The sequence below is a fragment of the Phyllobates terribilis genome, unplaced genomic scaffold (assembly GCF_046119375.1).
Source record: "Phyllobates terribilis strain yellow unplaced genomic scaffold, ASM4611937v1 Scaffold_2__4_contigs__length_985480577, whole genome shotgun sequence".
Classification (NCBI taxonomy): Eukaryota; Metazoa; Chordata; class Amphibia; order Anura; family Dendrobatidae; genus Phyllobates; species Phyllobates terribilis.
The window spans coordinates 273,049,252-273,193,430 of record NW_027362762.1 but is presented as its reverse complement, the minus strand read 5'-3'; the positions used below and the strand labels follow the sequence as shown (position 1 = coordinate 273,193,430).

The 144,179-nt window shown below is 44.9% G+C and overlaps 1 protein-coding gene across 1 annotated transcript; it reads left to right on the top strand.

Moving 5' to 3' along the window:
* Positions 1-53,233: 53,233 nt before the first annotated feature.
* LOC141245576 (uncharacterized) lies at positions 53,234-107,755 on the top strand. The gene is made up of 11 exons (XM_073669079.1): positions 53,234-53,378; positions 53,464-53,652; positions 53,755-53,829; positions 53,877-53,905; positions 92,707-92,948; positions 93,915-94,185; positions 95,548-95,683; positions 96,329-96,701; positions 96,969-97,025; positions 99,207-99,332; positions 107,492-107,755. Exons 1-9 carry the CDS (start codon positions 53,234-53,236, stop codon positions 96,973-96,975), a joined length of 1,467 nt encoding a protein of 488 aa, XP_073525180.1. The 3' UTR covers positions 96,976-97,025; positions 99,207-99,332; positions 107,492-107,755.
* Positions 107,756-144,179: the final 36,424 nt, after the last annotated feature.

The window sequence follows — 144,179 nt, the reverse complement described above, 5'->3', positions numbered from 1 at the left end:
TGAGAAAATGGTGGCGACGGGGAAAATGGCTGGGTCTTATAGGGCAAGGACATGTGACATACACAGCCAATGACACATGCCCTTGCTCGTGTGAAAAAAAGCAGTTCACTCCGTGTGTGTGCTGCTGATAGGCTGACAGATTGCACCTCCCCACTGTAAATGTGGGAAAGAGAAAAAAAATGGAGATCTTCATTATTTTTGCAGAGATCCATCCCCTGCCCCTCCCCCCGCCCTGCTGTACACTCAAACTGCGCATTAGCATTGATTATCAGCATTACTGTGAAAAAATCCAGTTATGATTTTTGTGCATGAACAGTTATCGAACATAACCTCGAACAGGCGGATTTTTTTCAAATCGTTAGTGTTCGCCGAATGGCTCGAACACCGCTCAAAACAGCTCGAATTTGAGATTAGCGAACAGTTCGAGTCGAACAACGCTCATCTTTAGTTATAAATGTTAGTCTATGGAAGACCTGAGCATTTTTGCGGCGGCACCCTCGGCAGTCAGTAGAAAGCCTAAAAAGTGCCCAAAACGATAGTGACAGTGCTCAAAAGACATGGGGACAGCATGGGCATCGCCCCAGGAAGCATTTCTGACCCCCTGGTCACTGCTGTCAGCAATGTGGTCAGAGGCATTAAGCCACTTTTACGGGCTCACAATAAAACGTTCAAAAACTAAACTGAAACGGTTTTCCTGTGAAATATGTTAACGAATTTCCTTTCCAGGGTAAAGACTTGTGTATAAGGTAAAATAAATAACAAAAGACAAAAATACTCCTCCACACCTTGGGCTATTTTCACAAGTAGAATTTTTTATGAATTTTTGCACTTTTGTATTGCTTTCAACCGTGACAAATGCATTCACCAGGAAATGGTATTTTAACATTTTACAATCTTATCTGGCCATGTGCTGTGTGACACTTGCATACAGTGCTGAAAAGACATGGGAACAGCATGGGGCAGACCCCTGGAAGCATCTATGACACCCAGGTCGCTGCCTAAAAGTGTGCCCATCAGAAGTGATCATTGCCGCATCAGAAGATGCAGACTTGCAACTATCCCCGTGTAAGTCCTTGTCACCAACCCCCCGCCCGCAGGCTGCAATACCATACTGCTAGCTTGAACTTGAAATGGGGCCTTTTAGTTTGGAGGAGGCCGAAGCTGGCCACTACCTCATGGGTGCTTTGGCAGCGAGGTATCCATACTCAGTCCCCAGCTGCACGGCAGACGGGTGTCCACGCTCGGTCCCCAGCCGCCAGGGGGTGGCCGGGTGTCCATACTCGGTCCCCAGCCGCCCCGCTGCCGGGTGTTCATAAACGGTCCCCAGCCGCCAATATTTCTCCTTGGAAGTTCCCCACACACTTTTCTTAGCCCGGCCTGCTTTAAGGCAGCATTGGACAAGCCCATCAGAGAACCAGACTCCTCCGGTGGGCCCTGGCTTCTCCATCAAGGGAGTTGAGAGTGCCAAGGTGAGGAGCATGATGATGATGAAAGAAGTTAGCATCTGCTTTGTTTTCTTGGAATGCAAGCTTAAGTGTGCAACTAGCCACCCAACCACCCCCAGGCTGCAATACCATATTGCTAGCTTGCACTTGAAATGGGGCCTTTTAGTTTGGAGGCGCCTGAAGCAAACCACTATATCATGGCTGCTTTGGCAGCGAGGTATCCATACTCAGTCCCCAGCCGCCCGGCGGCCGGGTGTCCACGCTCGGTTCCCAGCCGCCAGGGGGCGGCCGGGTGTCCATACTCGGTCCCCAGCCACCCCACGGCCGGGTGTCCACACACAGTCCCCAGCCACCTGGGGGCGGCAGGGGGGCCTTAAACTGTCCCCTGCTGCCCCTATTTCTCCTTGGAAGTTGGCCCCACACTTTTCTTTAGGGCAGCATTGGACGAGCCCACCAGATTACCAGACTCCTCTGGTGGGCCCTGGCTTCTCCATAAGGGGAGTTGAGAGTGCCAAGGTGAGGAGCAAGATGATGATAGAAGTTAGCATCTGCTTTGTTTTCTTGGAATGCAAGCGTAAGTGTGCAACCTGCCTCCCACCCACCCCCAGGCTGCAATACCATACTGCTAGCTTGCACTTGAAATGGGGCCTTTTAGTTTGGAGGAGGCCAAAGCTGGCCACTACCTCATGGCTGCTTTGGCAGTGAGGTATCCATACTCAGTCCCCAGCTGCCCGGCGGCCAGGTGTCCACGCTCGGTCCCCAGCGGCCAGGGGGCGGCCGGGTGCCCACACACGGTCCCCAGCCGCTTAGGGGAGGCCGGGTATCCATAAATGGTCCCCAGCTGCCCCTATTTCTCCTTGGAAGTTCCCGCCACTCTTTTCTTAGCCTGGCCTGCTTTAGGGCAGCATTGGACGAGCCCACCAGAGAACGAGACTCCTCCAGTGGGCCCTGGCTTCTCCATCAGGGGAGATGAGAGTGCCAAGGTGAGTAGCATGATGATGATGATAGAAGTTAGCGTCTGCTTTGTTTTCTTGGAATGCAAGTGCATGTATGCAGTAGCGGCTTGGCCTGAGGTGGTCAGCGTTTTGGCGCATATCCTACCTCATCCGAGGATTACTGGATGTTTTCCTGCTACTATCCCAGTTCTATGACTCCCGTTAAAACAAAGCTTCAGATGATTAATGATGGATGAGGTGGTGGTAAAGGATAAAGAGCAGGAGGAACAGGGACCATTCACATCAATATCAGGCCAGTCAACCACACATGTCTTGTAGGATATGTTTCTGTACCAAAAAGAGCCATTCGGCTACACAGTTATAGGGCATGCAGTGAGTGCAATGCCTACCAAAAATTTTGAGGCACTCCAATGCCCCTTGAAAGTGACATGGAGGTCAGAGGGTCTTAACTAAACCGTTTTTTCCATTTATAGCAACTGGGTCTCCTGCACACTGTTGGCCTAAGCAGTGAATGGAAGGCATTCCAAAAATTATGAGGAACTGCAATGCCCCTTGAAACAGACGTGGATGACAGCATACTAAAAACCTTCTACCCATTATTGGGAAGTGGGTCTCCCTTAGTGTTCGCCTATGCATTGAAAAGCAAAAGCTGACTAAAATTAGGAGGAAATGCAATGCCCGTTGGAAGAATGGTGGAGATTGTAGTGGAATAAAAAGACAATATCAATGCCCCTTGAAAAAGTGGTGGAGGTCGCAGTAGCTTAACAAGACGGTTTAAATGCCCCTTGGAAGAGACGTGGAAGTCGCAGTAGCTTAACAAGACAGTTTTAATGCCCCTTGGAAGAGACGTGGAGGTCGCAGTTGAATAACAAGACAGTATCAATGCCCCTTGGAAATGTGGTGGAGTTCGCAGTAGCTTAACAAGATGGTGTTAATGCCCCTTGGAAGAGACGTGGAGGTCGCAGTAGCTTAACAAGACGGTTTTAATGCCCCTGGGAAAAGTGGTGGAGGTCGCAGTAGCTTAACAAGATGGTTTTAATGCACCTTGGAAGAATGGTGGAGGTCGCAGTGGAATAAAAAGACAATATCAATGCCCCTTGAAAAAGTGGTGGAGTTCGCAGTAGCTTAACAAGATGGTTTTAATTCCACTTGGAAGAGACATGAAGGTCGCAGTAGCTTAGCAAGACAGTTTTAATGCCCCTTGGAAGATTGGTGGCGGTCTCAGTAGCTTAACAAGATGGTTTTAATGCCCCTTGGATGATTGGTGGAGGTCGCAGTAGCTTAACAAGACGGTTTTAATGCCCCTGGGAAAAGTGGCGGAGGTCGCAGTAGCTTAACAAGACGGTTTTAATGCCCCTTGGAAGAGGCATGGAGGTTGCAGTGGAATAAAAAGAAAATATCAATGCCCATGGGAATAGTGGTGGAGGTAGCAGTAGCTTAACAAGACGGTTTTAATGCCCCTTGGAAGAGACGTGGAGGTCGCAGTAGCTTAACAAGAGGGTTTAAATGCCCCTTGGAACAATGGTGGTGGTCGCAGTAGCTTAACAAGATGGTTTTAATGCCTCTTGGAAGAGAAGTGGAGGTCGCAGTGGAATAAAAAGACAATATCAATGACCCTGGGAAAAGTGGTTGAGGTCGCAGTTGCTTAACAAGGCGGTTTTAATGCCACTGGGAAAAGTGGTGGAGGACTCAGTAGCTTAACAAGACGGTTTGAATGCCCCTTGGAAGAGTGGTCGGCATTACAGTGGAATAAAAAGACAATATCAATGCCCCGTGGAAGAGACGTGGAGGTCACAGTAGATTAAAAAGACGATTTTAATGCCCCTGGGGAAATTGGTGGAGGTCGCAGTAGCTTAACAAGATGGTTTAAATGCCCCTTGGAAGAGACATGGAGGTCGCAGTGGAATAAAAAGACGGTTTTAATGCCCCTTGGAAGAGACGTGGAGGTTGCAGTGGAATAAAAAGACAGTATCAATGCCCTCGGAAAAGTGGTGGAGGTTGCAGTAGCTAAACAAGATGGTTTTCATGCCCCTTACAAGAGCCATGCAGTACAGCATATTAAAAACATTATTCCCATTATTGGGGAGTGGGTCTCCCATAGTGTTTGCCTATGCCTTCCAAGCTAAAGCTGCCAAAAATTAGGATGGAGGAACTTGCAATGCTGGCAACACGGACCACGGTCACCCTGGTGGTATAGTGGTGGTGGAGGCTGAGGATAAGGAGAAGAGCAAAATGCAGCCGAAATGAGGAAGCGTATAGCCATGTGTGGGTGTGAAGCATTGCATGGGAATACGCCTCCCGAAATAACACAGTGGATTTGACTTTATGTTACTCTGCTGTCATTTGGTGGTGATAAGAAGTCTGGCCCAATCCAGCCCTTGTTCATTTTGATAAGGGTCAGCTTGTCAGCAATGTCAGTTGACAGGCAAGTGCGCATTTCAGTTATAATTCCCCCAGAGGCACTAAAAACACGCTCCGATAACATGCTTGCAGCAGGGCAGGCCAGGCCTCCAAGGAGTACATAGCGAGTTCATTCCTAGTGTCCAGCTCGGATACCCGAAAATTTAAAGGCACAGAGGAATCACGGAGGATGCTGGTACGGTGGGCAAGGTACTCCCTTACCATCTTTTGAAACTTTCCACTCCTTGTGAGATTACCCCACGCCTCCGGGCCTGTAATCTGGGCATGTCTCAGAAAACTGTCCCAGAATGTTGACAGTGTTTCCTTACCTCTGCTGGACTTGAGTTGCCTCTCTCTCGACTGTACGCCTTGGTTGGTCAACGAACTGTGACCTCTGCCGCTAGCGTGTTCAGATGGGAATTTTTTTAACAGTTCTGCAGCAAGGGCCTTCTGGTACTGCCCCATTTTAGTAGACCTCTCCACCTCAGGAATAGGAGAGTGAAAGGACTCCTTGTAGCCGGGGTCTAAAAGTGTCACCAACCAGTAATGACTGTCACCCAACATTTTGACAACGCGAGGGTCACGGTTAAGGCAGCGTAACATAAAGTCAGCCATGCGTGCCAGACTGGGCAAGACTTCCGTGTCCTCATCAAGATGACGACTAACCATGCTCTCCTCCTCCTCCTCCCCCCTGTCCTCAGGCCACCCATGCTGAACCGACTGTATGACAGTTGTACAGGTACTACCGTCTACAGCGCATGATACCAGCTCCTGTTCTTCCTCCTCCTCCTCCTCTCCCTCATTGTCCCCCAATGCACGTTGGGATGAGATGAGGCTGGGCTGTGTGTAATCGCCCATTATGGGTTCTTGATCCATCTCATCATACTCTGGCTGCAATGCCTCCTCTTTAATTCTCTGCAGAGAGCGTTGAAAAAGACAGACAAGTGGGATGATGACGCTAACAATGGCGTCATCGCCACTCACCATCTTGGTGGACTCCTCAAAATTTGTCAGGATGGTATATATGTCAGATATCCAGGTCCACTCCTGAGGTCTTATGTGTGGAGTCTGACCTGAATATCGATGGCCTTGTTGCAGCTGGTACTCCACAACTGCTCTCTTCTGCTCACAAATCCTTTGCAACATGTGGATGGTAGAGTTCCAATGTGTGGGGACATCACACACCAGTCGGTGTGCCGGAAGCTGCAAACGCTGCTGCAACACAGCAAGGGCGGCGGAAGCTGTACCCGTCTCGCGAAAATGAGCAGACAGGCGGCGTACTTTGACGAGCAGATCTGGCAACTCGGGGTAAGATTTAAGAAACCGCTGAACCACGAGGTTAAGCACATGAGCCAGGCATGGTACGTGTGTGATCTCGCCTCACCTCAGAGCCGCCACCAGGCTATGGCCATTGTCACACACGACCATGCCTGGATGTAGGTTCAGCGGTCTCAGCCACAGATCTGCCTGTTCTTTTCACAGCTGTCCATAGCTCACAAGCAGTGTGAGGTTTATCACCTAAGCTTATGAGTTTCAGCACAGCTTGTTGCCGCATGACTGAGGCAGTACTGCAGTGATTCCAGCTTGTAACTGATGTGGTGATATCTGAGATGGAGGCTGAACATGAGGAGGTGGAGGACATAGGGCCTGCAAACCTCAGTGTTGGGAGATTGTGTTCCGTCCCAAGGTCAGACAGGGTCCCGGCTTCCACTATGTTTACCCAGTGTACTGTCCCTGGCCACAAGCACTTGTTCACGTGTCCGTTGTCAGGTGGACTCTCCCAGTAACTGCGTTGTTGAGGGCACGGCAGATGTTTTGGGACCCGTGCTTGTACAGTGCGAGGATGGCACACCAGTCAAAATAGTGTCGGCTGGGGACCGAGTACCAAGGGACGGCCACCGCCATAAGGTTGCGGAAGGATTCCGTCTCCACCAGCCTAAAAGGCAGCATTTCCAACGCAAGCAGTCGTGAAATGTGCAATTTAGGACTGTGGCCTGTGGGGCGTTGGTGGCGAATTTGTGTTTTCGTTCCAAGGTCTGGGATATGGACAATTGAACGCTGCGATGGGACGTGGATGTTGATGCAGTTAATTTAGAAACTGCCATAACAAGTGAAGACTGAGAGGAGTGGGCATCTTTGCATGCAGTATGGACAGTGGATTGCCTTGCACGCACAACAGGGGGTTCTATTAAACGCACAACAGCAGAAGAAGCAGTGGTGTCACCCTCTGACACTGGTCGTGGATCCTGGGGTTCACCCCACAAAGTCGGGTGCTTTGCTGACATGTGCCTGCTCATGCTGGTGGTGGTCAGGCTGGTAGTTTTGTCACCCCTGCTGATTCTGGCCTGGCAGGTGGTGCAAATGGTCTTTTTGGGGTTATCAGCAGAGTCTTTAAAAAAATTCCAGACTCTGGAAGACCTACCGGTTGTACTGGCAACGTCCCTCATGTTGGTGTTACGGGGAACTGTTGCCCGCCTTCTGTGTGCGGCCACCACACTGCTTCTTCCTGCCTGTTTGGGTACTCTGCCTCCCTCACCCTGTGTGCTGCTGGCCTCGCTCTGCGTGTCCTCCTGCCACGTTGGGTCAGTTACTAGATCATCCACCACCTCCTCCTCTTCCACTTGCGCACCACGATCCTCCTCCTCACTACGTAGCAATTGTGTCTCGTCATCGTCCACCTCTTGTGACAAATTGCCAGCGTCGACTTCCTGTGGCCGTGGCTGTTCAAATATTTGGGTATCGCTACATGGGATCTCCTCTTCCATCACTTCAAGCGGAGCAGGCGAGGGGCACAAATATGAAAATGGACCAGTAAACAGCTTTTCAGTGTCCAACTGTGGGATCAGTTGCTGCCTGACGACACTCGGCATGGTGGGAAGAAGGAGCATCAGGGTGAGGAGGAGTATGCGGTTGAGACTCACGGCTACTAAAACTTGACCGTGTGAAAGACAGACCGGAGGTGGTGGTGCCCAGGTAACTGGAAGTATTATCTGCTATCCAATTAATAACCTGATCACACTGATCAGTTCGCAATACTGGTGCTGTTGTGTGCTTCCCTAGTAATTCGGTCAAGAAGTGGGAGCGAGAATATGTGGCTGTTGGTTGTGGCACATTTTCACTATCAATGGAAAAAGGGTAATAAAAAGGAGATTTGAACCGTGAAAGAGGAAAACCACAGTTCTATTCGTCTGGCCTACACCAGAATCTTTTAAACAGATATATTTGTGACTGAACAGACAGGGGGACACTATTACTGTTTTTTTTTTAAGTAAAACAGGCCAAAATCAGGATAATACAGAGATTTGACCCATGGAATTGCAAAACCACAGTTCTATTTCACTGGCCTACACCAAACTTGTTTAAACAGATATATTAGTGTCTGACCAGTCAGGGAGACACTTGCAGTTTTTTTTTATGGCAAAAAATGCCAAAAGCAGGATAATACAGAGATTTCACCCATGGAACTGCAAAACCACAGTTAGTTATGTGGCTTACACCAGAATCTTTTAAACAGATATCTTGGAGTCTGACCAGTCAGGGAGACACTATTATAGTTTTTTTTTACGGCAAAAAATGCCAAAAGCAGGATAATACTGAGATTTGACCTGTGGAACTGTAAAACCACAGTTCTATTTCTCTCGCCTACACCAGACTCTTTTAAACAGATATATTGGTGTCTGACCAGTCAGGGAGACACTATTACAGTTTTTTTTTACGGCAAAAAATGCCAATAGCAGAAAAATACGGAGATTTGACCCGTGGAACGTCAAAACCACAGTTCTATTTCTCTGGCCTACACCAGACTCTTTTAAGCAGATATATTGGTGTCTGACCTGTCAGGGAGACACTATTACAGTTTTTTTTTTACGGCCCATGAGACCGGGGGATAAGTTTACCAATTTGACCAACAGGAGCACACAAGACTGTAATGCAGCGTTTGCTGGTATAACCACTGAGTCTCCTATACAGCCTGCCTGATATCTGTTAAAAATATTATTCCTGAGAAGGACTGTTTGTTTGATTTGGCAGGCTTTAGAGACCCTACACTAACTATTTCAGAGTATAAATCTCTCCTAGCTCAGCAGCACTGACCCTACACTGGCTGATCCAGAGCGACTGTGTCCAAGATGGTGGCGCCCGGTTTTAAATTCTCGAGGTGACGCTGTGCGGCCAGCCAATCACTGTAATGCCCACAAACAACATGGCTGCGGCATTACAGTGACTGGCTGGCAATCCTTGCATATTCATTGGCTCTGTAAAGAGCACCAAACGTGCAGGGCGGAGACCCGAGCTCCCGCCCGAGTAACCCGGAAAAGCTCGGTGCTCGCTGAACATCCCGAATAGTGAGATGCTTGGGCGAGTAACAAGCCGTGTCTAGCATGCTCGCTCAACACTAGATAGCAGAGATCATTTAAGAAGACAGAGAAGCGGGATGGTGACACTAATTATGGCGTCATCGCCGCTCACCATCTTGGTGGAGTCCTCAAAGTATTGGAGGATGGTACTGATTTCTGATATCTATGTCCACTCCTGAGGTCTTATGTGTGGAGTCTGACATGAATACCGATGGCCTTCTTGATGCTGATAGTCAACAACTGCCCTTTTCTGCTCACAAATCCTTCCCAACATCAGCAATGTAGAGTTGAAACGTGTGAGGACATCACACACCAGTCGGTGAGCTAGAAGCTGCAAATGCTGCTGAAGCACGTCAAGGGTGGTGGAAGCTGTAGCTGATTTTATAAATGGGTGCACAGGCGGTGCACTTTGACAAGCAGATCCGGCAGATCCAAGCAGATTTTGAGGAACCGCTGAACCACAAGGTTAAGCACATGGGCCATGCATGGTTCATGTGTGAGCTCACCTCTCATGTTCACACCTGACCATGCGTGGCTGGAGGGTTAGCAGTGTCAGACACAAATCTGCCTGATCTTTCAGAGCTGTGGACAGCTTTTTAACTTTGTGCAGTTTGTCACCTAAGCATATTAGCTTTAGCACGTCCTGTTTCCGCTTGGCCAAGGCTGTACTGCAGTGCTTCCAGCTTCTGACTGATGTGGTCATTGCGGAGATGGAGGCTGAAGAGGAGTAATTGCAGGAGCTGTAAAATGTGGGGGAAACCCTGATTGACCCAGGGCCTGCAATCCTCAGAGTCTGGAGGACGTGTACCGTCCCAAGGACCGACTGTGCCTCAGCTTCCACTATATTAGCCCAGTGTGCCATCAGCGAGATGTACCGTCCCTGCCCACAAGCACTTGACCATGTGTCCATCGTTAGGTGGACTTTCCCAGTTACTGTGTTGTTGAGGGCACGGCTAATGTTGTGGGACAATTGCTCATGTAATGGGGGGAAGGCACACCGGGAGAAATAGTGGTGGCCTGGGGACAAGTACCGAGGGATGGCCACTGCCATTAAGTTGTGGCAAGCTTCCGTCTCCACGTGCCTAAAAGGCAATATCTCAAGCGCAAGCATTCACAAAATATGTGAATTTAGTAATGAGGCCTGTGGGGCGTTGGCTGCGTATTTGCGCTTGCTTCCAAGTACTGGGGTACGGACAACTGAACGCTGTGCTGGGACAAGGACATGGACGTGCTTGCAGATGGTGCTAGTTGAGAATGTGCAATGACAGGTGCAGGGCGAAAGGCATCTTTGCTTGGGCCATGGACAGGAGATTGATGTGCATGCACAACAGTGGAAGAAGCAGTGGTTTCACCCGCGGACACTGTTTCTGGACCCTGGGGTTCGGCCCACTTAGTCGAGTGCTTTGCTGCCATGTGCCTGATCATGCTGATGTTGGTCAGGCTGCTAGTTTTGCTACCCCTTCTGATGTTGGCCTGGCAGGTGGAGCAAATGGCCTTTTTCGGGTTATCTACAGAGTCTTTAAAAAACAACCAGACTCGGGAAGACCTAACAGTTGTACTGGCAACTTCCGCCATGTTGGCATTACGGGGAACGCTTTCCCACCTTGTGTCTGCGGCCATCACACTGCTTCTTCCTGCCTGTTGTGGTGCTACGCCTCCCTCCCTCTGTGTGCTGCTGTCCTCACTCTGCATGTCCCCCTGCCAGGTTGGGTCAGTTACTATATCATCCACCACCTCATCTTCCAGTTCTGCACCCAGGTCCTCCTCCTGACTTTCTGGCAATTGTCAAATAAAAATGAAATCCGGCACTTTTTGCATGATTTTATTCAGATTCTATTAGTGTGTACAGCTAAAAATAATGTTTCGGTCAAGTCGACCTTCCTCAGATTGTACACTAGTAATCTATATACATGTATGTGGAATTGCGATTCCGGCTCTTTCAAAGTTCAAAAAGCAGTCCACTGGTTCCAGGATACAGGGGCATAGCTTCAGGTGCTGCTGCGCAGCTATTATGAGGAATACTATGAAAAAATGTAAAGCGCAATCGGGTCTTATCCAATTAATAATTGCTACAGAAGTATTAAAAACTGCTCACCTAGTAAGGTTGTGAGGGACATAACACCTATAAAGCCTGGACTCCAGATGCTGCGGCTTCCTATGGATATGTCAGAGATAGATGCTTACGTCGGTTATTTATGGTTGTCCTGAGGAAGTAGTCGGTTGACTCTGAAATGCGGTGACAATAAACCTACATTTTTATCCATACTAATGGTTTGTCGTGACTCCAGTGAGAGCAGAAACAACTTCCTTTCCCAGTATCTATTATGAGGAATACGTTACGTACTTGTCCCCTGTGTGGAACCAGGCATCTGTGCTGTGGGACGATCTCAGTTGCTATGAATGTCCACGTGGATGCTTCATAGCAACTGAGGTCGCCCCACAGCACCGACGTCTGGCTCCACACAGGGGACAAATATGTACCGTATTCCTCATAATAGCTGCACAGCAGCACCTGAATCTATGCCCCTGTATCCTGGAACCAGTAAATTTATTTTTGAATTCTGAAGCAGCCAGAATCGCTATTCCACATAAGTGTATATAGATTACTAGTGTACAATCTGAAGAAGGTCGACTTGACCGAAATATTATTTTTAGCTGTGCACACTACTAGAATCTGAATAAAATCATGCAATGAGTGACGGATTCCATTTTTATTTGAAGCTTGAGGAGTGGGAACCTATCCGTGCACCTATTATATCGGAGTGCCGTTCTTTCCTTTTATACATTTCTGGCAATTGTGTCTCATCATCATCATCCACCTCTTGCGACAGTAATTGCTTTTTCCCTACCGCCACCTTCGTGTGACCGTGACTGCTCAAATATTTGGGCATTGAGACACGCGTTCTCCTCTTGACTCGCTTGAAGCTGGCTGAGCAAGAGGTCTGACTCTACCAATGGAAAAGTGAACAGCTCTTCTGAGTGTCCAAATATTGGATCAGTTGCCCTGGCCCCTGATATATGGGCGTATGTCTGCAAATACCTGTAAGAACAGCAGCAGCAGGAATGTGCTATGGACCCTCTTGCACTATATGCACTACCGTCTGCCACATACACAGCCTGCCTAACTCCTGCTACCACCACTGAATATATGCAGCTGGATTAGTCCTCAGAAGGACAGTTGGTTTAGATGGATATATAGATATGCTGTGGAATACTTTTACTAACTATAAAAAAGTAAATCTCTCCATGACTCAGCAGCAGCTCTCCCTACTCTGCCTGGTTCCGGGATAGAGTGTGACGAGCATAGCGGCGCCAGGTCTTATACAGACCTGATGATGGTGTACGGCCCGCCAATCACAGTATTGCCCACAACGAACATGGCTACAGCACTACAGTGCAGAAATACCTGCATGCTCTAAACAGCGCCAAACATGCATGGCGGGGACCCGAGATACCGCCCAAGCAACCCGAAAATACTTGCCAAGCGCCGAGCTTGTCGAGCACCGTGATGCTTGGGCGAGTACCGAGCAGTGGCGAGCTCATTCGCTCATCACTAATAGTAATGTTAATGTATGTAAACTTTTGACTTTGCAGTAAGCATTAAAAATGTCTTCAAACATTCTCTCTCTCATTATTCTGGCATTTGGCAAATATTAAAAATAATGGTAATCCTAATTCACATAAAACGGGAAAGGTTTATTCTGATTTCATGTCAGATATTGAGAAAAACATGCAGATGTGTCTTTTTATATAGTGTTTTTAAACTTTTGGTTTCAACTGTAAATACTGGTCCTGGCTGAAAACACTTATGCAGCATATACATTAAATTTGAATATAACTAATTTTTTTTAATAGTAATCCACTTTACAGTTAAAATAAATTTTGCATTATTTATCCTTCAGATCCATTTTACGATTTCAACATATTAATTATTATAAAAAATTTATATTTCTAAGTAATTTTTATATTTGATCTGAGCATATTTTATTGATATGTACAGTATTTATATATCATCTGTTTTGTTTTCTTTTTTTATAAACTTTAATGGGTGCATCATAAAGTCTTAATGTTTTGAATAAATTAAATTCTGAGCACAAATTTTCTTTTTCCATACAGCAGCCAATACAATTAACATTACTTCTGAAAGAATGAATGGCCTGTTAATAGTGTGCCTATTACATTTTCTTCCAAGAAGGCAGATTAATCTCAAGTGTAGCTTCATTATTTCGCTGGTTTTATTCATGCCTATATGCGTAGTGAATGTTAATGAGAAAAATCTTGAATCAAATCAAAGACAGAAGCTGATGAAAAAGTACTTTAAAATTAGATGCAATTACTATGAGGTGTTTTCATCAGGATCATGTTTGATTACCTAACCAAACAAAAGGCCAGCAGTAGTAAAGTCTCTTTAGCAAGCTAAAGATGGATATAATTTTGGAAATTAATAAATGCATAAAATGATTCCTAGTCATTATAAATGATTGCGCAACTACAACAGAAAATAACAAATAAAAATAAATTATATGCACCCGTATCTATTTATCAATCAATCCGTCCGTCCGTCCTTCCATTCATCCATGCATCCATCTTTTGTCTCTATTAAAGGGAACCTGTCACGTCCTAGTGGCTATGTACACTGCCCCCATAGCTTTGTTAGTGATGCAATGTGCATCACTAACAAGCTGTTTTTGTGAAAATCGGCGCGTGCGCAGTCAATGTATCGTGCAGTCACCGCTACAGTGTTACTGCGCATCCGGTGACTGCAAGATACATTGACTGCGCATGCATCGGGAGCCACAGGTCACAGCACGTGGGCACTGAAGCTGGTAATCACACAGCCTCAGTGCGCACGCGCAGGACCAGCGGCCCGATGTGTGCAAATGCGCATGCACCCCTCAAACCTAGCGCTTGCCAGGAGCAGTATTCAAATGTCATGGGCGGCGCCAGCACTGACTGAACGCGGCGTCCGTCCATGACTGAATCTGCGAATCACACACCTGTGACTGAATGCAAGCAGGTAAGACAAAGAATATAAAACTTTATAACATCATTATACTACCATTGATTTTCATGAAAACAGCTTGCTAGTGATACACAATATATCACTAACAACGCTATGTGGGCAATGTACATAGCAACTAGGACGTGACAAGTTCCCTTTAAATATCTCTGCATTTATTTACCTATCTAGAAAAAATATTTAAATCTTTAAATTCACAAAACATTGTCTGAGTCAGCCTGAATATGATTAATTAATTTTGTGAATGAAGGTTTCAATTTATCTCATAGAATAGCTAAGGCTAGAGGACCCTATGAACATTAAAGGGAATCTGCCACTCCCCGGTGCCAGCGCAGGCGCTGGGGAGTCACTGTCACTTCCCGGCGCCTGCGCAATAAATTCCTGCGGCACAGTGCATGGAGAGACGGGCCGGGATGAAGAAAAAGCACGCTCTATAAGTCAGGGAGCACAATGCAAGGGATGGGGGGAATATGGTAACTAAGCATATAGGCAGGGATTTCGGGGAATAATAAACAGTTGGGCGGGGATTTCTTGGCATCTGGGGGGATGCCAAGCCTGTGCAAAACAGAGTTTATAAAAACACTTTTCTCTGCAATCAAACCTCTACTATGGGCCATACAGGTATGTATAGATTTAATTTTCTATAACCTGTATGCCCATAGTAGAGGTCTGATATCTCCTAGGGGGTGACAGATTCCCTTTAAACTAAAGCCTATTGTGTGGGATCAGACAAAAGCCTTATGTGTATAGGGTTCTACTGATTCTTCCCCGACAGATGGTCACAGAGAAAGGGGACTCCAGCCTGTTGAATTCTCATGGCCGATCCTCTTGTTCCGGTCAGAGATAAGCCACTGTAACACATCTGTCCGCGTCTCGATCATAAAGAATGCACGGATATTCAGCTGAATCAAGCATTGCTATGTAGAGAAGACTTGGGAGAGATAGCTGTCAGCTGAAAAATTTTTTGCCTAACCATTATCTAATATGTATAAGATCCATAAGTTCTCACTATTTTACTTTTTTTTCTAGGTTTAATATGTCTGTCTAATATACCCATATGTTTTCAATAATATGTATGCCAAAATGTATGCCAAAATTATGTCCTTTTAATATACTGTTTGTTATTATATTTTTAATATATCTATTGTTTTCCCTTTTTAATTGTAGCTAATACCAAAAATATACAACTACGAGGGTCAGTCAGTAAGTAATGCCTCCTATTTTTTTTCTCTTTAAATAAGGTAGTTATGTTAAATATTCGAATTTGGCACAATTCCTCAAACCTTTTCTCCAATCCACAGCAATTGCAACTTCCTGCACCAACAGGTGGCAGGACTGTATCCGTTTGCAAAATGGCTGACATCGATGTTCATATTAGACAACATTCTGTGATTGAATTCTTTCATGCAGAAGGTGAAACGCCCATTCGAATTCATGAGAGACTGAAAAATGTGTACGGTGATGCAACAGTGGATGTCAGTACTGTTAGACGATGGGTTCGTCGCTGTAACACAGCTGAAGGGCCATCACCGTTGGCTAACAAAATGCGGAGTGGCAGGCCAGTAACCGCAGTGACTCCAAGCAACATTCAGCGAGTCGATGACATCATTCGTGGTGACCGCCGGGTGACTGCAGATGAATTGTGTGGCATTATCTGCCTCAGTAAAGGCAGTGTGATGAAAATTATTGGACAACTGGGATACAGAAAAGTTTGTGCACGGTGGGTCCCAAGAATGCTTTTTACCATGCTGGAATACATGCCCTTGTTTAACGGTGGACCAAGACTATGGAAATGGATGGAGATTATATTGAAAAGTGACAAATTAATCGTTAATTTTGTGGTTTTCAACCTATGTAATTGTATTTGAATTTCTTGCCAATTAAAAGGAGAAAAAAAATAGAAGGCATTACTTATCGACTGACCCTCATATATACTGAATACATGGTCATACGTTTCATCTTGGGGCACAGTTTTGCAGCACATTTCACAAGTTCTTGCCAAAAATAATGCCAGAAGTTTGTTTAGCTTGACTAGACAATTAGGATGTATGCATTCCGTACCATTGCTTCTCCAATGTCCATAAGGCAATTATCTTTATGGAAAATCTATGTAATCATTGAATGAATTTTTCTTACCCTCTTTTCCACCATTTTACCTCCAAAGTTCATGATGAACCAAGCCTAAAAAACAAAAAAATGTAACTTTTTTAAGTTCATTACTGCAGGCCTGAATACAACTGTTAACAGGCAACCTCAAAACCACAGTGGATTAGTTCTTTAGCATATGTAATATAAAATGTTGTGTTAGTTAGATTTTGACATTTGTTTTACATAACCACTTCTTTCAGTTAACTGTGATTAGTTATTTTGATCCTTTCTATCTGTTTACTGAAAGGTAAGGACTAGTGTTGAGCGAGAATGCTCGACACTGCTCGGTACTCAACCGAGCATCTCACTACTCGGGATGTTCGGTGAGCAATGAGCATTTTCGGGTTACTCGTGCGGGAGCTCGGGTCTCTGCCCTGCATGTTTGGCGCTCTTTACAGAGCCAATTAACATGCAGGGATTGCCAGCCAGTCACTGTAATGGCACAGCCATGTTGGTTGTGAGCATTACAGTGATTGGCTGGCCGCACAGCGTCACCTCGAGTATTTAAAACCGGGCGCCGCCATCTTGGACACAGTCGCTCCGGATCAGACAGTGTAGGGAGAGTGCTGCTGAGCTAGGGAGAGATTTATACTGCGAAATAGGTAGTGTAGGGTCTCTAAAACCTGCAAAATCAAACAAACAGTCCTTCTGAGGACTATTATCCATCCCAGATATCAGGCAGGCAGGCTGTATAGGAGACGCAGTGGTTATACCAACAAACACTGCATTACAGTCCTGTGTGTTACCGCTGCTCAAATTGCTAGACTTAGCCCCAGGTCTCAGGGGCTAGGAAAAATTCTTTTTTTTTATCTGAGTCCTCTTTTTTTTTTCCCTCAGTCAGATTGAACAAATACCCGTCTTATTAACCTTTTGGTATTTTTTCCACCCCCCAAAGAAATTTAGTGTGTCTGTGAGTGTTCAGACACAAATATATATGTTGAAAAGAGTCTGGTTTTGGCCAGATAGCTAGAACTGTGGTTTTGCAGTTCCACTGTTGAAATCTCTGTATTATCCACTTTTTTGCCTTTTCTCCATAAAAAAAACTGTTTGAGCGTCTCGCTGACTGTTCAGACACAAATATATCTATTTAAAAAAGTCTGGTATACACCATGAAATTAGTACTGTGGTTTTCCTCTTCCACGGTACAAATCTGGGTGTTATCCACCTTTTTGCCTTTTTTACATAAAAAAAACAGTTTGAGTGTCTCGATAACTGTTCAGACAGAAATATATCTGTTTAAAAGATTCTGGTGTCGGCCAGAGTACTAGAACTGTGGTTTTCCTCTTCCACGGTTCAAATCTGGGTGTAATCCACCATTTTGACTTTTTTCCATAAAAAAAACAGTTTGAGTGTCTCGCTGACTGTTCAGACACAAATATCTGTTTAAAAGATTCTGGTGTAGGCCAGAGAAATAGAACTGTGGTTTCCCTCTTCCACGGTTCAAATCTGTGTGTAATCCACCTTTTTGCATAAAAAAAACAGATTGAGCGTCTCGCTTACTGTTGAGACACAAATATATCTGTTTAAAAGATTCTGGTGTAGGCCAGAGAAATAGAACTGTGGTTTCCCTCTTCCACGGTTCAAATCTGTGTGTAATCCACCTTTTTGCATAAAAAAAACAGATTGAGTGTCTCGCTTACTGTTCAGACACAAATATATCTGTTTAAAAGATTCTGGTGTAGGCCAGAGAAATAGAACTGTGGTTTTCCTCTTCCATGGTTCAAATCTGGGTGCAATCCACCTTTTTGCATAAACAAAAACAGTTTGAGTGTCTTGCTGACTGTTCAGACACAAATATATCTGTTTAAAAGATTCTGGTGTAGGCCAGAGAACTAGAACTGTGGTTTTCCTCTTCCACGGTTCAAATCTGGGTGCAATCCACCTTTTTGCATAAACAAAAACAGTTTGAGTGTCTTGCTGACTGTTCAGACACAAATATATCTGTTTAAAAGATTCTGGTGTAGGCCAGAGAACTAGAACTGTGGTTTTCCTCTTCCACAGTTCAAATCTGGGTGTAATCCACCTTTTTGCCTTTTTACATAAAAAAAACATTTTGAGTGTCTCGCTGACTGTTCAGACACAAATATATCTGTTTAAAAGATTCTGGTGTAGACCCGAGAATTAGAACTGTGGTTTTCCTCTTCCACGGTTCAAATCTGGGTGTAATCCACCTTTTTGACTTTTTTACATAAAAAAAAACAGTTTGAGTGTCTTGCTGACTGTTCAGACACAAATATATCTGTTTAAAAGATTCTGGTGTAGGCCAGAGAACTAGAACTGTGGTTTTCCTCTTCCACGGTTCTAATCTCCTTTTTATTACCCTTTTGCCATTGATAGTGCGAGTGCAAGCTATTTTACTTATTTTAAAATGGGCAAGGCGCGTGGTGTTAAAATAACGGTTCACTTTCGACATCACCTTTAAGAAATCTTGTTTTTCAGTTATTTAACCTTGATACAGCACATCTTGTTTTTCTTACTCCTAATTACAAGGTTAACCTTTGTACACAGTTAGGATTTGGCTGACAGGGTCCATAATTATCATACTTATCCTGTATCTGTCCACATGGACAATGTCCCATTATATCAACTCCAGGAAACTCCCTAAGTATCCCTTAACCTGGACTGTACCCTAGGCAGATGATCAGCAGAACACTATATGTGTGAAAGGATGTTAGCTGTATCATACATCATGCATATCCTGCAGATTTATTGACAAGCAATTGTTCTTTAATTTCTGTGTGCCAAAGATATCATGATACTTACATAATCTTTCATATTTTACAAAGTCCAACCCACCTTGATTAAGGGTATATAATCGGATGACATCTAATAATAAACAGGATTATTCTCTTGAGACAGTCTGTAGGGAGTGTCTTATTTGAAAGCGTCATTTATATAAGAGATCTCTATAACTAACCTATTTATCTACCAGAGAAGAAGTAAGATCCCCTCTAGGCTTCAACAGTTGGAGGCCCCAGCGAGATCTATTTTCTTTTTAACTTCGTCTGAGACTGAACAACAGGTTTACCTCTATCCCGAACAGAAACAAACCCCGGCCGGGTAAGTGAGTGGCTTTAACACTCCAAGTATAATTCTCTCCTAGGTCAGTCTCCGGGGACCTTGAACAGAAAATCCTCAGGTAGCAATTTTGTTTATTAATTAATTTTTCTATATGTATATAATTTCTAACAATTTCTAATCATCTTATAATTTCCAATAGAAATATAATGTTACTAATTTAAATATTATATTGTATTCCTGCATTTTTGCATTCATTAACCAGTTCACCCATTTCATATATACTGCTTCTACCTCATTTACTTTAATACCCAATTATTGCTGCTTCCAACTTAACTAACGGTCATACTAAGTATAACTGTGTTAAGTATATTCTATATAGCGAGAAGGTACGAGATATGAATGATTAGATGACATGTGCCGAATGCATATGTAGCACACTTATTAGCAAATACTACAAAGGAGCTATCACATGCATCTTAGGTAGCTGTGAGATTAGTGTAGAATCTGAAGGGTGGGGGCTACGGGAGGTAGATAATACATTCCCTACGTTAGTACATGCGAATATTAACAGTCATTGTTTTGTAGAACCTTATACCCTTTATGAATATTGTGATATTGTGATATTGATTTAGCTGAAGTAATAAATAGAATCCAGGATTCACAGGATATAAAATTATTTTGCCCAGTTTCCCTAGAAAATTTCAATAGGAATTGGAGTACGAGAAATGTTGTGTTGGAGAACGAGGAAGTGTTAATGATTGAAGAGGTGACTAAGAGAAATTAATAATTGATAGGCTGGAAAGGCATACATGACTTGGTTACAGTAGTGAGAAAGCGAATGCCTCATCGTAGGGATACTGCTTGGTTTCTGGAAAGGATACATTTGCAACCTGTGAATGCATACTGGTATAGAAGAAATAACATTACATGTCGTGTTTTTCCGTGCCATATTGTACGACACCCCCACACTATAGGTAAGGAGTGGCAGTACATTGTAGAAAACAGATGGTTTATGCCCGTGTGGCAGCATATTGTTACTCATGATAATTATCTTGCCAACCTTGGCACAAACTCAAGGACAGTTGTAGGATACTTCTCTAGCAGAGACTCTAAACCATATGTATGAAGAATATATAGCGATTGTCTTTGGAACAGTTTTGTTTGTGATTAGAGATGAGCGGTGTTCGACTCGAACTGTTCGCCAATCTCAAATTTGAGCTGTTTTGGGCGGTGTTCGAGCCGTTCGGCGAACACGAACAATTTGAAAAAAATTCGGCTGTTCGAGGTTATGTTCGATAACTGTTCATGCTGCAAAATCATAACTGGATTTTTTCTCAGTAATGCTGAAAATTAATGTTAATACGCAGTTTGAGTGTACAGCGGGGCGGGGGGAGGGGCAGGGGATGGATCTCTGCATAAATAATGAAGATCTCCATTTTTTTTTTCTCTTTCCCGCATTTACAGTGGGGAGGTGCAATCTGTCGGCCTATCAGCAGTGCACACATGGAGCGAACTGCTTTTTTTCACACAAGCAAGGGCATGTGTCATTGGCAATGTATGTCACATGTCCTTGCCCTATAAGACCCAGCCATTTTCCACGTTGCCACCATTTCCTCACTGCTGCAGCTGCGTGTTAGACGGCACCGCTGTTGCTGTGTGCGCTTTACTTTGGGTGTTAATTTCAAGCTAATTTTCGCACAAATCTACAGATAGCTTGGGAGTAGGGAATAGTTGTGATTGCAGTCCTTTTGAGGACTAGGTTACAGCATTTCCTATGACTTTTATCAGGCAGGTCTGCTCTCTTAAATAGATAGGTTTTAGAGTAAAGACTAATTGTAATTGCAGTCCTTTTGAGGGCTCGGTTACACCAGTTCCTATCACTTTTATCAGGCAGGTCTGTGCTCTTACATAGAGAGGTTGGGAGTAAAGACTAATTGTAATTTCAGTCCTTTGGAGGGCAAGGTTACATCAGTTCGTATCACTTTTTGCCAGGCAGGTCTGTGCCAGTGCTGTGCAAGTTTTTTTCACAGCATATGGCTAAATATAGCTAAGCAAATCCTTTTTGGCCTCTTGCAGTGTGTGTTAGTCAGTGGTGTGGCAAGCTACACCACCTGTGTATAGAATACAAATTTTTTTACTGCACCTAGCCAAGTAAAACCTTTTGGGCACAGCATCATTCTATTAGTCCATCTATACTAACCTTTACCAGGTTGCAAATTCAAAATAATTTTTATCTGCATCTAGCTCTGAAAAAATATTTGGGCTTGTAGCAGTGTGTGGGACTTGTTCTATTAGTCCATCTATACTAACCTCCACCAGGTTTCAAATTCAAAATAATTTTTATCTGCATCTAGCTCTGAAAAAAAATTTGGGCTTGTAGCAGTGTGTGGGACTTGTTCTATTAGTCCATCTAAACTAACCTCCACCAGGTTTCAAATTCAAAATAATTTTTATCTGCATCTAGCTCTGAAAAAATATTTGGGCTTGTAGCAGTGTGTGGGACTTGTTCTATTAGTCCATCTATACTAACCTCCACCAGGTTGCAAATTCAAAATAATTTTTCTCTGCATCTAGCTCTGAAAAAATATTTGAGCTTGTAGCAGTGTGTGGGACGTGTTCTATTAGTCCATCTATACTAACCTCCACCACCTGTGTATGTAATAAAATTGTTTTACTGCATATAACCCAGACAATACTTTTGGGCAAATACCACAGTTTGGCCACTCAGCTCTGCTCGGTTCCCATCCATTGTTTTTTGTGCAAACAACTCCAGAGTTGTCAGTTATTTAACCACCAAAATGAGTGGAAAAAGGCCTACTGCTGGTGGAAGGGGAATAGGCGTGTAGTGAAGGGAAAAAAAGGTTGTGTCCGTGTGGTAGGTGTTAAAGCAACAGTAACATCTGTAGAAGAAAGACCATCTTCCAGCCAAACTAAGATGTCTACTTCTTTTAGCGGACAATGTGATAAGATCCCTTTCTTACGGCCATGCCAATCGCTACAAATTCAAGATGAGGCACAAAAACAGCAGGTGCTTCAACGGATATAAATTGCTCCTTTAAGTGGGCTCTCCTCCACCTCAACTTCAACATCACAAATACTCCAGTCCTCTGAGGTGTCACCCCAATCGCACTTGCTTCCTCACAGCTCCCAAGTCTCCAGCTGCCTGTCTGAGTATGGGGTAGAACAGATGGTTGAGTCTGCAGAGCTGTTTACTCATGCTATAGCCTGGGAATCAGAGGTCGGCTCCAGAGCATCTGTGAATCCAGATGAGGAAATGATCTGCACTGATGCCCAGAATCTTTATGAGTCGGATCCAGGACCAGACGCAGAAGGTTCTGACCATAATGTAGACCCTCGTTCCCAAACTGTAACTCCTGTTGGTGGAGACAATGAGGAAGACGATGATGAGACTCAAATACCTGATTGGAGCGACAAGTTGAGTATTTTGTCAGGGCAGGAAGAGGTTGGCTCTGAGGACGACGGGTGTGATAACACACAGGGTGATGATGACGAGGTTGGAGATCCCACTTACTGTCAACCCAAAGTCAGCCAGTCGATGAGGTCAGCAGAGGAGGTGGAGGAGGATGCTAGTGACGACGAGGTCCGGTTGCGCCTTCCTGGATAGAGACGTAGTACTGGAAGCACGTCAACAACTGCATCCAACACAACTCTGCCTCTGACCACAAGTTGTGGTGGCTATTCAGGTCGCATGGGTGCTAAGCCTTGCATAGCCTGGGCATTTTTTCAGATCGATAAGGATGACCCATCTCATTTTATCTGTAATATTTGTCAGCAAAAGCAAAGTAGAGGCCAAAAATTACATAGTTTGAGTAATTCATGAATGAACCGGCACATGGATATGAAGCATAAGTTGCAGTGGGAAGCTCACTGTGCTACAATGCGGCCTAGCCGGCCGGGCCAACTGACATCTGCCACATCTTGTGCATCCGCGGCCTCTTCATCCTCTGTGACTGGGGGGACAGCAGTCACACCTGTTTTGGGATGCAGAACTGCCACCTCTTTACCCGCAACAGCCAGCGTGATTGGCAGGTCATCATTTTCTTTGGAGGTGGAAACACCAGCTGGTGTTCAGCACTGTCCGACATCGATAGCACCACCTTTGGATCAAGGCAACCTATCATTTCCGGGTGCATATTCTTCACAGACCAGCAGTTTGCCGGGGACACCCTTCTCAACCCCGTCTAAGCACAACAGCCAGCCCTCGGTCCCTCAGATGTGGACAAATAAAGACCATTTCCTCCTAGCCATGAGAAAGCTAAGAGGTTGAATTTCACCATCTGCAAGCTCTTGGCTACATAAATGCTGCCTTTCCGCCTGGTGGACACACAGGATTTTCGAGACCTTATGTCTGTCGCAGTGCCCCAGTACCAGATGCCCAGTCGGCACTACGTCTCAAAGAAAGGTGTGACTGCGCTACACCAGCACATCGCACACAACATCACTGCTTCTTTGAGAAACTCTGTGTGTGACAGGGTGCATTTCAACTCAGACACTTGGTCGAGTAGGCATGGACAGCGGTGTTACATGTCGCTGACTGGGCACTTGGGAACTATGGTGACAGCAGGACAAGGGGCTGCTGTCCAAGTCTTGCCGTCCCCACGAGTTGTGCGTCAATCCTCTTTATCTCGAAGTTCCTCCACTGCTTCTGCCTCCTCAACCTCGTCTCGGTCCTCCACCTGCACCCAAAGCCTGTCTGGTCATGCCATAAGCTTTCTAACTGCGCAGAATGGATCCTGCACACCTCCTTACTATGCTGGCAGCAGGGCTCAATGTCATCAGGCTGTTTTTACTCTGAAATGTCTGGGAAATGTGAGTCACACAGCTGAGGAGTTGTGGTCAGCTCTGGAGAACCAGTTTCATGAATGGTTTTCTCCACAGGACCTGAAACCAGGGAAGGGCGTGTGCGACAATGCTGCAAACCTGTGTGCGGCCCTTCACGGGGGCAATGTCACACACGTGCCTTGTATGGCTCACGTGTTGAACCTGGTTGTCCAGCAATTTTTAGCCCACTATCCCAGACTAGATGGCCTTCTGCAGAGGGCACAGTCGCTGTGTGCTCACTGCCGCCGTTCGCATCCCGCAGCTCAGCGACTTACATCTCTACAGTAGTCGTTGGGCCTGCCACTTCACCGGCTAAAATGCGATGTGCCTACCCAGTGGAATTCAACTCAGCCCATGTTGCAGCGACTGTGGCAGCACCAACAAGCCCTGGTGCAATATGTTCTGACGTATAGCCTGGGCCAGCAAGATCCAGAGGTGGGGCAATTCACGCTGGAGGAGTGGTCTCAGATCAGGGACCTATGCACCGTTCTGCACAGTTTTGAAATGGCGACGAAGATGTTTAGTGCTGACGATGCCATTATCAGCATGACTATTCCAGTGATTTACATGCTGGAGCACATGTTATACAGAATTCTGAGTCAGGTGGTGGCACAAGAGGAGGTGGAGGAAGTAGAGGAGGAGGAGTTGTATGCGGAAGGGCTAACATCTGCAAGGTCCAGACGGTCGGCAGCACCAAGGTGGCAGGCATGTGAGGGTGGGGGAGATGGTTTTACCAGGGCACATGGTAGCAGCCAAACTAGTGAGGAAGGTGCAGGAGCCCAGGAAGAAGTGGAGGACGAACTGATGGAAGACTCATCAGATGAGGGAGACCTTGATCACATTTCTGTTGTGCGAGGTTGGGGGAGAGGGCAGAGGAAGGAAGCATGATTGTTACTAGAGATGAGAGTTGTTCTACTCGAACTGTTCGCCAATCTCAAATTCGAGCTGTTTTGGGCGGCGTTCGAGCCGTTCGGCGAACACGAACAATTTGAGAAAAATTCGGCTGTTCGAGGTTATGTTCGATAACTGTTCGTGCACCAAAATCATAACTGGATTTTTTCTCAGTAATGATGAAAATTAATGTTAATACGCAGTTTGAGTGTACAGCGGGGTGGGGGGAGGGGCAGGGGATGGATCTCTGCAGGAACAATGAAGATCTCCATTTTTTTTTTCTCTTTCCCGCATTTACAGTGGGGAGGTGCAATCTGTCCGCCTATCAGCAGCGCACACACGGAGCGAAGTGCTTTTTTTCACACAAGCAAGGGCATGTGTCATTGGCAGTGGATGTCACATGTCCTTGCCCTATAAGACCAAGCCATTTTCCCCGTCGCCACCATTTTCTCACTGCTGCAGCTGCGTGTTAGACGGCACCGCTGTTGCTGTGTGCGCTATACCTTGTTAATTTCAAGCCAATTTTCGCACAAATCTACAGATAGCTTGGGAGTAGGGAATAGTTGTGATTGCAGTCCTTTTAAGGACTAGGTTACAGCATTTCCTACGACTTTTATCAGGCAGGTCTGTGCTCTTAAATAGATAGATTGTGGGAGCAAAGACTAATTGTAATTGGAGTCCTTTTCAGGACTAGGTTACATCAGTTCCTATCAGTTTTTGCCAGGCAGGTCTGTGCCAGTGCTGTGCAAGTTTTTTTCACAGCATTTGGCTGAATCTAGCAAAGCTAATCCTTTTTGGCCTATTGCAGAGTGTGTTAGTCAGTGGAGTAGCCTATCTGTGTTGCAAGATATACCACCTGAGTATAGAATACCAATTTTTTTACTAGACCTAGTGAAGTAAAATCTTTTGGGCATAGCATCATTCTATTAGTCCATCTATACTGACCTCCATCAGGTTGCAAATTGAATATAATTTTTTTCTGCATCTAGCTCTGAAAAAATATTGGGCTTCAAGCTGTGTGTGGGACTTGTTGTATTAGTCCATCTATACTGACCTCCATCAGGTTGCAAACTGCATATATTTTTTTCTTCATCTACCTCTGAAAAAATATTGGGCTTCTAGCTGTGTGTGGGACTTGTTCTATTAATCCATCTATACAGACCTCCATCAGGTTGCAAACTGCATATATTTTTTTCTTCATCTACCTCTGAAAAAATATTGGGCTTCTAGCTGTGTGTGGGACTTGTTCTATTAATCCATCTATACAGACCTCCATCAGGTTGCAAACTGAATATATTTTTTTCTGCATCTACCTCTGAAAAAATATTGGGCTTCTAGCTGTGTGTGGGACTTGTTGTATTAGTCCATCTATACTGACCTCCATCAGGTTGCAAACTGAATATATTTTTTTCTGCATCTACCTCTGAAAAAATATTGGGCTTCTAGCTGTGTGTGGGACTTGTTCTATTAATCCATCTATACAGACCTCCATCAGGTTGCAAACTGAATATATTTTTTTCTGCATCTACCTCTGAAAAAATATTGGGCTTCTAGCTGTGTGTGGGACTTGTTGTATTAGTCCATCTATACTGACCTCCATCAGGTTGCATACTGAATATATTTTTTTCTGCATCTACCTGTAGTGCCGGCGTCCCTGCCCTCTGCTAGGCAGGGACGCTGCTCCCCTCACCGCTCTGCCCCGTGCCCGGCGTCCCTCTCCCGCTCTGCTGTCAGCGCGCGCTCCTTCCCGGCGTCCTCCTCCCGCTCTGCTCTCAGCGCGCGCTCCTTCCCGGCCCCTGTGCTTAGGGCGCGCGCGCGCGCGCTCCCCTCCTCTTAAAGGGGCCGCGCGCGTCGTCCTAAGGAGTCCCCGGCCAATGGCCGGAGGACTTCATCATATATAAGGCACCTCCTCCAAAATGGAGGTGCCCGAGCAATGTTGTTTGCACCTGTGTCTCACCTGTGCTTCAGGTCCCGTTGCCAGTTACCTGCCAGTTACCTGTCAGATTCCTGCCTGATTACTTGCTACCTGTCTGCTAGTCTGAGGTCCGACGGTCTGCCTTACTACTCCTGTCAGTCTGTCTAAGGACCAGCCTGCCCGCTCACCTGTGAGCGCTTCTCCGCTACCTGCCTGCTTGCCTGCCCGGAGGCTACGCTGTCACGTGCTGTGACCACCAGCTATTCCAGAGACTCTCGCCCGCTCACCTGGGAGCGCACATCAGCTACCTGCCTGCCTGCCTGAGGTCCGACGGTCTGCCTACCAACTCCTGTCAGTCTGTCTATGGACCAGCTTGCCCACTCACCTGGGAGCGCACACCTGCTATCTGCCTGCTAGCCTACCTGGAGGCTCCGCCGTCACGTGCTGTGACCACCCGCCTGTCCAGAGACTTCTGCCCGCTCACCTGGGAGCGCTCATCTGTCGCCTGTCCGCTGGTCTTCCTGGAGGCTCCGCCGTCACATGCTGTGACCACCCGTTCATCCAGAGACTCTCGCCTGCTCACCTGGGAGCGCTCATCTGTCGCCTGTCCGCTGGTCTTCCTGGAGGCTACGCCGTCACATGCTGTGACCACCCGTTCATCCAGAGACTCTCGCCTGCTCACCTGGGAGCGCTCATCTGTCGCCTGTCCGCTGGTCTTCCTGGAGGCTCCGCCGTCACATGCTGTGACCACCCGTTCATCCAGAGACTCTCGCCTGCTCACCTGGGAGCTCTCGTCTATCTTCAGCCGCCACAGGTCGTACCAACCCTATACCTAGAGACTGCCCCGGTCACTTGCCGTGACCTCCAGCCCCGTTCACTCAGAGACTGTCCCGTTCACTCAGAGACTGTCCCGTTCACTCAGAGACTGTCCAGGTCACCTCCTGTGACTGCCTGCCTGGTCGCCACCCGCTCCCTTACAAGGACCGCCCCCTTGTATTGTAGCCCAGAGGTTCCGCCTCCCAGACCCGTTACAGTTTGCTCGGGCCATGGAACCCGGTGGCACCCAAGCTCCCTCGCTCTCGGACCTGTGTCATGAACTGTCCCGTCAAAGGTCCCAACAGGAGTCCATCTTGGGACACCTGCGGAATGTCAATACTCGCCTGGATACTCTGACTGCTCCACCGACAACCTCCGCCAGTGCCATGTCTCGCAATCCGGCAGCTCCGCTGCCCACTAATTCCATGGTATCCTACCCCGGACCCCGGCTTTCTGCACCTCCTCGCTTCGGAGGCGACTCCGTCCAGGCTCGGGGCTTCATAAATCAGTGCACCCTGCACTTTGAACTATTGTCCCACCAGTTTAACTCCGACCGAGCCAAAATTGCATTCATCATGTCCCATCTCACCGGGGAGGCTCTGGCCTGGCTAAATCCTCTATGGGAGAGAGGAGACCCCCTGGTGTCCAACTTGCCTGCTTTTCTCATGGCTTTCCGGAAAGTCTTCGACGAACTCGGACGGAAGACCTCATCCGCATCATCATTGCTACGCCTCCGTCAGGAAAGCCTCACCGTGGGCCAATATGCCATACGGTTCCGTACCCTTGCCTCGGAGCTGGCCTGGGATAACGACGCTCTGGTTTCCGTCTTCTGGGAGGGTCTGTCCGGCCGTATTAAAGATGAACTTGCCGGTCGGGACATTCCTACCACTCTCGATGACTTAATAACTCTTGCCACCCGGATTGACCTACGGTTCCAGGAGCGTGCCAGAGAGGTCACCCGTGAGAGGAGGTTACTACGTCTAGCTCCTACTTTTCAGAAACCCGTCACTCCTTCTGTCTCTAACCAGGTACACCCTCCTGAGCCTATGCAGGTCGACCAGACCAAGATGGTCAAGACCCGTCAGGACTTACACCGTGCCGAGGGGACCTGCTTCTACTGTGGCAGTAAGGAGCACCGGATCCGTGCCTGCCCGGAGAGGTCGGGAAACGCCTGTGTCTAGGTTCGCTCAGAGAGGTCCACCTAGACAAGAATAAATCCTCTCCATCCCTGCTGTTGTCAGTTTCAATCGTCTACGGGGAGAACCGTTATTTCGAACTAGCCCAACTGGACTCTGGAGCAGCCGGGAATCTTATTTCACAGTCCCTGGTAGAGAAATACCGCATCCCCACCAAACCTCTGGCTGTACCCTTGTCTGTGGCTGCCGTGGATGGGGGGCTCTTACCACGCCCCATCCAACTCATCACCGAATCCATTACTCTGCAGGTGGGAATGCTGCATTCTGAAAGTATCTCCTTTCATGTTCTGCCTGGACTCTCTCACGCCCTCTTGCTAGGTCTGCCTTGGCTCCAGAAACATGCACCCGTGCTTGACTGGCAAACCGGAGAAGTCCTTCGCTGGGGACAAGACTGTCATAAGACCTGCCTGGTTCCCGTCCATCCCGTCCGTCCCTCTCCTACCCCAGCTAATCTACCTGGACTTCCGATTCCTTATTGGTCTTATGCTGATGTCTTTAATAAAAAGGAGGCAGAGACATTACCCCCTCATAGACCATACGACTGTCCCATCGACCTGTTACCCGGTACTACTCCTCCCCGTGGGCGTATTTATCCTTTATCCGCTGCTGAGACCCGGTCGATGTCCGAATATATTGAGGAGAATCTGGCCAGGGGATTCATCCGGAAATCTACCTCCCCGGCGGGAGCAGGCTTCTTTTTCGTCAAAAAGAAGGACGGCTCTCTCCGTCCCTATATAGACTATAGAGGCCTAAACCAGATCACGGTGAAGAATAAGTACCCCCTTCCGCTCATTCCAGAATTATTTGATCGTCTGAGGGGGGCTAGAATCTTCACCAAACTAGACCTCCGTGGGGCGTACAACCTGGTTCGTATCCGTCAGGGGGATGAATGGAAGACGGCATTCAACACCCGGGACGGCCACTATGAATACCTGGTAATGCCCTTTGGTCTCTGTAACGCTCCTGCCGTCTTTCAAGAGTTGGTCAATGACATCTTCCGGGACCTTCTCTACTCCTGCGTAGTGGTGTACCTGGACGACATCTTGGTCTTCTCTCCGGATCTCCAGACTCACCGGAGGGACGTTCGTCAGGTCCTGCTCAGGCTCAGGCAGAATCACCTCTTCGCTAAATACGAGAAATGCCTCTTTGAGCAGACCTCGCTTCCGTTTTTGGGCTACATTATTTCTCAGACCGGCCTACGAATGGATCCAGAGAAACTGTCTGCCATCGAGAAATGGCCCCGACCGGAGGGGTTGAAAGCCATTCAGCGGTTCCTGGGCTTCGCCAACTACTACCGCCTCTTCATACCACACTTCTCTTCCCGGACTGCCCCAATTTCCGCGCTCACCCGTAAGGGTACTAATCCCAAACAGTGGCCGCCCGAAGCAGAAGAAGCCTTTCTTTCCTTAAAACAGGCCTTCTCTTCCGCCCCGGTGCTGCATCGCCCGGACGGCAACAAGCAGTTCTTCCTGGAAGTGGACGCCTCCTCCTCTGGAGCTGGAGCGGTACTTACTCAAAAATCTTCTTCCGGGAGGATGGTAACTTGCGGCTTCTTCTCTAAACTCTTCTCCTCCTCAGAGCGCAATTATTCCATAGGAGATCGAGAGTTATTGGCCATCAAACTGGCATTGGAGGAGTGGCGTTACCTGCTTGAGGGGGCTCTTCACCCAGTAATAATTTACACTGACCACAAGAACTTGGCTTACCTCCAGCATGCCCAGAGACTTAACCCGCGCCAAGCCCGGTGGTCCTTGTTTTTTGCTCGTTTTGATTTTGTCCTTCATATTCGCCCGGCTGACAAAAACGTCAAGGCGGACGCCTTGTCTCGATCCTTTCTGGTATCTGATCTCGAGGAAGATCCGAAACACATCATCGATCCCGCCAGAGTAATGCAGGTGGCTCCCGTGAGTCTAAATCGTCTCCCTCCCGGAAAGACGTTCGTATCAGTACCTGATCGGGAGAAGATCCTTCACTGGGGTCACTCGTCTAAACTGGCTGGCCACGCTGGTCAGAAGAAGACCCTCCAGCTTATTTCCCGTCACTACTGGTGGCCTACCCTGCACAAGGATGTAATAGACTTTGTTTCTGCCTGTGTGTCCTGCGCCCGCAACAAGGTTCCGAGACATCTGCCAGCCGGTCGCCTCCTTCCGCTCCCAGTACCTGCTGCCCCCTGGCAGCATATTGCAATGGACTTCATAACTGACCTCCCACTCTCTGCCGGTTGTACGGTCATTTGGGTGGTCGCTGACCGCTTCTCCAAGATGGCTCATTTCGTTCCCCTACCAGGCCTCACGTCTGCACCCGAGCTAGCTAGAGACTTTATTCGTCACATCTTCCGTCTTCATGGCCTGCCCCTCCACATCGTGTCGGATCGTGGGGTACAGTTCACCTCACGCTTCTGGAGAGCCACTTGTAAACTACTAGACGTCACCCTGGACTTCTCTTCCGCTTACCACCCACAGTCCAATGGTCAAGTGGAGCGGATCAATCAGAACCTGACCAGTTACCTCCGGCACTTCGTTAATGCCCACCATTCTGACTGGGTGGATCTCCTACCATGGGCCGAGTTCTCTTACAATAATCACGAGAGCGAATCCTCCTCCAAATCCCCGTTTTTTGTAGTCTTTGGTCAGCATCCTCGGATTCCTTTTCCTGTCTCCACCTCGGTGGACAACCCGGCTGCGGAATCTCTCGTTAGCAAATTTTCCTCCATTTGGGAGAGTACCCGATCCGCACTCCTTCAGTCGTCCGAACGGATGAAAAGACACGCTGACAAAAAACGCCTGGATCCTCCTCAATTTCGTCCAGGAGATAAGGTCTGGCTCTCATCTAAATATGTTCGACTCAAGATACCTTCTTACAAGTTAGGGCCTCGGTTCATCGGACCTCTGGAGGTCACCAGTCAGATCAACCCGGTGGCCTATAAATTGAAACTCCCGGCCAACTTATGGATCCCTAACTCCTTCCATGTATCTCTCCTCAAACCTGTGGTACTTAACTCTTTTTCCAAGTCTACAGGTACGCCTCCTGCTCCGGTTTCCGCTGAGGACGAGTTTGAGGTAGAGAACATTCTTGCCACCAAAAGGGTAAGAGGAAAGACCTTTTTTCTGGTAGATTGGAAGGGGTTTGGTCCTGAGGAGAGAACGTGGGAGCCCCGGGAGAACATCCATGCCCCTCTCATCCTAGCTAAATTTCTGTCTGGCCTAAAAAAGGGGGGGCCTAAAGGGGGGGGTACTGTAGTGCCGGCGTCCCTGCCCTCTGCTAGGCAGGGACGCTGCTCCCCTCACCGCTCTGCCCCGTGCCCGGCGTCCCTCTCCCGCTCTGCTGTCAGCGCGCGCTCCTTCCCGGCGTCCTCCTCCCGCTCTGCTCTCAGCGTGCGCTCCTTCCCGGCCCCTGTGCTTAGGGCGCGCGCGCGCGCTCCCCTCCTCTTAAAGGGGCCGCGCGTCGTCCTAAGGAGTCCCCGGCCAATGGCCGGAGGACTTCATCATATATAAGGCACCTCCTCCAAAATGGAGGTGCCCGAGCAATGTTGTTTGCACCTGTGTCTCACCTGTGCTTCAGCGCTCAGGTCCCGTTGCCAGTTACCTGCCAGTTACCTGTCAGATTCCTGCCTGATTACTTGCTACCTGTCTGCTAGTCTGAGGTCCGACGGTCTGCCTTACTACTCCTGTCAGTCTGTCTAAGGACCAGCCTGCCCGCTCACCTGGGAGCGCTTCTCCGCTACCTGCCTGCTTGCCTGCCCGGAGGCTACGCTGTCACGTGCTGTGACCACCAGCTATTCCAGAGACTCTCGCCCGCTCACCTGGGAGCGCACATCAGCTACCTGCCTGCCTGCCTGAGGTCCGACGGTCTGCCTACCAACTCCTGTCAGTCTGTCTATGGACCAGCTTGCCCGCTCACCTGGGAGCGCACATCTGCTATCTGCCTGCTAGCCTACCTGGAGGCTCCGCCGTCACGTGCTGTGACCACCTGCCTGTCCAGTGACTCCTGCCCGCTCACCTGGGAGCGCTCATCTGCTACCTGTCTGTTTGCCTACCCGGAGGCTCTGCCGTCACGTGCTGTGACCACCCGCCTGTCCAGAGACTTCTGCCCGCTCACCTGGGAGCGCTCATCTGTCGCCTGTCCGCTGGTCTTCCTGGAGGCTCCGCCGTCACATGCTGTGACCACCCGTTCATCCAGAGACTCTCGCCTGCTCACCTGGGAGCTCTCGTCTATCTTCAGCCGCCACAGGTCGTACCAACCCTATACCTAGAGACTGCCCCGGTCACTTGCCGTGACCTCCAGCCCCGTTCACTCAGAGACTGTCCCGTTCACTCAGAGACTGTCCCGTTCACTCAGAGACTGTCCAGGTCACCTCCTGTGACTGCCTGCCTGGTCGCCACCCGCTCCCTTACAAGGACCGCCCCCTTGTATTGTAGCCCAGAGGTTCCGCCTCCCAGACCCGTTACACTACCTCTGAAAAAATATTGGGCTTCTAGCTGTGTGTGGGACTTGTTCTATTAATCCATCTATACAGACCTCCATCAGGTTGCAAACTGAATATATTTTTTTCTGCATCTACCTCTGAAAAAATATTGGGCTTCTAGCTGTGTGTGGGACTTGTTGTATTAGTCCATCTATACTGACCTCCATCAGGTTGCAAACTGAATATATTTTTTTCTGCATCTACCTCTGAAAAAATATTGGGCTTCTAGCTGTGTGTGGGACTTGTTCTATTAATCCATCTATACAGACCTCCATCAGGTTGCAAACTGAATATATTTTTTTCTGCATCTACCTCTGAAAAAATATTTGGCCTTCTAGCAGTGTGTGGGACTTTCTCTATTAGTCCATCTATACTGACCTCCATCAGGTTGCAAATTAAAAATAATTTTTATCTGCATCTAGCTCTGAAAAAATATTTGGCCTTCTAGCAGTTTGTGGGACTTTATCTATTAGTCCATCTATACTGACCTCCATCAGGTTGCAAATTAAAAATAATTTTTATCTGCATCTAGCTCTGAAAAAATATTTGGCCTTCTAGCAGTGTGTGGGACTTTCTCTATTAGTCCATCTATACTGACCTCCATCAGGTTGCAAATTGAATATAATTTTTTCTGCATCTAACCCAGCCAATAGTTTTGGCCTAATACCACAGTTTGGCCACTCAGTTCTGCTCGGTTCCCATCCATTGTTTTTTTGTGCAAACAACTCCAGAGTTGTTAATTAGTTAACCACTAAAATGAGTGGAAAAAGGCCTGCTGCTGGTGGAAAGGGGAATAGGCGTGTTGGGAAGGGGAAAAAAGGTTGTGTCCGTGGGGTAGGTGTTAAAGCAACAGTAACATCTGCAGAAGAAAGACCATCTTACAGCCAAACTAAAATGTCTACTTCTTTTAGCGGACAATGTGATAAGATCCCTTTCTTACGGCCACGCCAATCGCTACAAAGTCCAGATGAGGCACAAAAACAGCAGGTGCTTCAACGGATATCAAGTGCTCCTTTAAGTGGGCTCTCCTCCACATCAAGTTCAACATCACAAATACTCCAGTCCTCAAAGGTGTCACCCCAATCGCACTTGCTTCCTCACAGCTCCCAAATCTCCAGCTGCCCGTCTGAGTATGAGGTAGAACAGATGGTTGAGTCTGCAGAGCTGTTTACTCATACTATAGCCTGGGAATCAGAGGTCGACTCCAGCGCTTCTGTGAATCCAGACGAGGAAATGATCTGCACTGCTGCCCAGAATCTTTATGAGTCGGATCCAGGACCAGACGCAGAAGGTTCTGACCATAATGTAGACCCTCATTCCCAAACTGTAACTCCTGTTGGTGGAGACAATGAGGAAGACGATGATAAGACTCAAATACCTGATTGGAGCGACAACTTTAGTTTTTTGTCAGGGCAGGAACAGGTTGGCTCTGAGGACGACGGGTGTGATAACGCACAGGGTGATGATGATGAGGTTGGAGATCCGACTTACTGTCAACCCACAGTCAGCCAAGAGATGAGGTCAGCAGAGGAGGTGGAGGAAGATGCTAGTGACGACGAGGTCAGGTTGCGCCTTCCTGGACAGAGACGTAGTACTGGAAGCACATCAACAACTGCATCCTCAAACACAACTCTGCCTCTCACCACAAGTTGTGGTGGCTCTTCAGGTCGCATGGGTGCTAAGCCTTGCATAGCCTGGGTATTTTTTCAGATCGATAAAGATGACCCAACTCGTGTTATCTGTAACATTTGTCAGCAAAAGCTAAGTAGAGGCCAAAAAATACATAGTTTGAGTACTTCATGCATGAACCGGCACATGGACATGAAGCATAAGTTGCAGTGGGAAGCTCAGTGTGCTACAATGCGGCCTAGACGGTCGGGCCAACCACCGTCTGCCATATCTTGTGCATCCGCGGCCTCTTCATCCTCTGTGACTGGGGGGACAGCAGTCACACCTGTTTTGGGGCGCAGACCTGCCACCTCTTTACCCACAACAGCCAGCGTGATTGGCAGGTCATCATTTTCTTTGGAGGTGGTAACACCAGCTGGTGTTGAGCGCTGTCCGACATCGATAGCACCACCTTTGGATCAAGGCAACCTAACATGTCCGCCTGCATCTTCCTCACAGACCGGCAGTTTGCCGGGGACACCCTTATCAACCCCGTCTAAGCACAATAGCCAGCCCTCGGTCCCTCAGATGTGGACAAGTAAAAGACCATTTCCTCCTAGCCATGAGAAAGCTAAGAGGTTGAATTTCACCATCTGCAAGTTCTTGGCTACAGAAATGCTGCCTTTCCGCCTGGTGGACACAGAGGATTTTCGAGACCTTATGTCCATCGCAGTGCCCCAGTACCAGATGCCCTGTCGGCACTACTTCTCAAAGAAAGGTGTGCCTGCGCTCCACCAGCATGTCGCACACAACATCACCGCTTCTTTGAGAAACTCTGTGTGTGACATGGTGCATTTCACCACAGACACTTGGACGAGTAGGCATGGACAGGGGCGTTACATGTCGCTGACTGGGCACTGGGTAACTATGGTGACAGCAGGACAAGTGGCTGCTGTCCAAGTCTTGCCGTCCCCACGAGTTGTGCGTCAATCCTCTTTATGTCAAAGTTCCTCCACTGCTTCTGCCTCCTCAACCTCCTCTCGGTCTTCCACCTGCATCCAAAGCCTGTCTGGTCATGCCACAAGCTTTCTAACTGCGCAGAAGGGATCCTGCACACCTCCTTACTATGCTGGCAGTAGGGCTCAACGTCATCAGGCGGTTTTTACATTGAAATGTCTGGTAAATGTGAGTCACACAGCTGAGGAGTTGTGGTCAGCTCTGGAGAACCAATTTCATGAATGGTTGTCTCCACTGGACCTGAAACCAGGAAAGGCCGTGTGCGACAATGCTGCAAACCTGGGTGCGGCCCTCCGCCGGGGCAATGTCACACACGTGCCTTGTATGGCTCACGTGTTGAACCTGGTTGTCCAGCAATTTTTAGCCCACTATCCCAGACTAGATGGCCTTCTGCAGAGGGCACGGTCGCTGTGTGCTCACTTTCGACGTTCGCATCCCGCAGCTCAGCGACTTACATCTCTACAGAAGTCGTTGGGCCTGCCACTTCACCGGCTAAAATGCAATGTGCCTACTCGGTGGAATTCAACTCTGCACATGTTGCAGTGACTGTGGCAGCACCGACAAGCCCTGGTGCAATACGTTCTGACGTATAGCCTGGGCCAACGAGATCCAGAGGTGGGGCAAATCACGCTGGAGGAGTGGTCTCAGATCAGGGACCTATGCACCCTTCTGCACAGTTTTGAAATGGCGACGAAGATGTTTAGTGCTGACGATGCCATTATCAGCATGACTATTCCGGGGATTTACATGCTGGAGCACATGTTAAACAGAATTCGGAGTCAGGTGGTGGCACAAGAGGAGGTGGAGGAAGTAGAGGAGGAGGAGTTGTATGCGGAAGGGCTTACATCTGCAAGGTCCAGACGGTCGGCAGCACCAAGGCGGCAGGCATGTGAGGGTGGGGGAGATGGTTTTACCAGGGCGCATGGTAGCAGCCAAACTAGTGAGGAAGGTGCAGGAGCCCAGGAAGAAGTGGAGGACGAACTGATGGAAGACTCATCAGATGAGGGAGACCTTGATCACATTTCTGTTGTGCGAGGTTGGGGGGAGAGGACAGAGGAAGGAAGCATGATTGTTACCTCGCCACCAACACAACAGGGACTTGGTGCTCCTGGATGCGCAACACACATGAGTGCCTTCTTGCTGCACTACCTGCAACATGACCCTCGAATTGTGAGAATTAGAAATAATCCTGACTACTGGGTTGCCACACTGTTAGATCCCCGGTACAAAAGTAAATTTGCAGAAATTATTCCTGCCATAGAAAGGGATGCACGCATGCAGGAGTATCAGCAGAGACTGTTGCAGAATCTTACATGTGCTTTTCCACAAAATACCAGTGGTGCACGTAGTGAATCTCACAGTTCCAACTTGCCAACCGTGGGACCGTCAAGTGTTCAGCACTCAAACCGTAACAGAACCACTGTATCTGCTGGTAACATCAATTTTGCGGAATCATTTCACCACTTTTTTAGCCCATCCTTTGCAAGGCCACAGGAGACAAGAAGTCTGACACATAGTCAACGCCTAGAGACGATGGTACAGGAGTATCTCCAAGTAAACATTGAAGCCACGACTGTGTCACTCGACCCTTGCTCTTTTTGGGCTTCCAATCTGGATAAATGGCCGGAGCTAGCCACTTACGCCTTGGAGATCTTGTCATGCCCCGCAGCCAGCGTTCTGTCTGAACGTGTGTTCAGCGCTGCTGGTGGTGTGCTGACAGATAAGCGCACGCGGCTCTCCACTGATAATGTAGACAGACTCACGTTCATAAAGATGAACAAATCATGGATCCGAAACGACTTTTCTACCCCTGTGTCATCCTGGGGAGAGTAAAAGCTTGATGATTGGTTAAAATCACCCTACCAACCGTTTTAAGCTTTCAAATTACTAATCATGTTTATCTGTATCTTGGCTGGAAAATAATTTGGGCTTTGTAGCAGTGTGCAGCACTGATTCTATTAGGCCATCTATAATAGGCTCCACCAGATTTAAAATTACTAATCATGTTTATCTGTATCTTGACTGGAAAATAATTTGGGCTTTGTAGCAGTGTGCAGCACTGATCCTATTAGGCCATCTATACTAAAGCTTCACCAGATTTAAAATTAATAATAATTTTTAGCTGCATCTAGCCCGGAAACTAATTTTGGGGCTCCGAGATGCGCAAGACACATAAGTGCCTTCTTGCTGCACTACCTGCAGCATGACCCTCATATTGTCAGAATTCGAAGTAATCATGACTACTGGGTTGCCACACTCTTAGATCCCCCAAACTTTTCGATCAACCTTTTCATTTTAATAAAGGCCAAAAAAATGGTCATTTTTGAAATTATAAGCATTAGCAGGTTGTTAGAAACTGAAATCAAACAGTTTTCAACTCAAAACTTTATTCTAGGTGATGTTACATTTTCACATAGGACCCCTTGTTCGAAAGGAGCTTCTGAACTCTCTCGTCCATTGAATTTGTCAGGTTTTGGATGGTTTCTGCTTCAATTGTTTTGCATGAGGACAGAATACCCTCCCAGAGCTGTTGCTTAGATGTGAACTGCCTCCCGCCATCATAGACACTCCGTTTAATGATGCTCCAAAGGTTCTGAATGGGGTAGAGGTCAGGGGAGCATGGGGGTCACACCATAAGTTTGTCCCCTTTTATGCCCATATCAGCCAGAGATGCAGATGTTTTATGTGCAGCATGAGATGGTGCATTATCATGCAGAAAAATGATCTTGCTGTGAAATACACGGTTCTTCTTCTTGAACCATGGCAGGAAGTGCTGTTTGAGAAAATCCACATACATTATGGAGTTCATCTTTAGCGCCTTCAGGGATCCCAAAGGGGCCGACAATCTCTCTCCCCATGATTCCAGCCCAAAACATTACTCCACCTCCTCCTTGTTGGCGCTGTAGCCGTGTTTGCGTGGGGTGTCCATCAACCAGCCATCCTCCACTCCATCCATCTGGACCATCGAGCGCTGCACGGCACTCATCCGTGAACAAAACAGTTTTGAAATCAGTCTTCATGTAATGTTTGGCCCACTGGAGCCGTTTCTGCATGTGTGAAGTGGATAGAGGAGGTCGACAGGATGGCGTATGCACAGCTGCAAACCTCTGAAGGACCCTGCATCTTGTTGTTCGGGGGACGTTGGAGGCACAAGCAGCTTCAAAAACTTGTCTGCTGCTATGACAAGGCTTTTTTGCCGCTGCTCTTTCAACCTGACGTAATTGCCTGTAGGAAAGAGTCCTCAATTTGCCCTTATCAGCACGCACACGTGTGTACTGTGAATCAGCTATATACTTCTTGATTGCCAAGACACTTCCTCCTGATCATCGCACAATGTTGATTGTAGTCATGCCTTGACCTAAACACTCCACAATTTGTTGCTTCTCAGCAGCCGACACATCCTATTTCTTTCCCATTTTGGCAGAAAATGTAGGCTGCTTAATAATGTGAGACAGCCTTCTTAAGTAGTCTTGCCTTTCATTGGACACACCTGCCAAACTAATTAGCACAGGTGTCTGCAATTGCTTACAGTGATATAAAGAGCCCTGACACACATCACCATCAATGAGTTTAACTGACAAACAAACAAATTCTTCCCTTATCACTCCTAAACACTTTTTGCATAATAATTTGGAACACAGTGTACATGTGCTTTTCCACAAAACACCAGTGGTTCACGTAGTGAATCTTACAGTTCTAACTTGCCAACCGTGGTCTGTATGGAGTTGTTCAATAAAGGGCCCAAAATTAAGATAACATAGATGGGAGAGGTCTCTATGAATAGGAATTCCTAAGTATTTGATACCCTGTGAGGGCCAGGCAAAGGGAAAGTTGGACTGGATGGGATGGAATCCTATATGGATTTGGGGAGGGAGACATCGAGGGCCTCAGACTTCGCTGCATTGATTTTAAAATTTGATCATGTAACAAAGTGATCTATTTCAGCCATAACAGCATGGATGGATATATGTGATTGAGTGATATATACTAGGACATCATCAGCAAATAGAGAGCACTTGTACTCGGTGCCTCCCACCTCAATCCACCTAATATTGGGGTTATGGCGAATTGATGAGAGCAGGTGCTCCGTCACTAGGATGTATAAGAGAGGGGACAGAGAACATCCCTGCCTTGTCCCATTGGTGATTGTGAAAGGTGATGAAAATGTTCTGACGCACCCCCTGGGCCTTGGGACACCCGGAGCCTTTTTGGTGGATGCTGGTGGTTGTAGTCTCCGTGGCGGCAACCCGGTTCCGTGGCTCAGGGCGGTCAAACCAGTGGCGGAACTATTTATGTGGTTTTGATGTTTAAATGTCCGACTACGCCACCCGTGGATTGCGGTCAGAGTGAACCGCCGCTCCAGGGCAGACCGCTGAGGCTGGTGTTGTGGGTGCAGCAGAGCGTAGCATAACTCCCCACGGGAGGAGTATAGCCTCAGGGCAGTGTATGCAGAGGATGGGGGTGATGGTGCAGGGCAGCAGCAGTAATGACACGGAGTCAGTGATGCAGTCCAGGGCCTTTACTCACAGTTCTTATTATCCAGACCACGTCTGCAGGTAACGGCTGCCCACGTCGTACTGTGCTCACCAGGTGAGGGGCTCAGACAACTCCCAGATAACTTTGGAGTGCTTCACAGGACCCCCTTTGTGTGTCCTTTGTCTGGCCTTTCTTACCAACCCTTCTGTCCGGCTGCCTCGGGCCTCCTCTTAGTAAACTTGGCGCCAGTTTCCCTGACCCTATGTGGTGCCTTCCTAGCGGGTGTAGCGAGGGGCTGCGCCACATAAAATGTCACAGCCTCCTGTATCTAGCTGAGGGTCGTTTCCTGCCTCCACTAGTTTCGGGGACCGGTCTCCCCCTTTGGCATGACCCCTCCACGCAGGTGGATTCGGGCGTGCGGTGGCGACTCGCCCGTCCGCACCCCTGAGATCCCTTCGTTCCTCATTCCTGGAGCCTTCTCCGCTCCTCTTCCTTCCTTCTCCCTCTTCCAGGCCTGGGCCTCTGTTACTAGGCCCGCCTCCGGAGCAGAGCTCATGCAGAGCCCCTGCTCCCTGCCACTTCTGCTCAGACTTCTCTGCACTGAACTAAGATGGTGCCCACCTTTTATACTCCCTTCTCAATGCACCCAGGAACTGCTTCCTCCCTGCTCCTGCACTACAGGGTTCCCCTTCCTCAGTGTTCCCTCCCCCCACTCCAGCCAGGGACAGGGACTGTCGTGCCCATCTCAGGGGCATATTGGTCGCCCTGCCCCACGGCAATGTGTTGTAATGCATGCAGGTGTCGGGTCCTGATCCACACTACATCCTTACCTGAGAGTGAGATATCACACCTCTGGGTGAGGTGCAATACCTCTGTAGCAACCGAGCCCTCAGGGTGCTACAGTTCCATTTATCTTCAGCCTAGGTGACGTATTGCGATACAGGGCCGTGATTTTGGCTATAAAAGGGTCCCCTAGACCCCTACCCCAAGCTTTTTAAGAGAATCATATATGGCGTGCCAGGAGACTCTATGGAATGCTTTCTCAGCATCCAACGAGAGTATCTAATTACAAATTTTTAACTGCATCTAGCCCAGGAAATACTTTGTGCCTAGTAGCAGGGTCTGCTAGTCAGCGGATTATCCCGGCTGTTAAGCAAGCTACACCACCTGTAGTTTGGACACTTCATTTTTTCAAAGGAAATGCTTCGGGACCACGGAATACTCAGTGAAGAGCATCAGGAGGCACCCCAAGGCATAGGGGCTCGGACTGGCAGTAGGATGCCTTGCGGTGAACAGCCGAGCTCGATCCTTATAAAAGCTTTTTAACTGCAGCAGCTTTAGTGGACGCTACTGGAGCTGGAATTACGCGGCTGCTGGCATGAGACTTGCCCTCCAATAGATCCTTGTAAATGGATTTAAAGTGTATTTATTCAAATTAGAGAGACAATTTAAATTAAAAAGCTTAGAGCTGCCTCCACCACAGGGGGGCTCGCTCGACCCACCAGCGGACAGGCACCAGTATTGGGAGAGGGGGGCTGGCCGTCAGGGTTCACCGCGGCTCTGGCACAAACCCGGCGACATGGAGGTGGCACGGGCAGGAGCGGACTGATCGTGTCGGCTTCTCACTTTTTGGATTTTAGAAGGGCATGACATGCCTATATCTGTGTCTCCCCCTCCTTTTACTCCTCCACCTCTTTTCTTTTCGCATGACTATATGTACTTGTCACTTTTCCATGTGTTAGTTGTGTCTTCTGAGCAGTTTGTCAGCTTTTGGACACCTTTGAAGGTGTTTTCTATGTGTTTCTATGTGTTTTTGTTTGCCTGCCATTGGTTTTAACGGTGTTCGAAGGTGTTCGACGAACAGTTCGGCGAACACATGGGTGTTCGATGAACCGAACCGAACTCGAACACTACGGGGGTGGCTCAACACTAATTGTTACCTCGCCACCAACACAACAGGTACTTGGTGCTCCTGGATACGCAAGACACATGAGTGCCTTCTTGCTGCACTACCTGCAACATGACCCTCGAATTGTGAGAATTAGAACTAATCCTGACTACTGAGTTGCCACACTGTTAGATCCCCGGTGCAAAAGTAAATTTGCAGAAATTATTCCTGCCATAGAAAGGGATGCATGCATGCAGGAGTATCAGCAGACACTGTTGCAGAATCTTACCTGTGCTTTTCCACAAAACACCAGTGGTGCACGTAGTGAATCTCACAGTTGCAACTTGCCAACCGTGGTACCGTCGAGTGTTCAGCACTCAAAACGTAACAGAAACACAGTATCTGCTAGTAACATCAATTTTGCAGAATCATTTCACCACTTTTTTAGCCCATCCTTTGCAAGGCCACAGGAGACAAGAAGTCTGACACATAGTCAACACCTAGAGACGATGGTACAGGAGTATCTCCAAGTAAACATTGAAGCCATGGCTGTGTCACTGGACCCTTGCTCTTTTTGGGCTTCAAACCTGGATAAATGGCCGGAGCTCGCCACTTACGCCTTGGAGATCTTGTCATTCCCCGCAGCCAGCGTTCTGTCTGAACGTGTGTTCAGTGCTGCTGGTGGTGTGCTGACAAATAAACGCACGCGGCCCTCCACTGATAATGTAGACAGACTCACGTTCATAAAGATGAACAAATCATGGATCCAAAAGGACTTTTCTACCCCTGTGTCATCCTGGGGAGAGTAAAAGCTTGATGATTTGTTAAAATCACCTCACCAACCATTTTAAGCTTTCAAATTACTAATCATGTTTATCTGTATCTTGGCTGGAAAATAATCTGGGCCTTGTAGCAGTGTGCAGTACTGATTCTATTAGGCCATCTATACGAAACTCCACCAGATTTAAAATTACTAATCATGTTTATCTGTATCTTGGCTGGAAAATAATTTGGGCCTTGTAGCAGTTTGCAGTACTGATTCTATTAGGCCATCTATACTAAACTCCACCAGATTTAAAATGACTAATCATGTTTATCTGTATCTTGGCTCTAAAATAATTTGGGCCTTGTAGAAGTTTGCAGTACTGATTCTATTAGGCCATCAATACTAAGCTCCACCAGCTTTCAAATTAATAATAATTGTTAGCTGCATCTAGCCGGAAAATAATTTTGGGGCTCCTAGATGCACAAGACACATGAGTGCCTTCTTGCTGCACTACCTGCAACAAGACCCTCAGATTGTCAGAATTCGAAATAATCCTGACTACTGGGTTGCCACACTCTTAGATCCCCCACACTCTTCGATCAACCTTTTCATTTTAATAAAGGACAAAAAAATGGTCATTTTTAAATTTATAAGCATTAGCAGGTTATTAGAAACTGAAATCAAACAGTTTTCAACTCAAAACTTTATTCTAGGTGAGTTACATTTGCACATAGGACCCCTTTTTCAAAAGGAGCTTCTGAACTCTCTCGTCCATTGAATTTGTCAGGTTTTGGATGGTTTCTGCTTCAATTGTTTTGCATGAGGACAGAATACCCTCCCAGAGCTGTTGCTTAGATTTGAACTGCCTCCCGCCATCATAGACACTCATTTTGATGATGCTCCAGAGGTTCTCAAAGGGGTTGAGGTCAGGGGAGCATGGGGGTCACACCATAAGTTTGTCCCCTTTTATGCCCAAATCAGCCAGAGATGCAGATGTGTTATGTGCAGCATGAGACGGTGCATTATCATGCATGAAAATGATCTTGCTGCGGAATACACAGTTCTTCTTCTTGAAACATGGCAGGAAGTGCTGTTTGAGAAACGCCACATACATTATGGAGTTCATCATTACCCCTTCAGGGATCTTAAAGGGGCCGACAATCTCTCTCCCCATGATTCCAGCCCAAAACATTACTCCACCTCCTCCTTGTTGGCGCCGTAGCCGTGTTTGCATGGGGTGTCCATCAACCAGCCATCCTCCACTCCATCCATCTGGACCATCGAGCGTTGCACGGCACTCATCGGTGAACAAAACAGTTTTGAAGTCAGTCTTCATGTATTGTTTGGCCCACTGGAGCCGTTTCTGCTTGTGTACAGTGGATAGAGGAGGTCGACAGGATGGCTTATGCACAGCTGCAAACCTCTGTAGGACCCTGCATCTTGTTGTTCGGGGGACGTTGGAGGCACCAGCAGCTTGAAAAACTTGTCTACTGCTATGACAAGACATTTTTGCTGCTGCTCATTTAACCTGACGTAGTTGACTGTAGGAAAGAGTCCTCAATTTTCCCTTATCAGCATGCGCAAGTGTGTACTGTGAATCAGCTACATACTTCTTGATTGTGCGATGATCAGGATGAAGTGTCTTTGCAATGTTGATTGTAGTCATGCCTTGACCTAAACACTCCACAATTTGTTGCTTCTCAGCAGCCGACACATCCTTTTTCTTTCCCATTTTGGCAGAAAATGTAGGCTGCTTAATAATGTGGGACAGCCTTCTTAAGTAGTCTTGCCTTTTATTGGACACAACTGCCAAACTAATTAGCACAGGTGTCTGCAATTTCTTACAGTGATATAAAGAGACCTGACACACATCCCCATCAATGAGTTTAACTGACAAACAAAAAATTCTTACCTTATCACTCCTAAACACTTTTTGCATAATAATTTGGAACACAGTGTACATGTGCTTTTCCACAAAACACCAGTGGTTCACGTAGTGAATCTTACAGTTCTAACTTGCCAACTGTGGTCTGTATGGAGTTGTTCAATAAAGGGCCCAAAATTAAGATAACATAGACGGGGGAGGTCTCTATGAATAGGAATTCCTAAGTATTTGATACCCTGTGAGGGCCAGGCAAAGGGAAAGTTGGACTGGATGAAATCCTGTATGGATTTGGGGAGGGAGACATCAAGGGCCTCAGACTTCGCTGCATTGATTTTAAAATTTGAATATGTAACAAAGTGATCTATTTCAGCCATAACAGCAGGGCTGGATATATGAGATTGAGTGATATATACTAGGACATTATCAGCAAATGCAGGGCACTTGTACTGGGTGCCTCCCACCTCAATCCGCTTAATATTGGGGTTATGGCGAATTGATGAGAGCAGGTGCTCCATCACTAGGATGTATAAGAGAGGGGGCAGAGGACATCCCTGCCTTGTCCCATTGGTGATTATGAAAGGTGATGAAAATGTTCCATTTATCTTCAGCCTAGGTGACGTATTGCGATACAGGGCCATGATTTTGCAAATAAAAGGGTCCCCTAGTCCCCTACCCCAAGCTTTTTAAGAGAATAATATATAGCGTGCCAGGAGACTCTATGGAATGCTTTCTCAGCATCCAACGAGAGTATCTATTTACACATTTTTAACTGCATCTAGCCCAGGAAATACTTTGTGCCTAGTAGCAGTGTCTGCTAGTCAGCGGATTATCCCGGCTGTTAAGCAAGCTGCACCACCTGTAGTTTGGACACTTAATTTTTTCAAAGGAAATGGTTCGGGCCCCCGGGACACTCAGTGAAGAGCATCGGGGAGGCACCCCAAGGCACAGGGGCTGGGACTGGCGGTAGGACGCCTTGCGGTGGACCACCAAGCTCGATCCTTATAAAAGCTTTTTAATTGCAGCAGCTTTAGTGGACGCTACTGGAGCTGGAATTACAGCGGCTGCTGGCATGAGACTTGCCCTTCAATAGATCCTTGCAAAAGGATTTAAAGTGTATTCATTCAAATTAGAGAGACAATTTAAATTAAAAAGATTATACCTGCCTCCACCGCAGGGACCCACCAGCGAACAGGCACAAGTATTGGGAGAGGGGGGCTGGCCGTCAGGGTCCACCGCGGCTCTGGCACAAACCCGGAGACACGGAGGTCGAACGGGCAGGAACGGACTGGCCGTGTCGGCTTCGCACTTTTTTGGTTTTAGAAGGGCATGACATGCCTATATCTGTGTCTCCCCCTCCTTTTACTCCTCCACCTCTATTCTTTTCGCATGACTATATGTACTTGTCACTTTTCCATGTGTTAGTTGTGTCTTCTGAGCAGTTTGTCAGCATTTGGACACCTTTGAAGTGTTTTCTATGTGTTTTCTATGTGTTTTTGTTTGCCTGCCATTGGTTTTAACGGTGTTCGATGGTGTTCGACGAACAGTTTGACGAACAGTTCGGCGAACATATGGGTGTTCGACGAACCGAACCGAACTCGAACACTACAGGGGTGGCTCAACACTATTTGTGATACTCTACATTTATTTGTTTAGACAAATTTATCTCAGCATCAGAGCAGAGCAAAGAGTTGCGGTTCAGCTCATAGCCCTCGATTCAGGGGTTAACTGGCTAACGTAAAAGATCAGTTGATCCAGCTGATTGTGTAGCAGGATACTGAAGATAGGGGTCACGACCTTTGACAGGTTCTGTTATGGGTGCTCAAATCTCCAGATCAAGGACCCGAGGAGCGCCATGCGTGATCTGGTGAGAATTGATCATGGCAGGGCAGCTGTAAGGGATGCAGCAAAGATATTAAAAAGGGCTGGTATGCCAGCCAAAGGATGCTGAGAGATGGAAGCGGTTCAGTCAGGAACATTCGGCATGGATTGAAAAGCATGAGTATGGAGTAGAGGTCGCAGCTTGGTTGAGTACTAGTGAGAAACATTATCCCCTTTTAATTTCTGATGATGATGATGATGATGAAACTGATCAGGTAGTGATCAGAAGCAGATCCCATACCAGACAACCCCCGACACCCAGTCGGGAACAAGGTCCAATTCAGGCTGCGCCCTCTGCTCCATCAGAGAATAGATCATAGTCAAGTGATAGATCAGAGTCAAGTATAAGTGTTGAGAAGGAAAAATCACTGTCCGAGGTTTCTACATCCCCAACAACCACGCATAGTGCCAGCACTATACCATATATGAATGAATCAACCAACCAGGTTCTCCAATCTCCTTCCCCATAACCCATGATGTATCCAACCATACCATCACTCCCCCCACAACACTCACCTCATTACCCTTACGCACAACAACCTACCATGATGCCACCGTACCAGGGTTATCAGTATCCCTGTTTGTATCCGGCACTCCCAATCAGTCCTGGTACACCTTGAAGGCCCGTCAGGGGTACACCTGAGAATCCCCCAGCCTATGCTAAAAGAAATCATTTCCCAGAGATCCCTTCTGGATCTACTGATAGTTTCTCAACCCCAATAAAGACAAAACATAATTCCCCTGAGAACAATACCTATCAACTCTCTCCCACGCATACTCTTATGCCCAGTGCAGAAACTGACCCATCACTCCACCTGCGCATAACACCATCCCCATCCATCCATTCACGCAAGGTGGAAATTTTGAAATTAAGAGCAGGTAAGCAGGGGATTTGGGAAGTCAAGAGCGAAGAGGATGACAGGGAAAATCAGGCTATTAGCTCAGTGACAAGTGAGGAAGGAAGTGGAGAGGAGAATGCAGGCACACACACGCAGCCCACAGCCCTCCCCTGCACACAGCAGCTAAAGAAAAAAATAGCACTACGCTCCAGAACATGGATCTGTCCACAATGTCAGGATAGTAACAGTAATACAATATTTCAGTGTGAAAACTGTAATCTTGACAAAGGGCAACCAGAAACTACAGCATTCCCAGTCATTACACAAACAACCAGAGCTGCGCAGGGAGAAGGAGGACAGCAGGTAAAAACGGATACCACCACTTGGTATAAACCATGGTCTAGGTCAGAGCAATTGTCAATGGCAAATAGTTTTCCAAACATGTATAAAAATCCCATAGGATATTATAAGGCGGTGAAAGGGGTAGTATGACGCTACGTGGAGTGATCTGGTACCGCTTTGTAATCTCAATGGTGGAGTACCACTTGTTGAAAAAGTTAAACAAGTCCATGAAGGAGACGGTATACTAGCGGTGACAGATGACACTAAAGCTCTAGACTCTGGGAAACAGTTTATTCTCTGGTTGAATGCAGTCACTAAAACAATGGCAGAAAGCCTGATCTCTGGGCTACCAGAGATATTCCTAGAACTCGAAGCCATAGACAAATTCCATGCTTGGTGCATAGCTGTGTTTAAAGATCATGTCTATAATTTGAATAATCCAAGGGAGTTAGGGTTCCTGAAAAATATGTTTATCACTGGTCTCAGAGAAGACCTCAGGGCTGAGGTGTTTAAGCTGCGCCCAGAATGCCTATATGCCCCCTTGGAGCAGTCAATATCCACATTCAGAGGCTTAGAACAGGCCATCAATAAGAGAAAATAGAAAAAGAAAGATAAGGTCACCCCAATTATGGTAATTATACACCCAGATGCCTTTCAGGATACTAATAAAGACGCAGTGAATTCAGCCACCCAGACTACTCTAGGCGGAAGGGTAGAGAAAAAGAAAAAAGTCATGGACCTGGAGGATTGTAAACAAAAGGGTCTCTGTTTTGGGTGCGGTGAGAAAGGTCACATAAAAAAGTACTGTCCACATAGACAAAGAGCAAGGACAGGACAAGCTTATGTCACCATTGCAAACACCGGACCAGAAGAAGATTTTTCAGACTATGAAATTGGCAGAAAAAAGAGAGGGGTCACTCACTGGTCTATTCGGGTGCTCTGAAGAAAAGAGTAATCTCAATTGCAAAAAGAACTTCGGCACTCCATACATGAATATATAAGAAATATTGTATCTAGACTAATGTCACTTTGAAAAATGAAGGTTTTTTGCGCATAAGTTGGCCAATTTATGTGTGCCCATCAACCATGACAAGGTCACCTTCGTATGATGGGAAAATACGCTACGCTACCACTGGATATGCCACTCTTGGGCTGTAAGCCTGTATGGACAATATGTCTCTGCTCGGGCTTTCAACCTACAATGTATGGGCTGGTAGAGCTAGTTAAAACCACCTGTGACTGAATGGGAGGGACACATGGTCAGAAAAAAGGCTGTCAAACTTCTAATAGTGTGAACACGTACCTGCTGCAATGCTCCAGGAGCGGGATCCCAAAAATGATTAATAGAAAAAAGAGAGGGGTCGCTCACTGGTCTATTCGGGTGCTCTGAAGAAAAGAGTAATCTCAATTGCAAAAAGAACTTCGGCACTCCATACATGAATATATAAGAAATATTGTATCTAGACTAATGTCACTTTGAAAAATGAAGGTTTTTTGCGCATAAGTTGGCCAATTTATGTGTGCCCATCAACCACGACAAGGTCACCTTCGTATGATGGGAAACTACGCTACGCTACCACTGGATATGCCACTCTTGGGCTGTAAGCCTGTATGGACAATATGTCTCTGCTTGGGCTTTTAACCTACAATGTATGGGCTGGTAGAGCTAGTTAAAACCACCTGTGACTGAATGGGAGGGACACATGGTCAGAAAAAAGGCTGTCAAACTTCTAATAGTGTGAACACGTACCTGCTGCAATGCTCCAGGAGCGGGATCCCAAAAATGATTAATAGAAAAAAGAGAGGGGTCGCTCACTGGTCTATTCGGGTGCTCTGAAGAAAAGAGTAATCTCAATTGCAAAAAGAACTTCGGCACTCCATACATGAATATATAAGAAATATTGTATCTAGACTAATGTCACTTTGAAAAATGAAGTTTTTTTGCGCATAAGTTGGCCAATTTATGTGTGCCTATCAACCACGACAAGGTCACCTTCGTATGATGGGAAACTACGCTACGCTACCACTGGATATGCCACTCTTGGGCTATAAGCCTGTATGGACAATATGTCTCTGCTTGGGCTTTTAACCTACAATGTATGGGCTGGTAGAGCTAGTTAAAACCACCTGTGACTGAATGGGAGGGACACATGGTCAGAAAAAAGGCTGTCAAACTTCTAATAGTGTGAACACGTACCTGCTGCAATGCTCCAGGAGCGGGATCCCAAAAATGATTAATAGAAAAAAGAGAGGGGTCGCTCACTGGTCTATTCGGGTGCTCTGAAGAAAAGAGTAATCTCAATTGCAAAAAGAACTTCGGCACTCCATACATGAATATATAAGAAATATTGTATCTAGACTAATGTCACTTTGAAAAATGAAGTTTTTTTGCGCATAAGTTGGCCAATTTATGTGTGCCCATCAACCACGACAAGGTCACCTTCGTATGATGGGAAACTACGCTACGCTACCACTGGATATGCCACTCTTGGGCTGTAAGCCTGTATGGACAATATGTCTCTGCTTGGGCTTTTAACCTACAATGTATGGGCTGGTAGAGCTAGTTAAAACCACCTGTGACTGAATGGGAGGGACACATGGTCAGAAAAAAGGCTGTCAAACTTCTAATAGTGTGAACACGTACCTGCTGCAATGCTCCAGGAGCGGGATCCCAAAAATGATTAATAGAAAAAAGAGAGGGGTCGCTCACTGGTCTATTCGGGTGCTCTGAAGAAAAGAGTAATCTCAATTGCAAAAAGAACTTCGGCACTCCATACATGAATATATAAGAAATATTGTATCTAGACTAATGTCACTTTGAAAAATGAAGGTTTTTTGCGCATAAGTTGGCCAATTTATGTGTGCCCATCAACCACGACAAGGTCACCTTCGTATGATGGGAAACTACGCTACGCTACCACTGGATATGCCACTCTTGGGCTGTAAGCCTGTATGGACAATATGTCTCTGCTTGGGCTTTTAATCTACAATGTATGGGCTGGTAGAGCTAGTTAAAACCACCTGTGACTGAATGGGAGGGACACATGGTCAGAAAAAAGGCTGTCAAACTTCTAATAGTGTGAACACGTACCTGCTGCAATGCTCCAGGAGCGGGTTCCCAAAAATGATTAATAGAAAAAAGAGAGGGGTCGCTCACTGGTCTATTCGGGTGCTCTGAAGAAAAGAGTAATCTCAATTGCAAAAAGAACTTCGGCACTCCATACATGAATATATAAGAAATATTGTATCTAGACTAATGTCACTTTGAAAAATGAAGGTTTTTTGTGCATAAGTTGGCCAATTTATGTGTGCCCATCAACCACGACAAGGTCACCTTCGTATGATGGGAAACTACGCTACGCTACCACTGGATATGCCACTCTTGGGCTGTAAGCCTGTATGGACAATATGTCTCTGCTTGGGCTTTTAACCTACAATGTATGGGCTGGTATATTGTCCATACAGGCTTACAGCCCAAGAGTGGCATATCCAGTGGTAGCGAAGCGTAGTTTCCCATCATACGAAGGTGACCTTGTCGTGGTTGATGGGCACACATAAATTGGCCAACTTATGCGCAAAAAACCTTCATTTTTCAAAGTGACATTAGTCTAGATACAATATTTCTTATATATTCATGTATGGAGTGCCGAAGTTCTTTTTGCAATTGAGATTACTCTTTTCTTCAGAGCACCCGAATAGACCAGTGAGCGACCCCTCTCTTTTTTCTATTAATCATTTTTGGGATCCCGCTCCTGGAGCATTGCAGCAGGTACGTGTTCACACTATTAGAAGTTTGACAGCCTTTTTTCTGACCATGTGTCCCTCCCATTCAGTCACAGGTGGTTTTAACTAGCTCTACCAGCCCATACATTGTAGGTTAAAAGCCCAAGCAGAGACATATTGTCCATACAGGCTTACAGCCCAAGAGTGGCATATCCAGTGGTAGCGTAGCGTAGTTTCCCATCATACGAAGGTGACCTTGTCGTGGTTGATGGGCACACATAAATTGGCCAACTTATGCGCAAAAAACCTTCATTTTTCAAAGTGACATTAGTCTAGATACAATATTTCTTATATATTCATGTATGGAGTGCCGAAGTTCTTTTTGCAATTGAGATTACTCTTTTCTTCAGAGCACCCGAATAGACCAGTGAGCGACCCCTCTCTTTTTTCTATTAATCATTTTTGGGATCCCGCTCCTGGAGCATTGCAGCAGGTACGTGTTCACACTATTAGAAGTTTGACAGCCTTTTTTCTGACCATGTGTCCCTCCCATTCAGTCACAGGTGGTTTTAACTAGCTCTACCAGCCCATACATTGTAGGTTAAAAGCCCAAGCAGAGACATATTGTTCATACAGGCTTACAGCCCAAGAGTGGCATATCCAGTGGTAGCGTAGCGTAGTTTCCCATCATACGAAGGTGACCTTGTCATGGTTGATGGGCACACATAAATTGGCCAACTTATGCGCAAAAAACCTTCATTTTTCAAAGTGACATTAGTCTAGATACAATATTTCTTATATATTCATGTATGGAGTGCCGAAGTTCTTTTTGCAATTGAGATTACTCTTTTCTTCAGAGCACCCGAATAGACCAGTGAGCGACCCCTCTCTTTTTTCTATTAATCATTTTTGGGATCCCGCTCCTGGAGCATTGCAGCAGGTACGTGTTCACACTATTAGAAGTTTGACAGCCTTTTTTCTGACCATGTGTCCCTCCCATTCAGTCACAGGTGGTTTTAACTAGCTCTACCAGCCCATACATTGTAGGTTAAAAGCCCAAGCAGAGACATATTGTCCATACAGGCTTACAGCCCAAGAGTGGCATATCCAGTGGTAGCGTAGCGTAGTTTCCCATCATACGAAGGTGACCTTGTCGTGGTTGATGGGCACACATAAATTGGCCAACTTATGCGCAAAAAACCTTCATTTTTCAAAGTGACATTAGTCTAGATACAATATTTCTTATATATTCATGTATGGAGTGCCGAAGTTCTTTTTGCATATGAAATTGGCAGCCCCCGATTCATTTCTATGATAGTGGTTCCCCCAAGGGAAGGTCCGATGGCAGTAACCCAACTAGAATTTCCCAATGGGAAACAAATTGAATGTCTGATCGACACCGGGGTGAGCCATACTATCATAAGAAAAGAGGGCATGCCACATGGATACAAAACGGGGAGAGTTATCCAAGGAATAGGAGCTGGAGGTACAATAGACCCCCTAAAGGAAACAACCTGTAAATGTTAAGATAGCACATACTATTGACTTATGTACCCATCTACTTGTCTCAGATAAATGTCCTAGAAATTTAATAGGTGCAGATATTCTCAATGCAATGAATGCAATCATTAAATTTGGAAAGAAAGGTGTTACCGTTGAAGGTCCATTATCTGAAACAACAATATCGACAATGATGTCAATAATTAAACTTGAGAAGGAGGTGGATACAAGTCTCACTCACGGCATACAGGAGATGCTTGGTAAGGTACCAACCGCACTATGGGTACAGGATAAAACAGATGTTGGACTGTTAAAAATAACTCCAGTGACAATTAGGTTGAAACCTGGTGTTGTACCGGTAGGTATGAGAAAATATCCCCTGAGCAAGGAGCAAACAGAAGCAATTGCACAACAGGTGAATACATACTTAGAAAAAGGTATAATCAAGGAATGTAAATCTCTTTTAATTTTCCACTTTTTCCAGTGAAAAAGAAGCAAATTGCGGACCAGCCGGTAGGCTACCGTATGGTCCATGATTTGAGAGAGGTTAATAAATTAATGGTCGTAGACACTCCCATAGTACCAAATCCACATACCCTATTGAATCAAGTTCCATCTAATGCAAAATTTTTCACAGTGATTGACCTTAGTAATGCCTTCTTCTTGGTGCCAATAGATGATGAGAGCCAGGAGCTGTTTGCCTTCACACATAGAGGAAAACAGTACTGCTGGACCCGGTTACCCCAGGGGTGAGCAACTTCTCCCTCCATGTTCTCAGAAGCAATGGCAGGAGTACTTCTCTCTTGGCACGCTGAGAATCAAGATATTCAGCTACTTCAGTATGTGGATGATCCACTATTGTGTACCCCAGATAAGGATGTATGTATGAAAGAGACATTGTCGTTGCTAATTTTCTTGTACCACGAAGGTTGCAAGGTATCCAAGGAAAAACTGCAGATTGCAAAAGAAAGAGTGGTATTCTTAGAACATTGTATCTCTTTCCAACTAAAACATATCACTCCGGAAAGAAAGAAGGCAATCAGCCAGGCCGTAGAACCAACAACTTCCAGTGCCCTAAGAACATTCCTAGGGCTGGTCAGCTACTGTAGAGAGTGGATTCCTTCTGCATCTGCCATGATGCAACCCCTATTTGACAAGCTCTCTGCATGCAATAAGGGTCAGCTTTATTTGCTGACCCTAGAAGCAAAACAGGGGTTTCAAATGCTCAAGGACGCCATTCTCTCAGCACCAGCACTAGGAATCCCCAACTACAGCTTACCAATTTTTCCTTTTCTGTCATGAATCAGGGGGGCATGCTAAAGGTGTGTTCACTCAAAAACATGGAGGTAAACATCGTCCTCTAGGATACTGCTCTGCTCAACGTTGTGGCAAAGGGGGCACCCTCATGTATCAGAGCGGTAGCTGCCTGTGCCATTTTAAAGGAGAAAGTGGCAGATCTAGTGCTGGACAATGCACAGGAAATCCAAGCTCCCCACTCTGTGCAGGAGCTGCTGCTCCAGACCAGAACAAAACACCTGTCCATGAGCAGATTGAAAAAGTACGAAGTGGCATTATTGACTCCCCCAAATGTTACTATCAGGAGGTGTACAATTCTCAATCCTGCCACACTAATACCCAAGACAATTGATGATGAGACATTACACCTCGAGCATAATTGCTTCGAGTTAATGGATGCAGAAACTAAGCCACTGGCCAATGTACAAGAAACACCAATTTCTGAGACTGACTTAGAACAATATGTAGATGGCTCCCAATTTTACCAAGATGGGATGCCCCTTACAGGTTATGCGATAGTCAGCCAAAAGGAAGTATTGAGAAGTGAAGCACTGCCTCCTAGAATGTCTGCCCAAGAAGCTGAACTAAAGGCACTCGCTGAAGCGTGCATAATGGCAGAATATAGAGTTGCGAATGTCTTTACTGACAGTTGCTACACATTTGGCATTTGCCATGATTGTGGTCCCATATGGAAAAGCAGAAAGTTTATTGGTTCTTTTGGTAAACCCATGAAGAATGCAGAAGCAGTAGCTCAACTCCTCAGAGCATTGGAGTTGCCAAAACAAGTGGCTATTGTAAAGGTACAAGCTCACACCTAAGAGTACACAAAAGAGGCTGAGGGAAACAGGAGAGCAGATGCAGCTGCAAAAGCTGCAACCCTGTTACCCCTCCCAGTAAAAACATACACCGTACAAGGGTCTGGGAGTGTGGATTTGAACCTCCTGCAGAGCCTACAGGATCAGGCCGCTGCACCAGAAAAGGAGGAATGAATAAAATGCTCAGCTGAACAGGGAGAGGACGGACTGTGGAGAGCAGATAGTAAATACTGTCTGCCGAGATCTCTCTACTCTATGATGTGCACTCTTTCTCATGGACCAACTCATCAGTCCAAGTATGCAATGGTAAGTCAGGTAAAAATCCATTGGGTAGCACCAGGATTCCATTATGCTGCTGTTAAATTTGTACAGGGATGCATAATCTTTGCATGTCATAATGTGGGAAAAACTGTGAAGGTGCCACCAAGGTGCACAGCGAGACCAATGTACCCGTTTCAGCGACTGCAGATAGATTTCATGCAGCTTCCAAGGGTCGGCACCTATGAGTATGTGCTTGTCTGCATTGACTTGTTTTCATCATGGCCTGAAGCCTGGCCGGTTGCAAAAGCTAACGCTAAAACAGTAGCTAAGAAATTACTCTCAGAAGAAATGTGCAGATATGGAGTTCCTGAGGTAATCGAGAGTGACAGAGGCAGCCATTTCACTTCACAAGTCTGTCAGGAAATCTTGGATGCTTTAGGGATCCAACAGTCCTTCCACACTCCCTACCACCCACAAAGCAGTGGTAGGGTGGAAAGGCTGAATGGTACACTCAAATCAAAGATACTAAAGGCAATGGCAGTAACAGGAAAGCCTTGGACTGAGTGTCTCCAAATAGCATTATACTCTGTCAGAGTAACCCCAATTAAAAAAACTAGTCTCAGTCCAAATGAGATATTGTTTGGGGGACCACCAAAGACCGGACTTTATTTTCCTCAACAATTGCGGGCCTTACAATCAAATATGACAACATATGTAGGAGCTATGCAAACTGTGTTACAACAGATTCATAACCGTGTTTTCAGTTCCATTCCAAATCCTTCCTCTTTGCAAGGCACGCACAGCCTCGAACCCGGGGACTGGGTGACGATACGGAAGCACATAAGAATGAGCTTGGATCCACAATTTGAAGGAACTTACCAAATCCAATTGACAACACCTACATCAGTAAAGGTGGAGGGAAAACCCACCAGGATCCACGATTCACACTGCAAGAAGTTCCACAGGAACTAAAGACAAAAGAATGGGTCATTGGAAGTATTACTTTCTCTATTTGTTTACATTACTCATGTCATTCCAAAGAAAAAGGGGTGATAAGATACCAATGGAGTGGAATAATGAACAAACAATGCAGTGGAGTAATAAGTTCGTGAAATATCATGACTATGTAGCTCATGTTAAGAATCTTTCAAATTGTTGGATTTGCACTCATGCTCCCATAGCGGCAAAAACTATGCCCTATTTTGTAACCTCCATCCCTGAAGATGAGATACTTAGAGAAAGATGTTGGGACATGTATGCATTAAATTTACCATCCCAAGAAAGTAAAACTTCAGCAGCTCTGCCAATCACGGGATGGACAAAGCAGCCTTTGTTTCAAGTCAATTTGACCAACCACAGGCTAATAAGGGTAAAAATGAAAACAATATATATGAATTTGGGGAATTTGATGGTGCCTGGATAAACAAGGAAAGTAATAAACATTATTTAGGAAAAATACCTGATCAACAATTGAAGCTTAGTTTCGCAGCCAAACATCCTGTTCCTTAGGATCCTAGTAAAGGCGGTCAACAATGTAAACCAACCTGCCTGGAAAGGTATATCCATAAAAATTAGACAAAAGAACACCTTTTCACTTTAGGAGACACCCACCAATGTACAGAAAAGGGAGCAATACATGTAGATGAAGAAACAAGGGAAGGCCAATTGGGAGATGGGGCATCCGAAATGTGCATAAGTATTAACACCCAACCCCAAAGTTTGGTTCTCTAATACTACAGATCAGTTATTACCGACTTAGACGATTCTTGGTGTTTGTACCCTCAAACAGTACGTCTGAATGAGTTTCAATTTCAGTTACCAAAGGGTGGCTATACAGTATGTGGGGACAAGGCCTATAGATGGATACCAAAGGGTGCAGAGGGCACCTGTACATTGGCTAGACTATAACACGCCACATGGGTTTGGGAAGACAGGGATTTCCCTTATAAGAATGTGCCCAGCCATATACTTGCTAAAAGGAGTATAACTCCCCCCCCCCCCCCCGAGAAAACATCTCATGGGAACTCCCTGGTATCTCAAAGCAGGAATGGTGTAATGGGTAACATTTGGCACAATGAGAAATGCCCAGATGATAGAAGAGCTGGGAGACATTTTTGATAATGTAGCCAATTACTTATTTGATGCACTTAATGTTGAGTCCGCTTACATGAAACAACTGATAATGATCACTAATCAGCACTCAATGGTACTAGACTATCTCACTGCCTCACATGGAGGTTTTAGCCATGTGGTCGGTACAGCATTTTGCCATTTCATAGATCCCACTGGTTTAATGCAAGTTACACATGATATAGAGCAGGCCCAACAGATTAAGGAAGGTGTATGAAAAGCAAATGCATTAGACAATTTACCACTCCCCAAATGGCTTTCTTGGATGAATCCTTTAAATCTATTTAAGGGAATAGGGGGTGGATAAGTAGTATCATACATGTCTTGATCCAGACTGTGTTTATAAAAGTGGTAATTGCCATAATCATAAGGCTTTTTGTGATAATTAGAAAGAAAATTCTTGCTTCTAATTGTAAGTGTTTTCCAGGTAAAACCCGAAATAATATTGATACAGACACTGAAGTGAAACAAACCCAAGTCATGACTACAATTATCACTGCAGTACAATGGGAATGCATCTTCTGCAATAAGATGACTGCAGCAGATTTATCAGATTGTATGTTCTGCGGAAAACCATTGGTCTGAAGTCAACCTTGGTAGCAGAGGATGGGACCTAACAGATGATGAACTTCCTGCAACTATGTAGTCACGGATACTGGATCATATACCCTATAGTTATTATGTAATATACACTGCTCAAAAAAATAAAGGGAACACTCAAATAACACATCCTAGATCTGAATGAATGAAATATTCTCATTGAATACTTTGTTCTGTACAAAGTTGAATGTGCTGACAACAAAGTGATGCAAAAATCATCAATGGAAATCAAATTTATTAACCAATGGAGGCTTGGATTTGGAGTCACCACCAAAAATAAAGTGGAAAAACACACTACAGGCTGATCCAACTTTGATGTAATGTCCTTAAAACAAGTCAAAATGAGTCTCAGTATTGTGTGTGGCCTCCACGTGCCTGTATGACCTCCCTACAATGCCTGGGCATGCTCCTGATGAAGTTGTGGATGGTCTCCTGTGGGATCACCACCCAGACCTGGATTATAGCATCCGCCAACTCCTGGACAGTCTGTGGTACAACGTGACGTTGGTGGATGGATCGAGACATGATGTCCCAGATGTGCTCAATCTGATTCAGGTCTGGGGAACGCGCGGGCCAGTCCATAGCTTCAATGCCTTCATCTTGCAGGAACTGCCGACACACTCCAGCAACATGAGGTCTGGCATTGTCCTGCATTAGGAGGAACCTAGGGCCAACCACACCAGCATATGGTCTCACAAGGGGTCTGAGGATCTCATCTCGGTACCTAATGGCAGTCAGGCTACCTCTGGCGAGCACATGGAGGGCTGTGCGGCCCTCCAGAGAAATGCCACAGAGAACCAGGATTGGCAAAGTCGCCACTGGCGCCCTGTGCTCTTCACAGATGAAAGCAGGTTCACACTGAGCACATGTGACAGACTTGACATAGTCTGGAGACTCCGTGGAGAGCAATCTGCTGCCTGCAACATCCTTCAGTATTACCGTTTTGGCAGTGGGTCAGTAATGGTGTGGGGTGGCATTTCTTTGGAGTGCCGCACGGCCTCCATGTGCTCGCCAGGGGTAGCCTGACTGCAATTAGGTACCGAGATGAGATCCTCAGACCCCTTGTGAGACCACATACTGGTGCAGTTGGCCCTGGGTTCCTCCTAATGCAGGACAATGCTGACCTCATGTGGCTGGAGTGTGTCAGCAGTTTCTGCAAGATGAAGGCATTGAAGCTATGGACTGGCCCGTCCGTTCCCCAGACCTGAATCTGATTGAGCACATCAGGGACATCATGTCTCGCTCCATCCACCAACGCTACGTTGCACCACAAACTGTCCAGGAGTTGGCGGATGCTTTAGTCCAGGTCTGGGAGGAGATCCCACAGGAGACCATCCGAAAACTCGTCAAGAGCATGCCCAGACGTTGTAGGGAGGTCATACAGGCACATGGAGGTCACACACAATACTGAGACTCATTTTGACTTGTTTTAAGGACATTACATCAAAGTTGGATCAGCCTGTAGTGTGTTTTTCCACTTTATTTTTGGGGGTGACTCCAAATCCAGGCCTCCATTGGTTAATAAATTTGATTTCCATTGATGACTTTTGTGTGATTTAGTTGTCAGCACATTCATCTTTGTACAGAACAAAGTATTCAATGAGAATATTTCATTCATTCAGATCTAGGATGTGTTATTTGAGTGTTCCCTTTATTTTTTTGAGCAGTATAAATATATATATATATATATATATATATATATATATATATATATATATATATATATATATTCTCAATTATCTCATATGCTTCTACACACATATAAAATACTCTTTCCATACATATAGCAATGATTATTTAGTAAGGAAAGTAAGGGACAGTAGGTCTGAAAATAATTTAATCTGAATGGATGCGCAGCAGGCCTGGCATCCCACTACAAACGACGGATTAGCCCCGTGATGTTGTGAAGTAGGGTTAACTTGCAGGCCTAGGGAATAGGTAGGGACATGAGGGACAGACAGTTAGACAAGATGATAAAAAGAATGGAATTGTTAAAATAAGGGTTCAGTTTCGACATCACCTTTAAGAAATCTTGTTTTTCAGTTATTTAACCTTGATACAGCACATCTTGTTTTTCTTTCTCCTAATTACAAGGTTAACCTTTATACACAGTTAGGAGTTGACTGACAGGGTCCATAATTATCATACTTGTCCTGTATCTGTCCACATGGACAATGTCCCAATATATAAACTCCAGGAAACTCCCTATGTCTCCCTTAACCTGGTCTGTACCCAAGGCAGATGATCAGCAGAACACTATATGTGTGAAAGGATGTTAGCTGTATCCTACATCATGCATATCCTGAAGATTTATTGACAAGCAATTGTTCTTTAATTTCTGTGTGCCAAAGATAGCATGTTACTTACGTAATATTTCATATTTTAAAAAGTCCAACCCACCTTGATTAAGGGTATATAATCGGATGACAACTAATAATAAACAGGATTATTCTCTTGAGACAGTCTGTAGTGAGTGTCTTATTTGAAAGCGTCATTTATATAAGAGATCTCTATAACTAACCTATTTATCTACCTGAGAAGAAGTAAGAAACCCTCTCGTCTTCAACAGTGGCAAGTGACATGGAACTGGATGTTCTGGTGATGGTGCGTGCAGAGGTCAGGGCCGTGGCCAAGGTGAAAATGTGCCACAACCAACAGCCACATCTTCTCACTTCCATTTCTTGACTGAATTACTAGGGAAGCACACAACAACACCAGTATTGCCAACTGATCAGTGTGAACAGGTTATTAATTGGATAGCAGATAATACTTCCAGTCACCTGGGCACCACCACCTCCAGTATGTCTTCCACACGGTCAAGTCTTAGTAGCCGTGAGTCTCGACCGCATACTCCTCCTCACCCTGATGCTCCTTCCTCCCACCATGCCGAGTGTCGTCAAATAGCAACTGATCCCACAGTTGGACACTCTGAAAAGCTATTCACTGGTCCTTTCCATATTTTTGCCCCTCGCCTGCTCCGCTTGAAGTGGTGGAAGAGGAGATCCCATGTAGCAATGGCCAAATATTTGAACAGCCACTGCCACAGGACGGCGACGCTGGCAATTTGTCACAAGAGGTGGATGAAGACGAGACACAATTGCCACGAAGTGAGGAGGAGGACCGTGGTGCGGAAGTGGAAGAGGAGGAGGTGGTGGATGATCTAGTTACTGACCCAACTTGGCAGGAGGAAACGCAGAGTGAGGCCGGCAGCACACAGGGGGAGGGAGGCAGAGTACCCAAACAGGCAGGAAGAAGCAATGTGGTGGCCGCAGACAGAATTCGGGTAAACGTTCCCCGTAACACCAACACGAGGGACGTTGCCAGTACAACCGATAGGTCTTAAAGAGTCTGAAATTTTTTTAAAGACTCTGCTGATAACCCCAAAAAGGCCATTTGTACCACCTGCCAGGCCAGCATCAGCAGGGGTGACAAAACTACCAGCCTGACCACCACCAGCATGATGAGGCACATGTCAGCAAAGCACCCGACTTTGTGGGGCGAACCCCAGGGTCCATGACCACTGTCACCACTGCTTCTTCCGCTGTTGTGCATGTAATAGAACCCCCTGTTGTGCATGCAAGGCAATCCCCTGTCCATACTGCATGCAAAGATGCCCCCTCCTCTCAGTCTTCACTTGTTATGGCAGTTTCTCAAGAAACAGCATCAACTCCCACGTCACTTCCCACCACAGTGTTCAATTGTCCATATCCCTGACCTTTGAACGAAATCAGAAATTCGCAGACAACACCCCACAGGCCACAGTCCTAAATTCGCACATTTCATGACTGTTTGCGTTGGAAATGCTGCCTTTTAGGCTGGTGGTGCGGAATCCTTCCGCAACCGTACGGCGGTGGCGGTCCCTCGGTACTCGGTCCCCAGCCGACACTATTTTGCCCGGTGTGCCAGCCCCACACTACACAAGCACGTGTCCCAAAACATCTGCCATGCCATCAATAACGCAGTTACTGGGAGAGTCCACCTGACAACGGACACACGGACAAGTGTTTGTGGCCAGGGAAGGTACATCTCCCTGACGGCACACTGGGTAAACATAGTGGAAGCCAGGACCCAGTCGGACCTTGGGACCGAGCACATCCTCCCCACACTGAGGATTGTGGGCCCTATGTCAGTCAGAGTTGCCCCCACAGTGTACAGCTCCTTCGCATCATCCTCATCCTCCTCCTCATGTTCAGCCTCCATCTCAGATATCACCACATCAGTTACAAGCTGGAAGCACTGCAGTACTGCCTCAGCCAAGCGGCAACAAGCTGTGCTGAAACTCATAAGCTTAGGTGATAAACATCACACTGCTTGTGAGTTGTGGACAGCTGTGAAATAGCAGGCAGATCTGTGGCTGAGACCGCTGAACCTACATCCAGGCATGGTCGTGTGTGACAATGGCCGTAACCTGGTCGCGGCTCTGAGGCGAGGCGAGATCACACACGTACCATGCCTGGCAGATGAGCTTAACCTCGTAGTTCAGCGGTTTCTTAATTCTTACCCCGAGTTGCCAGATCTGCTCGTCAAAGTACGCCGCCTGTCAGCTCATTTTCGCAAGTCGGCTACAACTTCCGCCGCCCTTGCTGTGTTGCAGCAGCGTTGGCAGCTTCCAGCACACGAACTGGTGTGTGATGTCCCCACACATTGGAACTCTACCCTCCACATGTTGCAAATGATTAGTGATCAGAAGAGAGCAGTTGTGGAGTACCAGCTGCAACAAGGCCGTCAATATTCAGGTCAGACTCCACACATAAGACCTTTAGGAGTGGACCTGGATGTCTGACATATGTACCATCCTGACAAACTTTGAGGAGTCCACCAAGATGGTGAGTGGCAATGACACCATCATTAGCGTCAGCCTCCCACTTGTCTGTCTTCTGCAACGCTCTCTACAGAGAATTAAAGAGGAGGTATTGCAGCCAGGGTATGATGAGATGGATCAAGAAGCCATAGCGGGCTATTACACACAGCCCAGCCTTATATCATCCCAGCATGCATTGGGGGATAATGAGGGAGAGGAGGAGGAGGAGGAGGAAGAACAGGAGCTGGTATCATGCACTGTAGATGTTAGCACCTGTACAACTTTCATACCGTCGGTTCAGCGTGGGTGGCCTGAGGACAGGGGGGAGGAGGATGAGGAGGAGGAGAGCATGGTGATTCGTCATCTTGGTGAGGACACAAAATCTTGCCTGTTACCAGTCTGGCACGCATGGCTGACTTTATGTTACTCTGCCTTAACCGTGACCCTCGCGTTGTCAAAATGTTGGGTGACAGTCATTACTGGTATGTGACACTTTTAGACCCCTGCTACAAGGAGAACTTTCACTCTCTTATTCCTGAGGTGGAGAGGTCTACAAAAATGGGGCAGTACCAGAAGGCCCTTGCTGCAGAACTGTTAAAAAAATTCCCATCTGAAAATGCTACCGGCAGAGGTCACAGTTCGTTGCTCAACCAAGACGTACAGTCGAGAGAGACGCAACTATATTCCAGCAGAGTCAGGCGATCACTGTCAAAGTTCTGGGACAGTATTCTGAGACCAGCCCAACTTTCAGGCCCTGAGGCGCGGGGTACTCTCACAAGGAGTGGAAAGTTTCAATAGATGGTGAGGGAGTACCTTGCCGACCGTACCAGCATCCTCGGTGATTCCTATGTGTCTTTTAATTATTGGATATCCAAGCTGGACACTTGGAATGTACTCGCTCTGTAGGTCCTGGCCTGCCCTGCCGCTAGTGTGTTATCGGAGCGTGTTTTTAGTGCCGCTGGGGGAATTATAACTGATAAGTGCACTCTCCTGTCAACTGACAATGCTGACAAGCTGACCCTTATCAAAATGGACAAGGGCTGGATTGGGCCAGACTTCTCATCACCACCAAATGACAGCAGAGTAACATAAAGTCAAATCCACTGTGTTATTTCGGGAGGTGTATTCCCATGCACCGCTTCACACCCACACATGGGTATACGCTTCCTCATTTCAGCTGTTTCTTGCTCTTCTCCTTATCCTCAGCTTCCACCACCACTATACCACCAGGGTGACCGTGGTCCGTGTTGCCAGCATTGCAAGTTCCTCCCTCCTAAATTTTTGCAACTTTTGCTTGGAAGGCATAGGCAAAGACTATGGGAGACCCACTCCCCAATAATGGGAATAATGTTTTTAATTTGCTGTACTGCATGGCTCTTGTAAGGGGCATTGCAAGTTCCTCCGTCCTAATTTTTGGCAGCTTTTGCTTGGCAAAGACTATGGGAGACCCACTCCCCAATAATGGGAATAATGTTTTTAATATGCTGTACTGCATCGCTCTTGTAAGGAGCATGGCAAGTTCCTCCGTCCTAATTTTTGGCAGCTTTTGCTTGGAAGGCATAGGCAAAGACTATGGGAGACCCACTCCCCAATAATGGGAATAATGCTTTAATTATGCTGTACTGCATGGCTCTTGTAAGGGGCATTGCAAGTTCCTCCGTCCTAATTTTTGGCAGCTTTTGCTTGGAAGGCATAGGCAAAGACTATGGGAGACCCACTCCCCAATAATGGGAATAATATTTTTAATATGCTATACTGCATGGCTCTTGCAATGGGGCATTAAAATCGCCTTGTTAAGCTACTGTGACCTCCACGTCTCTTCCAAGTGTCATTGATATTGTCTTTTTATTCCACTGGGACCTCCACATCTCTTCCAAGGGGCATTTATATTGTATTTTTATTCCACTGTAACCTCCACCACTCTTACAAGGGACATTGATATTGTCTTTTTATTCCACTATAACCTCCACCACTCTTCCAAGGGGCATTAAAACCATCTTGTTAAGCTACTGTGACCTCCATGTCTCTTCCACGGGGCATTGATATTGTCTTTTTATTCCACTGTAACCTCCACCACTCTTCCAAGGGGCATTAAAACTGTCTTGTTAAGTTACTGTGACCTCCACATCTCTTCCAAGGGGCATTAAAACCGTCTTGTTAAACCACTCTAAACTCCACAGCTCTTCCAAGGGGCATTGTAATGTTGTTTTTAATTACCTCTAACCTCCCCGACTCTTCCAACGTGCATTGCATTTCCTCCTAATTTTAGTCATCTTTTGCTTTTCAATGCATAGGCGAACACTAAGGGAGACCCAGTCCCCAATAATGGGTAGAAGGTTTTTAGTATGCTGTAATCCACGTCTGTTTCAAGGGGCAATACAGTTCCTCATAATTTTTGGAAAGCCTTCCATTCACTGCTTAGGCCAACAGTGTACAGGAGACCCAGTTGCTATAAATGGAAAAAAACGGTTTAGTTAAGGCCCTCTGACCTCCATGTCACTTCCAAGGGGCATTGGAGTGCCTCGAAATTTTTGGTAGGCATTGCACTCACTGTATGCCCTATAACTGTGTTGGCGGACCGCTCCTTTTGGTACAGAAACATATCCTACAAGACATGTGTGGTTGACTGGCCTGATATTGATGTGAATGGTCCCTGTTCCTCCTGCTCTTTCTCCTTTGCCACCACCTCATCCATCATTCATCACCTGAAGCTTTGTTTTAACGGGAGTCATAGAACTGGGATAGTAGCAGGAAAACATCCAGCAATCCTCGGAGGAGGTAGGATATGCGCCAAAACGCTGACCACCTCAGGCCTAGCCGCTACTACATACATGCGCTTGCATTCCAAGGAACAGAAAGCTAAGGAGATGGATGGCCTCATGATCATGAATAATTTACTCGTTGTGTAGGAGGCTGACCACTGCTGCTGTCTACCTTCTGAACTTTGTGTTGAAGCTTGATTGACCCAGGACCCGCAATATTCTATGTCTGGAGGACGTGTTGCATCCCAGTGTCCAACTGTGTCCCAGCTTCCACAATATTAACCCAGTGTGAAGGCGTCAGTGAGATGGACCATCCATGGCCACATTCACTTGTCCACGTGTTTGTGGTTAGGCTGTCCTTCCAACTAAATGCACTGGGGAGGGCACAGGTAATGTTTTGGTATGCGCGCTTGTGTATAAGGTGCACCGGGACAAATAGGGGCGGCTGGGGACCGTGTGTGGGCACACGGCAGCGAGGCGGCTGGGGACCGAGTATGGACACCAGACCACCCCCTCGCGGCTGGGGACCAAGCGTGGACACCCGGCCGCCAGGCGGCTGGGGACTGAGTATGAATACCAGGCCGCCGACGCAGCCATGACGTGGTGGCCGGATACCGCCTCCACATGCTTAAAAGGCCTAATTTCAAGTGCAAGTAAGCAGTATGGTATTGCAGCCTGGGGGTGCGTGGGTGGCAGGCTGCATACTTGCGCTTGCATTGCAAGGAATGGGTAAGGAACAATTGAACACTGTCCTGGGACAAGGACTTGAACTGGGATGGTCTGCAATGACAGGTGCAGGGCTGGAGGCACCTTCGCATGTGCCATGAACAGGGGGTTGGCGTGCACAGACCACATCAGAATAGGCTATCCTTCCCACTAAATGCACTGGAGAGGGCACAGTTAATGTTTGGTATGTGCGCTTGTGTATAAGGCGCACCGGGACAAATAGGGGTGGCTGGGGACCGAGTGTGGCCAACCGGCCACCGGGCGTCTGGGGACTGAGTATGGATACCAGGCCACCGACGTAGCCATGACATAGTGACCGGCGTCTGCCTCCACAAGCCTAAAACGGCTCATTTCAAGTGCAAGCAAGCTAGCAGTATGGTATTGCAGCCTGGGGGTGGGTGGGTGGCAAGCTGCACACTTTCGCTTGCATTCCAAGAAAACAAAGCAGATGCTAACTTCTATCATCATCATGCTCCTCACCTTGGCACTCACAACTTCCCTGAAGGAGAAGCCAGGGCCCACCAGGGGAGTCTGGTTGTCTGGTGGGCTCATCCAATGCCGCCCTAAAGCAGGCCAGGCTAAGAAAAGTGTGGGGAAGGTTCCCTGGACAAATAGTGGTGGCTGGGGACTGAGTATGGAGACCTCGCCGCCAGCGCAGCCATGAGGTAGTGGCCAGCTTCGGCCTCCTCCAAACTAAAAGGCCCCATTTCAAGTGCAAGCTAGCAGTATAGTATTGCAGACTGCGGGTTGGTGGGTGGTTGGCTGCCTATTTGTGCTTGCATTGCAAGGAATGGGGGAGGTACAATTGAACACTGCCCTGGGACAAGGACTTGCACGGGGATAAGGTGGTAAAATGTTAAAATGACATTTCCCGGTGACTGCATTTGTCTCGGTTGAAAGCAATACAAAAGTGCAAAAACGCATAAAAAATGCTACTTGTGAACATAGCCCAAGGTGTGGAGGAGTATTTTTGTTTTTGGTTATTTGTTCTACCTTATACACAAGTTTTTACCCTGGAAAGTATGTTCCTTAACATATTTCACAGGAAAACAGTGTTAGTTTCGTTTTTGTATGTTTTATTGTGAGCCCGTAAAAGTGGCTTAATATCTCTGACCACGTTGTTGACAGCAGTGACCTGGGGGTAAGAAATGCTTCCTGGGGCGATCCCCATGCTGTCCCCATGTCATTTGAGCACTGTCACTATCGTTTTGGGCACTGTTTTGGCTTTCTACAGACTGCCGGGGGTGCTGCCGCAAAAATGCTCGGGTCTCCCATAGACTAACATTGGGCTCATTGCTCGGGTCGAGCACTCGAGTATCACGGTGAGCTCGGCTCGAGCTTCGAGCACTCGAGCATTTTCGTGCTTGCTCAACACTAATACCTTCAGGCCAGTTTTTTAAAACTGTGTTTTCTCCATCATACGGATCACATATACGTTTTCGAAAAATACTGCCATTTCTGGCCTCCATTCAAAATTGGTTTCAGTGTGTCTGTGAAGCTATTGACACCAGTTTGCTGTTCAAAATAGTTACCTACAGGCCAGGTAATCAAAACTCTGTTTTCTCTGTCACATGGATCACATATACTTTTTCAGAAAATACTGCCATTTCTGGCGTCAATTAAAAAAATTTTCAGTGTGTCAGTGAAGCTATTGACACCAATTTGCTGTTCAAAATAGTTATCTACAGGTCAGCTATTTAAAACGGTGTTTTCTCCATCACACGGATCACATATACGTTTTCAAAAAATGCTGCCATTTCTGGCCTCCATTAAAATTTTGTTTCAGTGTATCAGTGAAGCAATTGACACCGGTTTGCTGTTCAAACTAGTTACCTACAGGTCAGCTATTTAAAACTGTGGTTAGTCCGTCATACGGAACACATATAAGTTCGCTCCAAATTCAGACATTTGTAGTGAGCGCGGAAGATATTGTCCTCCATTTAAAATGGACAAGGCACGTGGCAATGGACGGGGAACTGGACGTGATGGTGATCATAATGGTGCATGCAGAGGCCGAGGCCATGGGCAAGCTGAAAATGTGCCACAACAAAAACCCACATCTTCTCGCTCGACCTTCCTGTCCCAATTAATAGGTGCCCTCAGAACACCACTAATGAACACAGAGCAGTGTGAAAAGGTTATTGGTTGAATAGTGGATAATGCTTCCAGTCACTTAGCCACCAGGACCACCCTGTTTTCCACACGGTCAAGTCTCAGTAGCCGTGAATCTGAGCCGCATATCCCTCACCCTGATCCTCAACACTTCCTCCTACCATGCTGAGTGCCCAGAGACATCTGATCCCACACTTGAACACTCAGAAGAGCTGTTCACTTTTCCATTTATAGATTCGGGCCCCTCGCCCTGTCCACTTGAGGCGGGGCAAGAGGAGATCGCATGTAGCGATGCCCAAATATTTGAGCAGTCATGGTCACACGAATGCGACAGTGGGAAAGTGTCACAAGAGGTGGACGATGATGAGACACAATTGCCAGAAAGTCAAGAGGAGGATAAGGGTGTGGAAGTGGAAGACGAGGTGGTGGATGATATAGTAACTGACCCAACCTGGCAATAGGACATGCAGAGCGAGGACAGCACCACACAGGAGGAGGGAGGCAGAGCACCCCAACAGGTAGGAAGAAGCAGTGTGGTGGCCGCAGACAGACGGCGGGCAACCGTTCCTCGTAACACCAACACGACAAAGTTGCCAGTACAACTGTTGAGGTCTTCCCGAGTCTGGTTGTTTTTTAAAGAATCTGCCGATAACCCCAAAAAGGCCATTTTCACCACATGCCAGGCCAGCATCAATAGGGGAAGTAAAACTACCTGCCTGACCACCATTAGAATGATCAGGCACATGGCAGCAAAGCACTTGACTTTTTGGGCCGAACACCAGGGTCCAGGAACAGTGTCTGTGGGTGGCACCACTGCTTCTTCCGCTGTTGTGCATGTCGTTGCACCCTCTCAAGTAGTAGCATCAGGAAGCACATCCACCTCCTTGTCCCAGCGCAGCGTTCAGTTGTCCATACCCCAGTCCTTGGAACGCTAGAGCAAAAACGCAGCCAACGCTCCACAGGCCACACTACAAAATTCACATATTTCACGACAGCTTGTGCTAGAAATGTTACCTTTTAGGCTTGTGGAGACGGAAGCATTCCACAACCTGATGGCGGCGGCCGTCCCTCGGTACTTGGTCCCCAGCCGCCACTATTTCTCCCGATGTGCCATCCACAAGCATAAGCACGAGTCCCAAAACATTAGCCATGCCCTGAACAACACAGTAACCGGGAAAGTCCACTTAATCACGGACACGTGGACAAGTGCTTGTGGGCTGGGATGGTACATATCGCCAATGGCACATTGGGATAAAAATGTGGAAGCCGGGACCCAGTCAGACCTTGTGATGGAACAAGCCCTCCCGACACTAAGGATTGCGGGCCGTAGGTCAATCAGGGTTTCCCCCCAGAGTCTACAGCTCCTGCACCTCATCCTCCTCAGCCTCCTCCTCCGAAATGACCACATCAGTCATAAGCTAGAAGCAGCGCAGCAATGCCTCGGTCAAGCGGCTGTGCTGAAGCTAATATGCTTAGGTGACAAACCGCACAATGCTGAAGAGTTGTGGACAGCTCTGAAAGAGCAGGCAGATCTGTTGCTCACACCGCTGAACCCACACCCAGGCATGGTCTTGTGTGACAATGGCGGAACCTGGTGGCGGCTCTGAGGTGAAGCGAGCTCACACACGTACCATGCCTGGCCCATGTGCTTAACCTCGTGGTTCAGCGGTTTCTCAAATCCTACCCGGAGCTGCTAGATCTGCTTGTTAACATACGCCACCCTTGCCGTGTCGCAGCAGAGTTTGCAGCTTCCGACTCACATACTGGTGTATGATGTCCCCACGCATTGAAACTCTACACTGCAGATGTTGGAAATGATTTGTGAGCAGAAGAGGGCAATTGTTGAGTACCAGCATCAACAAGGCCATCGATATTTAGTTCAGACTTCATACATAAGACCTCAGGAGTGGACATGGATGTCAGACATATGTACCATCCTCCAAAACTTTGATGACTCCACCAAGATGTTTAGCGGCGATGACGCCATAATAAGAGTCACCATCCCTCTTCTCTGCCTTCTGAAATATTCTCTGCTCACAATCAAAGAGGATGCATTGCAGGCGGAGCATGATGAGATGGAGCAAGAAATCATACCGGGTGATTATACGCAGCCCAGCCTCATCTCATTCCAACGTGGATTTGGTGGCAATGAGGAAGAGGAGGAGGAGGAAAAAATGGAGCTATTTTCATGCGCTATAGACGGTACTACCTGCACAACTGTTATACCATCTGTTCAGCGTGGATGAGCGTAGGACAGAGAGGAGAAGGAGGAGTAGAGCATGGTCAGTCATCCTCTTGGTGAGGACACGGAAGTCTTGCCTGTTAACAGTCTGGCACGCATGGCTGAGTTTATGTTACGCTACCTTTCCCATGACCCTCGCGTTCTCAAAATTTGGGGTGACAGTCATTACTAGTTGGTGACACTTCTAGACCACGCTACAAAGAGAACTTTGTATCTCTTATTGCTGAGGGGGACAGGTCTACAAAAATGGGAGAGTACCAGAAGGCCCTTGTTGTGGAACTATTAAAAAAATTCCCATCTGAAAACGCTGGCAGCAGAGGTCACAGTTTGTTGGACAACCAAGGGCTACAAGCGAGAGAGACACAACTCCAATCCAGCAGAGGCAGGAGAACACTGTCAAAGTCCTGAGAGCGTTTTCTCAGCCTGTCCCATTGCACAGGCCCTGAGATTCGGGGTACTCTCACAAGGAGTGCATAGTTTGGGAAGATGCTGAGGGAGTACCTTGCCGAACGTACCAATGTCCTCTTTGATTCCTCTGTGCCTTATAATTATTGGGTATCCAAGCTGGATACGTGGAATGAACTGGCTCTCTATGCCTTGGAGGTCCTGGCCTGCCCTACTGCTAGCATTTTATCAGAGCGGGTTTTTAGTGCCGCTGGTGGAATTATAACTGATAAGCGCATCCCTTTGTCAACTGAAAATGCTGACCGGCTGACTCTTATAAAAATGAACAAGGGCTGGATTGGGCCAGACTTCTCAACACCACCGAATGATAGCAGCATAACATAAACTCAAATCCAGTGTCTTTTTTTAGGAGGTGTATTCCCATTCCCATTTTCACACCCACACATATGTATACACTTCCTGATTTTGGCTATTTGCTCTTGTCCTCCCCCTTCTCCTCATCCTCATCCTCTACCACCATATCACCAGGGTAAAAAAATTTTTATACAGCATGTTCATGTATACCCCCCAGGGGTAAATGTTTGTCAGCCCATACACTTAGTGCATGGGTATTACAAGTATAGGAGACCCGCTCCTTTCTAATGGGAACATGGCAGCCCTTGTATTCACTGCATAGGCCAACACTATTGGAGACCCACTTTCTAATAATGAGAACATTGTTTTTAGGGGGCTCTCCGATCTTTACGTCTCTTCCAAGGGGAATTGGAGTGCCTCCAAATTTTTGGCATCTTATGCATTGACTGCATAGGCAAACACTATGGGAGACCCTCTTCCTAATAATGGGAGCATTGCTTTTAGGGGGCTCTCCAACCTCTACGTTTCTTGCAAGGGGCATTGGAGTGCCTCCAAATTTTTGGCAGCTTTTGCATTCACTGCATAGGCAAACACTATTCGAGACCCATTTCCTAATAATGAGAATATTGTTTTTAGGAGGTTCTCGGACCTCTACTTGTATTCCAATGGGAATTGGAGTGCCTCCAAATTTTTGGCAGCTTATGCATTCACTGCATAGGCAAATACTATGGGAAACCAGCTTCCTAATAATGGGAAGATTGTTTTTAGGAGGCTCTCTGACCTATTCATCTCTTGCAAGGGGCATTGGAGTTTCTCCAAATTTTTGGTAGCCGTTGTATCACTGCATAGCCAAACAGTATGGAATTTGTCATTATTGTGGCCCTGCTCTATGTGTCTTTAAATTGTTAGTTGGATTTTTCCTAAATTTTCTCAGCCGTTGGACTCAATGCATACCTTATAACTGTCTAGCACACCCGATCCTTTCTAATGAAAACATGCATTACTGTGGCCCTGCTTTATGTGTCTTTAATTTTTTAGTGTTTTTTCCCCAAAATTTTGGCAGCCCTTGCAGTCACAGCATGGGCATTACCACTATAGGAGACCCGCTCCTTTATAATGGGAACATTTTTTTTTACTGACACACTCCTCTATGTCTCTTCAAAGGGGTATTGTGTTGCGTCCGAATTTTTGGCAGCCCTTGCAGTCATTGCATACGCAAGAACAGTATAGGAGACCCACTCGTTAATAATGGGAACAACAAAGCATAACCGGCTGATGGCTCTCTAACAATAACGAGGGCTGATTGCTGGCCCTTTAAGAATAATAGGGACTGCCTGATGGCCCTATAAAAATAGGCTTTTTGACTTTCAGAGTCCCTCCATCATAAATGAAACAGGATGTCTTTGATGATGTCTCACACACCACATGGCCAGATATGGTTGTAAAATGTTAAAATGACATTTCCCGGTGAATGGATTTGTCTTAAAAAATAACGTAAAAAAAAAAAACAGTAGGATCTTTCTTTAGTATAAAAAACAAAGTCGCCAATGTAACCTAAATGTAATCACATTGTTCAGCTCCTGCACCTCCTCCTCCATCTCTGAAATGACCACATCAGTCACAAGCTGAAAACACTGCAGCACTGCCTTGGCCAAGTGGCAAAAGTCTGTGCTGAAGATTAGTGTTGAGCCACCCCCGTAGTGTTCGAGTTCGGTTCGGTTCGTCGAACACCCGTGTGTTCGCCGAACTGTTCGTCGAACTGTTCGTCGAACACCTTCGAACACCGTTAAAACCAATGGCAGGCAAACAAAAACACATAGAAACACATAGAAAACACCTTCAAAGGTGTCCAAAAGCTGACAAACTGCTCAGAAGACACAACTAACACATGGAAAAGTGACAAGTACATATAGTCATGCGAAAAGAAAAGAGGTGGAGGAGTAAAAGGAGGGGGAGACACAGATATAGGCATGTCATGCCCTTCTAAAATCCAAAAAGTGAGAAGCCGAGACGGCCAGTCCGCTCCTGCCCGTGCCACCTCCGTGTCGCCGGGTTTGTGCCAGAGCCGCGGTGAACCCTGACGGCCAGCCCCCCTCTCCCAATACTGGTGCCTGTCCGCTGGTGGGTCGAGAGAGCCCCCCTGTGGTGGAGGCAGCTCTAAGCTTTTTAATTTAAATTGTCCCTCTAATTTGAATGAATACACTTTAAATCCATTTACAAGGATCTATTGGAGGGCAAGTCTCATGCCAGCAGCCGCGTAATTCCAGCTCCAGTAGCGTCCACTAAAGCTGCTGCAGTTAAAAAGCTTTTATAAGGATCGAGCTCGGCTGTCCACCGCAAGGCATCCTAGTGCCAGTCCCAGCCCCTATGCCTTGGGGTGCCTCCTGATGCTCTTCACTAAGTATCCCGTGGTCCCGAAGCATTTCCTTTGAAAAAATTAAGTGTCCAAACTACAGGTGGTGTAGCTTGCTTAACAGCCGGGATAATCCGCTGACTAGCAGACACTGCTACTAGGCACAAAGTATTTCCTGGGCTAGATGCAGTTAAAAATTTGTAAGTAGATACTCTCGTTGGATGCTGAGAAAGCATTCCATAGAGTCTCCTGGCACGCCATATATGATTCTCTTAAAAAGCTTGGGGTAGGGGTCTAGGGGACCCTTTTATAGCCAAAATCACGGCCCTGTATCACAATACGTCACCTAGGCTGAAGATAAATGGAACTGTAGCACCGAGGGCTCGGTTGCTACAGACGTATTGCACCTCACCCAGAGGTGTGATATCTCACTCTCAGATAAGGATGGAGTGTGGATCAGGACCCGACACCTGCATGCATTACACCACATTGCCGTGGGGCAGGGCGACCAATATGCCCCTGAGATGGGCACGACAGTCCCTGTCCCTGGCTGGAGTGGGGGGAGGGAACACTGAGGAAGGGGAACCCTGCAGTGCAGGAGCAGGGAGGAAGCAGTTCCTGGGTGCATTGAGAAGGGAGTATAAAAGGTGGGCACCATCTTAGTTCAGTGCAGAGAAGTCTGAGCAGAAGTGGCAGGGAGCAGGGGCTCTGCATGAGCTCTGCTCCGGAGGCGGGCCTAGTAACAGAGGCCCAGGCCTGCAAGAGGGAGAAGGAAGGAAGAGGAGTGGAGAAGGCTCCAGGAACGAGGAATGAAGGGATCCCAAGGGTGCGGACGGGCGAGTCGCCACCGCACGCCCGAATCCACCTGCGTGGAGGGGTCAGGCCAAAGGGGGAGACCGGTCCCCGAACTAGTGGAGGCAGGAAACGACCCTCAGCTAGAAACCGGAGGCTCTGACATTTTATGTGGCGCAGCCCCTTGCTCCACCCGCTAGGAAGGCACCACATAGGGTCAGGGAAACTGGCACCAAGTTTACCAAGAGGAGGCCCGAGGCAGCCGGACAGAAGTGTTGGTAAGAAAGGCCAGACAAAGGACACACAAAGGGGGTCCTGTGAAGCGCTCCAAAGTTATCTGGGAGTTGTCTGAGCCCCTCACCTGGTGAGCACAGTACGACGTGGGCAGCCGTTACCTGCAGACGTGGTCTGGATAATAAGAACTGTGAGTAAAGGCCCTGAACTGCATCACTGACTCCGTGTCGTTACTGCTGCTGCCCTGCACCATCACCCCCATCCTCCGCATACACTGCCCTGAGGCTATACTCCTCCCGTGGGGAGTTATGCTACGCTCTGCTGCACCCACAACACCAGCCTTAGCGGTCTGCCCTGTAGCGGCGGTTCACTCTGACCGCAATCCACGGGTGGCGTAGTCGGACATTTAAACATCAAAACCACATAAATAGTTCCGCCACTGGTTTGACCGCCCTGAGCCACGGAACCGGATCGCCGCCACGAAGACTACAACCACCAGCATCCACCAAAAAGGGTCCGGCTCCGGGTGTCCCAAGGCCCAGGGGGTGCGTCAGAACATTTTCATCACCTTTCACAATCACCAATGGGACAAGGCAGGGATGTCCTCTGTCCCCTCTCTTATACATCCTAGTGACGGAGCACCTGCTCTCATCAATTCGCCATAACCCCAATATTAGGTGGATTGAGGTGGGAGGCACCGAGTACAAGTGCTCTCTATTTGCTGATGATGTCCTAGTATATATCACTCAATCACATATATCCATCCCTGCTGTTATGGCTGAAATAGATCACTTTGTTACATGGTAAAATTTTAAAATCAATGCAGCGAAGTCTGAGGCCCTCGATGTCTCCCTCCCTAAATCCATATAGGATTACATCCAGTCCAACTTTCCCTTTGCCTGGCCCTCACAGGGTATCAAATACTTAGGAATTCCTATTCATAGAGACCTCTCCCATCTATGTTATCTTAATTTTGGGCCCTTTATTGAACAATTCCATACAGACCACGGTTGGCAAGTTAGAACTGTAAGATTCACTACGTGAACCACTGGTGTTTTGTGGAAAAGCACATGTACACCGCGTTCCAAATTATTATGCAAAAAGTGTTTAGGAGTGATAAGGGAAGAATTTGTTTGTTTGTCAGTTAAACTCATTGATGGTGATGTGTGTCAGGGCTCTTTATATCACTGTAAGCAATTGCAGACACCTGTGCTAATTAGTTTGGCAGGTGTGTCCAATGAAAGGCAAGACTACTTAAGAAGGCTCTCTCACATTATTAAGCAGCCTACATTTTCTGCCAAAATGGGAAAGAAAAAGGATGTGTCGGCTGCTGAGAAGCAACAAATTGTGGAGTGTTTAGGTCAAGGCATGACTACAATCAACATTGTGCGATGATCAGGATGAAGTGTCTTGGCAATCAAGAAGTATGTAGCTGATTCACAGTACACACGTGTGCGTGCTGATAAGGGCAAATTGAGGACTCTTTCCTACAGGCAATTACGTCAGGTTGAAAGAGCAGCGGCAAAAAAGCCTTGTCATAGCAGCAGACAAGTTTTTGAAGCTGCTTGTGCCTCCAACGTCCCCCGAACAACAAGATGCAGGGTCCTTCAGAGGTTTGCAGCTGTGCATACGCCATCCTGTCGACCTCCTCTATCCACTTCACACAAGCAGAAACGGCTCCAGTGGGCCAAACATTACATGAAGACTGATTTCAAAACTGTTTTGTTCACGGATGAGTGCCGTGCAGCGCTCGATGGTCCAGATGAATGGAGTGGAGGATGGCTGGTTGATGGACACCCCACGCAAACACGGCTACAGCGCCAACAAGGAGGAGGTGGAGTAATGTTTTGGGCTGGAATCATGGGAAGAGAGATTGTCGGCCCCTTTAGGATCCCTGAAGGCGCTAAAGATGAACTCCATAATGTATGTGGATTTTCTCAAACAGCACTTCCTGCCATGGTTCAAGAAGAAGAACCGTGTATTTCACAGCAAGATCATTTTTCTGCATGATAATGCACCATCTCATGCTGCACATAAAACATCTGCATCTCTGGCTGATATGGGCATAAAAGGGGACAAACTTATGGTGTGACCCCCATGCTCCCCTGACCTCTACCCCATTCAGAACCTTTGGAGCATCATTAAAAGGAGTGTCTATGATGGCGGGAGGCAGTTCACATCTAAGCAACAGCTCTGGGAGGGTATTCTGTCCTCATGCAAAACAATTGAAGCAGAAACCATCCAAAACCTGACAAATTCAATGGACGAGAGAGTTCAGAAGCTCCTTTCGAACAAGGGGTCCTATGTGAAAATGTAACATCACCTAGAATAAAGTTTTGAGTTGAAAACTGTTTGATTTCAGTTTCTAACAACCTGCTAATGCTTATAATTTCAAAAATGACCATTTTTTTGGTCTTTATTAAAATGAAAAGGTTGATTGAAAAGTTTGGGGGATCTAAGAGTGTGGCAACCCAGTAGTCATGATTACTTCGAATTCTGACAATATGAGGGTCATGCTGCAGGTAGTGCAGCAAGAAGGCACTTATGTGTCTTGCGCATCTCGGAGCCCCAAAATTATTTTCCGGGCTAGATGCAGCTAAAAATTATTTTTAATTTTAAATCTGGTGAAGCTTATTATAGATGGCCTAATAGGATCAGTGCTGCACACTGCTACAAAGCCCAAATTATTTTCCAGTCAAGATACAGATAAACATGATTAGTAATTTGAAAGCTTAAAACGGTTGTTAGGGTGATTTTAACCAATCATCAAGCTTTTACTCTCCCCAGGATGACACAGGGGTAGAAAAGTCGTTTCGGATCCATGATTTGTTCATCTTTATGAACGTGAGTCTGTCTACATTATCAGTGGAGAGCCGCGTGCGCTTATCTGTCAGCACACCACCAGCAGCGCTGAACACACGTTCAGACAGAACGCTGGCTGCGGGGCATGACAAGATCTCCAAGGCGTAAGTGGCTAGCTCCGGCCATTTATCCAGATTGGAAGCCCAAAAAGAGCAAGGGTCCAGTGACACAGTCGTGGCTTCAATGTTTACTTGGAGATACTCCTGTACCATCGTCTCTAGGCGTTGACTATGTGTCAGACTTCTTGTCTCCTGTGGCCTTGCAAAGGATGGGCTAAAAAAGTGGTGAAATGATTCCGCAAAATTGATGTTACCAGCAGATACTGTGGTTCTGTTACGGTTTGAGTGCTGAACACTTGACGGTCCCACGGTTGGCAAGTTGGAACTGTGAGATTCACTACGTGCACCACTGGTATTTTGTGGAAAAGCACATGTAAGATTCTGCAACAGTCTCTGCTGATACTCCTGCATGCGTGCATCCCTTTCTATGGCAGGAATAATTTCTGCAAATTTACTTTTGTACCGGGGATCTAACAGTGTGGCAACCCAGTAGTCAGGATTATTTCTAATTCTCACAATTCGAGGGTCATGTTGCAGGTAGTGCAGCAAGAAGGCACTCATGTGTGTTGCGCATCCAGGAGCACCAAGTCCCTGTTGTGTTGGTGGCTAGGTAACAATCATGCTTCCTTCCTCTGTCCTCTCCCCCCAACCTCGCACAACAGAAATGTGATCAAGGTCTCCCTCATCTGATGAGTCTTCCATCAGTTCGTCCTCCACTTCTTCCTGGGCTCCTGCACCTTCCTCACTAGTTTGGCTGCTACCATGCGCCCTGGTTAAACCATCTCCCCCACCCTCACATGCCTGCCGCCTTGGTGCTGCCGACCGTCTGGACCTTGCAGATGTTAGCCCTTCCGCATACAACTCCTCCTCCTCTACTTCCTCCACCTCCTCTTGTGCCACCACCTGACTCCGAATTCTGTTTAACATGTGCTCCAGCATGTAAATCACCGGAATAGTCATGCTGATAATGGCATCGTCAGCACTAAACATCTTTGTCGCCATTTCAAAACTGTGCAGAAGGGTGCATAGGTCCCTGATCTGAGACCACTCCTCCAGCGTGATTTGCCCCACCTCTGAATCTCGTTGGCCCAGGCTATACGTCAGAACGTATTGCACCAGGGCTTGTCGGTGCTGCCACAGTCGCTGCAACATGTGCAGAGTTGAATTCCACCAGGTAGGCACATCGCATTTTAGCCGGTGAAGTGGCAGGCCCAACGACTTCTGTAGAGATGTAAGTCGCTGAGCTGCGGGATGCGAACGGCGGAAGTGAGCACACAGCGACCGTGCCCTCTGCAGAAGGCCATCTAGTCTGGGATAGTGGGCTAAAAATTGCTGGACAACCAGGTTCAACACGTGAGCCATACAAGGCACGTGTGTGACATTGCCCCGGCGAAGGGCCGCACCCAGGTTTGCAGCATTGTCGCACACGGCCTTCCCTGGTTTCAGGTCCAGTGGAGACAACCATTCATGAAATTGGTTCTCCAGAGCTGACCACAACTCCTCAGCTGTGTGACTCACATTTCCCAGACATTTCAATGTAAAAACCGCCTGATGACGTTGAGCCCTACTGCCAGCATAGTAAGGAGGTGTGCAGGATCCCTTCTGCGCAGTTAGAAAGCTTGTGGCATGACCAGACAGGCTTTGGGTGCAGGTGGAAGACCGAGAGGAGGTTGAGGAGGCAGAAGCAGTGGAGGAAAAATGACATAAAGAGGATTGACGCACAACTCGTGGGGACGGCAAGACTTGGACAGCAGCCCCTTGTCCTGCTGTCACCATAGTTACCCAGTGCCCAGTCAGCGACATGTAACGCCCCTGTCCATGCCTACTCGTCCAAGTGTCTGTGGTGAAATGCACCCTGTCACACACAGAGTTTCTCAAAGAAGCGGTGATGTTGTGTGCGACATGCTGGTGGAGCGCAGGCACACCTTTCTTTGAGAAGTAGTGCCGACTGGGCATCTGGTACTGGGGCACTGCGACGGACATAAGGTCTCGAAAATCCTCTGTGTCCACCAGGCGGAAAGGCAGCATTTCTGTAGCCAAGAGCTTGCAGATGGTGAAATTCAACCTCTTAGCTTTCTCATGGCTAGGAGGAAATGGTCTTTTACTTGTCCACATCTGAGGGACCGAGGGCTGGCTATTGTGCTTAGACGGGGTTGATAAGGGTGTCCCCGGCAAACTGCCGGTCTGTGAGGAAGATGCAGGCGGACATGTTAGGTTGCCTTGATCCAAAGGTGGTGCTATCGATGTCGGACAGCGCTCAAGACCAGCTGGTGTTACCACCTCCAAAGAAAATGATGACCTGCCAATCACGCTGGCTGTTGCGGGTAAAGAGGTGGCAGGTCTGCGCCCCAAAACAGGTGTGACTGCTGTCCCCCCAGTCACAGAGGATGAAGAGGCCGCGGATGCACAAGATATGGCAGACGGTGGTTGGCCCGGCCGGCTAGACCGCATTGTAGCACACTGAGCTTCCCACTGCAACTTATGCTTCATGTCCATGTGCCGGTTCATGCATGAAGTACTCAAACTATGTATTTTTTGGCCTCTACTTAGCTTTTGCTGACAAATGTTACAGATAACACGAGTTGGGTCATCTTTATCGATCTGAAAAAATGCCCAGGCTATGCAAGGCTTAGCACCCATGCGACCTGAAGAGCCACCACGACTTGTGGTGAGAGGCAGAGTTGTGTTGAGGATGCAGTTGTTGACGTGCTTCCAGTACTACGTCTCTGTCCAGGAAGGCGCAACCTGACCTCGTCGTCACTAGCATCTTCCTCCACCTCCTCTGCTGACCTCATCTCTTGGCTGACTGTGGGTTGACAGTAAGTGGGATCTCCGACCTCATCATCATCACCCTGTGCGTTATCACACCCGTCGTCCTCAGAGCCAACCTGTTCCTGCCCTGACAAAAAACTAAAGTTGTCGCTCCAATCAGATATTTGAGTCTTATCATCGTCTTCCTCATTGTCTCCACCAACAGGAGTTACAGTTTGGGAATGAGGGTCTACATTATGGTCAGAACCTTCTGCGTCTGGTCCTGGATCCGACTCATAAAGATTCTGGGCATCAGTGCAGATCATTTCCTCGTCTGGATTCACAGAAGCGCTGGAGTCGACCTCTGATTCCCAGGCTATAGTATGAGTAAACAGCTCTGCAGACTCAACCATCTGTTCTACCTCATACTCAGACGGGCAGCTGGAGATTTGGGAGCTGTGAGGAAGCAAGTGCGATTTGGGTGACACCTTTGAGGACAGGAGTATTTGTGATGTTGAAGTTGATGTGGAGGAGAGCCCACTTAAAGGAGCACTTGATATCCGTTGAAGCACCTGCTGTTTTTGTGCCTCATCTGGAATTTGTAGCGATTGGCGTGGCCGTAAGAACGGGATCTTATCACATTGTCCGCTAAAAGAAGTAGACATTTTAGTTTGGCTGGAAGATGGTCTTTCTTCTGCACCTACCCCACGGACACAACCTTTTTTCCCCTTCCCAACACGCCTATTCCCCTTTCCACCAGCAGCAGGCCTTTTTCCACTCATTTTGGTGGTTAACTAATTCACAACTCTGGAGTTGTTTGCACAAAAAAACAATGGATGGTAACCGAGCAGAGCTGAGTGGCCAAACTGTGGTATTAGGCCAAAACTATTGGCTGGGTTAGATGCAGAAAAAAAATATTTTTAATTTGCAACCTGATGGAGGTCAGTATAGATGGACTAATAGACCAAGTCCCACACACCGCTAGAAGCCCAAATATTTTTTCAGAGCTAGATGCAGAAAATTTTTTTATTCAATTTGCAACCTGATGGAGGTCAGTATAGATGGACTAATAGACCAAGTCCCACACACTGCTAGAAGCCCAAATATTTTTTCAGAGCTAGATGCAGAAAAAAATTATTTTTAATTTGCAACCTGATGGAGGTCAGTATAGATGGACTAATAGACCAAGTCCCACACACTGCTAGAAGCCCAAATATTTTTTCAGAGCTAGATGCAGAAAAAAATTATTTTTAATTTGCAACAACCTGATGGAGGTCAGTATAGATGGACTAACAGACCAAGTCCCACACACTGCTAGAAGCCCAAATATTTTTTCAGAGCTAGATGCAGAAAAAAATTATTTTTAATTTGCAACCTGATGGAGGTCAGTATAGATGGACTAATAGACCAAGTCCCACACACCGCCAGAAGACCAAATATTTTTTCAGAGCTAGATGCAGAAAAAAATTATATTCAATTTGCAACCTGCTGGACGTCAGTATAGAAGGACTAATAGAACAAGTCCCACACACTGCTAGAAGCCCAAATATTTTTTCAGAGCTAAATGAAGAAAAAAATTATTTTTAATTTGCAACCTGATGGAGGTCAGTGTAGATGGACTAATAGACCAAGTCCCACACACTGCTAGAAGCCCAAATATTTTTTCAGAGCTAGATGCAGAAAAAAATTATTTTTAATTTGCAACCTGATGGAGGTCAGTATAGATGGACTAATAGACCAAGTCCCACACACCGCTAGAAGCCCAAATATTTTTTCAGAGCTAGATGCAGAAAATTTTTTTATTCAATTTGCAACCTGATGGAGGTAAGTATAGATGGACTAATAGACCAAGTCCCACACACTGCTAGAAGCCCAAATATTTTTTCAGAGCTAGATGCAGAAAAAAATTATTTTTAATTTGCAACCTGATGGAGGTCAGTATAGATGGACTAATAGACCAAGTCCCACACACTGCTAGAAGCCCAAATATTTTTTCAGAGCTAGATGCAGAAAAAAATTATTTTTAATTTGCAACCTGATGGAGGTCAGTATAGATGGACTAATAGAACAAGTCCCACACGCTGCTAGAAGCCCAAATATTTTTTCAGAGATAAATGAAGAAAAAAATTATTTTTAATTTGCAACCTGATGGAGGTCAGTATAGATGGACTAATAGACCAAGTCCCACACACTGCTAGAAGCCCAAATATTTTTTCAGAGCTAGATGCAGAAAAAAATTATTTTTAATTTGCAACCTGATGGAGGTCAGTATAGATGGACTAATAGACCAAGTCCCACACACCGCTAGAAGCCCAAATATTTTTTCAGAGCTAGATGCAGAAAAAAATTATATTCAGTTTGCAACCTGATGGAGGTCAGTATAGATGGACTAATAGAATGATGCTATGCCCAAAAGATTTTACTTCACTAGGTGCAGTAAAAAAATTGGTATTCTATACACAGGTGGTATATCTTGCAACACAGATAGGCTACTCCACTGACTAACACACTCTGCAATAGGCCAAAAAGGATTAGCTTTGCTAGATTCAGCCAAATGCTGTGAAAAAAACTTGCACAGCACTGGCACAGACCTGCCTGGCAAAAACTGATAGGAACTGATGTAACCTAGTCCTGAAAAGGACTCCAATTACAATTAGTCTTTACTCCCACAATCTATCTATTTAAGAGCACAGACCTGCCTGATAAAAGTCGTAGGAAATGCTGTAACCTAGTCCTTAAAATGACTGCAATCACAACTATTCCCTACTCCCAAGCTATCTGTATATTTGTGCGAAAATTGGCTTGAAATTAACAAGGTATATCGCACACAGCAACAGCGGTGCCGTCTAACACGCAGCTGCAGCAGTGAGAAAATGGTGGCGACGGGGAAAATGGCTTGGTCTTATAGGGCAAGGACATGTGACATACACTGCCAATCACACATGCCCTTGCTTGTGTGAAAAAAAGCACTTCGCTCCGTGTGTGCGCTGCTGATAGGCTGACAGATTGCACCTCCCCACTGCAAATGCGGGAAAGAGAAAAAAAAATGGAGATCTTCATTGTTCCTGCAGAGATCCATCCCCTGCCCCTCCCCCCGCCCCGCTGTACACTCAAACTGCGTATTAACATTAATTTTCATCATTACTGAGAAAAAATCCAGTTATGATTTTGGTGCACGAACAGTTATCGAACATAACCTCGAACAGCCGAATTTTTCTCAAATTGTTCGTGTTCGCCGACCGGCTCGAACACCGCCCAAAACAGCTCGAATTTGAGATTGGCGAACAGTTCGAGTAGAACAACGCTCATCTCTACTGAAGATAACATGCTTAATGCTTAGGTGACAAAGCGCCCAGCGCTGCAAAGTTGTTGAAAGCTGAAACACAGCAGCCTGATCTGTGGCTCTCACCGCTGAACATACAGGCAGGCACGGTCGTGTGTGACAATGGGTGGAACCTGGTGATGGAGAAATGACAGCCGGAGTAGATATGATTTCCCTCTATGCCAGTCCTTTCGCCGAGCTAAAGAATATGGCTGTGGTGAAAAACAATTACCACTGAAAAGCAGTTTCAAACTGAAAAACATTGGACCCACCAGAGGATTTGATTCTGAGGGCTCACCTTTCTCCCCCGCTCAAGAGCCCCATAGCTGCTGCAAAGTTTGCGCTATCATGAACTCTCCTGATGGAGAAGCCAGGGCCCACCCGAGGACTCTCTGGTGGGACTGTCCAACCCTGCTGAGAAGCAGTCCTGGCTAAAAAAATGTGTGGGAAGGTTTCCGGACACTCTATAGCTCCTTTTTATTGAGGTAGAAACCCACGCAAACATGGGGAGAACATACAAAATCACTACAGATGTTGTCCTTGCTTTGATTTGAACCCAGGATCCCAGCGCTGCAAGGTTTCAGTGCTAACCACTGAGCCACTGAGCCAATGTGCTGTCGGTGATATCTAACGGGCTTGAGAAACTTGCACCTACTGCCACTCTATCTTCAGCTCCTTTGTGAGAAACTAATGTATTTGGGCAGTTACTCAGTCTACCAAATAGAATTCCTGAGAAAGAAATTGGGGATGTCTTCACTACTGGTACTCAGGGCAGTGCTAATACCATGGCGTCGTACCATAGTTCACTGGAAATATTACAGGCTGGTAGGAGGCAAGCAGATTTCCACAGAAAAGCACCAGCAGTGATGTTCAGGGTCCCTTACTTGTAGAAGGCGGAGATGATACTGGGAGAAATAGTGGCGGCTAGGGACCGAATATGGACACCCGTCCGCCGTCGGCATGAGGTTGTGAAAAGCTTTCAACTCCATGAGCCTAAAAGGCCACATTTCAAGTGCAAGCAGCTTTAGAGGACTTCCTGGGAGAAATGACAGCTGGAGTAGATACGGTTTCCCAAGTCTTTTCACCAAGCTAAAGAATATGGCTGTGGTAAAATACAACTCACCAACAAGCTGTGGACTGGCTCTGTACTGTCCCTGGCCACATTCATTTAACCACATGTTTGTGATTCGGCGGTGACTCCAAGTGAGTGCATTGGGGAGGGCAAGGGTGATGTTGTTGGACCTGTGCTTGTGGAAGGCGGATACGACACCAGGACAAATAGTGGCGGCTGGGGACCGAGTATGGACCCCCTGGCGCCGTCGGCATGAGGTTGTGGACAGCTTCCACCTCCACGAGCCTAAAAGGCCGCATTTCAAGTGCAAGCAGCTTTAGAGGACTCCCTGGGAGAAATGACAGCTGGAGTAGATACGGTTTCCCAAGTCTTTTCACTAAGCAAAAGAATATGGCTGTGGTGAAATACAACTCACAGACAAGCTGTGGACTGGCTCTGTACCATCCCTGGCCACATTCACTTGACCACGTGTTTGTGGTTAGGTGGTCCTTCCCAGTAAGTCCACTGGGGAGGGCACGGGTAATGTTGTGGTACCTGTGCTTGTAGAAGGAGGAGACGATACCGGGAGAAATAGTGGCGGCTGGGGACTAAGTATGGACACCCGGCCGTCGCTGCCATGAGGTTGTGGACAGCTTTCACCTCCACGAGCCTAAAAGGCCACATTTCAAGTGCAAGCAGCTTTAGACGACATCCTGGGAGAAATGACAGCTGGAGTAGAAATGGTTTCCCAAAAGTCAGTCCTTTCACCGCGCTAAAAATATGGCTGTGGTTAAATACAACCATCAACAAGCTGTGGATTGGCTCCGTACCTTCCCTGGCCACATTCACTTAACTACGTGTTTGTGCTTAGGCAGTCCTTCCCAGTGAGTGCACTGGGGAGGGCACGGGGATAATGTTGTGGGACCCATGCTTGTGGAAGGCAGAGACGATACTGGGACAAATAGTGGTAGCTGGGGACTGAGTATGGACACCCGTCTGCCGCCGGTGTAAGGTTGTGGACACCTTCTGCCTCCACGAGCCTAAAATGCCACATTTCAAGTGCAAGCAGCTTTAGAGGACTTCCTGGGTGAAATTTCAGCTGGAGTATATACAGTTTCCCAAATCCTTTCACCAAGCTAAAGAATATGGCTCCGTACCATCCCTGGCCACATTCACTTGACCACGTGTTTGTGGTTAGGCGGTCCTTCCCAGTAAATGCACTGGGGAGGGCACGGGTAATGCTGTGGGACCCATACTTGTGGAAAGCGGAGACGATACCGGGAGAAATAGTGGTGGCTGGGGACCAAGTATGGATACCAGGTGGCCGCCTTAAGGTTGTGGACAGCTTCCGCCTCCACGAGCCTAAAAGGCCACATTTCAAGTGCAAGCAGCTGTCAAAAATTTGGCAGTATAGTATTGCGGCCTGTGGGTGGGTGGGTGTGTGGGTGGCTGGCTGCATACTTGCACTTGCATTCCAAGGAATGGGGTAGGGACAACTGAACGCTGCACTGGGACATGGACGTGGACGGTGATTGTTGCAAATCTTCAATGACAGGTGCATGGCGGGAGACATCTTTGCATGCGCCAAGGATCACTTATGATGGGCACACTTTTAGGCAGTGACCTGGGAGTCAGAGATGCTTCCAGGGGTCTTCCCCATGCTGTTCTCATGCCTTTTCAGCACTGTATGCATGTGTCTGATGATGTGTCACACATCCCATGGCCAGATAAGGCTGTAAAATGTTAAAATGACATTTCCCAGTGAATGCATTTGACTTGGTTGAAAGCAATGCAAAAGTGCAAAAACGCATCAAAAATGCTACGTTTGAACATAGCCCAAGGTGTGGAGGAGAATTTTTGTTTTTGTATATTTATTTTACCTTATATATAAGTCATTACCCTGGAAAGGATGTTCCTTAACGTATTTCCCCGGAAAATCCATTTTGGTTTTGTTTTTGTATGTTTTATTGTGAGTCTGTAAAAGTGGCGTAATACCTCTGACAATATTGTTGACAGAAGTGACCTGGGAGTCAGAAATGCATCCAGGGGTCTTCCCCATGCTGTTCCCATGTCATTTGAGCACTGTTCCAATTGATTTCGGCAATTTTTAGGCCCTCTGCAGACTGCCGGGGTGAGGTGCCTGAAAAATGCTCGAGTTTCCCATAGACTTACATTGGGCTCGTTGCTCGGGTCGAGAACCTGAGCATACCAATTTGCTCGACTCGTGCATCGAGCAGCCGAGCATTTTAATGCTCACTAGTGATGAGTGAGTATGTTTTGTTAACCCTTTCGCAGAGTATGCTCGGACGAGCACCGAGTAGTTACAGCTACTCTGTGATATGTTTGAATCACTCCCATGCGCATGATTTGCAACTGTTTGACAGCTTTAATACATGTGAGTAATGTCTATTTCTTACACATTCCTCACATGTATTAAAGCTGTCAAACAGTTGCAAATCATGCACACGGGAGTGATTCAAACATAACACCGAGCAGCTATAAATATTCGTTGCTCGCCCGAGCATACTCGGCGAAAGGGTTAACAAAACATACTCGCTCATAATAGTGCTCGCCCATCACTAGTTTTGAGCATGAATAAAATGCTAAAAGAGATTTTTTCCACTGACTCTCAGCACACCTTGAGCAACGCTGAAGAAAATGTGTTTGCATTGTGAGCCTGGGTTGCCGTTGTCTGTGTCAGGTCTTTCTGATTGTAGAAGGTGCTGCTTCATCTAGGGCACTCTTGAGTGTATTATTGTAGTGTGACAATACTAAGTCTAGACAGGAGAGGGAGGATATGGGGCTAAAGATGTGTGTAGATTGTCCAAAAGCTGCTGGGTATTAATGGTTCATGTATTCCTATAAGTGTGGTAAGTGGGGGTGTCCCGGGTGAGGAGAAAGTTCTTGACAGAGAAGGAAAGTAGGTTGTGGTCCGAGAGCGGGAGAGGGGAGTTAGTAAATTAATGCAGCGAGCAAAGACGGGAGTAAGCCAGGTCCAGAGCATTCCCGTCTTCATGCGTAAGAGAATTAGTAAACTGTGAGAGGCCTAATGAGGAGGTTAGAGAAAGTAGTTGGGAGGCAGATTGAGAGAGGGGATCAATGATGGGTATGTTAAAGTCTCCTATAATGAGGGTGGGGACGTCACAGGATAGAAAGTGAGGAAGCCAGGTGGCAAAGTGATCCAAGAACTGGCTGGAGGAGCCTGGAGGGTGATACACAACTGCCACTCACAGGGAGAAGGATTTGAAGAGTCTGACAGTGTGGACTTCAAAGGAAGGAAACATAAGTGAGGGAACAGGGGGGATGACCTGGAAAGCACATTGTGGTGAAAGGAGCAAACCAACACCTCCACCCTGTCTATTCTCAGGTCTGGCGGTATGTGAAAATTTCAGCCCACCAAACGAGAGAGCAGCAGCTGCGGTGGTGTCTGAATGCTGGATCTAGGTTTCTGTAATATCCAGATGGTTACGGGAATTAGAGAGGAAAAAATCATGAATGTACAGTACAGACCAAAAGTTTGGACACACCTTCTAATTTAAAGATTTTTCTGCATTTTCATGACTTTGAAAATTGTACATTCACACTGAAGGCATCAAAACTATGAATTAACACATGTGGAATTATATACTTAACAACAAAGTGTGAAACTACTGAAAATATGTCTTATATTCTAGGTTCTTCAAAGTAGCCACCTTTTTCTTTGATGACTGCTTTGCACACTCTTTGCATTCTCTTGATGAGCTTCAAGAGGTAGTCACCGGAAATGGTTTTCACTTCACAGGTGTGCCCTGTCAGGTTTAATAAGTGGGATTTCTTGCCTTATAAATGGGGTTGGGACCATCAGTTGTGTTGTGCAGAAGTCTGGTGGATACACAGCTGATAGTCCTCCTGAATAGACTGTTAGAATTTGTATTATGGCAAGAAAAAAGCAGCTAAGTAAAGAAAAACGAGAGGCCATCATTACTTTAAGAAATTAAGGTCAGTCAATTCGAAAAATTGGGAAAACTTTGAAAGTGTCCCCAAGTGCAGTTGCAAAAACCATAAATCGCTACAAAGAAACTGGCTCACTTGAGGACCGCCCCAGGAAAAGAGGACCAAGAGTCACCTCTACTTCTGAGGATAAGATTATCCGAGTCACCAGCCTCAGAAATCGGATGTTAACAGCAGCTCAGATTAGAGACCAGGTCAATGTCACACAGAGTTCTAGCAGCAGACACATCTCTTCAACAACTGTTAAGAGGAGACTTTGTGCAGCAGGCCTTCATGGTAAAATAGCTGCTAGGAAACCACTGCTAAGGACAGGCAACAAGCAGAAGAGACTTGTTTGGGCTAAAGAACACAAGGAATGGACATTAGACGAGTGGAAATCTATGCTTTGGTCTAAGGAGTCCAAATTTGAGATCTTTGGTTTCAACCACCATGTGTTTGTGCGACGCAGAAAAGGTGAACGGATGGACTCTACATGCCTGGTTTCCACCGTGAAGCATGGAGGAGCAGGTGTGATGGTGTGGAGGTGCTTTGCTGGTGACACTGTTGGGGATTTATTCAAAATTGAAGGCATACTGAACCAGCATGGCTATCACAGCATCTTGCAGCGGCATACTATTCCATCAGGTTTGCGTTTAGTTGGACCATCATTTATTTTTCAACAGGACAATGACCCCAAACACACCTCCAGGCTGTGTAAGGGCTATTTCACCAAGAAGGAGAGTGATGGGGTGCTACGCCAGATGACCTGGCCTCCACAGTCACCACACCTGAACCCAATCGAGATGGTTTGGGGTGAGCTGGACCGCAGAGTGAAGGCAAAAGGGCCAACAAGTGCTAAGCATCTCTGGGAACTCCTTCAAGATTGTTGGAAGACCATTTCTGGTGACTACCTCTTGAAGCTCATCAAGAGAATGCCAAGAGTGTGCAAAGCAGTCATCAAAGGAAAAGGTGGCTACTTTGAAGAACCTAGAATATAAGACATATTTTCAGTTGTTTCACACTTTTTTGTTAAGTATATAATTCCACATGTGTTAATTCATAGTTTTGATGCCTTCAGTGTGAATGTACAATTTTCATAGTCATGAAAATACAGAAAAATCTTTAAATGAGAACGTGTGTCCAAACTTTTTGTCTGTACTGTAAGTTAGTTTGTTACACACAAACACAGTGCGCTCCAGAGAGTATAGTGGAAAGCAATAGGGGAGGGCATGCACTGAATGTTAATAAGATTAGCAGGGTTTCTATATGGAGCTGGAGGAGAGGAGTGTATGCTAGTGGAGGGAGGCCCACGGTTGAGGGAGATGTCGCCAGCGACTAGGAGAAGGAGAAAAAAGAGAAAGAGTAGGTGGTGTAATGATTTGTATGAACGTTTTGAGAGCTGTATGAAGGTAGTGGATGGTTTAGAATGGGTAAGAAATGTCAGTAGAGCCTCAGAGTTATACATGGGAGAGGGGAGAAGGGAGAGTTGGATATAAAGAGAGTGCATAGAATGTGCTAAAGGGAGGGTGAGTTGTGAGTAAGCAGAAGTTAAAACAAGAAAGAATCAGATTGCTAAGACCAATGCATAATGAAATACAACTGACCAAGAAGCAGCATGTTTGTATGAATTTCTAATGCACCTTATCTGTCTCCTGCCCTGTCCAACTGCCATTGTATAACTGCTTATTGAAAGCGCTTTAAGCCATTGCACTTAAAGTCTTTTGCACGGGTGACCCGAGCCAGAGCTGAATATATATGAATTGAAATGTTTGCTAGCATGCAGCACCAGTTGGCTAAACTGAGTAATTAGCCAATTAACACAAGTCCAGAGCAGGCAATGCTATGCAGGATAAACAAACCAATGTACAACAGAGAGCCATAAAACAGTGAAATAGATAGCTTTGAACACTTTAAAACAGAACCAAAAAATAAGAAAAAAAAAACAGCAGGAATCTATTAAATACCATGTAGAAATCTTGCTAGAATATGAATGTTCATACCCAGACAGCACACAAACAGATGGATGGATTAAATACCTGTGTGAAGAAGAGAGGAGAGATGAGTGTCAGCTTTGTACCATTGTATAACTGCTAGTGATGAGCAAGTATGTTTTGTTAACCCTTTCACCGAGTATGCTCGAGTGAGCACCAAGTATTTATAGCGTGCTCGGTGATATGTTTGAATCACTCCCCTGTGCATGATTTGTGACTTCTTGACAGCTTTGATACATGTGAGGAATGTCTGCTTCTTACACTTCTTAAGGAATTTATGTCCTTCTGTGAGCCATTTTGGCATTTAGTGTAGGGATTGTGTAGGACCTTGACATGGGTTGCGAGCTTGCGTATTTTGGCCAAAATATATTTTTTTTTTCAATTTTTATGCAGGATGTAGCCAGGCCCAATCATTTAGTGGATGTCAATGCTTAGTTTATGTCCACATATACTAGAAAATATTTCAATCAAGCATGTGATTTTTTTGGGTATATGACAAGTGCAGTGCGTAAAATGTAACCTTCTGCTTATATAATTGAACTACTCACATACTGTAGTCTTTGTCTGACATAGTTCTGACATTAAAAAAACAAAGACAAAAGCTAAATATGCTAATACCTATAAGTAAATGGATAAATAGCACAGTGCGTAGAAGTTATGATAAATAATAAAGGGTATTTAGTTAACATAAATTTTGATCAAAATAATGTAAAAGCCATCCCGCCACATCACGGCAACCCTTATGGGACAGTCTTAACTCTTAGAGCTGTCAGGTTCCCTTTAATTGCTTTTAAATGTTTAGTCCAATATATACTGTTTTCAATAAAGTTTATTTATTTTGTATTTTTTGGTAGTTCATGTAGTGTGTCCCTTTTAACTTTGCTACAGATAACATAAGACTGAGTGGAAGGAATCATGATCTTGGGTGCAGCCCAGTGAGGTTTCACATTGTGCCTTACAGTTGCTCCATCATAGCACAGCCAGTCATGACTGATTGTAAGTCACAGGTCCTTGATGGGGAATTCAATCTACCATAAAATCAAATCCCTTTTAATATATATCCCTTTAACACTCCTATAAACCAATTTAGTAAAATATGCTTTTGAAACAACTAGATCATAATAAGATTAATCAATAATCTCTAAGCAAAGATGCAAAGTTTACCCAAGCCACTGTGGAATTTGCAGGGGCTGCTTATCTTAGTCAAAATGCCCTTTTGAGGTCAGGTTGATCTAGGGAAAGCACATTGACCAACAAAACAGGTACATTGCATCAAGTAATTATATAAGTACATAGGTAAGCATTTTGTGTAATCGCCTGATTACTAATGATTGGATGTTAGTTGTTTATATTGTAAGATGATTGGTTATGTTATAATCTTCCTATGTCCCACCTACTATGTACAACCCACAATTTATACTATAAGAATTGTGCCCCAATACATTGGAGGCAGTTCTGTTCTAACATTGATCAGAGCTCTTGTGGCTACAATAAAACTTTCTTTAATTTACAGAGAAAGTGTGTGTACTCATCCTTTGGGAGACTGAGACGTTATTCCACATCAGTTGGTGCCCAAACCTGGGACCTCACGCCGCTACTTTGGACGGGAGAATTGCAAGCTGTATGCTGGCTGGACAGGTGGATCACTACTACAAAAGCGCGCTGCAGGTGGGAATTCCCTGTTGTTTGGGTGGTCATCCACTTTGGCCTGTCAGTAACTTCTTGTTCCTGTCCAGTAGCGTCTGAGGTATTTATTTCAGCCTTTATTTTATCCACTCTCCAAAAGGGTAAATATCAATGTACGTAAGGTATTAGAGTTATTAGAGTTTATTAATGATTCAATATTATAATGTTTTAACGTAATGTAAATATTGCTGATTTATTTTCTGGTCTGTTTCCTCAGAGAGCTGTGTAATATACTATTGTTTACCTAATCAATATATCACTCACACTCACTGCCAGTTTATCCTGTTCTGTGAACGTTTCACAAGCACAAGCTAATAAGACGGGACAGCGGTATTAACATTACACAGCGCTCTGAGTAAACGTATTGGAATAACCAGATAAAACTAAAGTAAACATACGGTTATTTTCATTAGTTGTTTAAGCTTGTAACATAGTTTAGTAAAATAAGTTGGTAAGGCGATAAGAAACCTAGTATCATTCATATATATACAGTTACGCTGAATATTGTTAACTCATAAGTTGGTCTGACGAGACCCACATTTATTTCCTGTAATAAAATAACTCCAAAGAGGAAATGGGGAATGTCCATAGCAATTGTGCTAAACCTGGCAAAACCCCACAGAAGGAAATTAAATGTGTACAATACTCAGAAGGGAGTCCGATGATTTATATGATTGATACATATGGGCAACCAGCATTCAATATATGGACTAGATGATAGTGAAACTGTGCAATATATGGTTAACCCTTTAATGCCTTTAAACAATTCTTCCTTTTCCCCTAGAGAACCAGTTTTACACTGTGAAGTGGCAGGAGAAATTGTACCTTTTCTCATTGACACAGGTGCTTCAGTGTCTCTCATTAATGATAATTCATTTCTTCCCAAAACAGGAGAAAAATTGAAAACGGTTGGAGTCACAGGAAAACCTAATTTTCTTTCTATTTCAGATCCAACTATGATTACTATAGGTCCCATACATGGACTCGGTTGCCACAGGGTTTTCTAAATTCACCTACCATCTTCAGTCAAGCACTCAGTAACAACCTGGCAGATCTAGTGCTCCCATGCGGATCCATCTTGATTCAATATGTGGATGACCTGTTGCTGTGTTCGGTTTCAAAAGATGAGAGTCTGAAAGATACAGAAGCCCTTCTGTGCTTTCTAGCAGAAAACGGACAAAAAGCAGAACTTGCCAAGTTGCAACTGTGCCAGACTAAGGTAGTATACATTGGACACTGTTTGACAAAAAGACTAAGACATCTCTTGACAGAAAGAGTAATGGCCATTAAACGTATGACCATTCCCTATAACAAGAAACAGATGAGACAGTTTTTAGGGATGGTTGGATACTGTAGACAGTGGATTCCTTGTTTTTCTTTGTATTCCACACCACTGTATGCCCTTAACAAAGATACTGTCCCAGAACCTTTTGAGCATACAGAGGAAGTTCAAACTGCTTTTGTAGAACTGAAGGAAGCCTTGATTTCTGCCCCTGCTCTTGGTTTACCCAATTATGCTCTCCCTTTTCATCTTTTTTGCCATGAAGTACAAGGGCATGCTCAAGCCGTATTGACTCAACGTCATAATGATGCCAACAGACCAATTGCCTACTACAGCTCAGAACTAGACCCGGTAGCACGAGGAATGCATGCTTGTATTAAGGCCGTTGCAGCAGCAGCATTTTCTGTGGAGAAATCTGCAGATCTGGTTCTCATGCACTCCTTGATTGTATGGGTCCCCCACTCTGTGTATGCACTGCTCAACTGCCAGAGGACCAAGCATGTCACCCAGGCCAGACTTACCAGATGGGAAGTAACACTCTTACAGCCAAGTCACATCACTTTACGCAGATGTTCCCAGTTGAACCCTGCTACTTTACTACCATATGAGACACTCTTGTCTCAGAGAGAGGGAGTGAATGGTGAGACTGGTGAATTTGACACAGACAGGGAGTTTGACAAAATGGCATGCCCTGATGAACATGATTGTGTACTTCACACGCAAACATTGACACTGCCTAGGGCAGACTTACAAGAAGAACCACTGCCAAACCCAGATTTGGTGTTTTACGTTGATGGAAGTTGCCACAGGCACACAGACACAGGAGAATTGAATTCTGGGTTTGCAGTAGTGGATGACCACAATGTGGTCTATGCTGAAGCATTAGGAACACCACACTTAGCACAAAGAGCAGAACTAATTGCACTCACAAAAGCATGCCAGCTAGCAGAAGGACAACGTGTTAACATTTATTCAGACTCAAGGTACGCATTTGGTGTAATACATGATTTTGGTACTATATGGAAAATGAGAAATTTTCTCACTGCTAGTGGTTCTCCAATAAGCCACTCAGGAGAAATTGCTCAGTTACTTGATGCAGTGAATCTCCCAAAAGAGATTGCTGTCATCAAGTGTCAAGCTCATAACACTGGACAAGATCCAGTAGCAAAAGGAAACAACCGAGCTGATGCAGCTGCAAAAACGGCAGCAAGCAAAACTTTAAGTATATCTATGATGAACCTGATTGAAATCCCAAATTGGGAAAAACTGCAAACAATGCAAAATAATTGTTCTCCTCAGGAAAAGGCCCGATGGAAGGACATAGGATGCACCCAGGATTCAGAAGGCCTCTGGAGAAACGGTGAAGGTAAACCAGTGGCCCCAAAATCTCTGATGACAGCGTTAGCAGATGCTGCACATGGTTTAACCCATGGAGGTAAAACCGCGATGCGAAATTTGGTATATACGTACTGGTGTGCACCAGGTTTCACAGTTATTGCAAAAAGAAAATGTTTGTCTTGTCAAACATGCCTCCAGGAAAATGCTGGAGGAGCTGTGAAAGCCCCACCTTCTCACCTTCCATCAACCACGGGTCCTTTCCAAATTCTGCAGATTGATTACATTCAACTACCTAAAGTCGCTAGATTGCAATATGTCTTGGTATGTGTTGATCAATTCTCAGGGTGGGTGGAGGCTTATCCAACAGCCTCACAGACAGCAGAAATAACTGCTTCCAAGATATGTAAGGAATTTGTGTGTAGATATGGTATTCCACAGATAATATCTAGTGATCAAGGTCCTGCATTTACAGGTAAAGTAATCCAAAAAGTATGTTCAATGATAGGAGTAAAACAACAATTGCATACTCCTTATCACCCACAAGCTAGTGGGAAAGTGGAAAGGTATAACCGAACCATAAAAGAGAAACTAGCAAAATGTTGTAAAGAAACAGGTATGAAGTGGCCAGATGCCTTACCTTTGGTATTGATGGATATCAGAATAACACCACGAGGTCTTTTACAGTTATCACCTTTTGAGATTCTGTATGGCAAGATACCTAATCACCCACTTACACCCCCAGAAACTGCCCAGGCTGCTCAGAATACCTTGAATGTGGACTACGTCTTACGCTTGCAAAAACAACTAAAAGACATTGCCCAGAGTGTACATCTACAGCAACCACAAGTCACTTTGTCCTGTCACGAGGTGCAGCCAGGATACTATGTGTTGGTACGTAAATTCTTGAGGTCTGGTTCCCTTACAGAACGGTGGGAAGGTCCATACCAAGTCCTGTTGACAACCCCTACCAGCGTTAAGGTAGAAGGAAGAGGGACGTGGATCCACGCATCTCACTGCAAAAGAGTGCAACCCACTGCTGAGACGACATCACCATCTGCGCCAGATAAAGAAGAGCCAGCTGACATCATCTGTACCACACACCCTGAGCTGCACCCGTAAGTGAGTTTTTGTGGTCTGAGATAAGGCAGAAATACGCTTCTCTGAGGCTGCCACCTAAGTTGCTGCTGTAACAGCTGAAGATAATTCCAGCGCTGTTCTTCCATCGCGTGAAGAGGATAATACAAAGAAGAAGATGTCACTCTATGAGCAGTTATATGGACCACATGCGAGCAAAAGACTCTGGGGAGCGGTGATAGGCCTATGTAGTCTTTTGGTGATAATGGTGTGTTTACACAGTTTAAGTGAATGTTCTACGTCCACAGATACTGATAATCCAACAATACCACCAGATCCATTCCTGGGAGGAAGGAAGAAAAGAGGTATCCCAGATGTTCATGACTGTATAGAATACTATTGTAAACCGAATGGTTATGAAGCCAGGTGCATAGTTTGGTGTTTTGATGATAGAGAATTCCTTAGAGGTAAACGGGAGTTACATGAACACCTACAAGAGCCCTGGGACAATAAATTGTTAAATATGCATGACACCATAGCCAAGCGCACAGGAACTAAAGATTGTTGGATATGCACTCATTCACCAATATCCTCAAAATCTATGCCTTTCTCAGCTACTCCTGTACCAATGGAGGAACTTATCCTGTCACTAGAAGAAACTTTTACATTTCCCACAAATCTGAGTGCTTCACGATATAACAACACTCGGGTGTCCCTTCCAATAGCAGGGTGGACAGCTCCACCATGGTGGGTAGCAATTCGAGATCTATCCCTCATTACACCCCACAGCATAGCTGTATGTGGTCCAGGATCTACCAGCATACGATGTAATAGAATTAATATCACAAATAATGAGTTGGGCTCCATACCTGTTAATCTAGAATCATTACAGGTTATATTTCTACCAAGTCATGTCCCCTACACATCAGAAAATAATGAAGGATCTACTATATTCGAGGGCCTAGTGTATGAATTAACCGAAGGAACATCAGGTTTGTTGCTTGATTTAATAAATAGTTCAGGATATAATGAAGATACTAATACATGCAATCAAACAGTAAGAGGAATACTAAGACACCCCTGGTGCCCGTCCCCGAGGTTACAACCTCTCATATGGTATGCATCTGAAATTTCTTACAGGTTACTATCCCATTTAGGTGGAGAACATATCATTCTTCCAGAAAATATGTATTATGTTTGTGGAACTTTTGCTTACAAATTTCTACCTTATGATGGCGTTGGTACATGTACCCTAGCAAGATTGACCCTAGCTACATGGACCATCACCCATGATGAGATAGACCTTGATCAGATACCAAGACATATGATGCAGAAGAGAAGAGCTAAAACCCAGCCTTTGATACACACTCCATGGTACACAAAATTTGGACTCACTCTCACAATTACAGGATTGGCCATCCACAATTCTCATAACATTGGACAATTAGCAGAATTGTTTGATAATGTCACAGATGAAGTATTCGATGCCATCCTAATACTAAACAATCAAACTCGGTTTCATGCAAAGGTACTAAATCAACACAATATAGTATTGGACTATTTAACGGCCAGTCAAGGAGGTATGTGTCAGATAATCGGTCCTGCCTGTTGCAACTATGTAGATGCCAATTTTTCAGTCAGAGTTGATAAACATATCGCCAAGGCCATGGAATTAAAAGAAAGATTCAGAGAAGAATATTCCCATGATGATGAAACCATTTTTAGCAGTTGGTTACAATGGTTGAACCCTGCTAACTGGTTTAAAGGTATAGGAGGATGGATTGTCGGTGTAGGTCACATGTTCCTACAAATTTGTCTGTTTGCTTTCATCATCATATTGCTCATAAAATTATGCAAGTGGGCCATAACAAAAATCCAAAGACCCAAGAATGTCTTAAACGTTCATCTTCTACCGGCCAATGAAAATTCTGAAATACCTCTTCTTGCTCCTCCCCCTCCTTTCCGTAGAGAGGGCAGAAGATACTATTACTTTGATGTAGAGGTGTAAGTGACAAGTGATAATATTATTATCAGAGAGAGGAAAATGATAGGGAATTCAATCTACCATAAAATCAAATCCCTTTTAATATATATCCCTTTAACACTCCTATAAACCAATTTAGTAAAATATGCTTTTGAAACAACTAGATCATAATAAGATTAATCAATAATCTCTAAGCAAAGATGCAAAATTTACCCAAGCCACTGTGGAATTTGCAGGGGCTGCTTATCTTAGTCAAAATGCCCTTTTGAGGTCAGGTTGATCTAGGGAAAGCACATTGACCAACAAAACAGGTACATTGCATCAAGTAATTATATAAGTACATAGGTAAGCATTTTGTGTAATCGCCTGATTACTAATGATTGGATGTTAGTTGTTTATATTGTAAGATGATTGGTTATGTTATAATCTTCCTATGTCCCACCTACTATGTACAACCCACAATTTATACTATAAGAATTGTGCCCCAATACAATGGAGGCAGTTCTGTTCTAACATTGATCAGAGCTCTTGTGGCTACAATAAAACTTTCTTTAATTTACAGAGAAAGTGTGTGTACTCATCCTTTGGGAGACTGAGACGTTATTCCACATCAGCTGATAGCCGCTATAAATGCCCAAGCAGGAGACACTGCTGTCATTTTATGGGGAATGAAGATAGGAGAGAGGAGGTAAGAGCTAGTACACAAAATACAAATAGACTGTGTGTTAAGAGAACATATAGGTTTAATTATAATAAATTGATAGAGGGAGAGAGATAGGAGTCACTGACACTGTGTTAGGCAAGTTGCTGCTGTCAGTGCTGCAATTCATGTAGTCTGTTCTTGCATGGAGCTATTTTTTTTGCACATTTCCAGTGTCTACCTGTTGCTGCACTAATTAATGCCATGTTTTTTCTTAAAACTGCAAGCATTTAAGGTCAACATGGTCATTTAATCTAGTTCAGTCTGTGGCAATTCAGTCAATCACAATACTCCTTTTTACACAATTAGCTTTTGCCGCACCCAGTACGCTGTAATTGTTTCATCATTCTGCTGTCTTCTACTACCATATTTTATAGTGGGGGTCATAATGTATTTGGGATTGCATTACTCTGTTTTGTTTTTGATTTAGCATATTATTTAGTAGCATTATATTATTTTTTTATTATTATTATTTAATCCATGCACCTCTTTTTATATATCTATCTCAATATTTGTATTTGATATTTTTCTTTGTTTGGTTTTCATTTTTTGCCAAAAACATTTAGTTATCAGAAGAAAATCAAAGCACAAAACCAATTTTAGGGCTTTGGTTTCGTAAATACTTGCATGATCTATTTCTTTTTTTCTTTTTTCTTTTTTTATAGCGCAGCAAAGACATCAGCGGGGAATTAACTTTAATTTGAATTTTCTGAAATTCAAAGGTCTGGGTAACCAAACTAATCCCCATAAAACAATTATTTAATTGATATATCTTTAAAAAAAGATAGCACAAAACATAACACACCAGGAAAAAGAAAAAAAAGCTAAAAAACACACTGCAATTAATTGGTATTATTCCCTGTCTGGACAAGCAAACAGACAAAAAACAGGCAAGTAGGGCCCCGCTCACCGTCATCTTTCAATATGGTGCCCTAGGAATTCCTAGGTAGATATGCAAAACTTTTCAAACCCATTTCTTGCTCCTCTAAACATAGAATGACAAAACATAAAAGACACCTGGCACAAAAATAAAAAACCCTCTATGCTGCAGATAAGGCAAAACAAGGAAGGATGCTGGTATATCTTGGATATATGTACCACAAAAGCTAAACATTATATAGCAACATACAGTATATCTTCCTATTAGGAGTATAAGTCTATCATACTGATCAGTCCACATACTGCACCTCAATGCGCTTCTCCTCCTAATACTGGTTCATCAAAAGGCCCATAGAGAGAAGGGTGTTTATTGGAAAAATAGATGTCCAACAGATGATGTGTTATGAAATTCCTGAAATTTAAAGGTTCCAACAAATTTGAACATTTTTGAAGATCCCACAAATAAATTACCAGCGTTATTTCACAAAGTACTAAATATTAAATCAGCCTGATAATGAGATCATTACATCAGGCGCTGCTGTGCAGGATTCCCCATAATGCTTTGCAGCTATCACATCACAAGGCCTAGGGCAGACAATCAGAGTAAGAGTATTGCAGGGACCGTAAAATATGAGAACTAGGAAAGCAGCAGCCATATTAAGATTTTATTGCCTAGCAATAGGAGATCCGAGTGAACAGCTCACCATTACAACTAGGGGCTATAAAAGTCTAAATTGATTGTGGAATACTACTGCAGTGCTAAAAAAATTAAAAATGGGAATGGTAAATTATAATACTAAAATTCGAGTGATAGGGAAGTTCTGAACCTGCAGATTCCGTGCAACTGTGAATTGATTGATCTGTGACACACTGCAGTACAGTTCCCTAAATGGAACCTGTCAGCAGGTTTTTAGATCCCCAAAGTAACATTATTGGAGAACTCTTATGCATATGAGCTCACAAGTGCAAGGTCTTGGCGTAGACTTAAAGTTATCCAACTGGTCTACTGTTTCTCTTCCTAGTACCAGCCTTCTGCCAAAGATTGACAAGTCACTCTTCTCTGCTTCTGCATGGATTCAGAAAAATGGATGGTGCTGGCCACCATTTTTCTGAACCATAAAGAGCCATAAAAAAGTAAAAATATAAACTTAAACTTACTTTACCATCCCAAGACCATTCTATACATGTAACATCATGACATCGTGACCTTTCACATGCTTGCATAGAACCCTACCAATCCTTAGTAGAGAAGGAAGTCTACCCTAGTGTTAGAGGCTTGAGGATTTCAGCGCTTGCGGTAGAGAAAAGAAGATGAGGCGTGGACCGGATGGGTAACATTCAGTCGAGAGAGGTGAATGATAAAGAGAGTATAATATTTTACATACAGTTGTACTCAAAAGTTTACATACCCCGTCAGAATTTTTCCTTTCTTGGCCTTGTTTCACAGAATATGAATGATAACAAAAAAACTTTTTTGCCACTTATGGTTATTGGTTGGGTGAAGCCATTTACTGTCAAACTACTGTGTTTTCTCTTTTTAAATCTTAATGACAACCAAAAACATCCAAGTGACCCTGATCAAAAGTTTCCATACCCTGTTGATTTTTGCCTGATAACATGCACAGAATTTGACACAAATGGGTTTGCATTGCTACTAAAGGTAACATCCTCACCTGTGACCTGTTTGTTTGTAATTAGTGTGTGTGCATAAAAGCTGAGTGAGTTTCTGGGATCGAGACAGACGTTTCCATCTTTCATCCAGCCACTGACGTTTCTGGATTGTGAGTCATGGGGAAAGCAAAAGAATTGTCAACGGATCTATAAGGGGGCAATACACGATATTAAGAACTGGGGTATGTGAACTTTTGATCAGGGTCATTTGGATGTTTTTGGTTGTCATTAAGATTTAAAAAGATCATCATCAGACATATCCCATATAAATACGGTACAAATCCAAATATTTGTAGGGACCATTCAAAATATTATCCTCCTTTACAGTTAGGCTGCAGTGTGTTGGTGTAGCTTTTCAGACGTGGTCACTGCCAATAATTGAAAACTACAAGGCCAGTATTTAAAACCGTGGGCATCCGTCAGACGTATCCCATGTAAGTGCAGTACAAATCCAGCCATTTGTAGGGATCATGCAAAATATTATCCTCCTTTTACTGTTAGGCAGCAGTATTTCAGTGAAGCTATTCACACGTGGTCGCTGACAATAATTGAAATATAGGGACTATGCAAAATATTATCCTCCAATTAAAATGGGCAAGGCGCGTGGCAAGGGACGGGGAAGTGGATGTGATGGTGATGGTGCATGCAGAGTCCGAGGCTGTGCCACAACAAGCACCCACATCTTGTTGCCTGACCTTCCTGGCCCAATAACTAGGGGACCACAGCACACCACTATTGAACCCAGTGCAGTGTCAAAAGGTTGTTGGCTAGATAGTAGGTAATGCTTCACTTTGCCACCACCATCGCCCTATCATCCACACGGTTAAATCTCAGTAGCCGTGAATCTGGACCATATATCCCTCACCTTGATACTCCTTCCTTCCACCATGTCGAGTGCCTGGAGACAACTGATCCCACACTTGGACAAAAAGCTGTTCACTTCCATTTATAGATTCTGATCTCTCGCCCAGCCAGCTTCAAGCGAGGCAAGAGGAGATCACATGTAGTGATGCCCAAATACTTGAGCAGCCACGGTCACATGAAGGCGACAGTGGGAAACTGAAATCACTGTCACAGGAGGTGGACGATGATGAGACACAATTGCCAGAAAGTCGGGAAGAGGACCAGGGTGCGGAAGTGGAAGACGTGGTGGTGAACGATGAAGTCACTGACCCAGCCTGGCAAGGTGACATGCAGAGCAAGGACAGCAGCACACAGGGGGAGGGAGGTGTAGCACCACAGCAGGCGGGAACAAGCAGTGTGGTGGTCACAGACACAAGGTGAGCAACCGTTCCCCGGAACACCAACATGAGGGAAGTTGCCAGTAAAACTGTTAGGTCATCCCGAGTCTGGTTGTTTTTTGAAGACTCTGCAGATAACCCCAAAAAGGCTATTTGCAATATCTGCCATGCCATAATCATCAAGGTTAGCAAAACTAGCAGCCTGACCACCACCAGCATACTCAGGCACATGACAGCAAAGCACCCAACTATGTGCGCCGAACGCCAGGGTCCAGAAACAGTGTCTGTGGGTTACACCACTGCTTGTTCCACTGTTGTGCGTGCATGCTAATCCCCTGTCCATAGTGCGTGCAAAGATGCCACCCACCCTGCACCTGTCGTTGCACACTTGCAACTACCACTATCAGTAACCACGTTCATGTTCTTGTCCCAGCGCAGCGTTCAATTGTCTCTACCCCAGTCTTTGGAACACCAGCACAAATATGCAGCTAACGCCCCACAGGCCACACTACTAAACTCACACATTTCGCAAATGCTTGCGCTCGAAATGTTGCCTTTAAGGCTCATGGAGATGGAAACTTTCTGCAATCTGACGGCGGCAGCCGTCCTTTGGTACTCGGTCCCCAGTCACCACTATTTCTCCCTGTGTGCCGTCCCCGCATTACACAAGCATATGTTCCAGAACATTAGCCGCGCCCAATGCTTTTACTGGGAAGGTCCACCTAACCACGGACACGTGGACAAGTGCTTGTGGGCAGGGACAGTACATCTCGCTGATGGCACACTGGGTTAATATAGTGGAACCAGGACTCAGTCGGACGCTGGGACAGAACACATCCTCCTGACGCCGAGGATTGCGGGCCATGGGCCAATCAGGGTTGACCCGACATTCTACAGCTCCTGCACCTCCTCCTCTTCAGCCTCCATTTCCAAATTGACCACATCAGTCAGAAGCTGTAATCACTGCAGCACTGCCTCTGCCAAGCGGCAACAGGCACTGCTGAAGCTAATATGCTTACGGGACAAACCACACACCTCTGAAAAGTTGTTGACAGCTGTAACAGAGCAGGCAGAACTGTGGCTGTCACCGATGAACCTGCAGCCAGGCATTGTCCTGTGTGACAATGGCCGGAACCTTGTGGCTGCTCTGAAGCTAGGCAACCTCTCATACGTACCATGCCTGGCCCATGTGCTCAACCAAGTGGTTCAGCGATTTCTCAAAACATACCAAGATCTGCCTGATCTGCTTTTCAAAGTATGCTGTGTGTGCCCATTTCAGGAAGTCACCTACATCTTCCGCTGGTCTCGCCATGCTTCAGCAGTGCTTGCAGCTTCCAGCTCACTAACTGATGTGTGATCTCACCACGAGTTGGAACTCAACCTTGCAGATGTTGAGAAGGATTTACGAGCAGCAGAGAGCAGTTGTTGAGTACCATGTTCAACACGCCCTTCGGAATTCAGGTCAGCCTTCACAGATAAGAACTGAGGAGTGGGCATTGATGTGAGACCTCCAAAATGTTGAGGTCTCAACCAAGATGGTGAATGGCGATGACGCCATAATTAGCGTCACTGTCCCGCTTCTTTGTCTAATGAAAAGCTTGCTACTCACAATTAAAGAGGAAACATTGCAGGCGCAGCACAATCAGATGGAGCAAGGAACCATACAGGGTGATGCCACAGAGCCCAGCCTCATCTCATCCCAACGCAGATTGGATGCTAATGGAGAGAAGGAGGAGGAGGATGAGGAGGAACAGGAGTTGGTTTCCTGCACTACACCATGTACTACCCACACCACATTCATACCGTTTATTCAGCATAGATGGCCTGAGGAAAGGGAGAATGAGGAGGAGGAGGAGAGCGTGGACAGTTGTCCTCTTGTTCTGGACTATGAAGACTTAGCTGCTGACAGTCTGGCACACATGGCTGACTTTCTATCTCTCCTTCCAGTGGCGGACAGGTCTAGTAAAATTGTGCATTATAACTGATAGGCGCACCTGCCTGTCAACTGAAAATGCTGACAGGCTGACTCTTATAAAAATGAACAAGGGCTGGATTGGGCCAGACTTCTCAACACCACTGGATGATAGTAGCGGAACATAAAGTCAAATCCAGTGTTTTTGTGGGGGGAAGGTATATTCCCATGCACCTCTTCACACCCAGACATGTATATACGCTTACTAAATTTGGTTATTTTCTGTTGTCCTCCTCCTTCTCCTTTTCCTCATCCTCCACCACCATATCACGATGGTGACCATGATGCAACAACTACATCATTTTTTTAAGGGTGTGTTTATGATACCCGTAGATAATTTTTTTAGAGGCCTACCTCTAACATTATGTATGATGTACAGTATGTTCATGTATGCCCCAAGATGTAAATGTTTTTCAGCCCATGCACATAGTGCATGGACATTACCAGTATAGAAGAGCCACTCCTTAACAATGATAACAATTTTTTGAATGAGGACCTTTTCTACTTCTATTGAAAGGGGAATTGGAGTGCGTCCAATTTTTTGGCAGTCCTTGCATTCACTGCATGGGCATTACCACTGTAGGAAACACACTCCTTTATAATGGGAACATTTTTTTTACTGAGATCCTCCTCTATGTCTCTTCAAAGGGGTATTGGGATGCATCAAATTTTTGACAGCCCTTGCATTCACTGCATAGGCAATAATAGTATAGGAGACCAACTTCCTAATAATGGGAACATATTTTTACTGAGGCCCTCCTCTATGACCCTTCAAAGGGATATTGGAATGCGTCCAAATTTTTGGCAACCCTGTCAGTCACTGCATATTCAATACCAGTATAGGAGATCTGCTACTTTATAATGGGAACATTTTGTTAACTGAGTCCCTCCTCTATGTGTCTTCAAATTGGTATTGGGGTATTTTCAAAATTTGGGCAACCCTTTGAGTCACTGCATACACAATAATAGTAAAGGAGACTTGCTACATAACAATGGGAAATAATTTTTTTGAATCAGGCTCTCTATGTCTCTTCAAAGGGGTATTAGAGCTCGTCCAAATTTTTTGCAGCCCTGCCACTCACTGCATGTGCTAGTATAGGAGACCCGCTCCTTAATAAAGGGCATAACATAGCATAGCCAGCTGATGGCTCTCTAACAATAGTGAGGGCCATCATAAAAATACAATAGTCTTTGTGACTTTCAGAGTCCCTCCTTCATAAATGATACAGAATGTGTCTGATGATGTCTCACACACCACATGGCAAGATAAGGTAGTAATATGTTAAAATTACATTTACTGGTAAATGTAATTTTCTCTGTGGCAAGCAATGCAAAACTGCAAACATGCATCAAAAACGCTACGTGTGAACATAGCCCAAGGTGTGATGGAGCATTTTTGTTTTTGGTTATTTATTTTTCCTTATACACAAGTCATTACCCTGGAAAGGATGTTCCTTAACATTTTTCCCAGGAAAATCCATTTTGGTTTCATTTTTGTATGTTTTATTATGAGCACGTAAAAGTGGCGTAATACTCTGACAACATTATTCACAGCAGTGACCTGGGAATCAGAGATGCTTCCAGGGGTCTTCCCCACACTGTTCCCATGTCATTTGAGCACTATTTCCATCGACTTGGGTAATTTTTATGCCCCCTCCAGACCGCAGGAAAAATGCTCGAGTTTCCCATAGACTTAAATTGGGCTCGTTGCTCGGGTCGAGCACCCGAGCATTCCAATTTGCTTGACCTGAGCATTTTAGTGCTCGCTCATCACTTGTCATGATATGACCAGTGTGTGAATGCGTCCTTAGCATCTGTAGCATGTAGTTGAGATTTATATCCATCAAATTAGACTCTGAAAATAGTTAGATATAAATGGAGCTACGTATTTGACTCTAAATTCTTGGCAACCTAAATCTCATACATTATTCACTCTATGCTGGACATCTTTTCCACTGTGAATTAAACAAAGTGAAGTATAAAGTTTTATTCAACTCTAAGGATATAGAAACAACTACAAAACAAATCACATAAATAAATACAATGTACATGTATAGCTTTTAATTTATTTTTAAAGATCTTTAGATATCTTTGAGTCCTTTGAAACTAGTTGCAACAAAAGGATAATAAGAATATTGAAAAACAAACTTTGAAAACAATAAAAAGGCATGGAATAGGCAAATGCACTAAGGTTCATGTATTCTCAGCTCATAAAAGATTTTAGAATCCAAGAAAACCAGATGCTCCTTTTTATCTTCATTATACCTGATCTACAAAGAATTTGTACTGAAATGAACATTGTTGCTGGGATACTCTTGTGGAGATGATATTTAAGAACCTGAAAAAAGGAGACTGTGCAGTAGTTTGTCTTTATTTTCTTGCAGATGAAAATGAAAGCTGTTGACAAGGAAAAGAACAAGCAGTAGTTACATAATCATGATCTTGAAGGTGCTTGAAATAAGCTGTACATCAAAATGAATCACAGCAAGGATGAAACCTAAGCGTCATGTAGTGTGTCACACAGCTTACAGAATACATGTATTAAAATGTCATAAAATAACAAAGATATAGGATTTCTATGTTGCAATTTTTTCTACTCAGAAAAAATCATTTTGAAGCAGATGATGAGTGCAGCCAAACAACATCTGAACATATTTCATATTTTTCAATGTTAGTCAGAAGTCTCATCAACTATAACTTTTAAAAGAGAAACATTGAAATCACTAAATATAACTTTTTTATTGATAACCTTGCTCATTTACAGAAGTGAGCACAACTAAACATCATAATTAGTGATGAGGTGATAAGTGAACGTGCTCGCTACTGCTCGGTTCTTGCCCGAGCATCACTGTGCTCTAAAAGCTCGTCGCTTGGCGAGTATTTCCTGAATGCTCGGGCGGGAACTTGGGTCCCTGCCCTGCATGTTTAACGCCCTTTAGAGAGCCAATGAACATGCAGGGATTGCTTGCCACGCACTGTAATGCCATAGCCATGTTGGTTGTGGGCATTATAGTGATTGGCTGGCTGCACAGTATCATCAGATCTATAAAAGACCTGGCACCACTATGCTCGTCACAGTCTACCCCGGAAACAGGCAGAGTAGGGAGAGATGCTGTTGAGTCAGGGAGAGATTTGCTTGTGTATAGTTAGTATAGATATTCCATAACATATATATATCCATCTGAACTAACAGTCCTTCTGAGGACTAATCTAGCTGCATATTTTCAGTGGCGATAGCAGAAGTTAGGCAGGCAGTGTATGTGGCAGACTGCAGTGCATATAGTGCAAGAGGTTCCACTGAACGTTCTGTCTGCTGCTGCTGTTCTTACAGATATTTCTAGACATAGCCCCAGATATCAGGAGCAAGATTTCAGTGCATGATAAAGCACAAGAGGGTCAATTGCATGTTCAACTTCTGACTGATCCTGCTGTGACAAATATTTGTAAACATAGCCCCAGGTATCAGAGGCCAGGCCACATTTTTTTATCTTAATCCTGGTTATTTGCTTAAAAAGAAATTCAGAGTACACCATTTTCTGCTCCATTTGCTTGTTAGCAATGCAGAATACAGCCAGATTTTTTCCATATTACAGCAATAAAAATCCAGAAATTTGCACTGAACGTGGAAAATATTGGCCTTCTTTTCCCTTTTGTTGCAGTGTGTCAGTCAAGCTATTCACACTAGGTCTCTGTGAAGAATAGTATTAGTAAACTACAGGCCTGCTATTTAAAACCGTGGTTTTCTGTCAGACGTATCAAATTTAACTGCGGTTCAAATCTAGCCATTTGTAGTGAACGTGAAAAATATTGTCCTCCATTTATAGATTGTAGCAGTGTGTCAGTGTACACCATTTTACAGCTCCATTTGCTTGTTTGAAGAATACAGCCAGATTTTTTTAGTTTTATTTATATTACTGTATTGTGGAAGCAGATGAACTTTTTTCAATGATCAGATGCACGTGATCCATAAGACTGCTGTAATAATACAGAAATTTTGTGGAGCGTGCCAAATATTCCACTCCATTTAAAGTCAGCCACCTGTGTTTTGTTGAACCAATTGACACTTGGTCGCTTGAAAATACCATACTATTAGGCGACTGCCTAAAACCGTGGCCATCAGACGCTATCCCATATGACTGCCCTAATAATCCAGCAATTATTGTGAGCGTGTCAAATATTATACTCCATTTAAAGTATTTCAGTTGTGGGTTCAAACCTATTCACAGTTGGCCACTGAGAATGGTATATTTGTGAACAATGTTGTCAGAGTATTACGCCACTTTTACGGACTGACAAAAAAAAACACACAAAAACAGGCTAAAATGGAAAAAATGTTAAGAAACATTCTTTCCAGGGTAATGACTTGTACACAAGGCCAAAGAAATAAAAAAAAATAAAGTTATGGACTGTGGAAGACATTTATGCGATCAGAATCAACACTTATCTGTAGCTGGTGATGATATCACCTAGCAGCATCTGCCCCTATTGTAAATGCATCTAACAGCGTTATCGATAGGGTAATAGAACGGATTTAAAAATTTTTTGTGCAGCACCAGCAACACGCAGCATAAGGCAATAATACCTAACTGGATCGATGTAATACGCTATCCATACTGCGATATCTCACCCATAAAAGAATTTCAGATAAGGCAGCTAATATTCTAGAATATAGAATCTATTTGAATTGCCCTTCCCATTATTAAGGAGTGTGTCTCCTCTACTGTTATTGCATATGCAGCAATTTCAAGGGCTATCAAAAATTAAGACTACCTCCAATACACATTTGAAGAGATGTAAAAAATAAATAAAAACACAGTAGGCTCTTTCTTTAGTATAAAAACCAGACTCGCCTATGTAACCTCAATGTAATCCATTGTTCAGCTCCTGAACCTCCTCCTCCTCCTCTTGTTCGGCCTCCATCTCCGAAATGACCACATCAGACACAAGCTGGAAGCACTGCAGCACTGCATTGGCCAAGCGACAACTGGCTGTGCTGAAGATAAAATGCTTAATGCTTAGGTGACAAACCGCCCAGCGCTGCAGAGTTGTTGAAAGCTGTAACACAGCAGCCTGATATGTGGCTCTCACTGCTGAACATACAGCCAGGCATGGTTGTGTGTGAAAATGGGCGGAACCTGGTGATGGAAAAATGACAGCCAGAGTAGATATGGTTTCCCTCTATGCCAGTCTTTTCACTGAGATAAAAAAATTGCTGTGGTGAAATACAACTCTCACTGAGAAGCAGTGTCAGAATGAAAAACATTGGGCCCACCAGAGGAATTCATTCTGAGGGCCCACCTTTCTCCCCCACTCAAGAGCCCCATAGTAGCTGCAAAGTTTGTGCTATCTTGAACTCTCCTGATGGAGAAGCCAGGGCCCACCTGAGGATTCTCTGGTGGGCCCGTCCAACCCTGCTGAGAAGCAGCCCTGGCTACGAAAAATCTAAGGAAATGTTCCTGGACACTCTATGGCTGCTTTTTTTACTGAGGGGGAAACCCATGCAAATACGGGGAGAACATACAAAATCCTTGCAGATGTTGTCCGTTGTGGGATTTGAACACAGGACCCCAGCACTGCAAGGCTTCAGTGCTAACCACAGAGCCACTGTGCTGCCCTCTCTGCTCTCCCTATGATATCTAAAATGCCATAGAAACTTGCATCTACTGCCACTCAGTATCTTCAGCTCCTTTGTGAGAAACTAATGAATTTGGGCAGCCAATCAGTCTACCAAATAATATTCCTGAGAAGGAAATTGTGCATGGTTTCACTACTGGTACTGGGGACACTGCTAATGGTGTTGTGCCATAGTTCACTGGAAATATTCCAGGCTGGTTGAAGCCAAGCTGATTCCCATTGAAAAGTACCAGCAGCAAGCTAAGGAGATGGTGGCCTCTATCATCATCACAACCTCACCTCGAACCTATGAACGTATGAACGCTCCTGAAGGAGAAGCCAGGGCCCACCAGAGGAGTCTCCAGTTCTATGGTAGACCCATTCAAACCCTGCCGAGAAGCAGCCCTTGTTAAGAAAAGTCTGTGGGATGGTTCCTGGACACTCTATGGCTGCTTTTTTACTGTGGACGGGCTCCAGCAATCTATAAGATTGCAATCTATGATCCCTTTACTGTCTCCCCATTGGCCAGAGACTTCAGTTCAAAACCGTAACCATGACATGCAAAGCCATCCACAACCTGTCTGCTCCATATACTGTATCTGTGACCTAGTCTCCCGGTACATACCTGCACGCAACCTCCGATCCTCACAAGATCTTTTTCTCTGCACCCATCTTCTCTCCTCTTCCCACAATCGCATTCAAGATTATTCCCATGTATCCCTTCTACTCTTGAACTCTGTACCCCAACATATCAGGCTCTCGCCTACTGTTGAAACCTTTAAAAGGAAGCTGAAGACCCTCCTCTTCCGACAAATCTACAGCCTGCAGTAACTCTCGCTCCATCATACCGCTACTTGACCAGCTGTACCCTCATCTACTGTATCCTCACCCATCCCTTATAGACTGTTTGTGCGCCCTCACAGGCAGGGTCTTCTCTGCTCTTGTACCAATCAGTGACCTCTTTTCACATGTAAAGTGCAATGGAATAAATGGTGCTATAATAATAAATAATAATAATTATACTACTTGTACTCTGGGTCATTTGATGGCACTTTCCTTTTGACTGCCCCTAAATTGATGTGTTTTGGCAGCTTTTGGTCTTGTTTGAAGGTGTTGTGTATACGTTTGGTTATGGCACCCATTAAATTCAATGGCGTTCGGCAATGTTCGGCGAATATTCAACAATTACATTTGTGAATATTGCAAAAAAGGCAATAAAAATAAATAAATAAAAATAGAAATATTCGCTAGTCTCGAATCAGAATCACCCTTAAAAAAATTATGTGGGTGTTGCATCATGGTCTCCCTGGTGATATGATGGTGGAGGATGAGGAAAAGGAAGAGGACGACATAAAATAGAACAATCCCTGAAGGGTAAATCCATGTCTGGGTTTGAAGGGTTTGCAATGGAATAGACCCCCCAAAAAATAACCACTGAATTTGAGTTTATGTTTGATGCTATCATCTGGCATTGTTGAGAGAAGTCTGACCTAATCCAGCCCTTGTTCATTTTTATGAGTCAGCCTGTCAGCATTTTCAGTTGACAGGCGGATGCGCCTATCAGTTTCTTCAGTTCTAATGCCCCCGGTGGCACTAAAAACAATCTCTGACAAAACGCTAGCGGCCAGGACCTCAAAGGCATAGAAAGATTGTTCATGCCACGTGTCCAGCTTGCATCTTCCAAAACTTTTTCCGCCTTGTCAGAGTACCCAGTGTATCAGGGCCTGGGCGCTGGGAGGGTCTGAGAAAGCTGTCCCATACCTTTGACAGCATTCTCCTGCCTCTGCCGCATCTGGTTTGTGTCTCCATCGTTGTACTCCTTGGATGTCCAATGAACTGTCTGGCTGTGACCTCTGTTGCAAGCGCTGTGAGATGGGAATTTTTATTTTGGTAGAATTCTTCAACAAGAGCCTTAACTTAATATCTCTAAAAATGAACTCCTTCGGTTTCCTCCCTCTACTAACCTACTTATACCTGACTTTGCAATTTCCTTTAGGTGGTGTGACCATAACGCCCACTCGTCATGCCTGCTGTCTTGGAATCATATTTGACACACAACTTTCCTTTGTTCAACGTAGTAAATCACTCACTCGCTCATGTCACCTGAACCTTAAAAACATCTCCACAATTAGACCTTTTCTCACCTTTAATACTGAAAAAACTCTTACTGTCACTCTTATTTACTGCTGCAACTCTCTTTTAATAGCTCTCCCTCTAAACAAACTGTCTCCTCTCCAATCCCTTCAGCAGCCAGGGTCATATTTCTATCAAGCCGCTTCACTGACGCCTTTATCCTGTGCCAGTAATTGCACGGGTTAGGTTAAACAATCACTACAGAATACAATAAAAACTCATCTCTCTCACCCACCAAGCTGTCCACAGTTCTGCACTGGCCTATATCTCCTCCCTCATTTTTGTGTATCACCCCTCCTGTGCCCTCTGTTCAGCAACATACTGACTGATCCAAGACTGACATCCTCCTTAATCAGAACCTTACACCTCCGTCTCCAATAATTCTCTTGTGCTATGCCAGTTTTCTGTAATGCCCAAAATGAGTACAAGGCAGGTTCAAGGCATGGTAAAGGCAGTACAAGGCATGGTAAAGGCAGGAAACCATAAAGTCAGCCTTGTGTGCCATACTACCAACAGTCAAGACTTTCCTGTTCTCACCAAGAATTCCGCCTCCTCATTATCACCCATTATCTGCGGTGAGATGAGATGAGGCTGGGTAGAATCACCCTGTATAATTAATTGCTCCGCCTGCAATACCTCCTCTATAATTGTGAGCAGCGAGCGTTTCAGTAGACAGAGAAGCGGAATGGTGACACCAATTATGGCATCATCGCCGCTCACCATCTTTGTGGGATTTTTTGGAGGACGGCACAGATATCAGACATCCAAGCCCACTCATCAGCTCTTATGTGCGGAGGCTGACCTGAATACCAACGGATGTGTTGAAGCTGGTACTCAACAACTGCTCACTACTGCTCAAAATAATTCCAAACATCTGCAATGTTGATTTCCAACACGTAGTCACATTGCACACCTGTCGGTGAGCTGGAAGCTGCAAACACTGCTGAAACCCTGCCAGGGCAGGAGAAGCTGTAGCTGACTTTCTGAAAAGGGTACACATGTGGCAAATTTTCACAAGCAGCTCTGGCAGATCCGTGTGGATTTTAAGAAACCGCAGAACCACTAAGTTGAGCACATGGGTCAGGCATGGTACATATGCATACCAAACCAAGAGAAAGGCAAGAGTAGCTGAATAAAAATCAATCTTTATTAAATGTATAAATCTCAAACATCAGTATTCAAGTCATAGCATAGATATAAATAGGGATACAAAAGGAGTCAAATGGTAACAGCACAAAATAGCCAATGATTCCCCATCTACATCCACATAAAGTGAGTCATGTGCAGACTCAGGATTCCTAAGGCAAGATACCCCTCATATTCAGAGGAGAGTGGACAGAGAGCAATAGATAGTGCATAATAGCCAAAGTCAAACATAGTCCATAGTAACAAGCAAAAGTCCACAGTCCAAATATATGTATATAAAAGATAGGGATCTTACCAGAGGAAGTGAAACACAGGACTAAAGTGCTAAGTGCAATAAACCCATGGAGGGTAGCCCCTCAATGCGCGATTCGTCTAAGTAGATGTGGCTTTCTCAAGAGGCTGGGAATAGTGCGTGTGAGGACCTTAAGTACGTCATATCCGCGGTCATGTGACGCGTCACATGACCAACTGGTAATGTCAGACATCTGCGTAGCGGCGCATGCGCCATGGGTAACCTGTCGCGTGCGCGCCCAAGCCGTCACGCCCACTGCGCGTGCGCAAAGCGCACAGAGTAGGAGGCGACAGAGAGCGGGTCGCGCGCGCTCCGATGGAAACCAAGAGTACGCATGCGCACAGCGTCAGCCAGCATATGTATACATAAATGTGTAATGTGGATATTAGACAAAGTAGGTAATTATGGTATGTATACGAACAATGGCCAGAATACAGATCAAAACGTATAGTGGGTACACAAGCAGTGGTCAGAGTATATGACATACAGTAGTATATATACAAAGTTACACAGAATAAAGAGTACATATTATATTCTCAAATGGCACAGAGCCATTGCTAGCATAACATTGCAGGTAGTAGATGTTCGTCCCAGTGGCTGGCAATTGTGGAATAAACATGGGCAGGACCGCAGAAATATTCAGTACAAGAGTGAACGCACAATCACTAAAATAAGGAAAAAATTTAAAAATTAGCACAAATGTGAAACTAAAAAGTGAGTTAAAATTCAACACATGGGATAAAGTTACAGAGAGAACAGGACAGCAATGCCATGGAGCCATGCTAGATCATAGAAATGCGGTGAATCTAAGGGCCTCATTTAATCTGTGTGGGCTAACCGTGTCCAGAGTCACCATCCATCTTGCCTCCCTTTGGGCTAGCTGCTGTTTAATATTTCCACCCCGGGAACCAAGACGCACCACCTCAATGCCACGTATCATCAGTGACCTAGGGTCACAATCGTGCACTGCCTTAAAATGTCGCGGTAGTGTCTTCAGCTCCCGTGGGTCGGACGTTGTCCTGGCCGCGCCAATGTCCCTCACGTGTTCACGCACTCTGATGTGAAGTTCCCGAGATGTCAGGCCTATATAGATCAGGTCACACCCACAAGTCGCGTAATATATTACATTGCTGGTATTACACGAGATGTATTGTAGGATTTTGAAATCGCGGGAACCGTCAGAGGACGTGAAAGAGGCACTGCGTAGGACATTGGCGCAGGCAAGACAATGGCCGCACGGGAAACATCCCACCGTGGGTCCACGAAAGCCGAATGGATTGGGTACATGGGGAATGTAATGACTGGAGTCTAAAATGTCTCTCAGATTCTTCCCACGATGGGCCACCATTAGGGGAAACGGCTCCAAGCAATCGCGTAATGCGGATTCAGTGCCAAGAACCGCCCAATGTCGATTAAGGACCCGTCGCATCGTCTCCCACTCATGGTTAAAAGATGAAATGTGCCTAACCTTGCCATTCATTTTTTTCGTCTTCTCCCGCTCAATTAGATCGGGATAAAGGAGACCACTGCGGGAGGTGTCCCACGCTCTCTCATAGCCACGTCTGATGCTTCAGTTACTATAACCACGTTGTTTGAAACGTCTAGTCAAATCAACCGCCTGGGCCTCAAATTTGGAATTCGTGGAGCAGATCCTCCTCATCCTCAGGAATTGTCCAACCGGGACCGCCCGAATCGTCGATGAATAATGTGCTGACTTCACGTGGATCAGTGAATTAACCGATGTGGACTTCCTGAAGAAGTCAGTCTGGACGGCGGAATGGGCATCCACCTCCAGAGTGACGTCCAGGAAGTCAATACATTCGGTATGATATGTATATGTTAGTCTGATACCATGCGAGTTGGCATTCAATCTTGTCATAAACTCCTCGAGCTCCGCCACTGTTCCTCGCCAAAAAATTAATATATCGTCAATATATCTCATCCATGACACAACGTGGTCCGCAGCAGGTACGCCGTCGTCACCAAATATCTCCCTCTCCCAAGCTCCCAGGAAGAGATTGGCGTACGACGGAGCACAAGCCGCCCCCATTGCCGTGCCACGTCGCTGGAGATATACGACGTCTTTAAACAAAAAATAATTATGCGAAAGGATAAAGTTTAGAAGCTCGAGGAGAAATTCCTGAGATGGGCGGTCCAGGTTGGAGGTCCCGAGGAAGAGGCTGACCGTCTCAAGGCCCAGGTCGTGTCGAATACATGTATACAGACCCTCCACATCAGCAGTGACCATGAGAGGGTCCTCTTCCACAAGGACGCCATCAACACGTGTTAGGAGTGGACATCCATCGTGTCTTTCACAAAAGAGGGGAGAGTCTCGACTAATGGTTTTAAATAATTGTCGATGTATTTACATAGGTTCACACAAACTCCCCTGTCCTGACATGATCGGACGACCCGGTGGGTTGGTGGCGTCCTTGTGGATCTTGGGAAGAAGATACAGGGTGGCAGTGCGAGGACGACTAACAGTGAGTGCCTCCACAGTTTTTTTGTCGATTGTTCCCTGGTGACAAGCCCGACCCAGGACCTTCAGGAGTACCGCAGAGTAGGATGCCGTGGGATTGTATGGTAATTTTATATAAGTATCAGAGTCCCTTAGTTGCCTAAGAGCCTCTCGCTCATATCTCACACAGGACCATACAACCACGTTCCTTCCCTTGTCAGCTGGCTTAATAACTATGTTGGTGACTGAGGATTTTAAAAAGCTATCCACAAGGAGAAAATATGATAACCTCACCCACCGCCAGTGCACAGAAATTAAACAACTTCAGTCACTTGACGACGTAGTTATTAAGCCAGCGGACAAGGGAGGGAACGTGGTTGAATGGCCCTGTGTGAGATATGAGCGAGAGGCTCTTAGGCAACTAAGGGACTCTGATACTTATATAAAATTACCAAACAATCCCACGGCATCCTACTCTGCGGTACTCTAGTAGGTCCAGAATCGGGCTTGTGACCAGGGAACAATCGACAAAAAAACTGTCAAGGCACCCACCGTTCGTCATCCTCGCACGACCACCCTGTATTTTCTTCCAAAAATCCACAAGGACGCCACCAACCCACCGGGACCTCCATCGTGTCAGGACAGGGGAGTTTGTGTGAACCTATCTGTAAATACATCGACAATTATTTAAAACCATTGGTCGAGACTCTCCCCTCTTTTGTGAAAGACACGACGGACGTCCTAACACGTGTTGATGGCGTCCTTGTGGAACAGGGCACTCTCACGGTCACTGCTGATGTGGAGGGTCTGTATACATGTATTCGACACGACCTGGGCCTTGAGGCGGTCAGCCTTTTCCTCGGGACCTCCTACCTGGACCGCCCGTCTCAGGAATTTCTCCTCGAGCTTCTAAACTTTATCCTTTCGCATAATTATTTTTTGTTTAAAGACGTCGTATATCTCCAGTGACGTGGCACGGCGATGGGGGCGGCTTGTGTTCCGACGTCGTACACCAATCTCTTTCTGGGAGCTTGGGAGAGGGAGATTTTTGGTGACGACGATGTACCTGCCGGCGACCACGTCGTGTCATGGATGAGATATATTGACGATATATTATTTTTTTGGTGCGGAACAGTGGCGGAGCTCGAGGAGTTTATGACGAGATTGAATGCCAACTCGCGTGGTATCAGACTAACATATACATATCATACTGAATGTATTGACTTCCTGGACGTCACTCTGGAGGTGGATGCCCATTCCGCCGTCCAGACTGACGTCTTCAGGAAGTCCACATCGGTTAATTCACTGATCCACGCGAAGTCGGCAAATTATTCATTTACGATTCGGACGGACAATTCCTGAGGATGAGGATGATCTGCTCGACGAATTCCAAATTTGAGGCCCAGGCGGTTGATTTGACTAGACGTTTCAAACAACGTGGTTATAGTAACCGATGCATCAGACGTGGCTATGAGAGGGCGCGGGACACCTCCCGCAGTGGTCTCCTTTATCCCGATCTGATTGAGCGGGAGAAGAAGAAAAAAACGAATGGCAAGGTTGTCTTGCCTGCGCCAATGTCCTATGTAGTGCCCCTTTCACGTCCTCTGACGGTTCCCGCGATTTCAAATCCTACAATACATCTCGTGTAATACCAGCAATGTAATATATTACGCGACTTGTGGGTGTGACCTGATCTATATAGGTCTGACATCGCGGGAACTTCGCTTCAGAAAGCGTGAACTCGTGCGGGTCATTGGCGCGGCCAGGACGACGTCCGACCCACGGGAGCTGAAAACGCTACCGCGTCATTTTAAGGCAGTGCACAACTGTGACCCTAGGTCACTGATGATACGTGGTATTGAGGTGGTGCGTCTCGGCTCCCGGGGTGGAAATATTAAACAGTGGCAAGCCCAAAGGGAGGCAAGATGGATGGTGACTCTGGACACGGTTAGCCCACACGGATTAAATGAGGCCCTCAGCTTCGCCGCATTTCTATGATCTAGCATGGCTCCATGGCATTGCGCTCCTGTTCTCTCTGTAACTTTATCCCATGTGTTGTATTTTAACTCACTTTTTAGTTTCTCATTTGTGCTAATTTTTATATTATTCCCTTATTTTGATGATTGTGCGTTGTTCACTCTTGTACTGAATATTTCTGCGGTCCTGCCCATGTTTATTCCACCATTGCCAGCCACTGGGACAAACATCTACTACCTGGAATGTTATGCTAGCAATGGCTCTGTGCCAGTTGAGAATATAATATGTACTCTTTATTCTGTGTTACAATGTATATATACTACTGTATGTTATATACTCTGACCACTGCTTGTGTACCCACTATGCGTTTTGATCTGTATTCTGGCCATTGTTCTTATACATACCATAATTACCTACTTTGTCTAATATCCACATTACACATTTATGAATACATATGCTGGCTGACGCGGTGCGCATGTCTGTCGCCGCCTGCTCTGTGCGCTTTGCGCACGCACGGTAGGTGTGATGGCTTGGGCGCCCGCGCGCGACAAGTTACCCATGGCGCATGCGCCGCTACGCAGATGTCTGACATTACCAGTCGGTCCTGTGACGCATCACATGACCGCGGATATGACGTACTTAAGGTCCTCACATGCACTATTCCCCGGCCTCTTGAGAAAGCCACATCTACTTAGGCGAAACGCGCGTTGAGGCGCTCCCCTCCATGGGTTTGTTGCACTTAGCACTTTAGTCCTGTGTATCACTTCCTCTGGTAAGATCCCTATCTTTTATATACATATATTTGGACTGTGGACATTTACTTGTTACTATGGACTATGTTTGACTTTGGCTATTATGCACTATCTATTGTTCTCTGTCCACTCTCCTCTGAATATGAGGGGTATCTTGCCTTAGGAATCCCCAGTCTGCACATGACTCACTTTATGTGGATGCAGATGGGGAATCATTGGCTATTTTGTGCTGTTACCACGTGACTCCTTTTGTATCCCTATTTATATCTATGCTATGACTTGAATACTGATGTTTGAGATTTATACATTTAATAAAGATTACTTTATATTCAGCTACACTTGCTGTTCTCTTGGTTTGGTATGCTATCTGAGTAGAATTTATGCTGATTTAACTTCTATGGTCTATCAGCTATGTTTGCCTTTGGGCATGTATTTAAGTCTGCTGCATGTTTTATTATGGTACATATGCAAGCTTGCCTAGCTTCAGAGCGGCCACCAGGTTCTCTGATACAGCTTTCAACAACTCGGCAAAGGTGTGCAGTTTGTCGCCTAAGCATGCAGTCCTGCTTATTGTTATTGGCACACACAAAGTTTAAGTAAATAATCTGGAATATGTCCTGAAAAAATTAATCAAGTGATGGAGAGGAGGAGGTGGTGCAGGAGCTGTAGAATGTAGGGGCAACCCTGATTGACCCAGGGCCCGCAATCCTCTGCATTGGGAGGAAGTGTTCTGTCCCAGGGTCCCAGCTTCCACAATATCTACTCAGTGGAATGCGTCAGTGAGATGAACCGTCCCAGCCACACTCGTCCATGTGTTTGTGGTTAGGCGGTCCTTCCCACTTAACTGCACTGGGGAGGGTATGGGTAATGTTCTGGGACCCGCGCTTGTGGAAGGTGGAGACGATACCGGGAAAAATAATGGCGGCTGGGGACCGAGTATGGACACCCTGCTCGCCTACTGTTCAAACCTTCAAAAAGCACCTGAAGATCCATCTCTTCTGACATGCATAGAACCTGCAGTAACCCTCATTCCACCATACCAATGCACGACTAGCTCTATCCTTACCTACTGTATCCTCAACCATCCCTTGTAGACTGTGAGCCCTCACGAGCAGGGTCCTCTCCTCTCCTGTACCAGTCGCTGTCACATTTTTGTTCAAAATTATTGTAATTGTTTTTGCGATGTATACCCCTTTTTCACATGTAAATCGCCATGGAATAAATGGCGATAAAGTAATAATAATAATGTGGTCCAGACTCACATCTACTGAGACTGGACCATGTGGAATACAGGGTGGTGGTGGTGGCAAACTGACTGGAAGCTTTATATGATATCCAACCAACAACCTTTTCAAACTTCTCTGGCTTCAGTAGTGGTGTTCTGCGGCCCCCTAGATATTGGGACAGGATGGTATTTCGACATAACGTCGGTGTTTGTTGTGCTCCCTCTGCAGGCACATTTTCATCTTGCCTATGGCCTGTGCGTGCACTATCACCATCACCATAATGTCCACTTCTCCATCCCTTGATGCACACCTTTCCTATTTTAAATGGAGTTTAAGATTTGACACATTGTCAAAAATGTATGTATTATTACCGCAGTAATATAAGATCACGTCTGATGAGATGCCAACAGTTTTAGGCAGTGCCCTGTGAGTCAGAAAGGCCTCCAGGGGTCTTCCCCATGCTGTTCCCATGTCTTTTCAGCACTGTATGAATGTGTCTGATCATGTCTCACACACCACATGGCCAGATAAGGTAGTAAAATGTTAAAATGACATTTCCCGGTGAATGCATTTTTCACAGTTGAAAGCAATGTAAAAGTGCAAAAATGCTACGTGTGAACATAGCCCAAGGTGTGGAGGAGCGTTTTTGTATATTTATTTTGTCTTATATACAAGTCATTACCCTGGAAAGGATGTTCCTTAACATTTTTCCCAAGAAAATCCATTTTGGTTTTGTTTTTGTATGTTTTATTGTGAGTCCTTAAAAGTGGCGTAATACCTCTGACCACATTGTTGACAGCAGTGACCTAGGAGTCAGAGGTGCTTCCAGGGGTCTTCCCCATGCTGTTCCCATGTCATGAGCACTATTCCCATTGATTTGGGCAATTTTTAGGCCCTCTGCAGACCGACGGGCGGGCCGCCGGAAAAATGTTCGAGTTTCCCATAGACTTACAGTGGACTCGTTGCTTGGACCGAGCACTTGAGCATTTCAATTTGCTCGACCCGAGCAACGAGTACCTGAGCATTTTAGTGGTCGCTCATCACTAATCTTAATGAGATACAATTGCTTAAATATTTATTAAAGAGGTCTAGTGGCGAAACTTGCACCAAAAATCTGCAACAAAAACACAACACAATGTTTTTTACAAATCCTGTTCACCTTGAATGTAAGTTATTTGCCGCTGACTTTAGGCCTACAGCAGATTTTCATCCCAAATTTCTTTCATTGCAACTAGTGATATCCCTGACTGACTGCTGCATTAAAATAATCAAGAATTTGGGGTGGATTTTTAGGATGGGTTTTTAGTGTAAATTTTACACTGTGTGTGTACATACCCTTAGGCCACGTTCACATGTTGAGTATTTTGGGAATTTTTTACCTCAGTATTTGTAAGCCAAAACTAGGTGGGGATGAAAAATGCAGAAGTGGTGCACGTGTTTTCTCCTCATTTTGGCTTACAAATACTGAGGTATAAAACTTAGCATATTCTCAATATATGCATGTGGCCTTACAGTACACAGGTCTTTAAGGTACTATTACTGCATTCCAACCTCTGATTTCTGCCATTTAAAGGGAATTTGTCAGCAGGGTTTGCTACCTCATCTGAGAACAGCAAAATATAGGCAAAGAGACTATGAATCCAATGATGTATCACTTAGTTTACTGTGTGCAGCAGTTCTGACACAAAGTTTTTAGATTTAGCAATGAAGCAGAACTGAAAAATCTGCCCCACCCACACCACTGCTAACCCAGCACACTAGGCTCTCAGTGTACATAGCTCTATAGACAGTGAGGTGATTATCACAGACGGGGGTGGAGTTGGACCAGGAGGGAGGTGCTGCTGTGTCCAAGCAATTATAAGCTCCTGGTGCTAAAACAATTATTGTAAGTAAACAACAGGATGGAGCTTAATAAGAGAGGCCTCATTGAAATCTGTTTAACCCCTACAGCATTCAGTCTTCAGATTACATAGCAAAAACATGCTGACAGATTTCCTTTAACCTCTTAATTGCAGCAATCAGTATTGGTTATGACATAACTAAGAGGGTGTAATCCCCTACCCGGGAGGTTTGTTGCATATGGTCAGTTCTGAGATAAATTTTTGTTAGAAATGCTTTAAAAACAGCCTATGTCCATAATGATGCAAAGTGTTATATATTAGACATATCTAAGTATTTTATTAGTTAAAAATTATGTTCTAAACAATTATTTTCATAAAGGAATTATGCAATAGATACACTAGGCCCTGATAAAATAGAAGATGTTTACAATTCAATCTAAGAACTATTAAAGGAAAACTGCTTGTAACCCCTTGAGGCCCAGTAGTTCAGATTTATACAGCCTGTTTCACAAGCCAAAAGCACTTCTATTGTTGACACATTAAATCAATAGGCTTTTCTTGGAGTTGTTCTTTCCTTGATATCTGTGCAACTTGAGTAATAGTCATTAAAAATTATTCCACATTGATTTCCAATAGCTTGATAACATTGTTATTTATTGTCAGCTAGATATCATGCTTTTGGATGGTTACCTTTCATAGATCAGTTTGATATAATGATTTTGTGGAACCAAGATGGATAAACATTGTTTGCAAGTACAAATTTCACATGAACAAATAAATAGAAAACAATTTAGCAAGATTATTACACAAGGTATATAAAGAGGGGTAAACCTGTACTCTGTCCAAGATAGCCTCAAGTTTCCAGAGCTCTACCGCAACTTATTGCATCCGCTCATCAAAGTAACTTTCCATTCTCACTTCAGCTTACCCAAAGCAAAACAAAAAGTAAAGTGCAACGGCAAAGAAAATGGTAGCACCCTCTTTTCCAGCCTTGAATTAACACAGAGTAGATCCTCCCCTTCTACCTTCTAGCCTGACCTAGGTAGATAACAAGCAGAGACAACAGTAAGTTTTGTCCCCCAAAGCCATTTTCTTTTAGATTGTAAGCTTGCGAGCAGGGCCCTCACTCCTCCAGTAACTGTTTAACTATTTGTTACTTTATACTGTCTTTATTGTCTGCACATGTCCCACTCAATTGTGGGTACTTCAAAATATGTTGCTGCTATATACAAAAAGTGTTTACACCCTTGAAATTGTTCCAGCAAATGAAGTATTTCTCCCAGAAAATTATTGCAATTACACGTTTTATTTTCCTTTTGTTTTCCTTTGTGTGTATTGGAGCAACACAAAAAATACAGATAAAAAAATCCAAATTGGACATAATTTCACACAAAACCCCCAAAATGGTCCGTACAAAGTTTTTGACACCTTTCCAAAATTGTGGGTAAATAACTTTGTTTCAAGCATGTGATGCTAGCTCAAACTCACCTGTAGCAAGTAACAGGCGTGGGCAATATGAAAATCATACCTGAAACCAGATAAAAAGGAGAGAAGTTGACTCAATCTTTGCGTTATGTGTCTGTGTGTGCCACACTAAGCATGGGGAACAGAAAGAGGAGAAGACTACTATCTGAGGAACCAAAATTATGGAAACAGACTAACAATCTCAAGGTTACAAGTCCATCTTCAGAGATCTTGATGTTCTTTTGTCCATGGTGCGCAACATAATCAAGTTTACAACCCATTGCACTGTAGGTAATCTGCCAGGACGTGGATGGTAGAGAAAAATTGATGAAAAATTGCAATACAGGGTAGTCCAGATGGTGGATAAGCAGCCACAATCAAGTTCCAAAGAAATTCAAGCTGTCCTGCAGGCTCAGGGAGCATCAGACTCAGCATGAACTATTCATCAATATTTAAATGAAATGAAATGCTATGGCAGGAAACCCAGGAGGACCCCACTTCTGACAAAGAAACTTAAAAATGTTAGACTGGACTCTGCCAAAATATACGTGAGTAAGCCTGAATCCTGAGCAACCAGAATGGTGACTGGTCTGCAAACCATGTCCTATGAGGAACAGTTACAGGATTTGGGAACGTTTAGCTTGCAAAAAAGAAGACTGAGAGGAGACTTAATAGCTGTCTACAAATATGTCAAGGACAGTCACATTGTAGAAGGATCATCTTTATTGTCATTTGCACAAGGAAAGACTAGAAGCAACTGGATAAAACTGAATGGGAGGAGACACAGATTAGATATTAGAAAAAACTTTTTGACAGTTAGGGCGATCAATGAGTGGAACAGGTTGCCACAAGAGGTGGTGAGTTCCCCTTCAATGGACGTCTTCAAACAGAGGCTGGGCAGATATCTCTTTGGGATGATTTAGTGAATCCTTCTTTGAGCAGGGGGTTGGACCAGATGACCCAGGAGGTCCCTTCCAACTCTACCATTCTACGATTCTATGATTCCTTCTGGTAAAACATCTTGTGGACAGATGAGACCAAGCTAGAACTTTTCGCTAAAGCACATCATTTTACTGTTTACAGAAAATGGAATGAGGCCTATGAAGAAAAGAACACAGTATCGGCAGTCAAATATGGTAGAGGTTTAAAAATGTTTAGGGGTTATTTTGCTGCCTCTCGCATTGTGTACAAGGCATCATGAAATCTGAAGATTACCAATTGCTTTTGGGTCGCAATGTAGTGTCCAGTGTCAGAAAGCTAGGTTTGCGTCATAGGTCAAAGGTCTTCCAGCAGGACAATGATCCCAAACATACTTCAAGAAGTACCCAAAAATAGATGGAAACAAAGCACTTTGGATTTCTGAAGTGGCCATCTATGAGTCTGGATCAAAATCCCATTGAATACCTATGGAGAGATCTTAAAATTGCTCTTGGGAGAAGGCACCCTTCAAATATGAGACCTGGAGCAGTTTGCAAAAGAAGAGTGGTCCAAAATTACAGTTGAGAGGTGTAAGAAGCTTGTTGATGGTTATGACGCGCCCCCAGGGCCGTGGGGTACTCGGCTGCTGGGACCCTGGATGCCGGTGGGGGAGTATCACTGTGGCTGGCCAGGTCCGTAACCCAGAGCGGTCAGTAAAAGGGGGAATATTTATAGGGTACTTGGAAAGTTTGTGACGCCACCTGTGGATTGCGGCTAAAGGGTGCCGCTGCTGCGGAGCAGTCCTCTGGAGCTGGTGTTACGGCAGCAGAGATGGTGTGGCTCTCCACAGGTAGAGCTAGCTCCAGGGCAGTGTAGGCAGCGTAGGTTGCACTGGGCATTGTAGTGCCAGGAGGGAGAGATGGCGCAGATGAAAGAAGGGACGGAGGCAGTGCAGTGCAGTCATCCGAGTTTTTACTCACAGTTCTCATGACAGTTCCACTGGTGCACTGTACAGGTGTCAGCCTCCCATGTCGCGCTGCGTTCACCAGGCAGGGGTTCAGCATTTCCTCAGGCAGATTAGGAGTACCTGACAGAACCCCACTTTCCTGTGTTCCTAGCTAGACCATCTTCACGCTGGGTCTTTCTCCCTCCTGCCCTGCGCTTCCCACTCTCAATCCCGCTCGGGTGCTCTGAAGTCCCTCCTGTCTTGTTGGAGTTCCCGGACCTGCTTGACCCTCACGGGGATTAGAATGAGGCTTCGGTAACTATATAAGCCAGAAGCCTCCGGTTTTCTCAGCCGAGTCTTGGAGTAACACGGCTGGACCAGGGGCCGGTCCCCTTCTTGCGGCCTACGATCCCTCTGTCTTCTGGCAGATTTGGGGCGTACGGGTGCCGTCCTGCACTCACCGTACCCCCTGGGATCCCTTCCTTAGAAAGGAGCCTACTCCTCTGCTCCCCACCTGAGCCTCTAGGAGTGGGCCCTACTTGTGGAGCAGAGCTCCAAAAGAGACTCTGCTCCCTGACTGGCTTCTCCCACTTACTGCACTGCCACCCTAAGATGGCCTCCCTTTTTATACCTCACTCTATAGTGCTCCCCTTAACTGCTTCCTACACCCACACCCACTACTGGTTCCCCCTACCTCTGGGTTCCCCCCACTCTAGCCACAGACAGGGCTCAGCAGCTGCGCACATGCATGTTGCCCTTCCAGCCAGCCTGGAGCAGTGTAGTGTTGGATGCAGGTGTTGGGGTTCCGGGCAGCACTCCCTCCTTACCTGAGAGAAGAAGACACCACACCTCTGGGTGAGGTGCAGTACCTCTGTGGCGAATGAACCCTCAAGGGCGCCTCAGTTACAGGATGCACTTGATTGCAGTTATTAATCCCAATGGGTGTGTAACCATATATTAATTTGAGTGTGCCAACAATTTTTTCCTGTCCATTTTTGGGGTTTTGTGTGAAATTATGTCCAATTTGCCTTATTTTCTTTTGTTTTGCTTTTTTGTGTTGTTTTAATACCCACAAAAGAAATAAACATGTGTATAACAAAACATGTAATTGCAATAATTTTCTGGGAGAAATACTTAATTTTATGGAACAATTTCAAGGCCGAAAACACTTTTGGCCATGACTGTAAGTAAAATTATTATTATTTGAAGACTAATCCTGTCTGTCTATATACCAGCCTTACTCTGAAAACTAAAAACTACAGAGACAGAGACAACTTTCTATATATCACTCACCACCATGACACCAAGGCACCTGCATTTTCTAATGCCAATAACTGTGTTTATGGATCTCAAGCTTCTCTCCCACCAGAAGCCAGTAGTGTCCACAGACTGAAGAGAGTCTCTATTCAAGAAAGGAACATGGGCCTCTTTATGTATCTGTGACAGGAGCTACTTAATGGTTTGGAGATGAAAGTGGGCCCTTTTATGACTACAAAGGTTGCACCAATGGTATGTCCACCCCTGCTAGTAGCTTCCCAACTCAACAGAGGTAGATTCAGAGGTTGTAATGTTTGAAGCATATTTTCTTCATTTTCCAAAAAATCTCCTTGCTCACATACCATATTGACTATATCAGTATCTTAAAGAGAACCTTACAACTGAAACATACTGCTCGATCTAGGGGTAACATGTATCAGGTACTGGCTTCATGAACTCAGCCAGGAATGTTTGATTTTGAAAAACTGTGGCTTTTAAGAGAAAGACATATTTTAAATCCTCCAGGGAGATTAGTTGGGACAGGCAGATTCTCGGTGGCTTCTCCCCACCCACTGCCTAGATTGACAGGTCTCTGCCTACATGCGAGTATATACAGAGACATATCAATCCATGGCAGCGGGTGAGGAGAAGCCACTGGGGATCTGCCTGTCTGACTAGTCTCCAGCGCATATCGGTCCCTGGCGTCTTCTAAAATATGGTTTTCTCTGAAACGCCGCACCATTTCAGAGTCAAACAAACCTGCCTGAAATCATACAGCCAATGCCTGATACATACTGTCAGCTGTTCCTTTAATTAAATGGATGCCTAGCAAAGCTCCACACATAATAACGTATCCATGATGGAAAATACCTCACCCCTTTTCCCCAAATAGAAGAATTTGGATACAGGGATAGTAATAGTGTGGAAAAGATTGACAAATATGTAAATCCTGATAATTCACTGATCAATTCCTGCAGTAATCTTGAGGATGATTTCTATAATGTTTAAATTGCTCAATATAAAAAACAAATCCTGATGTAAAATGAGAGGAATACCAGAAGCCAGCTCCTTACTGGAAAACATCCTATACCAAACAACGTATTGCAGCACCACTGGTAATCTTCACTCTGCTGGATTTTAACTTTTGATAGGGCACAGAAAGTACCTAAATCTAAGTCACTGCATGAAAACAAAGCCCAGGCTCCAGGCTTACTATATTACTATAGAAAATAGAACCTGTCAAATTATTTGTAAAAGGCATCTTCTCTTCCCAATTCTTTTTAACATTTTGTGCTCTATACTGACTTTCCTCAGCAGGTATAAAAGAAAGGAAGAAACTTTAGTAAACTTTTTTCATGTGCTACCTGAGTCCATTTGGACTTGAATAATTGGAAAGCGAACAGCTGACTGAATCTGGTATTATGACTCTCATTAAGAGAAGCCCCTGATGAACCCCTGCATGACCATAAGAGGAGGGAAACACGACGGGATGATAGGCAAATTAAGATTGACTGAAGCTAAGTAACACCTTATTATTAGGTCGATGTACATTGCTTAGTAGGCATATAGCTAATATTTATCTTGTGCAGATTTGGATGAAAACATATTTGAATATCTGTCTAGCCATACTGGGGGTTTGTTTGTTGTACCGTTGTGTACATCCAAAATAGGTACATGAGTGGATCATCATACTATTTAGGTGGTGTGAATTATCCTCCATATACTTTATTGTCATAAACACGACATGTTTATTATATGTTCTTGTTTGGGAGGGACATAATAGCAAGAGGGACAGATAGGGATAGTTGCCGTTGAGTGGGGGCACCACATCGCAATACTAAGGTGCCAACCTCCGCAAATATGAAGGGACAGAGGGTAGGGGGAATCAGTCCATAAACATGGTCCTTGTCCTCCTTCTGTCGACCCCACGTGGTATTGTCTGTATGTTATACCTGCATTTTTAAATATTTTAGTGTGTATCTTTATCTGGTATGTGTGTACTTTTTAAAGCAATTTAGAATAAAAGTTAACTTTTATGTTTTTTTTTTTAATTTTTGGTATATATATATATATTTGGACCCTATATTCATATATAATATTGTTGTTGGTTTAAACTGTTTTTCTGCTAATGTGAATCAATGAAAGGATACCTTCACAATTTCACAGCCATTATAAACCTGCAAGAATGGTTTAGTGGAAAGAAAAAAATACAGTGGGCATTTAAATGAGTGATTGCCAATTTTATAGCTAAAGAGCATCATATTGAACTTTTGGAAACAAAGACAAAGGCTACAGTGTCCATTTTAGGACATGATCAAATATTAAAATCAAACATCAGAATGATGTCAGTTTGAGGCTAAATACCATGTCTGACAAGTGATTCTGACAAGTAATTCTGACGAGTGATTCTGACAAGTGACTTTGACAAGTGACTTTTACAACTGTAATAACAATAAAAAAAAAAGTAACTGTTCGCTAATGGGACTTGAACCCAAAATTCTGTGTCTCAAAGCCAGTGCACTAACCACTGAGCTATAAACTCACCTGTTAAAACCAAGGAGTTCTATTTGGTTATATAATTTTAAGTGAAATCTTGTCTAAAACTCATTGATGTTTGATTTTGATGTGTGAGTCTGATGTGTGACTTTCTTCAAACATCATAATCAGAATCACAATGACTTTGAGTCACCCTGAGTATTTTCATGGTTGATCTCGTAAGACAAGAAAAGCTATCAGCTAGCATAATTTGACTGGATAGCTTAATGGCAAGGCATCAGCCTCTGAAACTGCAGTGTTACAGTTCAAATCCCAATAGGAATAAGAATTTTTTTTTTTTAATTATGCCTATTTAGCACACAAACTACAGGGGTGTTTTACTTTTAATATCTGACACTCTGATTGTCATCCTACGTGTTAAGAGTTTCAGACACACTGTCTATTTCCATGTTAAACTACATTGCCAAAGTAAATTGGGAGTTTGCAGCCAGTACTTGGGTGGATGGAAATAAAAATTTACAATAAAGACATTTTATCATTAGACCCCTTTAAGAAATTATGCAAATATAAAGTCACTTGGAATTAGATATGTAGTATATTAGTGCCTCCCAATTTACTTTGGCTATGTAATTTACCATGCAAATAGACAGTGTGTCTGAAACTCTTAACACATCAGGATGACAATCAAAGTGTCAGATATTAAAAGTAAAACACACCTGTGTGCTAAATAGGCATAATTTTCAAAAAAAAAATCTTATTCCTATTGGAATTTGAACTGTAACTCTGCAGTTTCAGAGGCTGATGCCTTGCCATTAAGCTATCCAGTCAAATGGTACTAGCTGATAGCTTTTCTTGTCTTATGAGATCAGCCATGAAAATACTCAGGGTGATTAAAAGTCATTGTGATTCTGATTCTGATGTTTGAAGAAAGTCACACATCAGACTCACACATCAAAATCAAACATCATTTGAATTTGGCTTGCTTGCAGTCTGTGCATAAGTCCCAATGAGTTATACACAAGTTTGCACTAAAAATCATATAACCAAATAGAACTCCTAGGTTTTAACAATTGAGTTTATAGCTTAGTGCGCTGGCTTTGAAACACAGAATTTTGGGTTCAAGCCCCATCAGCGAACAGTTACTTTTTTTATTATTATTATAGTTGTAAAAGTCACTTGTCAAAGTCACTCGTCAAAGTCACTCGTCAGAATCACTCATAAAAATCACCTGTCAGAATCACTTATCAAAATCACTTGTCAAAATCAGTTCTCAGACAGCGTATTTAGCCTCAAACTGACATCATTCTAATGTTTGATTTTGAGATCTGATCATGTCCTAAAATGAACACTGTAAGAGAGCTTGTTTTCCTGCCTACTAATCATAATGATGTTGCTTTTATAATAACTAACACCTCCCCGTTCAAACTTATTAAATAGATGGACAAACTATGCACTAACATAGAGGTGCCAGGAGTTTTCTTCTTTGTTAAAACAAGTTCTAAAAGGTTATCTTCTTTCCAAATTATCACTGACTGAAAGAAACTTTAGAACAGCACTTCATGAACTGTGAGAAGGACCTCCTAGTTTTTGGTTGAGTTGATTTTGGATGAAGAATAGCAACATAATTTACTCATTTTATACTTATTGTCATGTTCTTCAGATTCCATGACATAAATATGAAGATAAATTGATGTAATTGTTACAAATTTAGGTAAGGACATGACCAATTGTGAGACCTAGGCTCATCATTGTTTCTCTGGTGAAGCCTTAGTAGAAAAAAATGAAAAACCTTGCTTAAGGCTGTGTGCCCACATAGCGTTTTTCAAGCGTTTATGCTGCGGAATTTCCGCAGCGGAAACGCTTGTGAAACGCTAGGTAATCCGCACCCCATGGTCCCCAAGGGGATTCCGCATGTTCTATGCACATGCTGCGGATTTTTCCGCAGCGTTTATGCTGCGTACAAAAATCCGCAGCATGTCATTTAATTTTGCGGAAGCGCAGCGGAACTCCCGCCATTGACTTGCATTGAGACGCACAGAAACCGCGACTGTACATTTTTACAAGCGGCTTCTATGCGTCTCTATGTGCGGATGGTACCCAGTTCTGGAGGAGAGGAGACTCTCATCCAGACCTGGGTACCATTGTACCTGTAAAAAAAGAATAAAATAACAAATAAAGTTTATACTCACCTGTCCGGCGTCTTCTCTCTGAATGCCAGCAGCGCTGAAGGACCTTCGGTGACGTCACAGTCTTGTGACCGCAGGCCCTTCACCGCTCTGTCTCGCGATATGCCGGCAGCCGGGAACCAGACAGGAACGAGCGCTGCAGCCACGCCGGGGCCTCGGGGGTGAGTATAGCTTTATTTGTTTTAATTTTTACGGTTCACACTGTATAAATCCATGCCGTTTGCATGGATTTATATAGTGTGACCTAGTTGTCAAGCACTTTCCAAGTGATGCTATCGCCTAGAAAGTGCTTGTCAATCTGCATGCGGAAACGCATGTGAACCCGCATGTGGATCCGCATGTATTCTGCAGGAAAAACGCATGCACAATCTGCATGCGTTTTTTTCTGCCAGGGAGATGCAGAAATGCTGCAGAAATTTTCTGCTTCATTTCTGCATCATCGGCACATAGCCTTAGACTATTACCAGCAAAATTGTTCCCACCTTCTCTATTGCCAGCTAGTCATCTACTCCCTAACTGACATTGTATTAGAAAACAATAGGTATGGACCCAGTATATCAACGGTTTCAGAATATCTTCTTCTTTTTAAAAATAAGTGGCAACAAGTATGGCAAACTGGGGATGAATATGATGAAGGCGAAATAATCATCACATAAGTATCCACATTAAATTATTTGCATTCATATATAAGAAATCAGAAAGGTGGCATGGTGGCGCAGCGGTTAGCACTGCAGCCTTGCAGTGCTGGGGTCCTGGGTTCAAATCCCACTAAGGACAACATCTGCAAGGAGTTTGTATGTTCTCCCTGTGTTTGTGTGCGTTTCCTCTGTGTTCTCCAGTTTCCTCCCACACTCAAAAGACATACTGATAGGAAATCTAGATTGTGAGCCCCAAAGGGGACAGCAACAAAAATGTATGTAAAGCACTGTGGAACATGTTAGCGCTATATAAAGATTATTATTGAAACACATAATGCTGCTAAATTAAAATATTCTTTGGCTTACAATCATAATCTATGTTTTAACATTGAATGCAAATCATTTTGTTACTTTGATGAATAATTTAAACAGTCCTTGACATAATTCTTTATCTTTAATGGATTAATCTGTCATATATTCAAATACTAAATGGAATCTGTTGTCATGAGATAGTATGTTTTCTTACTAGAAACTTGTTTTATTAATAAAAAAAAGTCACGCAAGATGTGAAATAAAATATAATAGCTATATCACATACAGTAAATATGTCAAAAAACAGCTTTCATTTCCACAGCTAACTGTGACAACTCAACTCCAGATACCTATGTACATTGCAACCAACACTTGTCTATGAATATCCATATGACATCTACATGCTCACTGAAGATGAAGAGATTTGTAATGTACTTTCTGAACAACTATATAATAAATCAACCATTTTTATTACAAAAATGCTGTCAGTAAGAGTTCAAATCATTTCTAAAATGAAGTAAAATGCACATCAATTACTACTGGAAGCACTGTACAAGGCTCAAGACAATAATGAGGGCGGCATGAGATAGGTAACATAACAAAAAATAAATATAATGGGATTAAAGTAAATATAATAGGATTTTATCAATTTATTTCTCAAAACTCCAGACTTCCTACTTGCCAGGAACAGTACACTCCTGATTGACAGTTTAGAGCAGTGGCATTTTTTGCACTGCTGGCCAGTATAGTGCACTGTCTGACTCTGAGTACTCTGCAGCATTGGAAAAGTGCAGTGACACCGAAGATGGCGAAATCCAAAGATCCAGTTAGCTACAAAGCTATAGTCATAAACTCTATAAAAAATAACCCTTAAGTGCCACGTTCCTTCCAGTGCTGCTGATATATTAATATATTACATTGGTGGTCGGCAAAAAAAATGATCATTTAAAATAAAAATTCAATTAAGAATTTTAAAGAAGTTTGATAGGATTATTTTCAACAATTTTGTCCTTTCTCACAATGCTGGTCAGGGTGCTGCCGGGAAAATTCAACCCAAACACAATCACAATAATATTACATTTGACCCCTGTGAAGACCGGGGGTCTTCCGTGGGCGTAACGCTACTCAGACAACACAGGGTGAGGGTAATACAGCGTGGCAATAATTTATTGGACTACAAAGCAGACAATAAACACACAGAACAGTCCCAGCAAATACCCAAGATGGTATAACATTACACAATCTCACCCTTCCTTCTCCACCCACCTGGGATAGAGCAGCTGTGTCTTTGGAGACTTCCAGGGTCGACTACCTCAACCAGTGGCCCCCCGCTTCAGGCGGGCCCCCACAGAGAGGAAGTAGCGGCAAGCTTAGGAAGCTAGCAGTCCATCGAGGTACAGGACCACAAAGACCTGAATGTCCAAACCTGGCCTCTCCAAGAGTTTCCATGGGGCCAGGCAACCGGTGGGTCCCTCCAGGCAACTCCATATGTTTCCATAGGTTCTAGGTGACCGGTGAGTCCCTCCTAGATACCCCAAAATAACATATCCATGGGGCCAGAAGTATCCATGTCTCTCTATTGGTTAATGGAGCAGATCCAAATCTTTCCCGTCAGGGCCATTACCCTTAGACTAGAATCATGTAGAATACAAATCTGTGTCTTTTTGGATGCCATGCAATCCATCTCCTGAATTATGTCTCTCATTATCCTTCTAAGGTCTTTCTGATTCTCTGTTCCAAGTCTCATTTTATCTCTAGCACTACAGACATCCCTGTTTATATTTACATCTGTGTGAGGTCATCAAGCACAGGTAAGAGGTAAAGGTGCAGGGCTCAGTTATTATTGAGGTAATCTATTTACATAGGTGGTAACACAGGGGCTCTTGTAAATACACATCATTGTTTCAGAATCAAAGAGCAGATAACATTCAGGGTTATACAAATAATAGTCTGTGTTAATCAACTAAAGAAGAACACAGGTTAAAGAGTCAACATAGAAATAAAAGTATGCTTCCCTTGCCATCAGAATGTATGTCTGGAATAATTAAGATTTTATGCTGTATCATCACAACCCCAAATTAGAAATAAGGTGACTTTGTTATATAAAAAAATCAATGCACAAAATACAATAAATTTTGGTTAGAAAAATGTTACATTTTGAGCCCAAACCTGATTGGGACGGCTTATTGGTACAATAAATAATGGAATCTAGATATCTTACATTGAGCCTGAGCACATGCTATTTTGTTGCAAAAAGTACAATACAATCCTGGTTTTCTGGCATCAATTGCATTTGAAAGATTGGAGTAAAACATGATGCCCCACAGTCCCTCATATATTATGATGTCCCCCAGCCTATATATTATGTTCCCCACAGCACCTCACATAAAATAATGTCTCCACACACCCTCATTCAGTAGCTGAATGATATAAGAAAAATGTAAAAAGTTTATACTCACCTAATCCAGGCTGCTTGTCCACTGCAGTCTCTGTCTCCTCCTCTCTCTGGTCTAGATGTGGGTGTTGGATGGCATGATACAATGATATCATTGCATTTTCCGCCGCAAATAAAATTGAGTGCAGGGTGGGACAGCCTAACAGGGTGCAAGGGGTGAGCAGTGCTAGTGACTCACTGCCACTGCTCACCTGTGTACCTGTACCCCAGCCGTGAGAGTGCTGAATACTTGTGGCCAGAGGAAGGCGTCAAGTGGCCGCAGGCAAAAATCTGTCAATTTTTTTCTCTTTAAACTGCACCCCCTCTGAGTGCCTACCTTGCCTACCCGACATCCTGGCCCTGTGTGGGGTTCTATTCTTACAGTATAGTCCTATATAACTACAACACAGCTATCAAAATGTCTATTTAGCCCAAACTTAAATATTTGTTTAAACCTTTACTTAAGTCAATTCCTCATAAAGCACTTTTTGGGATGCGATCCCGCATCCGCATCCGATGTTTCAATTCATTTGGGCTAGGAAACAATATTTAATCCTTAAAATTGTGCAATTCATTCAGGTCTCACTTGGAGTTCTATTTGTCCCTGACATCACTGAATATTATTATGCAATTCATCATAAGCATTTAGCATGGTTAACCTCCTTTACAACCTATGGCAAATGATTTAAGACTGAAAAACTGTGGCCAGCACCCATTCACAGAAATTCTGTCTTGTGGACCTCCACAACTTTACAGTATCAAGGCCCCTTGTTAGGTTCTACTTGGCTCATTAGACATATCTGGAATTTTGTCTTTTAAGGATCTACATATTAAATATAACTTCTGTCTTACAGCATATTATAGCTACCTTCAAATGGGACATTTAGCATTCATGGTGTGTCATTTCACCCTCATTCTGTATCTACTAACTTTGAGGAGCTGTATGCAGCCATCTCTTTGCACACTGACTTTATTTCGATTTTTGTAAAATGCTTGATGATTATGATTTAGAGTCCTCCAGTAAACATGCTGACATGCTTAAAATGGAAAATTATTTAGTTCATACTCTACTCATAGTTGTTTAAAAAGACATTCAGAATTATCACTTTGTACTTTGTACAGAGAGATTCAGTTCAAGATCTTTATGCACTATTAATACACGCCTGCTCTGCTTCACCCTCTGAATCTATTTATCCCTAATGCTTTTTGGCACTGTTGCTTGCCAAGTATTTCCTTGACTCACATCTTATGGGGCAGCTCTTTCCTTTATCCATTTCAGTCCATAGCAGCGTGATTGAGCAGGTTTTTAATATTGGGCGTATATTGGATTCTGCTGCAGGCCTGTATTTGCCACTAAGCACAAGAGATCCAGTGCTAGTTTGGCAGGTTATGAGGGCAGCACCTAGATCATGGGTAAAAAAAAAATATACAGTGAAGGAAATAATTATTTGATCCCTTGCTGTTTTTGTAAGTTTGCCCACTGACAAAGACATGAACAGTCTATAATTTTAAGGGTAGGTTAATTTTAACATTGAGAGATAGAATATCCCCCAAAAAATCAAGAAAATCACATTGTATGAGTTAGATAAATGTATTTGCATTTTGCAGTGAGAGATAAATATTTGATCCCCTACAAACCATTATGAGTTCTGGCTCCTACAGACCAGTTAAATGCTCTTAATCAACTCGTTACCTGCATTAAAGACAGCGTCTTACATAGTCACCTATATAATAGACTCCTGTCCACAGACTCAATTAATCAGTCAGACTCTAACCTCTACAACATGGGCAAGACCAAAGAGCTTTCTAAGGATGACAGGGACAAGATCATAGACCTGCACAAAGCTGGAGTGGGCTACAAATCCATAAGTAAGACGTTGAGTGAGACGGAGACAACTGTTGGTGCAATATTAAGAAAAGGGAAGAAATACAAAATGACTATCAATCGACATTGATCTGGGGCACGATGCAAAATCTCACCTCATGGGGTATCCTTGATCATGAGGAAGGTGAGAGAACAGCCTATAACTACATGGGGGGAACTTGTTAATGATCTCAAGGCAGCTGGAAACACAGTCACCAAGAAAACCATTGGTAACACATTATGCCTTAAAGGTTTAAAATCCTGCAGTTTCCGCAAGATCCCCCTGCTCAAGACGACACATGTGCAGGCCCATCTGAAGTTTGCCATTGAACACCTGGATGATTCTGTGCGTTATTGGGAGAAGGTACTGTGGTCAGATAAGACAAAGAACACCGTCCCCACTGTCAAGCATGGAGGTGGAAACATTATATTTCGGGGGTGTTTCTCTGCAAAGGGCACAGGACTACTTCACTGCATTAATGGGAAAATGGATGGAGCCATGTACCATAACATCCTGAGTGACAACCTTCTTCCCTCTATCAGGACATTAAAAATGGGTTGTGGCTGGGTCTTCCAGCATGAAAATGACCCAAAACATACAGCCAAGGCAACAAAGGAGTGGCTCAAAAAGAAGCACATTAAGGTCATGAAGTGGCCTAGCCAGTCTCCAGACCTTAATCCCATATAAAACTTATGGAGTGAGTTAAAGCTTTGAGTTTCCAAGCTACAGCCTCAAAATCTGAATGATTTAGAGATGATCTGCAAAGAGGAGTGGACAAAAATTCCTCCTGACATGTGCGCAACCCTCATCATCAACTACAAAAAACATCTGACTGCTGTGCTTGCCAACAAGGGTTTTACAACCAAGTATTAAGTGTTGTTTGCTAGAGGAATCAAATTCTTATTTCTCACTGCAAAATGCAAATAAATGTATCTAATTTATACAATGTGATTATCTTGATTTTTTTGGGATATTCTATCTCTCAATATTAAAATTAACCTACCCTTAAAATTATAGACTGTTCATGTCTTTGTCAGTGGGCAAACTTACAAAAACAGCAAGGGATTAAATAATTATTTCCTTCACTGTATATATATTTTTTAATCTCACCTAAACTCTGCCACACTACATAACAAAACTGTCACCTTTGCAAAGTGAGGGACCTGCGATCATTTGTATTCATGTCTTTAAGACACAAATACAAATGATTTTCTGAGCATGCCATCACTTCTGGGGTCAGAAAAGCTCCAATCACCTCCCTTCCCCAATGTGAAAGGTATGCTCTTGCCGAAGATACCACTGCAAACAATAAAGTCACTTCATCATGTACAGGCATGCAGTAGCTGCTGCGCTGCAGAGGAGAAGAGGATACTGGAGCCGAAAATTCAGAAGGCTTTTATTATAGATGGGGGAGGGGTCAATATAGAGAGTGGTGGCACAATATGCGGAGTCAGTATCAAGATTGAAGGCACTGCATTGGGGGTCAGAAAAGAGAGTGAGGGTACAGTATGGAAAGGGGTCAGTATAAATGATGACGGCTCAATATGGAAATAGATAATTTATAAAGTGAAGGCACAGTAAGTGTTGGGTCAGTAAAGAGAGTTTGGGCACAGTATTGGGGGTAGGAAAAAGAGTGAGAGCACAGTATAGGGATTCAATATAAAAATTTAGAGCAAAGTATGGGGCTCGGTATTAAAAGTAATGGCACAGTATGGTGAGTCAGTATGAAGAAGGAGGGCACACTATGGTATCAGTATAGAGAGTAATGGCACAGTATAGGGAATCAGAATAAAGAGTATGGGCATAGTATGGGGTGTCAGTATAGTGACACAGTATGGAGGGGTCAGTAAAAAGAGTACAATATTGAAAAGGGCCAGTATACAAAGTTAGGGCACACTATGGGAAAGGGCTGTATGCAGAGTGAGGGTACAGTATGGGAAGAGATCATTTAGAAAGTTGGGGCACAGTATGAACTGGATCAGTATAGAGAGTGAATGCAGAGTAAGGGGGGCAGCAAAGAGAGTGAAAGCACAGGATGGGGTTCAGAATAGAAAGTGAGGGTACCTGTGCTGGGCTGACTGCAAGTACTACAAGTCCAAAGCTAATTAGCAAAGCTGCTGAGTGTGAAGATGCTGGATCGAGCATTCCAGAGGATGCAGTTAAGTACAGAGGAGGCAGATAAATACATAGTTAAATGCAATATCATAAAAACTGTGAAACTGTTGAGAAATCATCTGTTTGTTTTGGTGGGTTTGTGGGTTAGTTCTGTGTAAAAGTATAAAAAAAAAAGAAAGAAAAGGGGGATAGTTTGTGATTGGTTCATGTCACCAACTGTGTTTGTGAAAGAAACTGTTTGTCTTTGAATTTTCTAGCATCTTCTGTGCTGGGCTGACTGCAAGCACTCCAAGTCCAGATCTAACTAGCACGGCTGAAGAGCATGCAGAAGCTGGATTATTCATCCCAGAGGCTGCAGTTAAGTACAGAGGAAGGAGATAAGTACATAGTTAAATGCAATATCACAGTTTAACACAAGAGCATAGATTGGTGTTTTCCTTACTAGCCTTCTATTAGTTTTTCTGCTTTTATCTGTATGTTTTTTTCCCCATTTAATTTGTGCTCCATCGACAGTGCTACCAGGTGTGCATCTTGTGAGATGTATGTGTAGACCGTGAACCAGTGAGGTCTCTCTCAGAATACAGCAGGCCGAGGACAAAGGATATACAGTAGGCAGACACTTTGTTAGGGAACCACTTTTTACTAAGAACAAAAACTGTGTTCTTGCAAAGCAAGAAAAGAAAACAAACTTCACACACACCCAGCTCTGACAGCTGGGACCCCTGCGCTGCACTACTGACAGGACCAGGATGTACTACAAGATGAGCTATAATTTGCCTAACCAGTGGTTCCGCCTAGTGCGGTAACCGAGTGTTACTCAGAGAAATGATGTAATCAGATAGGTGCACTAGGCGGCCCCTGCAGTAGTTCACAAACTTAACAACATTCTACGTTTACAATACTGTTATTCTATCTATACACAAGCTTACCATTGGGGGAGTCTCTAGATAAGGTTCACCCAAACCTGCCTACAAGTAATGTCTTTAATTGAGAACCTGTGTTTGGCGCCAAAGTCTTCCTGCTATTAACATGCATGCATTAACCAGGATCCCTGTGGTGATGCCTCAGCTCAGGACTTACCAGCCGTTAACTGTTCTCTGAAGAAGCTGTCTGATCATCTAATCGGGCACTTAGCTTGGAGACTGAGGAGAGAGTCCTGACCTTGTCACAGGAGCCAGATGTTGGTGGTAGGGGACTCTATAACTAGGAGGACAGACCGGGTCATCTGCCGCTGAGACCATGAATGCCGAACAGTGTGTTGTTGGGTGCTTGGGTTTGGCATATTGCGGATCAGAGAGACAGATTGCTGGGTGGGGCTGGGGAAAACCCAGTAGTCATGGTACACATCAGTACCAATAACAAAATTAGAGGGAGGTGGAAGGTTCTTAAAAATTATTACAGGGAACTAGGAGAGAGGCTGAAGGCCAAGACCTCCAAGGTGGTGTTTTCAGAAATACTGCCAGTCCCACAAGCATCACTAGAAAGACAGCAGGACCTTAGGGAGATAAATAAGTGGCTTAGAAATTGATATGGAAAGGAAGGGTTTGGGTTTATGGAGAACAAGGTCCACTTCGTTGAAAGCTACAGGCTCTACAGTAAGGATGGGCTGCATCTCAATTAGGGAGGGTGCAGCTATGCAGGGGGAAAAAATGGTCACACGGATGGAGGAGCTTTTAAACTATAATCTGGGGGAGGTAGTTGTGTTAATAAGGGGATAGATAGAGTAGACAGAGAATTAGACAGTAAGGGCTAATGAAGATCTAGGGGGGCTGGGATACACAAGGAAATTAGGGAGTAGGAGTAACAAACGCATCAATAGCATTAAATGTCTGCTGGCAAATGCAAGAAGTCTTGCAAACAAAATGGCTGAACTAGAGCCTCTTATGTTGGTCACAGAATATGATGTGGTGGGCATTTCGGAAACCTGGTTGGATGAAAGCTATGACTGGGTGACAAGCATGGAGGAATATACTACATTTATAAAGAACAGGAAAGACAACAAAGGTGGAGGGGTGTGTATTTTTGTAAGATCCAACTTAAAACCTGTGCTCAATGACGACATTGGGGAAAGTTGAGACAATGTAGAGTCAGTGTGGGTAAATGTACATGGGGATACCAATAATGGAAAGCTTTTAATTGTAGTTTGCTACAAACCTGCTAATATATCTGAACAGGTAGAGAATGAAATGTTGCAACAAATTAAAAATGCAGCAAATAATAATAGGGTCCTTATTATGGGGTATTTTAATTATCTAGATATTCAATAGGATATAGAATCTTGCAGTTGTGCTAAAAGCTGCAAATTCTTATAAACAATTCAGGACAATTACCTCTCTCAGCTGGTAGATGAACCAACCAGGGGAGGTAATCTGCTGGATCTGATTCTGACAAATAGACCAGATACAATTTCAGATCTTCAGGTCCAGGAGCATTTGGGGAGTAGTGACCATAATATGGTAAGTTTCAATTTAATATTCCATAAAATATTTCAAAAAAGAAATGCAAAAACCTGTACCTTTGGGAAAGCTGATTTCAACAAATTAAGGGAAGAGCTTAATCGTGTAGACTGGGACCGTGTCATGGTAACTGGGGATACCGAACATAAATGGGGTATGTTTAAGGAAATACTACTATAATCCTGTAGAAAATTGATACCGCTGGTAATAAGACAGGACAAAGTTTAACAAGACAAAAACAAAGGGCATTCAAAATTTTGAAGGCCAAGAATATGGAAATAGCATTGCAGGAGTATAAAGACCTAAATAAGAAATGTAAAAAAGAAATCAAGTTAGCAAAGTTATCTACAGAGCAACAAATTGCCAGCAACATTCAAATAAATCCCCAAAATGTTATAAATACAGGTGCTTCTCACAAAATTAGAATATCATCAAAAAGTAAATTTATTTCAGTTTTTCAATACAAAGAGTGAATCTCATATTATATAGACTCATTACAAATAATAACCCAGAAATCATTATATCAATAAATTAGAATAATTAACAAAAAACACCTGCAAAGGCTTCTTAAGTATTTAAAAAGGTCCCTTGGTCTGTTTCAGTAGGTTCCACAATCATGGGGAAGACTGCTAACTTGACAGATGTCCAGAAGGCAGTCATTGACACACTCCACAAGGAGGGTAAGCCAAAAAAGTTCATTGCTAAAAAAGCTGGCTGTTCACAGAGTGCTGTATCCAAGCATATTAATGGAAAGTTGAGTGGAAGGAAAACGTGTGGTAGAAAAAGGTGCACAAGCAACCGGGACAACCGCAGCCTAGAAAGGATTGTTAAGAAAAGGCAATTCAAAAATTTGGGGGAGATTCACATGGAGTGTACTGCTGTTGGAGTCATTGCTTCAAGAGCCACCACAAACAGACGTATACAGGACATGGGTTATACAGTAAATGCCGCATTCCTTATGTCAATCCACTCATGACTAATAGACAATGCCAGAAGCATCTTACCTGGGCCAAGGAGAAAAAGACCTGGACTGATGCTTAGTGGTCCAAGGTGTTGTTTTTACATGAAAGTCAATTTTGCATTTCATTTGGAAATCAAGGTCCCAGAGTCTGTGGGAAAAGTGGAGAGCCACACAATCCAAGCTGCTTGAGGTCTAGTGTGAAGTTTCCACAATCAGTGATGGTTTGGGGAGCCATGTCATCCGATGGTGTAGGTCCACTGTGCATTATCAAGACCAAAGTCAGCGCAGCCATCTACCAGGAAATTTTAGAGCACTTCATGCTTCCCTCTGCCGACAAGCTTTTTGGAGATGGAAATTTCATTCTTCAGCAGGACTTTGCACCTGTCCACACTGTCAAAAGTACCAATACCTGGTTTAAAAACAACATTATCACTGTGCTTGACTGGCCAGCAAACTCACCTGACCTTAACCCCACAGAAAATCTATGTCGAATTGTCAAGAGGAAGATGAGAGACAACAGACCCAACAATGCAGACTGGGCTTCCATAACACCTTAGCAGTGTCACAGTCTCATCGCCTCCATGCCATGCCTCATTGATGCAGTAACTGATGCAAAAGGCGCCCCGACCTAGTATTAAGTGCATTTACTGAACATACAGTGGGTACATAAAGTATTCAGACCCTTTTCAAGTTTTCACTCTTTGTTTCATTGCAACCATTTGGTAAATTCTAAAAAGTTCATTTTTTTCTCATTGAAGTACACTCTGCACTCCATCTTGACTGAAAAAAAACAGAAATGTAGAAATTTTTGCAAATTTATTAAAAAAGAAAAACTGAAATATCACATGGTCTTAAGTATTCAGACTCTTTGCTCAGACACTCATATTTAAGTCACATGCTGTCCATTTCCTTGTGATCCTCCTTGAGATGGTTCTACTCCATCATTGGAGTCCAGCTGTGTTTAATTAAACTGATAGAATTTGATGTGGAAAGGCACACACCTGTCTATATAAGACTTCACATCTCAAAGTGCATGTCAGACCAAATGAGAATCATGAGCTCAAAGGAATTGCCCAAGGAGCTCAGAGACAGAATTGTGGCAAGACACAGATCTGGCCAAGGTTACAAAATAATTTCTGCAGTACTCAAGGTTCCTAAAAACACAGTGGCCTCCTTAATCCTTAAATGGAAGGAGTTTGGGACTACAAGAAGTCTTCCTAGACCTGGCCGTCCAGCCAAACTGAGCAAACTTGGGAGAAGAGCCTTGGCGAGAGAGGTAAAGAAGCACCCCAAGATCACTGTGGCTGAGCTCCAGAGATGCAGTATGTAGATGGGAGAAAGTTTAATAAAGTCAACTATCACTGCAGCCCTCCACCAGTTGGGTCATTATGGCATAGTGGCCCGACGGAAGACTCTCCTCAGTGCAAGACATATGAAAGCCCACATAGAGTTTGCTCAAAAGCACATGAAGGACTCCCAGACTATGAGAAATAATATTCTCTGGTCTGATGAGATGAAGATAGAACTTTTTGGTGATCATTCTAAGCGGTATGTGAGGAGAAAACCAGGCACTGCTCATCACGTGC

Excerpts from the sequence above, each read along its gene's own strand:
- LOC141245576 (XM_073669079.1), top strand. The coding sequence starts at position 53,234 with ATGGCAGTAACCCAACTAGAATTTCCCAATGGGAAACAAATTGAATGT. Across the intron at positions 53,830-53,876 it reads GAATACATACTTAGAAAAAG|TGAAAAAGAAGCAAATTGCG; the intron begins GTATAATCAAGG and ends CACTTTTTCCAG. Across the intron at positions 53,906-92,706 it reads AGCAAATTGCGGACCAGCCG|AATTGTGCCCCAATACATTG; the intron begins GTAGGCTACCGT and ends TTATACTATAAG.